We start from the raw sequence: 109,921 nt of genomic DNA, 5'->3' as shown, positions 1-109,921 counted from the left end.
TAGAAATAGAAAAAAAAACCGCACCTCTCCCTCTCCCTCCCCCCGTCCTCCAGCGATAGAAACAGCAGCTGGGGACATCGGCCTCCCTCCCCCCGCCCACTTCAAAGCGCCGGGGCGCGTGTGGGAGGGAAGAGAGAAGAGATGTTTTATCAAAACATCAACGTCAGGCGCTGGGCTTGAAGCTGCTTGAGAGGCGGAACGAACGTTTGTGGGTTGTGTTGCTGGGCGGAGGGGAAAGAAAAGGACCCCACAGGAACAAAGGGGGAGGTGCTAGCGAGGAGGAAGATGGCGGGGCTCTCCGTGCGGGATCCCGCCGTGGACCGGTCCTTGCGCTCCGTTTTTGGTGAGGGCGGAGCGGGCCCGGGAAGAGCACGCCGCTCAACCCCCACTGTGGGAAGGGTGGTGGAAAGTAGGGATGGGGAGGGAGAGAGAGAGAAGGCGAAAAGGGGAAGGGAAAGGAAAGGTAGAAGTGGAGGGAGGAAGAGAGGGAAGGATGGGTAAGGGAGGGGGAAGGAAGGTTAGGAGGTGTAGGAAGGAAGTTGGGGGTGGGAAGAGCAGTGGCAACTCTGGCTCTCCAACCTCTCCTCCATCTGTCAACTGTAGTTCAGCTTTGTCAAAGCTGGTGCCTTTCAAACATTTTGGACAGTAGCTCCCAATACAAATCCCTAGGCATTATAAGGGAAACTGTGTTTGCCTCATAGCACATAGTTTTTCCAAGATTGTGCTGCCTGAAAAGACTACCCAACCTGCCCTTTCAGCTGTGCATTGCAGTGGGAGATCAGTACTGTGCAATCTTTCTTCCATGGATGCTTCCAAAGACTCTCTTAAGTTTCCCTTGCACGCTGCTATTGAAAGAAACAATAGAACTAACAAGCTTAGTTCTTTGTTGTTGGTTATCATTCCCTCACGTATGCTGTTCTCCACGTGTGTAGTAAATATTGTAAAGTGTGTGTGTGGCGGGGGTGCCCTACTGTTTGCTTGCTAGGTCATTGCCTTCAAATGCATACATATTCTAACGCTTCTTGCCTAATATTGAGAGTAAACTTTGTAAAAGCTGGGCAGTAACATGGGGTGATCTAGTGCTCAGGGCCTAATTTGGGTTTCTTACTCTTTGCTGGAGGATTGGTTCTAAATAAAATACTTCAAAACTCGGCTCAATCAGTGCCTTCAGTAATTGAGACTGGGAAACAAATAACCAACACTAAAACCATTTTCCATTTCCAAATTCCTGATGGAAGATGTATGCCTTGACCTATGTTTGAAAAGATGTCCAGCTTATTTCAGTAATGTTGCTGGTGCTCACAATCTGCTCCCATCTCTCCAATAGTGGGGAACATCCCATATGAAGCCACAGAAGAGCAGTTAAAGGACATTTTCTCAGAGGTTGGGCCTGTCGTCAGTTTCCGGTGAGACATATCCCTGTTAGGATTTTCTGAATCAGGGAAGCTGAGCCTGAAGGGCTGAGAAAGCTGGATGAGGATGTAGTAGGGGTGGTGGTGGTGGTAGATACCAGAGGATCTTAAGTCAGTGGTGGGGAATCTTGGCTGAGAAATTTAACTGAGAAGTATTAAGCACTTTGTATGCAGACGATCCCACCTTCAGTCTCTTGCACCTCTCAGTCCAACCTGCCTCACAAAGTTATTGTGAAGATAAAATGGGGGGATGGCTATGTATACCAACTTGAACTTCTTGAAAGAAAGGTGGGATATAAATATTACAGTCCTCCAATAAAATGATCCGGTAGCACAGTGATGAGGAATCTGGTGCTCCAGAAATCATTGGACTCAATCTCCCATTTGCCACAATCCCAGTGGTCGGGGATGATGAACGTTGCCGTCCAATATCATCCAGAGGGCCACAGGTTCCCTATCTTTGAGATATCATGTGCAGGGAAAAGCTTTTGTCTCCTTGAGACCCTGGAGAGATGCTGCCAGTAGATGATACTGGACTGAATAGACAAATAATTTAACCTGGTTTAAGGTGGCTTCCTATATAATAGGACAATATATAGCCAGTTAGCCCAACTGCTGTGCCCCTGACCCCCAGCTTTCATGAAACCCTTTGCCCTCCCTCTCATGCCTTTCTGCCCATTACAGTTTGTTTTCTGTGCTTGTTGGCTAGATTGGTGTATGACCGAGAGACGGGCAAACCAAAAGGCTATGGCTTTTGTGAATATCAAGACCAGGAGACCGCACTCAGTGCCATGCGGAACCTGAATGGACGTGAGTTCAGTGGGAGAGCCCTGCGTGTGGACAATGCAGCCAGTGAGAAGAACAAAGAGGAGCTGAAGAGTGAGTTTGAAGGGCTTGTGGAAGGTGGGGGGGGGAAGGCAGCAACTGCCATGTGCTACCAGTCAAGGTGTGCACGACAAGATGAAGATCTCTGGTTCTATCCCTATCTTCTCTGCTAGGCTTGGGCACTGGGGCCCCCATCATTGAGTCGCCCTACGGAGACCCTGTGAACCCTGAAGATGCTCCCGAGTCCATCAGCAGGGCTGTTGCCAGCCTCCCACCGGAGCAGATGTTTGAACTGATGAAGCAGATGAAGGTCAGTGGACAGCATGGCAGAGAGCAGTCAAGCCAAGTGTTTTAACAGCTCACCTGGTAGCAGCTGTAAGTGGCTAGGAAGTCCATGTAGGCTAGTCTTTCCTCTCCAGTCCACACCCATTTCTCACTCTAGCTGCAACGAGAATAAAGCTTATTTCACCATGACTAGCACAGAAGCCAAAACAGTCTTATGTAGGCATGATGCAGTATTAATAATAATAATAATAATAATAATAATAATAATAATAATAATAGCCTGGACTGGGGAGAAATGCTCTATGCCCCCCCCCCAAGTATTGCTGAACTACAGCTCTCCATCATCCCTGCCCATTGGCTGTGCTTGCTAGGGCTGATGGGAGTTGCAGTTTAGCCACATTGGAAGGGCCATAGGTTCTCCACACCTGCTTTAAAAGCTGGGGGATTTCAATCTAGCTGCCCTGTGTGCTTTCCCATCCTCTCTCTTTCTGTCTCCAGCTCTGTGTCCAGAACAGCCCTCAGGAGGCTCGGAGCATGCTGCTGCAGAACCCTCAGCTCGCCTATGCCCTGCTGCAGGCCCAGGTGGTGATGCGGATTGTGGATCCGGAGATCGCTCTGGTATGCTTGCGACGCCTCCTGCCTTGGGGAAGCGGGGGTGCTGCCCCTGAGGTGGGGCCATGTGTTTCCGCAACATGAACACCTAATCGGCTTTACTCTGCCATTTCCCTTCCCTAGAAAATCTTGCATCGGCAGACGACCGTCCCAGCTCTGATTCCAGGCAGCCTGCAAGCGGGTCCAGGACAAGGGCCTGGGCCTGGGCAAGGTCCCGGGCCTGGGCCTGGGCCCGGACCAGGGCCTGGTCCTGGCCCTGGTCCTGGTCCAAATGCACAGATGAACCAGCCAAACGTCCCCTCCTCCCAGCCACAACCAATAGTAAGAGTTTGTTGCTTTGAGTAGAATCTTATCCCTTGCTCTGTGGGCTGAGTCTTATTTCCCAGTTGTAAATGATATGCTAGTTGTCTATGTCACAATCTGTTCATGTCCTTTCCTATTTGTTGTTTTTATGATGGTTTTATTTAAACCTTTATTCAACATGAATATATCCAATATAAATAATTTGATAAATATCATAGAGCAGGCATCCCCCAACTGCGGCCCTCCAGATGTTTTGGCCTACAACTCCCATGATCCCTAGCTAACAGGACCCAGTGGTCAGGGATGATGGGAATTGTAGTCCAAAACATCTGGAGGGCTGAAGTTTGGGGATGCCTGTCATAGAGCTTTTATTAGTCCTTTATTAGCAGCTATATTTGTTATATTAGTATTTAAATGGGGTTAATAAGGTAGGGACAAACTTAGGACCAGACATTAATTGCCCACCTCAGTGAGAATAAGGCCTCACAATCTGTTTTCATTCCCTCTTTCCAAGCAGGGGGGTATGCATGTCAATGGAGCCCCCCCTATGATGCAACCACCCATGCAGGGAGGAGTGCCAGCCCCAGGGCAAATGCCAAGCTCTGGCCCTGGCCCTGGCCCCTTGGCTCCTGGAGGTGAGTTCGTGTGTGTGTGTGTGTGTGTGTGTGTGATTGATTTGGCAACTCATAATTTTTGACTCAGGGTCTCTGGGTTCCAGGGGCAAGGAGATATAGGAAACCTCAGGGCAGGAAAGGGCTGAATTTGGCCACACATGGCGAGAAGTGGAATCCAGGATGGCAACATTGGAAGACTATAATCCTGTGCACACATAACTCTGGGTCAGCACCAGTGAATGTAGAACATCATTCTTAAGAAACATGCATAGGGTTAAGCGGTTTAGCCAGGTTGAAAGTTGAGGTAATTGGTATTTATAATCTTTAGTGATCTGATGTGGAGGACAGCAATACAATTTGTTTATTTTCCTTTTCTAACATTTTAACATTTTAAGAAACCCTTCTTTCTTGGTTTTATTTTATTTATTTTTGTCTTTTGCGTGCCTTGCTGGGCTTTCACTTTGCTGTTTTAAATCAGCTTTTTTTTTTTTAAACAACTCGCCTGACAACGCAGGCATTCTAGAATTCCATGTGAGGGAGCAAGAGAAGGAGGGATGGGTTGCTCACATCCCCCCTCCTACAGCCCACTTCTGTGCTAGATATGGGAGAAGGAAAGTCTCTTTCTCAATGTAGAATGCTGGAGGAAGAGGTATGGTAGAATGCTTTTTCCTTTTCTTTTTTCAGTAGCCTTCTAGGAAGATGAGGCTTTCCTTCTTTCCACATCCAGCATGGAAACACAGGCTTCTAGTCTGATAGATAGAGGTAAAGGGACCCCCGTTAAATCCGGTCGCAGACGACTCTGGGGTTGCAGCACTCCTCGCGCTTTATAGGCCGAGGGAGCTGGCGTTTGTCCACAGACAGCTTCCAGGTCAGGGGTCAGCAAACTTTTTCAGCAGGGGGCCGGTCCACTGTCCCTCAGACCTTGTGGGGGGGCAGACTATATTTTGGAAAAAAAATATGGACAAATTCCTATGCCCCACAAATAACCCAGAGATGCCTTTTAAATAAAAGGACACATTTTACTCATGTAAAAACATGCTGATTCCTGGACCGTCTGCGGGCCGGATTTAGAAGGCGATTGGGCCGCATTTGGCCCCCGGGCCTTAGTTTGCGGACCCCTGTTCCAGGTCATGTGGCCAGCATGGATAAGCCGCTTCTGGCGAACCAGAGCAGCACATGGAAACGCCGTTTACCTTCCCGCCAGAGCGATACCTATTTATCTACTTGCACTTTGACGTGCTTTCGAACTGCTAGGTTGGCACGAGCAGGGACCGAACATTGGGAGCTCACCCCGTCATGGGGATTCGAACCACCGACTTTCTGATCGGTAAGCCCTAGGCTCAGTGGTTTAGACCAACAGTCTGATAGTGGACTAGTAAACATAAATAAAATGCAGGGTAGTTGTTGGCTTGTTTACAAGACTGGTTTTGAATCCCTGAGTGTCCCAGCACCCCCCCCCACAATCAACCCAATGCCTCCTTTGCTTAACATGGCTCTTTTTCTCCCCAGGTGGCATGCCAGGAGGTGGTCCAATGCTCTTGGAACGTGGTCAAGGTAAAGCATATGGCTGTCTTCTGTCACTTAGCCAGCAGAGGGCGTCACTCCTTGAAATGCTTCCCACTCCCTCCTTTTTCTTTCACACAAAGTTAATGGGCTTGCTTTGTTCTGGTGGTGGAGGCCAAGGGTGTGTGTGTGTGTGTGTGTGTGTGTGTGTGTGTGTGTGTGTGTGTGTATATATATATATATATATATATATATATATATATATATATATATATATATATATAGAGGTGTGTGTGTGTGTGTGTGTATATATATATTTGTTGCTGCATGTTTGTTATTCCACCTGGTTGTACTGAAATGTACCTCTGGTTCTGCAGTACATAACAAAACATCTTTTTGGAACTGCCTTTTTGAGCCAGCCCGCAAATCCCATTTTAGCCCTAAGGCTCCAACCTCCAAATGCTTCCAGAAGCTCATGGATCTGATGGACATAAAGAAATAAGCCTATTTTTTGCATTTATTTATTACTTTTTCCTGTCAGGTTCCAAGGGCAAGTTGTAGTATTATCCTCAGTAATAACTGGCTGAGAAGGAGGGACCAGTAGCCTAGCTCTGAGTTGAATGGAGTTTATTCTTAATAAGCTATGCAAAGGATAGCATCTTTAGTGAGCTTTGTTGCTAAGTGGGGGGTTTGTACCTGTGTTTCTCATGCTCGAGTCCCCATTCACATTTGTTATATACCGTGTTTTCCCCCTTTTTAAGCCGTAGTCATAAAATAAGCCAGGGCAGGATTTTAAAACTTTGTAAAATATAAGACATACCCCCAAAATAAGCCATAGGTCTACCTGCAGGGTCGGCGCCCAGCAGCGCTGCGCCGGATCGAGGAGGCGGCCTGCCGGGTCCCAGGCGTTTGCTCTGTCTTAAGAGTATCAGCGCTGCTCGTTTTTGAGATTTCTGAGTGGCTCTGAACTGTTTTCATGAAAACAAATTGTGGAATGATTCTTCTATCCTACTGCCTTTTAGACTGTGGCCTGCTGGCAGCTTGCCGGGTCGGCACCGATCAGTGCCGTGCTGAGCACCGGATCGAGGAAGTGGCCTGCAGGGTTGGCGCCCAGCAGCGCCGCACGGAACACCACCTCCTCAATCCAGTGCGGCACTGCTAGATGCTGACTCTGCAGACCTGATCGAGAAGGCGGCCTGCTGGATTGAGGAGGTGGTGTTCCGTGCGACGCTGCTGGGCGCTGCCCCTGCAGGCCGCTTCCTCGATTCAGTGCTCAGTGCGGCGCTGATTGGCGCCAACCCGGCAGGCCGCCAACTCAAGGAAGGTGTGCCGCCGAGGCGACTGATGGCGGCGGGAGCCCTGCTGCCAGAATATTGTGGGCCGCATGGCCCGAGGCAGAGTGGCAGCGGGAGACAGAGCGGCGGCGGGGTGACTGATGGTGGCGGGAGCCGCGCCGCCGGAACGTTGTGGCCCGAGGCAGAGCGGCGGCCGGAGGCCCGCTGGCCCTTCCGCACCGCCGGCGTGACGGGAAGCGGCGGGAGCCCTGCTGGCTACTTCCGCCTTCTGTGCGCAGGTGGGGAGGGGGAAGGGATGCACAAAACTTTTCTTTTCGATTGTAATAAAAAGCAGAAACAAAGCATTACATTGGCTGCTGTAGTCAAGAAAACATTTACAACCATACTTTAAAACTTGCAAAAGTTAAAATACTAAAACTGATTAAAATTGCCTCAACTTTCTTAGTCATCTGGGTAGGCTTGTCTAAACAAGAACGTTTTAGCAGGCGCGGAAAAGAGGACCGTGAAGGCGCCTGGCTTGACATCAATAGGCAAGGAGTTCCAAAGTGTAGGCACTGCCACACTATGGAATCGTATTCTAAAGGAGTGGTCCCTCCTGTTTGTTTAAGAGGGAAGTGTCTCCAGAGCTGTGCCAGAAGAAGAGGAAGGGGCACTCTAGGCAGGTGTGCATCTATGCACACGCAGATGCAGCAAGTGCACCTCCCGTTGATGTGTCTGCTCTTTCTCCCTCTCTTCCTGCTGCCGGGCCAGGGAACCTGCAGCTCTCTCCCGTGGGACCTGCCAGGCCTTCCTCTATTGAGCGAGTTCAAGGTACCTGTAGTTGCGGTTGGCTCCCCTTGCTCATTGCATGCCCCGGGGGGTATGCAAGACAAGGCCTCTGCTTATGTTGGGAGTATAGGCCACATGGCTCAGAGAGTGGTGTGGGACATGCTATCGTGGGGAGAGGGAGAAACACCATCTTTGTGCAAGGAGGCTCCCTCTTGCAAGTTTGTTTGATCTCCTGGCCTCCTCCTGTTAACAAAGACTTGGCGTCGCAACACGTGTTGAGTATGTGGCAGCCAATTCAAAGCCTTGAGCTTTTGAAATTAACCCATCTCTCTGCAACTGCATCTGTGCATACCTGCCCTCTGTGAAGCCCAACTTGTCCCCTCTTCTTTCTCAAGTGAAGCCGAAGCTCACAAAGTGGAATCACGCTTCTCCCCCATGATTTTAATTCCCCCTGCTATCTGCCTTCCCAACAGTGCCCATGCCGGATCCACGGGCCCCCATGCAGCGTGGGCCAATGCCAGCTAGTGGTCCACCACCCCGAGGCCTTCTGGGAGATGCCCCAAATGATCCGCGTGGGGGAACTCTGCTGTCAGTCACTGGAGAAGTGGAACCCAGGTAGGCAGAATGGCCTAGAACTTCTAAAGCGGATGTTAGTAATAATGATAGGTTATTGGTAGCCTGGACTGCTCGCATTCTAAAAATTCAAGTAGGAAGCAACTGTGTCTCTTCCTCTGGAGTCCTGGGGACTTGCCACATGGAGAAGCTGTAGTCCCGGTGGTTTGTTGCAGGATTGTCCAAGTTGTGCCACTGTATTGCAAGTGGGAACTTTCACAAAAGAAACAGGAAGGTAGCGAGGCTGGAACCCTTCTGCCGGCCATCTTCTTTTATGTGTGCAGAATGTTTTGTTGCAGTGCATTATTTTTTTGTAATGCGATAACATTTGAGCCTTCTACTTGCCTCTTGGAAGGGGGTGAAATCCAGGCAGAGATTGTCTCGTCTTGTTTGCTGTGTGAGAAGAATGGGAACTGGGTTTTGATGTCTTTTCTCCTCCTCCACCCCCTCCCTTCCCATCCTCTTCTGCAGGGGTTACCTTGGGCCATCGCACCAGGGGCCTCCTCACCAGGGGCCCCCCATGCACCACATGGCTGGTCATGACAATCGTGGGCCACCCCCCCACGAAATGAGAGGTGGGCCAATGGGAGAACCGAGGCCTTTGATGGGAGAGCCACGAGGTCCCATGATGGACACCCGAGGTGAGAGACGGTTTCAAGGTCAAATGAAAAGGGGCATTTATTTAATGCCAGCGGTATAAATCCCAGCACAGTAAAAGATCCCTCAGGGGAGTGATAGATGAAATGAATGTTTTGTTCCCCTTTGTAACAGATGCAGATAATAAAATAACTTGTACAATAAACCACACAATAACAAATTGAAATAATTATACAAGGTATACCATGCATGTTCTAGAGGATCAAATTATATCCTTGTCCCAAAGCAAAACTTCTGTGGCTACAAACAAAATCAAGCCACGAAAACATTAAAAATCAAACTGGTACAATCAGTTATTTAATTCCCCCTAACTTGGGCAAGTAACTCCCAGGTTTGCTTCTCCGTCTATCAGATGTGTTAAGTTTGATGGTCTTCAATGCAGGTGGAAGAGATCCGAGAGGAATGGAGCCCCGAGGCATGGATGGCAGAGGCATGGAACCCCGAGGGATGGAGCCCAGAGGAATGGAGCCCAGAGTGATGGATGCCAGGGGCATGGAACCCCGAGGGATGGAGCCCAGAGGAATGGAGCCCAGAGTGATGGAAATGCGGGGCATGGAGCCCAGAGGAATGGAGTCTCGTGGGATGGAGCCCAGAGGCATGGAACCTCCTCGGGGCATGGAACCCAGGGGGATGGAGCCCCCCAGAGGCATGGAGCCACCCAGGGGAATGGAGCCACCCAGGGGGATGGAACCCAGAGGCATGGACTCAAGGGGCCCTGGTCCCAATCCAAGGGGTCCAATGACTGGAGCCATTCAAGGCCCTGGACCTCTTAGCATGCCATCCACTGTCTCGCAGGGGCCTCGACAGGTATGTGGGACTACCGTGGTCTGTTGCACTTTCACCGAGGGGTCCTTGTTGCCAGTGCAAGGACAGCCTCACTTGGTCTTGCCAGCCTATTGGCATAACAATCCAAACTCCAAATGGAGGTGGGAGAGGGAGGGAGGGAGGAAGGAATCTTCATCTTGAATGCCCCCCTAGTTGGTTCCTGACCAAGACCTGGAAGTGGCTTCAGGGTTGACTGATCACTTAGATAAAACTCTAGACTAGGGTTTCCCAAATTTGGGTTGCCAGCTGTTTTTGGACTACAACTCCCATCACCCCTAGCTAGCAGGACAAGCAGGGCTGATGGGAACTGTAGTCCAAAAACAGCTGGAGACCGAAGTTTGGGAAACCGTGCTCTAGAGCACGGATGAGGAACTTGCGCCCCTCCTGAGATTACTGGACTCCAGCTCTCATCAGTCCCAGCAAAGTTTGGTCAGTGATTACTGGATTCATAGTCCAGCAACATTTGGAGGTGGGGCATGGTGTCACAGGTTCCCAACGCCTGTGCTAGAGGTAAAGGCAAACACCCTGCAAGGCCATGTGCCTTTGCAGCAGAGAACAATTCCTAGTGCAAAGTTCAGAACCCAGCAGTATGCGAGATCACTAGAGAGCGCCGAGTCCTTGGCTCGGGAGGTGACTGTGGAAATCATAATAGGGATTCTCTCCTAATACTCTATCAAGCTTTTCCTAACAGTTATACTTAATCCTTTCTAAGTCGTTGGCTGGAAAATCCATGCATTGGGGAAGGGAGCAGGAGTGGTGGTCTATTTCTTTGAAATTGTGGTCGGAAATTAAATTGGCTGTGTTAGTGAATTGCTACCAGCACAGGCCACGTCCCCATGTGCTTTTCTAATCAAAGGTTGCCCCCTTACTTTTTCCGTGGTCCCTCCCCCCAGCTCAGTGTTCAGAGGTAGTACAGCTAGTAGGGCCTGGAGCTGCTTTCGGAGACCATGTGAATGTCATCCCTTTGCACCCACATGACCAAAGAGGGGGCAATACATTTTCAGAAATCTTTCTTTGTGTTCACAGGTGCCTAACATGCCTGCCGCAGCAATGCAAGCCGGAGGCATGCCAGGACCAAGCGTACAAGCAGCTGGCCAGCCTGGAGGGTTCAGTCCCGGCCAAAGCCAGGTAACACCCCAGGATCATGAAAAGGTAAGCCAAACATTATTGCCTTCTTTGAGTTCTCCATTGAAGAGGCAAGCAGTAGGGGTCAGCAGGACAGGGTGGCAGCGCTTACATGACCTCCAATCACAGCGGAGGTCAGCGTAGTTCAAATGCACTGGCGGAGCCAATCCTGCACTCCCACCAGTGTGCCTCCACCTCATTACCCCTTCCTCCTATATTCCCCAGTGGCACTAGTGCCAAGAGGCCAGGAAAGTGCTTGCTGGCTACTGCTGGAGGCAAAATTGGTGGCAGTAGGAGCAAGGCTCTGGAATCAGAAATTGTTGTGCATCCCTCAACTTGCAACACAATGTGCTTTGCAGATCTTTTCAAACTAGCTTTTAGCATGTAATATGCTGCCCTTATGTTGTGTGGTTATTAGTATTTATTTATTTTTAGTGTAATTTAATTGCCAAGTCCTTTCTAGGAAAAACAACAACACAATTGGTCTGATTGCACCCTTTTCCGTTTTTCTCATCTCTTCATAGGCTGCACTCATCATGCAGGTCCTCCAGCTGACGGCAGACCAGATAGCTATGTTGCCTCCAGAGCAAAGGCAGAGCATCCTGATTCTGAAAGAGCAGATACAAAAGTCCACCAGTGCCCCTTGATCTGCATTCTCTAGGTAAGAGGGGAGCTGAGAAATGGTTGTCCGGCAGTCAGATTAAATCAAATAAACAAGGAATCTTCGGTGTTATGTTGGAGAGGATGCCAGGAAACTGGGAATTATGATCACATGTGATCACATGTGGTGGGGGTGTAAATCTGTATACAATTTTTCTGGCAAAGGGTGTTTAAGGAGATAGCAGAAATCATTGGGTTAAAGCTGGCTGAAAGTCGAGAAGTAGCATTATTATCAATTTACAATGGGGTGGAAGGTTCACAGGCTACGAAGGACTTGCTCACAAATTTATTGACAGCTTCCTGAATTATGATAGCAAAGAAGTGGAAAGGGCAAGCAGAATATAAAATGGGAGAATGGTATAAAGAGGTGTGGGATATAGCTATTAATGATAAATTAACATGTGCCATTAAGGTAAGGTGGGGAATGCGCAGGAGAAATTATTTTGAGGAAATAATGGAAGGTGTTTGTAGAATTTGTACTGTCGAAACAGAAAGGGGTCAAACCATCGCAAGAGGTGTTGAAATTTTGGGAGGCTGGATAGTTGCAATGGAATGGTCTCGGTGGTGGGGTGCACATTTTATTCTTATTTATTTAGGATTATTACTTTGTCAAAAGAAAAAAAATAGAAATTGTACTGGCCAGGCAGCTCTAGTTCTCTCAGAGAAAGCAAAGTGAGAAAGACCCTTCTGTTTCCAGTGCTGCTCTCCTGTCAAAGCCCCCCAAAATAAAGGGAGGTCTGCAAGCACACCCGCCCACCCCTGCTCTAATCTTCTCCTGACCATTTCATTGGTTCTTGCACAGGAGAAGGTCATGGAGCATTGTGCCTTTGTGGGGGAGGGAGGAGGTTGGGCCCACAGGCCCAGATTTCTATGAAGGAAGAGCAAAGAGGCGCAGTTATTTAATATGTCTCTGCCGCAGCAGCGTGTTCTGTTGCACTTCTGCAGGAGCTTTCATATGGGGGGAACTATGCTGGAAAAGCCCAAGGAAAATGATGGCAGGCACAGAATAGAGGCATGCTGGTTGTAAAAGATCTGGTGGAGAGTCTAGCCAGCACCACCCCTAACTTCAAGCAGCTCCAAACCAATGCATGCCCAGACTTTTTAACAACCTTCTAGGCCCAGGCACCTCTCAGCACTCAGTAGTGCCTAATTGCACTGATGTCCTTCACAAACCTTTGCCAAGTTCTCTGCAGTTTTAACCCTTGCTTCTTGTCCCACCAGTTCTGAGTAGGTTGAAAAGCTGTTTCCCCGTCTGCTTTCCGGGATCCACCCAAAATCCCCATTTAGGTGTTTTTCTGCAAGAGATTGGTGTGATGGGAGGCATAATCCCTCTTCTTAACAGAATCCTCTTTGTTTTCTTAGGTTTGGAAAGTTGCCTAAGATATGTTGAAAATGGCGCTGAAGACTACATCTTTGCCCTTTCTTTACCTGAGCCCAGAGCAGAAGTTTATCTCAATTTATCTTGTTCAGTTCTCCCCCCTCGTTTTGTTTACTTGCAGATTAAAAACTTGTCCTGGATTTGAGTGAAAACCCCGTGGCTTTATTGTACAACTGCATTGCACTCACTTCATCAGCCTCTTCTCCCTGTTTCTTGCAGGGCAAAGATTAGCTTTGGTCTCCACAAAGCCACTCTCTCTCTTTTTTATAGTGTATTTATTGATTTTCATAAACTTGGGAAAATACAAACACAAGAAAAAATGGAAATATGTTGCTCAGGGGGAGAGAAACAACATAGATTACAAAAAGACAAGGAGTTGCCAAAATATTTTCATTCCAGAATAGATGCTCTGTAGATGCATATGTATTGAAGGCAGATGATAACATTTCTTTAGTCATTATGTAAGAAATTAAAGTTCAGATAATTCTGCACATTGTCTGTAGTCTTGTTTTCCTTCCAGCCTGGGAGATCTATTCTGTGAATTGATTTCTAGTAAAGGATTTCCAGTTCTCAGAAATGACCAGTCTAGCTGCAGTCACAAAGTGCACAACAAGAGTCTTGGAACAGCTGAACTGAGCCTGAGCAGCCTGTTTTGGATCAAGTGATATGTCATATTTTGCAATATTAACAATGTCAAAAAATAATTTTAAAAAGCATAAGGACATTCCCACCATATATAGGCAGTATGAGCCTGGGTTTGCACATCCCCTCCATCACTTGTATCACTTCCTCTTCCCAAAATTCTGCACAGTATGCCACCTATGAATAAGTTTCAGCATATTTTCTTTTACAAATAAAAAGATTGGCTTCACAATTGGAGATACCCACATAACATGCCACCCCCCCCCCAAATCAATAATGTTTAAATCAGCCTCCCAGCATTTCCTCAAGTCACCAGTGGTGTAAGACAGAATCTAACATGGTTTAGAGCAGAGCTTGCCAAACTTTTCATGTTGGTGACACACTTTTTAGACATTTCTTCTTCTCTTCTTTGGCGATCACTCGTAGCCGAGTAAGATTGTCTTCCATAAACACGGTTTTAACAATGGGTCCGTAAATGACTGTGGAGGCCAATTCTGGATTCACACATCCTCCCACAGTGGGGACATTGGTTTCCAGGCGGGAGTTGATCACGGTGTGGATTTGCCAAGCGTGCCTTCCTCTTAGCACGTTTCTCCCTTGCGTCCTGAGTTTGAGTGTTTTCAAAGCCCATGACACCTTTGGTCAGTGTCTCCCAGTTGTCAGTGTTTATACTACATTTTTAAAAGATTTGCCTTGAGACAGTCTTTAAACCTCTTGTTGACCACCAGCATTACGCTTTCCATTTTTAAGTTCGGAATACAGAATTGTCTTGCTTTGGAAGACAATCATCAGGCATCCGCACAACATGACCTTTCCAACAAAGTTGATGTTGAAGAATCAGTGCTTCAACACTGGTGATCTTTGCTTCTTCCAGTACACTGATATTAGTTCACCTGTCTTCCCAAGTGATGTGTAAAAATTTTCGGAGACACCGTTGATGGAATCTTTCGAGGGGTTGGAGATGGCGTTTATATATGGTCCATGTATCACTTCTCAAAATGGTAATTCAGTTTTGCATCATTTTGAAACACTCTAATTTGGTTTTACTAGGAAACCGGGGATTAAACTAAGCTCTTTCCAGCCCCGGGAGGAGCGTGGGGAACATTCGCGTGATACTAATGTGTCACAACACACAGTTTGGAAAGCTCTGGTTTAGAGATTAAACCAGGGTCAGTGGCTTCATTGTTAAAAATTAAAAAATGAGAGTTTCAGTTGCGTGATTTGATCTCAGGATCATTTATTAAATGAAGAACCTGGTATATCAAGAACCAATTAGGTGGAATAGGCAGAACTTTGGATGGCATCTGATAAAGGAGTCGCTCCTCTATAAAAATATTTAATGGTAAAACCCAACTTTCCCACTGCCCAACATTTTGCATAACTTGTGAAACAAGTGATGGTCTACCAAAGGTGTCATAGGAGACACTGGAGGAGCAGGTGTCTTGGCCCAGTATCTCCAAAGAGACATAGCCTGTTCCAGGAATGAGTTGGATAAAGAATCCCATGAAATCACTCATCTATATCAATCTATTGCATCATCCACCCTGCACTAGATTAATATTCTCCCATGATGGTTTAACCACCAAAGTAAAAGCTAATCCAAACAAGAAACAACAGCACTTCTGGAAAAAGGAACTTTTTACAGCCTGCTGAGGGAAGTTTGTTCCATGACCCCCGAGTATGCTATATTGTGCACTCAGTCTCTCTTAATATGGCATGCTATTAAGAGGGCTGTTGAATGCCCATTCCTTCCATACACTACCATACTTTGTGAATTGGAATGGGTACCATTTACTGAGGCCCAGGAGCTCAGGTGAGAGATGGATGAGAAGCCCATAAACTTGGGGGGGGGGGGGAGAGACTGAGACCAAAACATGTAGCTGATGCTTGAGGATGTTTACAAAAGCAGGCTTCCTTGTATCTGTGGGTTACCCAGAATCAATGGCCCCTTTTAAGACGTGTTCAGAGGTTTCCAATTTTCATGAATGCACGTAGAGCAAAGCCTGCCACAACATGGATGTCGCCCACCCTACATTTTGTTAGCTTGAGGCACGGCAGCACTGGAGTCTAAAGTATCTTTCCCCACCGGCCTTCAGGCAGCCATCCAAGATCGTTCTGCCCCTTCCTCAGCTATCCAAAGCCTCATGCCAAAGACCCAAAATTCTTTGTGGTACATCACTTCCCGTTCCCTTGGCAACCTTCCAAATCTCTGTCTCTGTTCACATCTCTAGGCAGGAAGAACGGACTATTCTCTTGGGTTGCCAATGGCCACCAAGGGCTCTCTAAACCAGGCACCCCCAAACTTCGGCCCTCCAGATGTTTTGGACTACAATTCCCATCATCCCTGACCACTGGTCCTGTTAGCTAGGGATCATGGGAGTTGTAGGCCAAAACATCTGGAGGGCCGCAGTTTGGGGATGCCTGCTCTAAACAGTAACTTCGGAAAAGCCCTGGCAGAATGCCCACCTCCAGGACCCAAGCAAGCACAGCCAGGAACTTTGCTCTCTCAGAAAAAAATACACACTACCAGGCTCTTGGGCTGCGCAGAAAGCAAGAGAGAGGCAGAAGGAAGGAAGGATCAAGACGGGAGTGGAACTGACAGGTAGGCTTCTTTCAGGTAGATAGCACAGGAGAGCAGGAGGCACCCATACATGGCTGCCTGCCAAGGGACATGGCTGTATAGGGGTGGGGAACAGTATGATCCTATATACGAAGTGCAGACTCATTTACCAGTGGTAACATCCATGCAGAAGAGAGAAGTATCTGGAGATTTCAGGGACCCTCCAAGTTAGCAAAAGTCCTTTCAGGGTGGGAGGGATACTAAGGAGGGGAACCTAAAACAGTGCAATAAGGTCTAAGTATGCTCAGTGGCGTGACGCGGGTGGCGCTGTGGGCTAAACCACAGAGCCTAGGGCTTGCCGATCAGAAGGTTGGCTGTATGAATCCCCACAACAGGGTGAGCTCCCGTTGTTCGGTCCCAGCTCCTGCCCACCTACCGGTAGCAGTTCGAAAGCACATCAAGTGCAAGTAGATAAATAGGTACCACTCCGGTGGGAAGGTAAATGGTGTTTCTGTGCACAGCTCTGGTTCGCCAGAAGCGGCTTAGTCATGCTGGCCACATGACCCAGAAGCTGTCCGCGGACAAATGGCGGCTCCTTTGACCTATAGAGCGAGATGAGCACTGCAACCCCAGAGTCGTCTGCGACTGGACCTAACAGTCAGGGGTCCCTTTACCTTTGAATTTATGCTCAGTGGCAGCAAAGCACTGACTGACTTCAAGGTGGGGAGGGATAAAAAACTGGGAGGTGGGAAGCTGGAACTGTGTGTCCTGGGAAAGGAATGGAAACCTGAAGAGGGGCAGATCACTCCACAAAATTTTGTTGCATGCTTGACTTATATTATTTCTTTTCATGCTCCGCCAGGTGATGGATCACAAAACTGAGCAGGAAGGTATGGAGCCCATCAAGCGCACAGAGCTGGTGGAAGTTGACGGCATCCCTTTTCTCAAAAACACAGCAGATAACTGGCAGCGCTTATGGGCCTTCAAAGCTCGGCCCGATGACCTTCTCATTTGCACTTACCCCAAAGCAGGTAACAAGGGGCGTTGCCCTGGTGGTGAGGAGACAACAATGTGGGAGGAGCTGTAGAGCAATGGTGAATGATTGGATCTCCATATTTCTCCTCCAACCCTTCCTGCCAGGGACTACCTGGATACTGGAAATTGTGAGCATGATCCAGCATAGAGGAGACCCTCAGAAATGTGACCAGGTCCCCATCCATCAACGGATTCCCCTCATAGACCAGTTCCCTCCAAAACATTTCCCCCGAGGTGAGTAATGGGTGCTGCTTCAGAGAGACAATGGATGGGAAGTGAAGGGTTTCTTTTTTCCTTCCCCCCCCCCCTTTTGTTTATTTGATTTTTCATAATGTTTATACATAACAAACATCTTTGTTCAAATAAAAATAAATAAATAAACAGTTCATTGAACCTTCGGACCTCTCTGCATCCCTCCATGGGTTTCTGTTTCTATATTTCTGTATCGTATTCCTGCATCTTTTACTATAATCTATCTAATATGTATCCATAGTTTCCAAAGTTCACGTGAAGGATTTCTTATTCTTACCTCTAGGCCGGTTGGCACCCTCTGGTGTCTCAGGCTTGGAACAAGCAGAGACAACACCTTCTCCGCGCACACTCAAATCTCACCTCCCAATCCAGCTGCTGCCTCCTTCCTTCTGGGAACAGAATTGTAAGGTCAGAACAAGTGGGGCGGGGCCAATGAATTTAATCTAAATCAAGGTCTCGTAAAATTGTTAGCTCAGTGCCCCGCAATGTGAAACACAAATGAGAGGAGAAGGGGCCTGTGAGCAGGTGAAGAGGCTCCATATTATGGACCAGCCAGGTTTCATTTGGGTGTTTTCAGGCGGGTTGGGGTCCTCTATTTCCTCAAAGGGCACAAGGTGGAACACGGTGAGTGAGTGAAAAGCTTGATGTTTAGACTCCTGGGTTTCCCCCCTCTTCCGGCAGATCATCTACGTTGCCAGGAACGCCAAGGACAATGCAGTCTCCTACTTCCATTTCCACCGCATGAACAAGGGGATGCCAGAGCCAGGAAACTGGGATGAGTTTCTGGAGAACTTCCTTGCAGGAAAACGTGAGTACAGGTAGCTACAGAAATACAAAAAAGGAGGAAAGAAAGTCTGGGTCAGTCATAGCGCTCTCTGGGTCCAGGGCCAGGATGCCCAGTTCTCTCCCCCAGCAGTTTTGGAGGGGTTTGGAGCCTACCAGAGGAATGGAGTATCTTTTGTGAATCTGCAAAGCTCTGTACCATTTTTCTTCCAAGCCTGAAATGTTATGGGATATATTTAGTGGAGGGGGAATGCAAGGCAGATTAACATGCATAGGGTAGCCATGTGACCAATTTTACAGAAGGCAGCCCTCTGTTTGAAAGCAGCCTCTATTTGAAGGGCTGTCTGCTCCATCACTGTTCCTCAGCCCAACCTACCTCACAGAGTTGCTGTGAGTATATAATGTTCAGGGGAGAATCATGTGCACCAGCTTGCACTCCTTGGAGGAAAAGGTAGTGACAATGGAATAAATAAGAAATAAGCTTGGTTTCAGTGCTATTTTTCTAGAAAAAGAGGTGCCGGAACTCACCATGAACACCTCCCTCTTTCTCTTAGAATAGCAATGGCGCCCACCTTAGAGATGCCGCAACTCACCTGAGAGTTTCCGGAACCCACCTAAGAGGTACTGGAACTGAGTTCCGGCAAGTTCCCCTGAAAAAGGCCCTGTTTTGTTTAAATATTAAGAGCCATCAAAAAAGAGAGTAGGAGGGGACTTAAGGTTGCTATTCAACAACTGGCACCTGGAGGGCAGACTTTGCAGGCACACAGCAGGTCCCCTGGTCACTGCCTTCCCCACTACAGTGAGATACAATGTATTTCCAACTGCTGGTCTATCACAGTAATAAACTGATTGATTATTGCATTTCTGTTTAAAGGAATTTGTTCTGATGCACATAAGTCACCATATTGAAATTTCATGCAGATCAGTGCCATATTTTCTCCTCTCTCTCTTTTGCATTTGTGATTCAGTCCCTCATTTTTGGCAATGTGATCATGCTTTCCTCCAGCTCTTTTCTTTCTTTGCAGTTGCCTGGGGCTCTTGGTTTGACCATGTTTGTGGCTGGTGGGAGGCCAAGGACCGACACCCAATTCTGTACCTCTTTTATGAAGACATGAAAGAGGTAAGCAGTTTACATGCATGCATGCTTCGAGTGGGAACCAAGCATGACACCCTTTCCTGGGGCCCTGGGGTCAAGGGAGATCTGACCTTGGTTGCAAGGTTATTGCGGGAGAAGAGAACTGCGAGAAAGTGGGCAGTGTATCCCATATTGTTCATTCACAGTAAACCACAAAAAGCCAGGAGCAAAGGTGCCAACTTTAATAAAATAGTTGGAGGGTGGGGCAGGTAATCCCCGCCCCACACAATTGATCACAAGCACACACACTATTTGAATGATAATGCCCATCAACTTTGGGGTGTGTGTGACTTCAAACATTTTATTGGGGTGGCCTAAGGGACCTCGTCACCAGGAGTTTGGTCCTATGGCCAGGAGATCCGGTTTATCGTCATGTGAGAATGTGGCCAATGAGTCTGGTGTTGTAAGCTTGAGACTGCAGGGCCCGAATCAATCAAGAAGCACAATCACAGCTCAAATCTCCCCTGACAACAGTTTCATCTCTTCCTTAGGACCCGGCCCGGGAAATCCGGAAAGTAGCCCAATTTCTGGGCCTACAACTCCCCGATCCAGTTGTGAACCAGATTGTGCAGCATACAATGTTTGAGAACATGAAACTAAACCCAAAGACTAACTTCAGCTCCGTACCGTCTTTGATCTTTGACCAAACTGTGTCAGCCTTCATGCGAAAAGGTGTGTTGGGGTGAGGGGCAGGAACCGTGCCGAGTTCCAGCTCACATCAGTGGGAATTTTTTAGAAGCATCGTAGAAGTACCCCTTCAGAATGGTAAAGTTAAAGGTCAGTTCATTAATGCTGCATGTCCCTTGTGAGGAAGCTTCTAATTAAAGTTGGAGAGGATCTTGTTTCCCATAGTACAATCTTGGCCATGCAGATTGATATTGTCAGACAATATAGCACTATATTAAGTGATGTGAGGAAACTAGCTTTTAGTCAGCCTCCAGAGGACTGCAGGAAAGTAATGCTTCAACAGCACTGGCATGGAGATGAAATCCAAGACTGTCATGCAGTGTGTGCTCTAGACCAGGCATCCCCAAACTTTGGCCCTCCAGATGTTTTTGTCTACAATTCCCCTCATCCCCGACCACTGGTCCTGTTAGCTAGGGATCATGGGAGTTGTAGGCCAAAACATCTGGAGGGCCAAAGTTTGGGGATGCCTGCTCTAGACAGATCATAATATCTGTTTTAGGAAGACAGTGATGATGCCTGATAAAAATGAGTGTTTACCCTAGGGAACTTCCCAGAATCCTCTGCAATCCAGTTGGGATTCTGTGGGGAGATGTTGAAGGAAATGATACACAAGCTAATATGGAAGAGAGGGTCCCATGTAGGCAGGAATACACTAGATTAGGGTAGGAGGAAAGGCAGATAAGAAACTATTTTTTTTTCTGAATTGTGTCTCCTGTCTATAGGCACTGTAGGGGACTGGAAGGAGCACTTCACAGTGGCACAAAGTGAGCGATTTGATGATGCCTGTGAACGGTTATTGGGGGGCAGCAACCTGATCTTCCGCACACAGTTATAAGAACATCTCCCTGCTACCAGTTGAGAGTTCCCCCCCCCCTAACATTCCTGGAGTGGACATTTTACCTGTATTCAATAAAATAAGCAATGAAACCAAATGGAAGGAACAAGCTGAAACTATGGGTTTTCCCTTTGTTATTTCTACCCTCAATACACCCTCTGAATTTCGTGCACACAACTAAGTTAGGTCCACTTGTGGGAATGTTAGGGATGTGGATTAGGATATATTATTAGATAGATCCTATCCAAGCTTGTGTTATCAAGCTTCCAATATCAGCAGAGTGACATTCCCCTTTTGTGCGCAGAAAAACATGAGCATTTAAGTTTGTTAAAACCTCTACAACATTATACTTCCTGGCAAATCCCCTTTTGCCCTCTTAAAAGAAATACACCACACAATAGTATTAAAATAAGATACAGTTTACTCACATGACATCCTGAGTTAACAGCGTAATCTCAGAAAGGCAGGTTTACGTAGAAAAGTTACAAATATGTACATCTGGAGTCTTCTTAGTAGAGAAAGGCTCCATCTGGTCTCTCTCTTGGCAGCAGGCCGAGAGGGAGAACCATCCTAACTGGAGATACTCTGGAGATGTGTTCGCATTGAAGAAGAGATGGCTAAGAGAGAGAATGGCTGCTGGCTAGAGGCTTTTCTCTGCCAGCTGATCCATCTCATCTGCATGTCTGGAGGAACAGGAAACTGAACTTAGTCAGGTGTTCCCCCAGGTGAGTTCCTCTTAGTGGACACTCTAGGAACTGTTGTGACTTGTCTGCCCCAGTATTCCATCCCACACCACTGACTTCAGCAGGCCTACCCTAAGTAGAAGCTGGAAATAACCCATTAGATTGAACCTTCTTTCATTTGCTTGCATTTTCTTTGCTTCCTTAAAAGTGGGGTTTTTTTGGGGGGGGGGAGCTTGCTTCACAGTGCACTTTTGCCAAGCCCTGTAAGATGGGATCGGCTGCCTTGGCTCCTTTCCTTCTCCCTTCCATGTCATTTGACCAGGAAGGGATAATTGAAAGGTGTGTTTTTCAATCATTAATAAGTTTATTATTCTAGCCAAAGGCCATGACAAGTTCATAGCAATATAATACAGAACATACATCCATGATATAAACCAACAACCATGGTGTAAAAAGGGGGGGAAAGAAGACTGGATAAATGCTAGGCATGAAATGACTGAAATGGCCTCATAGACCGAGCAGTGATATCAAAGAAATGCTACATAGCAAATATATGACCAGACAGCTTGCATCAACTTTTTATGAGTGATGCCCCAAATCTTGTTGATGTCTTCCAGAAAATCATCATGGAACCTAGATAATACCTGATATATTTCTACAATTACTAACAACACAATAACACCTTGGCTGGTTTGAGGTTGCTCAGGAAGCACATTTCAAGGGCAAAAAATATATGCAATAGATCTATATTACGTGTACACTATGTAGGAAACCAAGTACACAAGTCTTAACTGATGCTAGGACAAAATGTCAAGTTGCTACAATCTATCTCGGGGGGGTTATGGGATGCAATCCTTGGATCTTCTATTCACTGAACTGTATTGACTCCTAAAAATGTGTGTTTCTGCAGTAAAACAGGAACCAAGGTCCCTTGCCGTAATATGAATCACTAAAAGGCCCCGCCCCCTAGTGGAAAAGCCAGAGTATATTACCAGGGGGTCGCCTGGCCTCTCTGCAGGGATACTTGCTATAAGGGGTTAAAGAACGTTGGGTGGAAAATCAGGTCCTGTGGGAGTAGATGCAACACGATATCCTCACATATAAACCCTAACCTCAGAAAAAGTACTGGCGGAGTGCCCGCAACTCGCACGCAAGGACGTTCAGCCAGGAACTTTGCTCTCTCTGAAAAATACCCTATCCAGCTTTTCGGCTGCGCAGAGAGCAAGAGAGAGGCGGAAAGGAGGAAGAAGCTCCTCACAATCTAAGACAGGAGTGAAACTGTCAGGTGGGTATCTCATTTTGCTTCCTTCAGATAGATGGCACAGGAGAGCAGTAGGTAAACAAGTGGCTGCCTGCCAACGGGCTCGGCTGTGTTGGGGTGGAAAGCACAATGACCCTATACGCTAAGAGCAGACTCCTTCACCAGTGCCCACGAGAGTGGTATCTGTAAACTTCAGGGAACCTCCAACAGTCCAATAAGGTCTGAGCAGGCTCAGCGGCAGCAAAGCACTGACTGACTTCAAGGTGGGAAGGATAAAAAAGGAAGAGGAGGAGGAAGAAAGAAACTGGGACGCTGTATCCAGGGAAAGGGATAGGACCCTGAAGATGGGCAGGTCACTCCACAACGTTTTGATGCAGGCTCGACTTATCTCATATTATTTCTTTTCCTGCTCCACCAGGTGATGGATCACAAAACTGAGCAGGAAGGTATGAAGCCCATCAAGCGCTCAGAGCTGGTGGACATTGACGGCATCCCTTGCCTCAAAGACACGGCAGATAACTGGCAGCGCTTATGGGCCTTCAAAGCTCGGCCCGATGACCTTCTCATTTGCACTTACCCCAAAGCAGGTAAATGGGGAGACGAGAAACAAGGGGCATTGCCCTGGTGGTGAGGAGACAACAATGTGGGAGGAGCTGTAGAGCAATGGGTGAGTGATTGGATCTCCATATTTGTCCTCCAATCCTTTCTGCCAGGGACTACCTGGATACAGGAAATTGTGAGCATGATCCAGCATAGAGGAGACCCTCAGAAATGTGACCAGGTCCCCATCCATCAACGGATCCCCTTCATAGACCTGTTCCCTCCAAAACCTTTCCCTCAAGGTGAGTAATGAGTGCTGCTTCAGAGAGACAATGGGTGTGTGTGGGGGGGGAGGGGTTCATCCTCACCTCTAGGCTGAATGTCACCCTCTGGTGTTTCAGGCCTCGAGGACGCACAGGCAATGCCCTCTCCACGAACACTCAAATCTCACCTCCCAGTCCCGCTGTTGCCACCTTCCTTCTGGGAACAGAACTGCAAGGTCTGATGGGGTCAATGGGTTTAATATAAGAAAAAGTTTAGTCCTGGAACCTCTCTCAATTTCCATGCTCAGCCCTTGGGCTGTGTGAAACGCAATGGAGAGGTGAGGGGGGCCAATAAGCAGGTGAAGAGGTTCAATATTATGGACCAGCCAGGTTTCAAACAGGTTTGGACCCCTTTTTCCTCGAAGGGCACTGCTCCAAAAAATTTTTAAAGTAGGGGACAGAAAGTTCACAAGGTGGATCAAGTGATGTGAGTGGAAGGCCTGGCATTCAGACTCCTGGGTCCCCCCCCCAATCTTTCTGCAGATCATCTACGTTGCCAGGAATGCCAAGGACAACGCAGTCTCCTACTTCCATTTTCACCGCATGAACAAGGGGATGCCAGAGCCAGGAAACTGGGACGAGTTTCTGGAGAACTTCCTCGTGGGAAAGAGTGAGTGGAGGATACATAAATACAAAACAGGGGGAAATGCACCGGGGGCCTTCTGGCGGTTCCCTCACTGCGAGAAGCAAAGCTACAGGGAACCAGGCAGAGGGCCTTCTCGGTAGTGGCGCCCACCCTGTGGAATGAACGCCCTTCCATCAGATGTTAAAGAGATAAACAACTACCTGACATTTAGAAGACATCTGGAGGCAGCCCTGTTCAGGGAAGTTTTTAATGTGTGACATTTTAATGTATTTTAATTTTTTGTTGGAGGCCGCCCAGAGTGGCTGGGGAAACCCAGCTAGATGGGCAGGGTACAAATAATATATTATTATTATTATTATTATTATTATTATTATTATTATTATGTGTGCCAGTCCAGGCCAATACCTTGTTCGATCTCCTCCACTGTATTAGAGAGGGATGAAAGCCACTGGTCCCCACATGAGATACACATTAGCAGGAGGAAGGGATTAAAGTTGTTCACCTGCAAAGCTCCGCACTGTTTTCCTTCCAACCCTACAATGTTGTAAGTTATATCTGGGGAAGGGCATGTGAGAACCAGATTAAGAGGCCTGTCCTCTGTTTCAAATCCCCCTATGTTTGAAGGGCTATCTGCTCCTTGTCTGGTTTAAAAACAAAAGAGCCATCAAAAGGAGAATCCTAGAATTGGAAGGGACCCCCAAGGATCATCTCATCCAACCCCCTGCAATGCAGGAATATGCAGCTGTCCCACACAGGGATCAAACCTGCAACCTTGGCATTATCAGCACCATGCTCTAACCAGTTGAGCTATCCAGGCTCTAGGTTGCACTTCAGGTAGTTCACCAATCACGTGGGGACAGATTTCCCCACCACATTGGGGCTCTGTTGCATTTCTGTTTCAATTAATTAGTTCTGAAAAGAAGAGAGCAAAAAGTGGCACCAGTCTGCAGAACATTTTGATGTGCTGGTGTGTGTGTGTGTGTGTGTGTGTGTGTGTGTTGTGTGTGTGTCAGCATTTCTTCTTCTTTTGTGTCTCCTTGCAGTTGCCTGGGGCTCATGGTTTGATCATGTCCGTGGTTGGTGGGAGGCCAAAGAACGTTACCGAATCCTGTACCTCTTTTATGAAGACATGAAAGAGGTAAGCAGTTTACACACTTACACACACACACACACACACACACACACACACACACACACACACGGTCCAGATGGAGCCTAAGCATGAAGTTGGGCAGGAAAGATGCCCTTTCCTGGGGCCCGGGAGTCACGGGACATCTAACTCAAACTGCAAGCTTATTGAAATGTGGGGTGGGGGAATGGAGGGTAAATTATAGATATGAAACCCCCAACATGGTGTCTTCCAAACGTTTTGGACTACAGTACAATATTGGTTCAAGGAAAAACCACAAAATACGCAGCAAACTAAAGCATGGAAATATAGTTTGCTAGACCTCTTGAAATATGTTCTTGGGAGTTCCTAAACTTCCCTCTTCCCCTAGCACAGAAAAAGACCACATGCTTGGTAGCTTTAAAATGGTTTACTTACAAACTCTCCAAAGGTCTGATTCATCTGCTTTACCATACAGCATTCAGAAAAAGAGACTGGTCCCCGAGAGTTAGGCTGTGTCCAGATGGGAGCATTATCTTGCAACCAGGTCATGCAGTTGGCATCCACCCCTTTTTCTTACTCAACATATTCATTGCTGTCCTTCTGCTTGCTGTCCCCACCAATGGGCAGAGTTTGGCAGAAAATACTCTGGGTGTGCCTTTTTTGGCTCTCCACTTAATCTCCCCCTTCCTCTAATTAGCTGACACAGTATTAAACTGCAGTTTGTTTGTTTGTTTGTTTGTTTGTTTGGGGGGGCTGTTTTTGTTCTTTTTGTACAACCCTTATTTAGCAGAACTGTGCAGGATCTGTACGGTAACCATGAGAACAGGCTGAGACATTGGCGTGCTCTGTGTGTGTCGGGGTGAGTGGGTGCATGTGCTTTCTGTAGATCAAGAAAATTACTTTCTAAAATTACTTTCTCCCAACTTTCTTCAACTGATGTGCAGCTACAACAGGAAGCACCTCGTGAACCAGCCTAGTTGTTAAGAAAAAAAGAGCAGAATCAAATTACCATAGCCCCCTGAAGCTCTTCATGCTGTCCCCCCCCCCCTTCCAAACCTCTTCAAGAGTCTCTTGCACTGCAGCATTGGAGAGATTTGAGGCGGGCGGGCAAGAGGCAGCAAGGGTTGAGTAGAATCAAATCCTTTTTTCGTTCTTTTTCCAAACTAAGAGTCTAATTTGGTATTGGGGAGATTGCCCGGGATGGGAGGTAGGGGAGGGCAGGAAGGAAGCAAGAAGAGGCAACAAGGGCTTTTCCTGCCCCATACAACTTCCGACTGTTTCTCCCCACTCCAGTATCCCTGATAGCTCTAGATAGCAGAACTTTCTTCTTTCTGCAGAACTCTGTGGGGATAAAACAAGAAGTGACCCAGGGCTGATTTGATTCACTTCCCCCTCTCAGCAATGCAATCCGATCCAAGGTCCTTGAAGAAGACTGGAAGAAATTAACTTATTTGAATCTGCAGCCAGCTTGGCTTAAACCCACCACACATTCCTCCCCGCCCTCGGAGAATTAAGCAGCCCCAGTTTCTTACTATCATTTCAGAACTTTGCACAATTCCATGAAATAGGATCCCAAAGTGCTTTGAAACTAGGCCTCTGGTCCCCTGTGTGAAAAGAAAAGCTGTTACTAGATCCCAGGCTCCGTCGAAAAAGAAATTTCTGAGGGCCCCAATGTCTAATTAACATGCCTTTTCTGGCTATAATGCAAACCAGGCATTATACACAAAGAGCTTCAGTAATAAACACAAAGCATTTCAATAAAGGAAATGAAGAGAAACTAAAGGATAAGAATCCATCCAACCAATGTAGAATTGAGGGTTGGAGGGTGAGGCAGGTGAGGAGAAAGATTAGTCAGCTGCTGGCCTTGAAAGACAATAACAACATTTCAGAGTTAGAAGGCACTTCATCTAGAAGGCTGATCATCTAGTTAGATATGCTCCCTGGGCATTCCCTCAAAGTATGCGATATTTTCAGCTATGAAGGCACTCTGTTGCTAAACTGCTCCAAGCAATTGCTGTGTTTGCACACACCACTTCCTGATTTGTTGTGGTTTGGCATGTGTGAGCAGCCTGCTGGTGCACACTACTAGGAAAAGAATAAATAGATATAGGGTATAATTTTAAAGAAAAATTATTCCTGGATGATGCCTAGATTCAGGTTTGGGACAAGTACTCATTGGTGAGAGATCCCCAGCAGAGATGTTAAAATCACAAAATATGCAGCAGAATAAAGCATGGAGATATAGGCTGTTAGACCTTTAAAATATCCCCTTCTAAATTACTTCCAAAGTTCACAACTTCTCTTCGTATAGAAAGAGACCACACGTTTCGTAAAGTGAAAAATGGTTTACTGTACTTACAAACTCTTCAAAGGTCTGATTCATGTGTTTTTCCATTCAGCCGCAAGAAAAAGACAGGAAATATAACTCAGGTTCCCAAATGGTAAATGTTTCCAATCCAAGTCATTTGTGTAGAAACACAGATATGGCTTGCTTAAACCACACGGTCTAAGCTTGGAGCATCCAGCTTAGACCTCCTTACTGGTAGGGTGGAATGGAACAACAAAGAGTTTGGTGACCTAGCTAAGCCTGGCAGGACTGCTTACTCTATGGTCTTAACCCTTTCATGCATTACGGTTAAGCATGTTGGTTATATGAGGCTGGGTATCCCATACATACTGCCCAGCCATTTCTGCTTTCCTCCTCTCCTAGCACAAGTGAGAAAACCAAAGTAGGAGGCCTACTGTGATCATGGTTCGTAGCTCCCAGCCAAGCCATGATCACTAGCCAATGTTGGCTTGCTGGTCATATGCCCAGTTATGGAGCAAAAAAAATCACAGTGCCTGCTTTAGCCATAATGGGAAGCCAAGGCTTACACATTTATTTATCTCTGTCAAAGAATTAGGGAATGGTGAGTTATTGGGCAGTGTATCTTATGCTGCTCAATTGCAGTAAACCACAAAAAACCAGGAGATCTGTTTAATTTTCCTGTGAGAATGTGGCCAATGAGTCTGATATTGTAAGCTTGCAACTGTGGGCCCCAATCAAACAAGAAGCACAATCACAGCCCAAATCTTCCTTCATGACAGTTTTATCTCTTCCTTAGGACCCGGCCCGGGAAATCCGGAAAGTAGCCCAATTTCTGGGCCTACAACTCCCCGATCCAGTTGTGAACCAGATTGTGCAGCATACAATGTTTGAGAACATGAAACTAAACCCAATGGCTAACTACAGTTCCATACCGTCTTTGATCTTTGATCAAACTGTGTCACCCTTCATGCGAAAAGGTATGATGTTGGTGGTGGTGGTGGTGGGGATTAGATGCTGAGTTCCAGCTCACATCGGAGAGGAGAATTGTGGTACTGGGGCGATGGTGAAAGTGTTCAGGGAGCAAACACTTTCAGTTTCAGAATTGCAGCAGTGTTATAGATGTACCACATCATAATAGAATAAATAAGGGTCAGTTCCATAAACTTGCACGACCACTGTGTGGAAGCTTTTAATTAATGGTGCAAGTGTCTTTTCTGAATTGGACTTGCTTCCCATAGTATGATATTGGTCATGTGGATGGACACTGACGGACAATATAAGCAGTGGTGTGGGAAAACTGTTTTTTGTCAGCTTCCAGAGGACTGCAGGAAAGTAATGTTTCAACAGCACTGGCATGCAGATGAAACCCAAGATTGGCATGCAGTGTGTGCTCTATACAGATCATAATATCTGTTTTAGGAAGACAGTGACGATGCCTGATTAAAAATGAGTGTTTACCCTAGGGAACTTCCCAGAATCCTCTGCAATCCAGTTGGGATTCTGTGGGAGATGTTGAAGGAAATGATAGACAAGCTAATATGAAAGAGGGGGTTCCATGAAAATAGGAACACACTAGATTAGAGTAGGAGAAAAGGTGACTAGTAAACTGGAAGTTTTTTCTGAGTTGTGTCTCCTGTCTATAGGCACCGTAGGAGACTGGAAGGAGCACTTCACAGTGGCACAAAGCGAGCGGTTCGATGGTGCCTGTGAACGGTTATTGGGGGGCAGTAACCTGATCTTCCGCACACAGTTACAAGAACATCTCCCTGCTACCAGTTGAGAGTTCCCCCCTAACATTCCTGGAGTGGACATTTTACCTGCATTCAATAAAATAAGCAATGAACCCAAATGGAAGGACCAAAGTGAATTTTGTTTGGATAGAACAAGCAGTACAGAGAGAGGGGAACAAAATGGCACTTTCTGGCAGCTGGAGAAGAGAGGGAAGTTGGTACGAAATTGCACCATTTTTATTTCCTTGCCAGTAAGTAGTGACAGAGTGACAGCGGAATTGAGCTCATAATTCCTTATTTTCAACATTTATGCCTAGCCCTTTAGCCTCAAAAGGCTTAAAGAGCAATTTACAAAAATCATTTCTAGGACCAGGGGTGCCAGCTTGAACAAAATATGAAGGGGGGGGGTGTTTAAGCCCTGCCTCACATAATCAATCAAAAGATGTGTCATATACACACACCATTTGAATGGCAACAGCTATCCATTGGGGGGGGGAAGCTGGCCTCCTCAAATGTTTTATTGGGGGGTGGGGTTGAAGGGAACTTGGCCGCCAGGAGTCAGCTCCTATGTCTAAGACCACCCCTCTGCCCTCAGGGTCACAAAGACATGGCACAAAAGGAAAAATGTATGAGAGGGAGGAGGGGGGGAGCAAGCTCAAGTTCTTAAAGTTGCAACCCATGTCAATGTTGGTTTTGGCTCTCTTTACCTGGGATCATGAGCAGTCCCTCCTCTGAAGCACTTTTCCCACCTGCAGGTCAGATCCAGGAGCAGAGTTGGTGGCAACACCCAGGCCAGGAAGGCAAAGCCACACTCCTGCCACACTCGCATACAGAGAGCTGGCATATTTGGCAGTTGGGCTCCTTACAGGAGAGGGCTTGGTGGAATTCCCTCCTCCCACATCAGTATTAGTGGCAATCCTGGACGTCTTGCCCTCCCCACAAGCACCGTTCCCCTCAGATCAGAGCCAAGGGCATAACTGGGGGCAATGGCCAGGCCAGGAGGAAGGCCAGCTCCTGTCACAGAGTTCTTCCCACAGGCAACAGGAGCTCAAGTATCTTCTAAGTGGCCTCAAAGTGTCTTTTATCAGCTTTTGGGCCAATATGCCAGCTGTGACCAGACCTGGATAAAGACAGCTGAGCTACAGTGCTCGGTGCTCAAGTAACCTCCTGCATAGACAACAACAACATGTTGCACCTGGGGCTGCTGTTATAAAATGGTCTGGAAACTGCTGTTGAGTCAAACTAGAACTGCAAGATTATAAACCGGGAGTGGGGATTTTTAATCACACCCTGCCAGTGCTTCCCAGGCTCAAGTCCTGGCCCAATTTAAAGTGCTGGTTTTAACCTACAAAATCCTACGCAGCTTATTTATTTATTTATTTGTATTTATTTATTACATTCGTATCACACTTTTCCATTAAGGCGCTCAAGGCAGTATATACATGGCCTTCCCCATTTTATCCTTACTGTTATGTAGTACCGGTATGTACCAGTATTTAGTTTGACTGCAGTACTCCTTCTGGCCACCGTGGCTGCACTTCTTACCCTGCCCACAGTGGTTGCAGTTCCACAGCATGCAAATGAAGGATTGAGACTGCTGACCACGGATTGGGTAACTAGGGGAAGTTTGTTACTGTTGCAAGTTACTGAGTACTATTGTGCAGTCCAGGACTCAGAGCTGAAATAAAGAGCTGGTTGTTTTAAGAGCTGTGTCTTCATCTGTCTTTCCCATGATTCAACACTTACCACAGCCCTGTGGAGATTGCTTAGACTAGGGTTACCCAAACTTGGGTATCCAGCTATTTTTGGGACTACGACTCCCATCATCCCTAGCTGGCAGGACCAATGGTCAAGCATGATGGGAATTGTAGTCCAAAATAAATCTCTAGAAGGGCCTGACCTTTAAGGACTTAAATGATGCCGGGTGCAGGTCAGAGTTCTCTGATAGCGCTTTTCACACTGGATATGCGGGGACATTTACCATATTTTCTGGCGTATAAGACAACTGGGTGTATAAGATGACCCCCAACTTTTCCAGTTAAAATATACGGTAGAGTTTGGGATATACTCGTCGTATAAGAATATGTCTTCCTACGATCGTCCGTGGGCCGGACATACCTGCACTGCCCATATCCAAAATGTCCTCAGCGCCAGAAATCGCTTCTGTGGCTGCGTATAAGACGACCTCATGTATAAGACTACCCCCAACTTTTGAGAAGATTTTCCTGGGTTAAAAAGTAGTCACATACAAAGGAAAATATCCCACATGCTAGTGGCCGTATAGGTAAGGTTAACTTCGTCTTGAAGAGTCTTACCAGGAATGTGCAGCTTTTCAGGAGGCATGTGTATACTTCCACGTACTTTCATCCACAAGGACACTCCTATAGTCAACACTCTCCTAGAGTCACAGCTCTTGGCTGGATACCTGGGGCTAGCATGAGAAAAACAGCAGAAGCCCCTCCCTCCTCACCCCTCTGGACTCTGGACTCTGTCCTATAAGCAGACACACCCCAGGCAGATCCTGTGCAGTGCAGTTTCTTTCAGAAGCAAGAGAAGAGAGACGGAGGAAAGAAAGGAAGGAATGACAAAGGTCCGTAACTGGAGTGAAGCAAGTTCTGTTCTTCCTGGGTCAGCAAGTGGTGATGAAGGAGAGCAGGGCAGAGACAGTGGAGATAAGCAGTAAAGCACGATACTGTGATAGATTTTGGGGGGGTAAAGGTAAAGGGACCCCTGACCATTAGGTCCAGTCGTGACCGACTCTGGGGTTGTGGCGCTCATCTCGCGTTATTAGCCGAGGGAGCCAGCGTACAGCTTCCAGGTCATGTGGCCAGCATGACAAAGCCGCTTCTGGTGAACCAGAGCAGCGCACGGAAACGCCGTTTACCTTCCCACTTGGAGCGGTACCTATTTATCTACGGCACTTGCACTTTGACGTGCTTTCGAACTGCTAGGTTGGCAGGAACTGGGACCTCACCCCGTCGCGGGGATTCGAACCGCCGACCTTCTGATCGGTGGGGGTGGCTAAATCCTATTCATTAATAAATGGTAGGATTTTTGATTATTTGGAGGGAAGTTTGCAGGCCAGTGGAAAAATACAGGCTAAGCTTCCTTTCCAAGCCAGGGCCTCACCTGGGATATTAGACATGACAAAAGGTGTTGATGGTTCACCTGAAAGGAATTCTTGGGCCTGGACAGATAGAGGTTGCCATGGTGATGGGGTTTGTGTTTGAGGTGTCAGGAAAAGAGAGTATTGGGAGCAAGGTGTCCTGGGAAGGGGGCGAAAAAGGTTGGGATGCATCTCGGGCAAGTCTGGCTAGGAGAGATGCCTTTGACTCCAGGGCTGCAGTGCTGCGGGGAACAAGCCCCACTTGAAATCACCACACTACTGTATATTATTCCTGTTTGCTCCACTAGCAGGCGATGGGTCTCGAATCTGAGCTGGAAGGTCTTGACCTGAAGTCCAAGCATTGTCCAATGCTGGTGGAATTTGAGGGAGTCACTTTGCTCAGAGAAATTGAAGAGAACTGGGATCAACTGAAAGGCTTCCAAGCACACCCTGACGATCTTCTCATCTGCACTTACCCCAAAGCAGGTAAATGGAGAGAAATCACATGGGAATGGAAAAGGGGAGACCAGGGGCTACTGGCTGCAGCCTAAACAGATTTTCTTTGTTGTTATCCACACCTCACTGGCAGGGACTACATGGATGCAGGAAATTGTGTACATGATCCAGCACGGAGGAGACCCCCAGAAATACGCTCAGGTCCCAATCTACCTACGGAACCCCTTCATAGACCTGTTTCCCCCAAAGCCCTTACCCTCAGGTGAGTAACAGGTACTGATTCAAGGAGAGGAGAGCAAGGGCAAAGACTTTCTCAGCACAAGGTTGTAAGTCACCCTCTGCTTTTGCAGGCTTGGATGTGGCGAGGAAAATGCCCTCTCCGCGCACGATCAAATCCCACCTCCCAATCCAGCTCCTGCCGCCTTCCTTCTGGAAACAGAACTGCAAGGTCAGAACAAATTGGGTGGTGTAGCATGGCTTAATAGGAGCCGAGATTCCACTCTGGGTTCGATTCCAATTTCTAGGCTCAACCTTAGAAATGTAGGAAGCTGCCTTATTCAGACCATTGGTCTACCAAGTCCAGTTGCTGTCCACACTGACTTCGACGGACAATACAAAGGGTGGTGATATAATAGCACAATGCAAAGTAGCAGAAAAATATATCACCAAGGACAAGTGCTCTACAAGAAGGAGTACAGTATAGACAAGCAGACAAATGCTGTTCCAGTAAACTCAGCGTTTCCTTCCAATCAATCAAAACCTTTATTGGCATCATCCACAAACATTCAAAACAAGTAGGCCAGTACAATCATGTCGCCATAATATCAATACAGTCACTTGGCTAAAGGAAAAGGAGGCCAGCAATCTATTTCACCTCTGTGGGTCTCCAGCAACGGCAGGTACTTCGGCAGCAAAAGATCAAATAAAGGAACTTTGCTACTGTCTTAGTAAGCTCCTGGTCTCTCCCCTGTAATAGGAAGCATGTAACCTCTATCACTGGTTTCCATTTTGGGATACATAGTTGATCCAGGTATTGCTGGCGTATATCATCATGTTGTTGTTTAGTTGTTTAGTTGTGTCCGACTCTTCGTGACCCCATGGACCATAGCACGCCAGGCACTCCTGTCTTCCACTGCCTCCCGCAGTTTGGTCAAACTCATGTTGGTAGCTTCGAGAACACTGTCCAACCATCTCATCCTCTGTCGTCCCCTTCTCCTTGTGCCCTCAATCTTTCCCAACATCAGGGTCTTTTCCAAGGATTCTTCTTTTCTCATGAGGTGGCCAAAGTATTGGAGCCTCAGCTTCACGATCTGTATCATCATACATTTTGCATTTAAGGACCATGTGAGCTAGAGTTTCCACCTGATGGGCATCACATGGGCAGATCCTATCTCCTTCTACCACCCCCATGAACCGTTAAACCTAGCCAGCGAGGAAGCCCTTCTTTCTTGCGGGTTAAACAGAAATTGTAGATAATTGGGATTGGATTCCTGTTCCCAAGAGAGATGAAAATAAAGAGGGGAGTTTCTTTCCACAAAGGGGATTAATCATCGAGCTGTACAACAGCGTCCGGGTCTTGACTTATGAGTTGATGTTACTTCTGTCAAATACACAAGTGATTGTAAAGAAAAAGTCTACGCCCATATTTGTCTGCTTGCCTAGACTCCTTATTGTGGAGCACTTGTCCTTGGTGATATATTTTTTCCGCGACAATCCACACTGACTAGCAGTGGTCACTCCCAGACCTACTTGGAGATGCCAGGGATTGAAACTTGCACGCAAAGAAGATGCTCCACTGCTGAGCTACACCCCTTCTGCCTTGGGACCAGAGATGCAGCTAGGGAGCAGCCGATCTGAAGGTTGGCAAGCTGTTTTTTGTCTGCTAACGTTATCAGGAATATAGAAAATGTGAAGCATGGAATGGTAGTTGTCATAGGGAGAAATGCTCAATTGTATGCATTACAACTGAAGTGATACACATGAGCGTTTTAAGGAGCTTTGTTAGGCCATTATGTCTAAGATCTAAAATTACCTAGCTGCACCACTACCGGTAGGCTGGAAAATGTAAAGCTAAAATAAAACTAGGATGCCTCTAAACATGTTCAGACTGCAAGCTTAATCTGATCCTGCGTTAAGGCTGCTTGCAGTGCCAGATTCTGCTTCAGAATATGCAAGATACAAGTGAAGGAGTGCCTCTGAGCATTAGCAGAGTGCCTCACTGCCGTCAATGCAACTCCTGCTCCTCACTCATAGTGGTGTGGTCAAGCTGAGTTTGTGTCTTCAAGGTGGCTTTGTTGTACTGTAGATTTAACATACTTACCTAGGTGTAATTCTCATTCAGTTCACGGGGACTTATTTCTGAGCAGACACGCCTAGAATTGTTTTGCGAAAGAACTGAGCACTACAAAAAGCGGGAAGGCGAGGTGATTCGTATGGACTGGAAGAGCGCAGAGTAAAAAGCTTGTGACTAGGACTCCTGGGTTCTCTCTTGGCCCACAGATCATTTATGTGGCCAGGAATGCCAAGGACAACGCAGTCTCCTACTTTCACTTTCACCGCATGAACAAATTCCTTCCAGAGCCTGGCACGTGGGAAGAGTTTATTGAGAGATACATTGCAGGAGCAGGTAAGTGGAGATTAGAGGACAAGACTAGAAGAACAGACACGCATTTTCAGGAAGCCTGTCTAGCAGAGGTTTTATCTGTGTGAATACTACTGTTTACTCCAGCTCCAGCATGCTCTCAGTCAGGGCTGAATCTAGGCTTTCTGTCACCCAGGTCAAGGACCCAGTTTGCCACCCCTCCCCCCCCCAGATGCATGTTTGTGTACACACACACCTCAACACATTTAATCATAAAGGGCATAAGAAGTTGTCGCTATATCATTTGAATACAAATGAATCCTAAGAAGTATTATGACTGTATGACCAAAGGGAAAATGAGTATCCCTTCCAGTAAAAACAAATTGTTTGTCAAAAGTAGAACTTCCACGTGCAGCAATTGTCTATCTGAGGTCAGGTTTTGAATTGAATTTATTTGGTCACAGGATCATTGAAAGACTGCATTTCCATAAGATCAACCAAGACCCTCTGGTTTTCTTTAAAAAAAAAATATTATTATTTTGTCTCTCTGAGGCTTTTTGCCACACACCCCTCTTCTTGGTTCTGTGCAAACCCTTTCAAGGAGTTTTGACATGTAAATGTGCTCCCAAGTGAGCTTCAACAAGATTCCTTTCCATTCTATTTTCGTTTGATTGCTCATTTTAGGAAATGATAATTTTGTAGTCATTTTAGGTTCCATGTAAAGTGAAGAAATGCTTTTTGTGAGACTAAAGTAGAAAGTGCCCTTCCATTACAACCCTAATAGAGCCGAGCTGACCAGAGCTTGCCAGGGAACTCATGGGTGTAGACAGGGGGGGCAGGAGGGGGCAGCTGCCCCCCCCTAGAAGCAAAAAATTATTGTATTTTACAGACCATAACCAATACTTTGCCCCTCCAAAAACTGAAGTGGAAAGGGCTTTGCTTTAGCAAGAGCAGCTCTCCACTTGCTGGGGGGCGGGAACACAGCTGTAACAAAAACACATCAAATAAATAAAGCAAAGTGGCTACCAGTACTTAAGCAGTTAAGACAATGGAGCAGAATATCCCTTCAGGCAAGGTCCACCCTATTCACCCTATTGTTATTCAGTGGGAGTTGTTAATGGGCATTCAGGGATCGCATTAACAGTTCTATTGGCGATTTAATGAGGGTGCAGAGGATTCAATTTGACTAAGGTGGCCCTGCAAGGCTAAAAGGAAGTGAATAAGAAGGGGGGGGCTGTAGCTTTGATAGACACAGTGATGTTTATAAAAAGCATTGGTGTTCCAGTCTGCCCCTCCTCCTGCATCTGTATACTGTAAATCAGGGGTGGCCACCTCCCAAGAGACTCTGATCTACTCACAGAGTTAAAAACTGGGAGTGATCTACCCCCTTTTGGGGGGTTCAGGTCAAAGCTGTTGAGTTTTTTTAAGGAAGGGAAGCCCTGTTTTGGGGGGGTTTAGGTCAAACTTGTTGAGCTTCTTTTAGGAGGGAGGGAGGCCCATTTTTGTTTAGGGCTTCAGGTCATAGTTCAGCTTTTTTTAGGGAGGAGGAAAAATTGGGGTGAGCTTTTTTTAGGGGTGCCAGTGATCTAGCAGTGATCTACCACAGACATCCAGTGATCTACTGGTAGATCACAATCTACCTGTTGGACGTGCCTGCTGTAAATCAAGCAGAGAGAAAGCTGCTTACAAGGCTCCTGTACAGGTGTACCGGTATCTTCCTCTTGCTGCAGAGTTCTAGCATCACAGCGTCACCCAGAGGCACCCACAAATGTGAGTTATCCCTCTCTCTATTTCTTCCTTCCTTTCCTCCCTCTTCCATCCTCAATAAAATACTGGGGGGGGCAGATAAGCCCCACATAGAAAGCCCATCAACATGGGGGGGGAGGACTCTTTAAAATACAGTATTTACCAGTAATTTCTTTTTGGGGGGGGAGGCACCTAGGCCTCTAGGAGTTGGCTGCTATGCCTAGGACAATTCAAGAAAGCAGAATCATGCATATGCTATGGTAATATATCAATAGAATCATGGAATTGTAGTCGGAAGGGACCACAAGGGTCATCTAGTCCAACCCCCTGCAATGCAGGAATTTTCCCCCAATGTGGGGCTTGAACCCACAAAATGGTTGAAATATTATGCTGATATGCAGCAACGCCTCGGAGCCATCGAGACTGCGGACCTGTCTTGCCTCGCCCTCGCCTGCCCTGCCACCCCCTCTCCCCTGCCCGACCCTCCCATCCTCTTGCTGCAGAGTTCCAGCTTCACAGCATCACCCAGAGGCACCCACAAATATGAGGTATCCCTCTCTCTATTATTCCTTCCTTCCCTCCCTCTTCCATCCTTAATAAAATACTGGGGGGGGGGCAGATAAGCCCCACATAGAAAGCCCATCAAAATGGGGGGGGGGTGACTCTTTCAAATACGGTATTTACCAGTAATTGGGGGGGGGGAGAGGCACCTAGGCCTCTAGGATTTGGCTGCTATGCCTAGGAGTAGGACAATTCAAGAAAGCAGAATGATGCATATGCTATGGTAATATATCAATGGAATCATAGAATTGTAGTCGGAAGGGACCACAAGGGTCATCTAGTCCAACCCCCTGCAATGCAGGATTTTTCCCCCAAGGTGGGGCTTGAACCCACAACATGGTTGAAATATTATGCTGATATGCAGCAACGCCTCGGAGCTGTCGTGACTGCGGCCGTGCCTTCCCTCGCCCTCACCCGCCCTGCCACCCCCTCTCGCCTGCCCGACCCTCCCGTCCTCTTGCTGCAGAGTTCCAGCATCACAGCGTCACCCAGAGGCACCCACAAATATGAGTTATCCCTCTCTCTATTTCTTCCTTCCTTCCCTCCCTCTTCCATTCTTAATAAAATATGGGGGGGGGGCAGATAAGCCCCACATAGAAAGCCCATCAACATGGGGGGGATGGCTCTTTCACATACGGTATTTACTAGTAATTGGGGGGGGGAGGCACCTAGGCCTCTAGGAGTTGGCTGCTATGCCTAGGAGTAGGACAATTCAAGAAAGCAGAATGATGCATATGCTATGGCAATATATCAATAGAATCATAGAATTGTAGTCGGAAGGGACCACAAGGGTCATCTAGTCCAACCCCCTGCAATGCAGGAATTTTTTCCTAAGGTGGGGCTTGAACCCACAACATGGTTGAAATATTATGCTGATATGCAGCAACGCCTCGGAGCCGTCGTGACTGCGGCCGTGCCTTGCCTTGCCCTCGCCCACCCTGTCACCCCCTCTTGCCTGCCCGACCCTCCCATCCTCTCCAGCCAAGCAGGGTAGCTGCCGCCGTTGCCAGCCCCAGAAGCACAAGGTGGCCGCTGCCGCCGCTGCCGCCACCACGATGTCGTCAGGCCAGCTGGCCCTGTAGCCCCGCGCACGTTCCCACTTTGTGGCCCCGCCCCTGAATGATCATGGCTTGCCCCCCCCTAGTTTTGATCCTGGCTACGCCCTTGAGGGAACTCCCTCTGGAAGGAAAAATGCTCACACACAACCATTACTTTCCTGTGTGTAGATCATGTGCGGTCTGTAAAATGACTCACCCTTAGCTATACAAGCACATTGCAAGTTCTGAAGGGGTCGTAGAATCATAGAATTGAAGAGTTGGAAGACACCCCAAGGATCATCTAGTCCAGCTGATTCTCTTCCTCAGTTCCCCACCCCTCCCTCAGTCGCTCCAGAATTTCCTTCACACACAGTAGCAAACCCACAGAGGATTCTCCTGCTTCACTGGGCAGAGCCACGCAGCCTCTCCAGATTTTCCAACTCCCCCTCTCCCTGCATCCTGTTGTAAATGAGACTTTTCATCTTTCTCTCTGGCTGAAGCCCAGACCTGCTGGGAGCCTCAGTGGCACCCCTCTGGAGGTTTCACCCAGGACAGAAACCCTGGCTAGACCCAGTGGCGGAACTCAGGGCGGGACGCCGTGGGGCAGGGCGAGCTGCCCAGTGGTGCACGTGTGACGTCCATACAGAGTGCACATGCACGGCATTCCGTACGGAGTGTGCATGCATGGTAGCCCGTGCGGTCGCCGTGCGAGAGGCAGCCTGTACAGACGCCCGTATGGATGGCGCAAGAGAGCGGCAGCCCGTATGGACGCCATGCCATACTGACTGCGCGTGCCCTCGGCCGCTCTACAGCTGGGAGGAGGCAGGGGTCATCTTGTCAACACCCCCCAGAGTGGCCCCCGGGCCCCCCCTCCGCCCCCCACTTCATACACCCCTAGCTAGACCTCCCCACCTCCCAGCCACGTCTATCAGTCTCGCCGTCTGAAGCTGTGTACACATGACATTAGCCACAATTCATATGTATCCTGTAGCTTCCTGAGAAATTCTGTGTTTTCACCTGATTTGAAAATGTAAGCCCCCTTTAAGCTGAAGTGTGAAAATTCGTGACAGCTATTGCACATGTGCGTATGACAGCTTCATTGGACAAGATTTGGTGGAGGTTGGAGGCAAGGAGAGCCCAGATGGGGAATGCACATTGGACAAAGATATTCCTGCCCAGTCTTTAGTCTGTATAGCATAGCAAGGTAAAAAAAAATGCCCCTTGAAAAGCAATGGGGAGTAAAAGACCTTGCTGCATTTTAAGCTGTACATAGGTGAAGTCTTCTAATACAGGAAGGGGAATGATATTATTGGTTAGTGCAAAGGATGGAGAGCCAGCAACATCCTCTGAAGCAAGGGGGCAAGTTGTGTGAACCTGCAAAGTTCTTTGCTGTTGTCTTTCCAGCCATGGGGAAAGTTACACTATGGGGAAGAGGCGGACACAGGTCCAGGCACTATGCTTCACTCTCTAACCCTTTGGTCTATATTTTAGTGACCTATGGCTCATGGGCCAACCATGTTCGTGGATGGTGGGAGGCCAAAGAACGTCACCCAATTCTGTACGTTTTTTACGAAGACATGAAAGAGGTAAGAGGCAACATACACACAAGGCTGTAGGTTCTACTAAAGAGATTATTTGCACTAGAAATGCTCTGAAGAAATATTCTGGCAGCAGGGCCCCCAAAGATCCCGAAACAAATTCAGTGAGCTTCCTCATAACAGACTCCAAGTCGTAAGCAGCCAGATTCCATCATGTGGTAAAATGTATTTCATCTCACAGGTAACCCTCTGGGGGTGAGGAGAATTCACAGAATCATCATGTGGTAAAATAATAATAATAATAATAATAATAATAATAATAATAATAATAGGAATAGAATGTCCCTATTTTCATCAGGGAAATGTTAGAGTATATGTGCTGGTGCTGGTGCTGCTAGAGACTGTCAAGGAGGGGGTCGCTTTCCTAAGTCCTCCCTCCAAGCTCCAAGCTCCTACCAGCCATGGCCAAACTTGGCCCTCCAGATGTTTTGGGACTACAACACCCATCTGTGGCGGAATGGTGCCTGATGATGATTCTGGTTCATCATGAGTTAATCCCTCACTCCCATTCTAGACAAGTGTTCCCTGAGAGGCAGAGCTTGGGGGCATTCTAAATGGCAGTTGGGGATTGACAGTTGGGAGTTAGGGAGTTGGTAGAGAGTAGAGTGTTAAAGAGGGATGCAGGAGCTGTATGAAGAAAACTGTGTTAAATAAAAAGAAGATATGTGCTTTTAAGAACCAAAGAAACTCATGTTTATAAGTTAAATAATAAAGTTAAATGTGCTTAAACGTTCACTGACTCGGCAGTGTCTCAGTACCTTCAGAGGTGTGACAAAGAGGGGAGAACAAAGCTTTCCTGGGGAAGAGGAAACTGTTTGCTGTTTCTCCTGTCACACAAAGGGCTGGTTAGCGAAGCTGAAGGAGCCACATAGTTGCCTAAGGGAGAGGCACACTGTAGCAGTAGGGATCCCAGGGAGGGAGACCCCACTGGTGGCAATAGGTTTCGAACGCAGAGCCTGAGGTACTCTGGAGACAAGTCCAATTTGGACTCTGGAGGTTTTTTTCTCCTGTTTGTGGAGAAGCACAGGGAGAGCCTCTGAGGTTAAAGCAGTGAGGTGGGGGATCCATCACACTATCATCTCTAGATAACAGGACCAGTGGTCAGGGGTGGTGGGAATTGTAGCTTCAAAACATCTGGAGGGCCAAGTTTGGCCATGCCTGTAACACACGCAGGCACTGAATGGGTTACCAGACTTTATCGGCTTCTTCTCTGGCACCAGCTACAGAACATCAAACAGCAAGTCTAAAACAGCAAGTCTTCTCTCCCTCCCCCGGCAGGTTAACTTGAAGGTTTATAGGGGCTGGGGAATGCTGTCAACCAGCCAGCCCCATCGGATGCTCCCTCTTTCGGGACTAATTGTTACCACCTGCCTGAGGGGCCCCAACCAGCAGTCCCTGCTCACAGGATCACAACTTCATAACAAAGACTGTCCGGTTGGCGTTGACCCTTAACAGGGTCTTTTCAGTGGTAGCTCTCTGTGGAATGCCCTCCATAGTGAGGTGGATCTGTTTCCCTCATTACTGACTTTCAGGAGGAATTTTAAAACAGGGAAAAGGGAAGCTTTTAATGTTTGATGGATTTCTGTATTTTAATGTTTGATGGATTTCTGTATTTTAATGTTTGATGGATTTCTGTATTTTAGAATTTCTGTTTTGTTGGAAGCCGCCCAGAGTGGCTGGGGGAACCCGGCCAGATGGGCGGGGTATAAATAATAAATTATTATTATTATTATTATTATTATTATTATTATTATTATTATTATTATTATTTCCGTTTACCCAGGCATTTGATGGCTGAATGTTCTGAGCAATCCTGAAATCACAGTTTTGAGAACATTTTTAATTGTTTGGAGAATGCTTTTAAATTTTTTTTTTTTAAAAAGATATTATTGATGTATTTGCCACCCTGGGCACCTTTGGGTTAAAGTAGGATATAAATTGAATTATTATTATTATTATTATTAGTCACTAATATTTAATGATGCTGCTGTTGATGATGATTTAGGAATACTAGATTTCTAGATGAACACAACCTGATTTGCCACACTCCCCATCACAACTCTTGTCTGTCTTTCTTTCTTTCTTTTCTTTTCTTTTTCCAACTGCTGTTGCTTCTTTTTTTCATGATGATGATGATGACAAAGTAATAATCATAAATATATAAGAATAAAAATGTGCACCACGCCACCAAGACCATTCCATTGTAACTATCCAACCTCCCAAAATTTCAACACCTCTTGCGATGGTTTGCCCCTTTCTGTTTTAACAGTACAAATTCTACAAACACCTTCCATATCTCCTTGAAATAATTTCTCCTGCATATCCCTTGTCTTACCTTAATGGCACATGTTAATTTATCATTAATAGCTATATTCCACACCTCCTTATACCATTCTGCCATTTTATAGTCTGCTTGCCCCTTCCATTTCCTAGCTATCATAATTTGTGCAGCTGTCAATAAATTTGTAAGCAAGTCCTTCATAGCCTGCGAACCTTCCACCCCATTATAAATTGATAATAATGCTACCTCTGGACTTTTGGTCAGCTTTAACCTTAAACACCCATTGCCAGATTTTTTTCTTCATATTTACACCCCCACCACATGTGAACGTAATTCCCAGTTGCCTTTCTTTTTCTCTAGGATCCGTCCCGGGAAATCCAGAAGGTAGCCCAGTTCCTGGGAATAGAGCTCCCAGAATTTGTTCTCAACCAGATTGTGCAGCACACAGATTTTGAGAACATGAAAACAAACCCAATGACAAATTATACCACCTTCCCTTCTGCCTACCTGAACCAAAGCGTCTCGCCCTTCATGAGAAAAGGTGGGAACCAAAGACCCATCTGACAGGAGGGAGTGGAGGGCGGAGGGACGACAACGACTGATAGGGGCAACAGTGAAAGCGAGCAGTGCACAATCATGTTCAGGCAGGGGTGTGTTTTAAGGTCTTATATATATAAAATTCCTGCCAACCTAGCAGTTTGAAAGCACGTCAAAGTGCAAGTAGATAAATAGGTACCGCTCCGGTGGGAAGGTAAATGGTGTTTCCGTGCACTGTTCTGGTTTGCCAGAAGCGGCTTAGTCATGCTGGCCACATGACTACTGCTGGCCACCAATAACGCGAGATGAGCGCTGCAGCCCCAGAGTCGTCCTTTTATATATAAAATAGATGTTCATAAATGTACCAAGCAAACACATAACGTTAGCCAGATATCGCATAATGCCCTCAGCAGTTCTTCAAGGGAAGTATAAACGGACCCCAATGTGGGAGAGATGTTGCCCGTGTGGATCTGGGGAAGTGGAAACTATTGGCCACATACTCCTGTGATGTAGCTTCTATGAGGAGGTGCGAGGTGAGCTCATCCACATGATGCTGGCTGAACTTCCTGGACACTCGGACAATTTTTATATAGAGTGGCTCCTTTCAGATGCTAATTCTAATGTGACAGCAAGGGTAGCCAAGTTCTGTGCTAGAGCCATAAAAATTTGGGCTGACTTAGTTAGTAGCGCTCATAAAATTACAGGACAGAGCTAAAGATGTTCCAGTGCCACTATTAGCTGTACTTGCCCAAGTAGTGATACCTGCTTTTACCTAATAATGTTATAATGGTGAAAGTTTAGACATATTATTTATATATGTACCCTCCCAAGTAGTGATAATTTCTATTATCTAATAATTTTTATAATGGCTATAGTTTATATTTATTGTACTGTATATATTTTAAATTGTATATTGGATTGTTTGATGTACAGTATAAATGTGTGTGCTGGTCGAGAACTGTAACAATAAATTAACTAACTAACTAACACACATACAAATATGTAAACCGCATGTCTGAAACCCTCAGAAAAGTCCTGAAACCATTTTCTCTCTTACAAATTGACCTCAAATATTTCTCTGCAAGGTGGAAGGAAAATGGAAAAGCCTCCCCATTGTCTCTTTGCTCACAAATCCTGTCTCAAGGGCACATTTAAGATATGAATAGGGTGAGCCTGTGACCTTGACCTGGATTCAGGAGTTGAGTAGTTATCATAACAAAAGAGAGGCCAGGATCCCCAGGTAATCCAATCAAGTAACCTAGCAGAAAAAACAACGCACTCCGATTTTTGGATTTCTGTTGTAGTCCGCCCCTTCTCTGATGTATTAAGGGGGTGGTCTTGGGCTAAACCCTGCCTGTGCTGTAGGTATGATGTATCTGGGGGGGTGGTCTTGAGCTACAGGGTGGGCAATTTCAAAGTCTATATAAGGGCTTGCACACCTTTGTCCAGGGTCCTCCTCCTCTCTCCTGCGTGTGGGGGGGAGCACCCTGTTGCAACAGCTTTAATAAAGATCAGGCTTATTGCCGCTTTGCTTTCGTATATCCTGGTCTGCTCTCTGTTCATTTCCCGACCGGTTTGAGCCTTAAAAGTTACGCTCTCTCCGAAGGTCCAGTCTTCCTTAAGAAGTTGAACCCCTTGAAGGGACCCTTCAATATTCTTATTTCAGGTGCCAACTTGAATAAAATATTTTTTTGGGGGGTAGGTAAGTCCTGCCCCACATAATTGATCACACGGCATGGCATGGCACACACACACACTATTTGAATGGCAGTGCCCATCAACTTTTTGGGGGTGGCCCTTTCATTGGCTGACCCCCCCTGGGGGGCCCCTACTTGGCACCCTGCATTCAAGGTAGTTCAGCAATATTATAAAATAGCTATTGGAAGTGACTACCTTCAGAGATTTTGTGAGTCATTTTGAACTCGGGAATGTTGAAAAGGGAGGTGAGGATTGTGCTTCATTTCTGGGGTGGAAATGCTGATCCTGTCCCTTAGCCGGTCAGCTGGTAGAAACTAAGGGTTGGGAGATAAGTGTAGCCCTCCCATCACTCACCACTGTTCTGTCCCATGATGCACAATCTGCCTGAAAAAGTAATAGCCAGGAATTTGCTTTCAGGTATAAGTGGGTAAGAAGGACCATGCGTTTAAGAATGTAAAATCTTCAACATGTTTGCCTCCACATAACAACCCTGTAAGGTGGGCCAGTATTTATCACTCCTAATTTCCAGTTGAAGTACTGGAGCTGAGAGATGGTGAAAGGTTCAAGGCCAAACAGTGAATTCATAACAAAAGTGGGAATGACACACCAACTCCAAAATGAAATGTACAGCTTGCAGGAAGGAGATTTTTACTTCAGGCAGAGAAACTATTGGGCCAGTAGGGTTTGCCCTAGACTACTTCCCAGAATCCTGTGCAAGAGTTCCTGAGCAGATTTACTAAGTTGAGGAAGGGCTCCTTAAAGGGAGAAAGTTTGAAATCTGCTGAGTTAAAAGAAAAAGAAAAGAAGATAGGAAAACAGATTGTTGAAGGGATGTTAAACAGCTTTATTTTTTTCTGAATTGTCTTCCCCACCTGCAGGAACCGTAGGAAACTGGAAGGAACACTTCACAGTGGCTCAAAGTGAACAGCTAGATCATGTCTGTGCCCAGTTATTAAAGGGCAGTGACCTGAACTTCCGCACACAGCTGTAAGCATCTCTCCATGCCTCATAGTGAAATTTTCAGACTTTTGACTGAAGAGGAGCTGAATAAAAGAGCCATACTGTATTGATAAAGGGAAAATCCCTTTGTTATACAATACTACTGATTGAGGTGCTGTTTCTCAGACAGCTTTTAGATGGTTGTTGTTGTTGTTGTTGTTGTTGTTGTTGTTGTTGTTGTTACAATCAAGCAGTGTATAAATTTTATGAAATAAATAACTAAACCAGCTCCCCACTGATTGGAGTCCTTAAGCCATTCCTAATTCATCCCCAGCAAATGTGTGAACAGGGGCAGATTTTGGTAATACGCCACCCTGTGCAAGGCCATTTGACACCCTCGCGATGTAGGAAGGGGGCTCAAGGCTCTGATGGGGTCCTAGAGCCTTCCCAACCCCCGTTAGTGTGCACACAAATGGAAACGAATCTGAAACTAACGAAACAGTACTGATGTGAACAGCTTGGGGTGGGGTAAGGATCTGTGAAAAGCACTGATGAACACAAGCACTGAGCTCTAAGGCAGCAATATGAACACAGCCTTAAAGATAGCAGGGGTTTCACCTCTATTGAGTGGGTCAAACGCCAGAGGATCACAAGGAAAGGGTTTGTTGGCGCCTGCTCCTCCACCATTCGCCATATCCACACGGTCCTATAAAGTCCTTTCCTCACCAGCTGATGCTGGAAGTGAGTCTGGCGGGGGGGGGGGAGGCTGTGTTGCAGCAGGAGAGATTGATCACCTCCTCTCCACATGACATTTGGGTGTTTTAAATTGTACCCCACCTTGTTTTAGGTCTTAAATGGGGCAGTTGCAAATGGGTTTCCCGCATAGTTTGTGCTTGAGAGGGTCTTTGTTTATGAAAAACAAACGTATTTCTGTTGCATGCTCCTCTCTTATCTGAGCAACGAAACATTTCCAAGGCAGTGCTGTGGGGTTTTTGCAGCGTCAACAGACTAACAATGGGTGACCTGTCCTATTTCTCCCTCATTTCCACCACCTGCTTATACGTCACCCCTACAGATAGCAATAATGTGGTATGGCCAGGAAAGCATCACAGAACAACTAGCAAAGCAGACTAAAAACATATTGCAGAATACGCCCACAATAAAACACCACGGGGTGGACAGTAGCAAACAATATTTGAGGGTTGCTCTAAATTGAACAAACAAAGGTTGAGCCTTTTCTACGGTATTGTGGCGTGTAGTGGGGCAAAGCAGTGGCATTGCGTGGTTTGCTGGTGCCCAGGGTGCCTGCCACGGGGGCAGGGGGCAGAGGGTGAACACCACCACCCATGCAGGGAGGAGCCCAGCTAGCCGACACAACATCTCCTTATCTAGACTTGCAGGATTCCTTGCCCTGAACTGAGTAACTGCAGATCAAAGGTCGAAGGCCCTTCCCTTGGTATGAAGTAATGTGGTGGGGCAAAGTTTAGCCTGGCCTGTTCAGGAAATACCTGGGTTTGCTTTGCTACCTGTGTACACACGCTAAGGGGTTAAATTATCTAGGGTGGAGACTGAGCCAAAGCATACAAGAAAATTCAGCTGGGGAAGCACATGCAATTCCTGGGTCATGAACTAACTTCGGGAAACAAGAAGAAGACAGAAGAAAGGAGAGAAGTGCAGCTGTCTGAGCAGAGAGCTGGTAGGTGGGCATGAAGTTTTATTCCCGTACCGTACTAGGATTTGGCCCTAAAGGCAGTAAGGGAAACAGCACCAGCTCTTTGGGGGTGACGGACAAGGAATGGGTCATATTGGACTACAATATCTTTTGTTTCCAGGTGATGGAACTTGAATCAGGACCAGGAGATCTTGGCCCCACGCCTCCCAAGCGCACAACCCTGGAGGAGATTGAAGGGGTCCTTTTCCCCAGCATATTATGCAAGCACTGGAGTACCATACAGGGCTTTAAAGCCCGCCCTGACGACCTTCTGATCTGCACTTACCCTAAAGCAGGTAGAGGGGTTCATAAAGAGGAAACAAGGAAAATTGAGCACGGCAGAGGGGAGATACTCAGGGAAGATAAGGGATGGTGGGGCACTGGACGAATGATGGTGGTGCTTAATTTGAATGGCAGCATAAAAGACAGTTTAAAAGAAATTTCAATTACAAGACTATAACAATTACATACCTATAACAGAGCCAGCGTGGTGTAGTGGTTAAGAGCAGTGGACTCGTAATCTGGCGAACTGGTTCGTTTACCCGCTCCTCCAAATGCAGCTGCTGGGTGACCTTGGGCTAGTCATACTTCTCTGAAGTCTCTCAGCCCCACTCACCTCACAGAGTGCTTGGTTTTTTGTTTTTTTAAAAAATTAATCTTTATTTTAATATCTCAGAATAAAACATTATTTCACACATTAAAATACAATTAATTGATTTAAGAATAATCTATACAGAAAAAAAGAAAAAGGCAAAAAAGAGAATCAAAGAAGATCAAGAGTAAATATATTGCCGCATAACTATACCAGAATGAAAAAACAAAAAATAAACAACAATATATGCTTCCACCACCTTCTACACAGAAGTATTGTGTTTCATTATTCTACTGGTCTGTCCTTTGATAATAAATTGTCATTTTTCCTTTATATACAATAATTTTCCACCTTAAATTTTTCCACCTATTTTCATATCCTGCTGGGTTAGTCTTGGCATAACCATGTTATTTCCTATACCTGATTTTCTTAAATACTCGTTTAAACACTCCCGTTGCATCCTAGTCTTATCTTTTGAATTTTGTCTTATCAAATCTGTTAGTTTGGCTAATTGCAGGTATTCACATAATTTGTCTATCCTATCGTTGGTATAGTGGGTTCTTTCCAGGCTTTAGCAATTACTACTTGAGCCGCTGTTGATGCATACAAGTAAATATTTATTTTGTCTTGTGGAATATCATTATCTAATATTCCTAGTAGGTAAGATTCCGCTTTCTTTGAGAAGGGTGTTTTTATAAGTTTTTGATGTGAGGGCGATCTGGCTGCGGCATCTGTCACCCCATTGATCGCCAGGGTTGATTCGGCTGATCTGGCTGGCCAGGCGGGTGTCCCCTTCCTCCCTCACCGCTCCATGTGCGTCCCTCCCAAAGCTGTGCGCTCGGTGGAAGAGGACGGCCATCCCAGATAGAAGGAGTGTACCGTTCTTCAGTCAAGGGTATACGATAGCTGCGCTCCCCTGCTAGAACCTCCAAACAAGCACAGAGTGCTTGTTGTGGGAGAGGAAGGGAAAGGAGAATGTTAGCAGCTTTGGGACCCTTTAGGGCAGGGGTCCTCAGACCTACCCGCCTTCGGGCCGGAGGGCGGGGGAGTGCGCGCACAGTGGGCCAGAGGGTGGGGGAGTGCGCGCCAGTGCGCATGCGCACACCCATTTACTGGCGCGGTTGCGTGCTTCCAGGCCGGAAAAATCGCCAAAAATTGTTTGTGCGCATGCGTATGGGCCTCCCCTGACCCGGAAGTGCACCTCCCCGACCCGGAAGTGCACCGGAAATGACCTCTTCTGGGTCGGGAGAGGCCCATACGCATGCGCAGAAATGATTTTTGGCGATTTTTTTTCCAGATCTGGAAGTGCGCCGTCACGCAGCGCGCCGCAAGAGCGGGCGGCGGGGGTCGTCGCGGGCCGGATTGGGAGGCCAATTGGGCCGCATCCGGCCCCCGGGCCGTGGTCTGGGGACCCCTGCTTTAGGGTCACGATAAAGCGGGATATCAAATCCAAACTCTTCTTCCATTCCCCCCCATTAACCCCCTAGAGCTTCCTCTTCCCTCTCCACTACTAACTACTAAGCTTGTTTTCCACCTTCCTAAGCCTATTTCTGAAGCCACTTCTCTGTTCTGCAGCCCCGCTTTCCATCCGTGTCCAACTTCACCTCCATGTCCATGCCTTCTCTGCCTCCTTGTATGCAACCCCCCCCCCTGCACACAAACCAAAACCCATGGTAATTTCCTGCACCACAATGCTCCCACTTTTTGCAACTACCAAGCACTCTTTTCACTTCCTGCCCAATTATGTAGCCACCATCCCCTCCTATGCAAACTTTCATCCCCCTGCCTTCAGTTTCAACCCCGTTCCCAGGCCTCCTGCTCCCCTTTTTGCCTCCCTGTTTTCACCTTCATTCTCTTTGTCTCCTCTGCCCATTGCCTTTCCTTAGCTGTCCCTTGCACACAGGCCACCCCATTCCCATGCCTTATCCTCTCCTTTTTCACAGCTCCCTTTGCACACACACATCATTATCAGCTTCACCCCCTTTTTGTTTTCTTCTCCTCCCTCCTTTTTCAGCTCGCCCTTGTGCACAAACCAACCCCATTGACATGCCTCCTTCCCACTCTTATTCTGCTGCTTACTTTGCACACACGCCACATGATGATCTAGGTTATGGTATCTTTAAAAGGAACAGAATCTTAAGAGCAAGGCCACCCGTTAGCTTATTCATATAACACTAAATTCAGCTGATGGATGTTTGTGCATATATGGGTGTCTGCTTATTAATAATACGTGTCTTCTAAATTGCTGCATTGAATCTGGAACTTCATGTTGAAGACAACACATGGAAGCAGGAGTGAAGTACATTGTAGGGCGGTACTATGGAATACCTGAGGGTTCTGTATCCTTTATCTCTGTCACATGAGGCAGCTAAGGAATTTAAAGTTTAAAACAGCCTTCCCCCCTCCCTTTCTGTATCTCCCCTTCTGACTGCACTCAAACAATGGCAGATGTTTGAGTAAAGCAGGAATGGAGCAGCAGTGAGGGGTTGTTTTCAAAACAAACAAACACATTTTTAATTAGAAGAAATAATCACAAAGCACCAAAAAGTTAACACAACAGAACCTTTAGAAACTCTCTTTTCTCTGTACTGGAATATTGTTTTAAACTGCCCCTCCCCTACCTGTTTCACCCTCTGCTCACTCTACTCGGACCTCTGCCATTGTTTAAAACTACTTTTTCCCTCTCAGTATGGCTCCAACGCTGCTATAGCCAAACCTCTGCAGTTTAAAAACCCAATATCCCTCTCAATGTTTCGACACCCCTGCTTTACTCAAACTTCTGCCACTGTTTTAAACCACCACTTTCCCTCTCTGTGCTCCTCTCTTCTCACTCCTGTGCTATGGCCATTCGTGTTGTGCAACCTGCCTTCATGTTTGCTCCCCTATTTCACCCTGATTTCATGCAAATCTATGTAACGATGCAGCGCTACAAATCCTCCAAAGGGGGCTGTGTGATGACAGCCTTAAATTTGTATTTATATAGGAAGATACATAATTAAGTGTAAAAGACTAGGGTAAAGAGGTATGTCTTATGGGCTTCCCATAGGTCTTCATTGGATTCCCATTTTCCTCTGGCAGGGACCACCTGGATCCAGCAAATAGTGAGCATGGTTCAGCATAAAGGTGACCTGGAGAAATGTAATCAGAAACCCATCTATGAGCGGATGCCCTTCATAGAGATGCCCCCTATAAAACCTTTTCTTTCTGGTGAGTAGTGGGTGCTGCTTAACTTTTGGGAAGAGAGCGGTGAGGGTACAGTGAAGGGCTTATCATCATGAGGCTGAATTGTGCCCTCTGTTCTTTCAGGTGTTGAACAGGCAGAGCTGATGCCCTCTCCACGTATACTCAAAAGTCACCTCCCGGTTCAGCTCCTTCCCCCTTCTTTTTGGGAACAGAAATGCAAGGTCAGGATAATTCACCAGGGTGAGATTGATGAAAGGGCAAGGTTTAATCTAAACCAATGTTAATATCTCAGTCCTGTTGTTTTGATATTCTGGCACTAAGCCATGATCATATGGAATTGTCACCAAAAGAGAGGATGGACTCAAGAGCATGGGTGTCTTCTTTTTGCCCTCGTCGTTGTCTTGCTTTTGCTTTTATCACGGAATAATTTCAAATTCTAAACTTCGATATTTTGAGTAGTGGGCTGGCCTTGTGTGAATTTGTCCTTCCATACAGCTTTGAGCCTTCATACCTCTTTCCCCTAAAATGAATTAAACACCAGCACAATAAACATGAGGTGCTTGTTGGGTTGGTCGTATGGCTGCTTCTGGTTTCATTCCACTGAGCAATGAATGAATAAATGAATGAATGAATGAATGAATGAACATACACACACACACACACACACACACACACACACACACACACACACTCCAACCCAGGCACCCCCAAACTTCGGCCCTCCAGATGTTTTGGACTACAATTCCCATCTTCCCCAACCACTGGTCCTGTTAGCTAGGGATCATGGGAGTTGTAGGCCAAAACATCTGGAGGGCCGCAGTTTGGGGATGCCTGCTCCAACCCAACCCAAATAATATTCTTAATAAAAATAGCATCACATGGGCTTCCATTTAAGAACCATCACTTCATTTAATGTTTAAAAGCAAGGCATAGGTAACTGCTGGTGAAATGAGTACAGATTGGAGCTGATAGGATGAACGAGAGTCCTGGCACCTGGAATTCTCTATTCTCTTTTCTTTCGGATGTATTTCTGCAGGTCATTTATGTGGCCAGAAATGCCAAGGACAATGTGGTCTCCTATTTCCATTTCCACCACATGAGCAAGATAATGGCAGAGACTGGAACATGGAATGAGTTCCTGGAGAATTTCATTGCTGGGAAGGGTGAGTGGAGGAGGCAAAGAGATGGGAGGAAAGAGGACATTACCCTCAAGAAGCTTCCTTAGGCCAGGGAAAGAGGCCAGGATCCCTGGGCTCAGTTTTCAGTGATATGCTGAGAATGGGCCTACTGAGATACCTGTGCAGTGGTGGTTATTGCCCTCCATGCTACAATCCTTTCGGATGAAGATTAGTTTTTAAATTTAAAAACAAACATAAACATAAATGTACCTCAGAAGGAGAAAATTGCTGTATTTTTCACTCCATAAGATGCACCTTTTCCCTCCTAAAAACCGAATGCAAAATGTCTGTGCGTCTTATGGAGCGAAGGCACTGGACGGCAGCGGGATCCCTCGTGCGGAGGGATGCTCTGCCGCCGGAGCGATGGCTCCCAGTGGCGGTGGAGGGATGAGCAGCCCGAAATCAGGCTGCTCCCCCCTCCACTGCTGCCGCCGACAGTGGCATTGATTCAGAATTTTTTTTTCTTGTTTTCCTCCTCTAAAAACTAAGTGCATCTTATGGAGCAAAAAATACGGTGCGTGGTTCCGCAAAGCCCCTCACTATATTCTTTCCTACCTTGATATTAGGTAGAAAGGGTGGTGGTGGTATTGTTTTTGCTTTTTACTATGTTATGCATTTTTGTGTGATCCCCGGATGAAGGGCGATGTAGAAATATAATGTTAAAAAATAAAAAAATAACTAAAATATAGTCTCTGCATCAGGACAGAGGGAGGAAGATGTGAGACGAATCTGAGATGCCACGTTCACTTTCTTTGCAGTTGCCTGGGGCTCTTGGTCTGATCATGTTCGTGGTTGGTGGGAGGCCAAGGACTGTCACCCAGTCCTCTACCTCTTTTATGAAGATATGAAAGAGGTAAGAAGGTCTCTCTCTCTCTCTCTCTCTCTCTCACACACACACACACACACACCTCAAAGATGGTACTTTCTGACGGCAGTGCCGCAGTCTAGCAAGAAACAAATGTGAGGGGGGCACTTAGGCATTTCCAAAAATGGACACGCATCACGAAAAAGAGGACATTTATTTGCATGCAATGTGCACATGCTGATGTATAGGCATAGTTGCAAATATTCCAACAATTAAAAAGGTCAAGGTCAAGGGACCCCTGACCGTTAGGTCCAGTCGCAGACAACTCTGGGGTTGCGGTGCTCATCTCACTTTACTGGCCGAGGGAGCCGGCGTACAGCTTCCGGGTCATGTGGCCAGCATGGCTAAGCTGCTTCTGGCGAACCAGAGCAGAGAACAGAAACGCTGTTTACCTTCCCGCTGTAGCGGTACCTATTTATCTACTTGCACTTTGATGTGCTTTCAAGCTGCTAGGGGGGCAAGAGCAGGGACCAAGCAACGGGAGCTCACCCCGTCTCGGGGATTTGAACCGCCGACCTTCTGATCAACAAGCCCTAGGCTCTGTGGTTTAGACCACAATGCCACCCGCATCCCTTATTTAAACAATTACTGTAATTTAAATAGCAACACAGTTATAACGCACCATTGTGAGGAAGACTGTAATCGGGTGGCCTGTGTGTTTGATCAGTCTGCTGTTCTGATGCAGTTGATGGGCATCTTCGAGGCCCCTGCTCTCCTTTCTTGTGCTTCTCCATCTTCCACCTGGACTTGGACCAGTCAGCCTTTCAGCTAGAGAACTGTCCTCTGTTAAGTAGGAGACACAGCCTCCCTAAAGCCAAGGAGGTGCCTTATGGTAAACTCTCTATCACTAACAGGCCTAATCCTCCTTCCCATGTTGTCTTTCTCTCCCTAGGACCCAGCCCGGGAAATCCGAAAAGTGGTCCAATTTATGGGCCTAGAACTCCCAGAATCAGTTCTGAACCAGATTGTGCAGCACACAAAGTTTGAGAGCATGAAAGCAAACCCGATGGCTAATTACAGCACCATGCCCTCCTTTCTCATGGACCATACTGTGTCACCCTTCATGAGAAAAGGTGAGAGAAAACAGGCCTTAGGGGACTGTTTGGAGAATTTGCAGGAGGGGGAGGGAGTGTTGTCACATTCTAAATGGGGCAAAAGCAAAGTCCATAAGTTATTTTTTTTTTATTGGGGTTAGGAACTGGTTTTGGCTTGTTGTTTGACAATATCAGAAGTGTAGAAGCAATTGCCAACCATAGAACAGGGGGCTGGGGAGATGAGAAATGTTATTTGTTAGGTGAGGTCAAACCCTGTAAGACAATTAAAGTAATGGGACCTGAAATTACCTAGTGGTTCTGCTCTTGCTAGGAGGGCAACAGCAAGACTCAGCAGGCTGTGTTTGCTTTGGAACATTTCCCAGATGCTCTGCAGTGAACTGCAATTGTGGCAGAAGTTCAGGGTCCCATAAAGACAGAGTATGAAATGCAAGACTCCTAGGAAAGGCACCTGGCAAAACCAGGCTGTCAATGTTTTTCTTTTCTGACCTGGTTTACCACCTGCAGGCACTGTCGGAAACTGGAAGAAGCACTTCACAGTCGCTCAGAGTGAATGGCTAGATGACGCCTGCGCTCAGTTACTGAAGGGCAGCGGCCTGAACTTTCGCACAGAGCTATAAACACACCTCTATGCCCCACATCAGGACCTTCACAACAACAGGCCTGGAGTGCTGACTTGATCTGCATTCAGTACAATACAGGACTGAAGCCACAAGCAAGGCCCACCCAAAGTGATTTTTGTGGGCATGGTTCCTATTCCATTTTAGAATATGTGGCTGTCCTTTGTTTGCTTTTGCAAAGTAAATAAACAAACAGGCTTGCTCTGTTGCCATGCTTGCTTTTCTCCTTGTTCAGAGAATAAGCCCTTAGGTAAAGGTAAAGGTCCAGTCGTGTCCGACTCTGGGGTTGCGGCGCTCATCTCGTTCAATAGGCCGAGGGAGCCGGCGTTTGTCTGCAGACAGCTTCCAGGTCATGTGGCCAGCATGACAAAGCTGCTTCTGGCGAACCAGAGCAGCACACGGAAATGCCGTTTACCTTCCCGCCAGAGCAGTCCATATTTATCTACTTGCACTTTGATGTGCTTTCGAACTGCTAGGTGGGCAGGAGCAGGGACCAAGCAACGGGAACTCACCCCGTTGCAGGGATTTGAACTGCCAATCTTCTGATCAGCAAGCCCTAGACTCTGTGGTTTAACCCACAGCGCCACCTGGGTCCCTAATAAGCCCTTACAGAACACAAATAACCCCTCCTCTGAAAGTGCTATTTGCACTGGTCCGAAATCCTCCTTGTTTCCAAAAGAGAGACCATAGGCTGGAGTTCTGCGGCTGTTCTGCTTGCCTTAGGGCAGGGATGAGGAACCTGTAGCCCCCCCAGATGTTGCTGGACTACAACTCCCATCACCCTTCACCATTGGCAATGCTGTCTAGGGTTTGATAGGAATTGGAGTCCAACAACATATGGAGGCCCAGAGTCTGTTTCTCCACACTTTAACCCTCTAAATGGCAAGACAGTCTGTTGCTGAAGGATAAGGCCATGATGGAGAAAGGTGGGCAATGATTCTTACTTCCTTGCATTTTTTTTTTGACAAGGCTTGCCTCCTGTTTTCTCTGGCAGTCTTCAAGCAGAAAATTTACATTTCTCAGCAGGAAGAGCCCACTTGGCTCCCTTCCAAGTGATGTATGTAATATGTAACAAGACTTACATAAAATTTAGAAGTACCTGTTAAGAGCTGGAGATACGACTCCACCTGTGAACTTTGGATTGCTTAACAAGTGGTCCCACTCGTTTTTTTGAGCGCCTGGCAGACAACCGTCATGTTGGGGGCAAAAATGGGCGGGGTGCCCCGGACCTGAAGGGTGTGTGAGTTTCCTGATTACAGTGTAATGCTAGAACTTCTGCCCCATTTTCTGACAGTCCTGAACTGTGGCATTTGACCAATATATTGGCACGCTGCACTAAATTTTTACTCACTCTAGTTGGTGTGGCACAACAGCAAACACCCATAAAAAAATTGGAGCAGCTTACAACAATTGTACATAAAACCATGTGCTAAAAACCATATAAAAAGTTAAAATCTGCCTTGCCAACACCTGAAGATTTCCCTACAACGCCTCTCTCTATATATAAAAATGACGGTTCAATGGCACACCTAGAATTAGTTGTATGTTTCTACAGCAAATATTCCTTGTTGAGAGTTTTAGTTACATAATCCTATGTTGAGGGGAGGTAAACACATGAAAATCAATGGACTTTTAGCCTTGCTTAAATCTGCATAGGATTGGAATGTGAAAAGCGGCATAACAGACGCAGGTTCAAAAGGTGTAGCGCTCCCTACATCGGTATGTCGGGAAGAGCTGCACCACACGAATCTATGCCTTTAAAAAGTAGCCCCACCACGCTAAATATCTTTTGGGGGTGGAGGACATCATTTTTAAGCAAGCGAGAGGGAACACCTGCCGCTGCCTGGTTCGAGCTTTCCACCTCCGCGTCTATTTCCACCGGTATTGCCTCTTACACCGAGGTTCTTGCTACCCGCAATCGGGAACTAGAAGTTTATGCACACAACCATCACGACTGAACCCCCTTTGGGTTTCGCTCCTCGTTTGATAGGCGTCTCAGACCGCGTTGCCCCATGGGAACTGTAGTGTCGCGGTGTACACCTGAGTCTACTTAAGAGAGCGGCAACGTCTGGGCTTCACTACCTGCTGGGCGCGATGCCTTATGGGAAAGACAAGCCCCCTTTCCCCACGCGCGCGCAGTGCCTTTCGGGAGCTGTAGTTTCCTTGCTTCCGCTCCGCTTCCCAGGCTTCCTTGCCGTTTCCGTTGGCTCCTCGCTCTCCGGTAGCCATGCGTGGGGGCAAGGGTGGGAAGCCCCGCGAGGCCGCGAACCCGGCGGCCGCGAGTGTGTCTGAATCCGTGACCGAGCGGGTCCTGCGGGAGGCGCACTCGCTTTATGTGCATCCGGGTCATGGTGAGAGTTGGGGATGGGGCAAGGGGTGTCTTTCGGGGGATGGGGTGCGTCTGAAGGGTTGCGTGGGGGGTGCAGGAGCTAACCTTTCCCCTCCCCCTCCCAGGGCTGGTTTCCATTGGGGAGCGCCTGGGCCTGACTCTGCTCCCACCACGCCGCAAAGTGACTGTCATGGTGATGGGCAACCACAGCGCTGGCAAGAGCAGCTTTATCAACTGGTGAGCTGAAGAGGGATATACAAAGGAGGGCAAAGGGACTCATAGAAATGGTAGGGTTGGAAGGGACCCCAAGGGTCATCCAGACCAACCCCTGCAGTACAGGGATCTTTTGCCCATCATGGGACTCGAACCCACGACCCTGACATTAAGAGACTCATGTTGGGCAAACCCAAGTGAGCTGGAAGCAGAGTATCGTGCCAAGGGGTGTGTTGGCATGGGTGCATGCAGTGCCGGATTTATGTATAAGCTAAATAAGCGATAGCTTAGGGCCCCACTCTCTTGGGCCCCCCCCAAAAAAATTTAAAGGGAAAAAACCACTGGATGTACATTTCCAAAATTGAAGATTAAAAACAAATAAAATAAAACCTACATACAGCAACAGTGGCAAATGGCTTTAGATACCTGTTAGGTATATAAATTACCATATAGCATATATTCAACATGAAAAACAGTGGCAATTTGTTGTTGACAAAGGACAGCTGGACATATAAAGGGCCCCATTACCTTCAGCAGCTTAAGTATTTGATGACTTGAGGAAGGTGTTGCTGCTGAATAGGAGGCATTGGGGTGTCTGTAGGGCTGGTTACTTAACACTGATACACAGTAACAAAGGATACAGGTGTCATTTCATGGGACACCTTGGTGTTTATGCAAGATATAGTATGCTATGAATTATTGATAGTTGATGGGTTGGACAGGACATTCTGAGTACCAGAGGACTGGCATTCATATTGGCTGTCCACAAGATACCCAGGGTAGTTTTGTGGTGGGAATGGGATCAAATGACATTTCCATCATTGAAAAACATCTTGCTCCTTTCAATGTTTTCCTGCAGGTATGTTGAGGAGCACATTCAACGAACCGGTGTAGCTATTGAGACCCAGGGTTTCACCTTCATCACTAGTGGAAGGAAGCGAGAATCTCTCACGGTGAGAATTTCCTTTTCTGATTCACAATGCTCCAAGAGAAAATGACTGCCCTCCTGCAGTGCTCTGGACTGAGGATGTAGAAGTTACTGATATCAATAGGCAAGGAGTTCCTAAGTATAGGTGGTGCCACACTCACAAAGATTGATTTCTTATAAATGTGTAACAGTATCATAAGCAGTTTAGTGGATAAGGCGAACTGGAATAACTGAAGAACTTAAATAATGAATTCACGATTACCATATAGGTTGGACCTATGGCCATGATTTTGTCTGATCTTTTCAATGCCATCTGTACTGTAGTACAGTATCCTATGTTCTAACCTCTTCTGTTTCCCCCCCTCTTACAGGGTAATGCCACACTCCATCTGTACCCCCATTTCCAGGCCTTGCAGAGTTTCAAAGGTTAGTTGCAAACAATTCAGAGCAAGGAGTGGACCTCTGCATTAAACGGTGACATGAATTGTTCCTTAAGGCAGGCAACTGGCATCTACAGGATTTGTGGGTGGCTGTTGAAATCATGCCATCAAATCATTGAGATACGTGGTGTTGTGGAACTCCGCCACCTTAAGTTACACCACCACAGTGGGTAGATGATTTGGAGTACGGTGTTTGTTTTCCGGAGAGGTAGAGAACAGACACAGTGCTTAGCATCTGCCAGTGGTAAGAGCCTACTTCAGAGTCTTAATTTTGCCTCCCCTCTTTCTTTTAGGTGTGCCAGAGTACCTGAGCACTGAGATCTGTACCTCTAAGCAGAAGCAGTTCCCCCTGGTCACTTTCCTTGACACACCAGGCTTGGTGGACGGAGACATGAAATATCCTTTTGATGTGGAAGGGGCACTTATCTGGTTTGGTGAGTGTAGCAGTGTGGATAAGGGGAATGGAGTTGTCTCCTGCTGTAGATTCTCTTAATGAATTCCTCTTTTGGAGGCATTATGCCTCTGAATACCAATTGCTGGGAATTGTGCTCGGGTTCAGCTCGCAGGCTTCCCGCAGGCATCTTGATTGATCATTGTGAGGACTGAGTGTTGGACTAGATGGGGCTCTGGCCTGATCCAGCAGGCTTTCTTTTTGTTCTTAATCCAGAGCAGAGATGAGGAACCTGTAAGCCTCCAGGTGTCATTGAACATCAACTCCCATTATCCCTTACCATTGGCTGTGCCATCTGGGGCTGAAGGGAACTGGAGTCCAGCGACACCTGGAGGGCCACACTTTCACCATTCCTGATCTAGAAAATGGCAGCGGGAAGAACTGCCATTCTGGATCAAGCTAGTATTCAAAAGAAAATGGACCTGTGTGCGGAGAACTGGATTGGAGGTATAAAGAAAGGAAACTCTGGGGTACAAAGATGTGGTGGTTGGAATCTGGAGGGGAAAATAGATTTTTTTTTTGCTGTTTTCTTTCCTAATTAGGTTTTTGCTGATTTCTTCCATAATTAGTAATAAGTGTCTTTGGGAGAATTTGTGAAAATATCTTTGCAAGTGATGAGAAAGCTTTGTGGCAAGAATTCAGAGAGAAATGTCACATTGCCACAGTGGCAGCAGGGATAATATTTTAGCATGAGGCATCTTTTACTGTAGATTAACTCACTTCTTCCACCACTGTCTTGCTTCCAGGCCAGCTCTGTGACCTCATCCTGGTCTTTTTTGACCCCATGGGACAGGCCCTTTGCAAACGCACTCTCAACATTGTGGAGAAGCTCAATGAGGGGCACGGAGACAAGCTGCATTTTTACCTCAGCAAGGCTGATGAGGCGGGTGCAGAAGGTGACAGACAGGTACTCACAGGGTGAGGTCTTGGGGATAATGGTCAAGAAAGGGGAGATAGAATATCTGTTTCAATACGGAAAGCAGCCTAGAGCAGCACAAGGTCTTCCCCTTTTTTCTTGATTCTGATCTGTTCTCTTTCCTGACAGAGGGTGCTGATGCAAATTGTCCAGGAACTCTGCAAGCGCCCAGGCCTCAATAAGTGCGGGTTTGATATGCCCACAATCTACATCCCCAACTCTAATAAGGTGAGTGGCAACCCTTTGCCATTTCAGAGGGGGGGGGTAGGCCTCCATGAAGTAAAGTTAACGAAAAGGTGGAAAGCCTTGGGAAGGGGGAAGAAAATATGTAAAACAGTTGCACCTTGGTGTGTTTGAGAAAAGTTGAGATGTTGTATGGGCTACGAATGGTGGTGTGTGTAACCAGCCTCACACTGTCCCTCAGCCAAGCCGGTGCGTTAATCAGATTGAGGAGATCTGCCGAACCATCGAGAAGACAATCAGCCAAACTGTGCAGCACACACTCAACGCTTTGGAGCGGGACTGCCGCCTCATCGACGAGGCCACGCAGCGTTTGCTAGAAGAGGACAAGTAAGAGGGAAGCGGGAGATGAATGTCTTGAACGTTGCCATATTCCTCATAAGAGCTGGAGCTGCTTGTCAGTCTGTGAAGGGGTCAGCTGTGAGGAGCAATTGGCAGGGAGCAGGGTAGCACATCAAATCACAGGTGGAAGAATGGAGGGTGAAGTTTTTATGGGATGAAAAGGCGGGTTGGCAAGCCCACCTGGCCGCCCTGAAGTGAAATGCATGTGGGAGGGATATTGAGCAGTTAATTAACATGTGTTTGGGCCCGGAGAGATCTTCTCTAGAAATTGTGAATTGAGATAGGAGAGGAAATCAAGAAATGCACACCTGAGTGCATTAGGAGTAGCAGGATTTGAGTGCCTGGTACATTGTAGTGGTCTTCCTCATTCCCAGATGTGTTTTGCTCTTTTTCTCTCCTCTCTCTGTGCCCAGCGAGGCCAGAAACAGCAATTTCCGTGCTCGTTTCCGGGGGGCACTGATTGGGCTGACAGGCTGCCTCCTGCCCATCTTTCTCCTCGTGACCTTGCTCTTTGGTACAGCCTTTGCTCGCCAACTCTGGACTTTGGTATTGGGAGAAGAGCAAAGCCAGGCATTAGAGCTGTCCATGGTGAGTGCTTTTTTTGCTTACCTTCCCTCGGTTCAGCTTCCCATTGCTCCTCCGTGCCCTGTAATCACTATTTCTCCCATGCTTTCTCAGGATGCTCCTCAGTTAAGCTCCATTGCACTTTTAAGTTTATGGCTGGAGCCATGTATTATCCACAGTGTAAAAGCAACATAGTGTAGCACAGGCATCCCCAAACTTCGGCCCTCCAGATGTTTTGTACTACAATTCCCATCTTCCCCGACCTCTGGTCCTGTTAGCTAGGGATCATGGGAGTTGTAGGCCAAAACATCTGGAGCGCTGCAGTTTGGGGATGCCTGGTGTAGCAGAATCTCTGCTTTCATTTGGAGGGGCAGCGGAGAGGGGAAGCCATATTTTAGCATTCATGTATAAGAGGATAGACAGGTTTGGAAGCAAGCTTTTAAAAGGAGCAATTAGAAAATTGCCTGAAAAGATGCACATTCTTTCTTCACTTGTGCATCTCTGGAGGGTGGAAGAAATAAGTCAGAAGGTTGTATCCAAGCTTTACCCAGACTAGACCCACTGAAAAGAATGGAGCCAAGTTAATAGTGCACATTATTTTTAATGGGCATCCATTACCCTGTATACCCTGTAGTCACAAAGGCTTTGATACAGATAACTATGGCTGTGTGCAGTCTATAATTTTGCTTGTGTGCAGCATGGTTGCAGAATTCAGCGCAGTAAGAATTCCAGTTTTCTTTCTTTCATTTTTGTGTTTTTTGAAAAACAACAACTGTGGTTCTTTTAAAAGCAAACAAAATAAATTTGGGCAGCGCCTAGAACACTTGATGATAAATATAATTAAAGCATGCATGCTTATATTGCATATTTTTTGCAGGACACAGAATTTCAATTTTGTCAGTAGGAAATTTGGATTGCCTTGCCATAAAATGTTTGGATTTTCAGTAAAAAAAATAAAGCAAATAGTATGTGAGCTCTTATGATTTCCTCTGTGAATACAAACTCTTGTGTCTTAATGCCCACTATCTTATTTTTCAGCGTCCAATTGCTTCCGTGTGGAGCCTTGTCCCTGAAGAGCAAACCTTAACAGTATTCTTTGGTCTTCTCGGCCTCTCAATTCTCCTCCTGCTCTTGGCCAGTTACATTTTCAGGTAAGAAGCTCTCTTGGCTTAACACTAAGGGAGCCTTGTGCAGAGGAGACATGCACCACACTAACGTGCCCCTCCTCCTTTCTTGTTTAGGACAAAGCCTACTCTCTCAAAGAAACAGAAGCGGCAGCTGGAGGACAGGCGAGACTACGTAGTGGACGTGGTGCTAGAAAAAAAGGTTGACAGCTTTGGGAATTTGGTTTGGAGTTATGACACAGGGCTTGGCATCTGTGCCAAAGGATCATGGTTAGGAGAGGGAGGGTTCATGATTCCTGTGTGGGATTCTGGGTAATGGTAGGTTGGGGGTACCCTTCCTAGGAGAAGGGGCTGGCCAGTGTATCAGGTTACAAGTAATTCTGTTTTTTCTGCAGAGACAGCTCTATGAGGAATACCTTCGCCAAAGCATCGGCGAGCAGGACCTGAGCTGAAACCCCTCCCTAATGGATTCAAAGAGACTGCCAATCCCCTGCCACGTTAAAATCTCTCCCCTCTGAGTCACTCCAGAGAACAGAGATTTGTAAAGCAACTGTGAACCGTCCTAAGGGGCCAGTTTTTTTTTTTAAGAACACCACTTCATTGGCTTCTTATTGACTTGGCATCTGTTCCCTTTTGTATTTGACTGGATAGGAGTGGGCGCCCTGTGTTCTTCTGAACTGGGATCAATCACACCAGTGGTGCCCTGCTTCTGCACTTGTTACGAGTCCTGCTAAGGCTGCTACACTTAACTTCTAATGGGATGGTGCCTCTGGCCTTTTCTGTGGCCCCATGAGGGAGCAACCGCAGCATTGCCCAGCTGCTTTTTGCACCTGATTGAACTATGTCGCTCTCCTAAATAACCAAGTTTTTAATTGGCAACACTATAAGCTGATAATGCTCTTTTACTGGCTACTAACATCATTTTCAGTAAGCTGGAGACCACCTGTCTTCATGACCCTAATTGGTACTCCCCTCCTTTGGCAATGCACCATCTCTGCATCACTGCCACTGTGACCAGCCTGGGCCCATCCTTAGGGTGACTTTTGTCTCTGTTAAATGTCAAGTTCTGTGTCTTCATCTTCTCCTTTGACAAGCAATACCTCATACCTCTGAACGTCTCTGGGTGTTGCATTAGGACTTGGAGATGCCCATGTCATCCTCCGTCTCACACTACAAAGTGCCTTCAACTGACACCAGCTCTTGAGGGGAAGTTGGGACATTTTTGCCGATAACCGCTGTCCTCTCTCATTTGTACCTGTGCTGTTACTTAACGCTGTGAATTCTCACCATAACTGCATTTTTTAATATAAGCTATAATGTCTCCGGCACTCATTGTAGCATACTGGGAGTGTCATCCCACACATCTAGTGGCCCCTGTAAATAACTTGTACTGGGAAAAAGGGCTGTCTCAGCTAATTTCCCTCATATGGGTCCCTCAGCTGCATTCATTGATTCTCAGACATCTCCGTTGTAATCTCTGTACCTGTGCCTCATGAAATGGCTAAAGATGGTCCACGAGAGACTGATCTTTCCATCTGTTTTGAGATACTCCACATATTGAGGCAAGTAGCAGTAACCAATCATGCTGTAAGGATCAGAAATTTCAATGTAGAATGAACTATTTTTCTCTAATCCCTTGCCTTAAGAGACGTTCAAATTCGAGTTTCTAAATTGCCCTCGCAGCTCCACAAAAAATGTTACAATCGGGGTTTCAACTTCTCAAGCCCTATCCCCAAATGGGATTGTGGTGGCGCTAGTCAATGGAACAGGGGCGCAAGAGTTCAATTTCAATTGTCTTTCTCTCCCTACAAACAGAAAATAGTCTCTGTTAGTGGCAGGACACGGTATGTATGCCAACTACCAACTTCCAAGTTTGTCAAGAGATTGCTTTGCCTCAGGAAAGGAGAAGAGCCAGAATTTATGGCTGTGTCACTGCTAATCAGCTCACCATTTTGGTTCCTCCTCATGACTTCCTGAAGCTTTGTGTCTTTTGTTGGCATGAACTAGTACTAAGGTGGTGAAGGGGGAAGAGGAGGGTTGTAGCCTGAAATTTGTAAAATGTACTTGTTAGAAGCTATTTTAAAATTTGCTGGTATGAACCCCTTGCCTAGGACTTCAGTAAAACAAGTTTCTCTTTCCCCAATGTGCTCCAGCAAACATAACCACTAAGGGTGGGTGCGGGGAGGTTGGTACATTTAATAAAGCTCACTATAGAATTTGCCTTGGCTTCTTTTTTTCACCCAGAAGCTTTTAATCCTGACATGTAGCTCCTTCCCCTCCTGGTGTTAATTTCTGCTTTTTCCGCATGTTTCCTGGCCCAGCTCCATTCAAATGAGTGTCACAAGAAAACAGTTACACATCTTTATTTAATCTAGAAAGTACATTGGTTTGATGTGTGCAATTTGAATATATTGCCTTCCCTTCTGCCCTTTCTGATGCTCTGTGGATGCAGCCTTTCTATGAATTCATGCCACCCACGATGATTCTTCCAGTTGTACTACTCATAGATCACCAGCTACCGCCACCACCCCAAAATTGGGAAAAGGGCAAAGACTTTTACATAGGCAATTAAATATCAGCAAGTAAACAGGTGAAGAGTTTCCACCCCCAGGCAATATACTAAAATCTGTATATTGTTTATTTGATACATTTGTATATCAACTGCATATAACCCTTTTGTGAATTTACCTCAGGGCAGTTTGCAATACAATTTTAAAACCCCAAACCCAAATGGAAAGGCTTGGAAGGTTGTATTTTCTATTCCGAGCTTAAATATGCATCCTTCCATTGGCCTTTATGAGGTGTGAGGGGTGGCTGCTGCGGCAGTCTCTTCCTCAGTCTCATCCTCGTTGGTTTTGGGGCTGGGCTGCGGTCATCTTGACAGTCTTCAGCGTCACTCATTTGGCTGCGAGCGGTAGACCTTGTTCCTCCTCAAAAAGAAAACACCATTCTGTGGCGTTCATCTATCTCCGTTGCCGTTGTGTCCAGAACCTGAGTGTTGTGACCAGACTCAGAGCTGCAGGGGGGGGGGAGTGAGGGAAAGATTTGTCATCACAATTTCCTGAGGCCAATGTGTGTGTATTAATTAGCTTGACACCTGATCCACACCCAGTAGTGAAAAGTGAAGGGATTTTTAAATATGTATCGCCCTAAATTTGTACTGCTCCCATTGTTTTTGATTACGTCTCTCTGCCTTTAAATAAGGGGGCAGCCCCTTTTTTATAATAGTGGACATATATCTTGTTCATGTAAGTGGCGGCCGTTTTGGGTGGTGTCCTTTCATTGGCAGAAGGGCAGCCATTTTGTTGAGCAGCACAGACGAGGCCTCTCACCTGCGTTTTTCATTTCTTGGATGCTGTCCCTTTCCGTTTCTGCTCCGTGCGTTGCAGCTTCACTACTATCTTACGTTCATGGCCCCCAGGACTCGGGCGGTTTGTGTGATCCTCCGCCTCTTTCTTGGAACGACCTTTGCGGGAGGAGCCACCTGGGGGAACCAAACACAATATAGTATTCTGCATCACAGGAGGTTGGACTATAATTTCCCCAAACTGCTAATTATTTTGAGGGTGAGGGGCAGCCGTGCACTAGCTTGCATCTGCTTCTCTAGTGTTACTAGGGGTAAGGATTCTGCTGCTTTTAGCTAATGCTATTTTCACCACACCCTCCTAGCATAGGAAGCAGGTTTCTCCCAGAAAGGTGAACTGCTATCGCTTGTCCTTTGCATATGCAGTTTTCCTGGATGATAAGAGGAATTAGGTGGACAGATAAGCCCTTTAACCCTTTCCCCTGGGGTCATTTTTTTGCTGCTCTAAATCATACCCTCTAGCTGCTTTTCCACCCATGGAGGAAAAGACTTGAACAGCTAGAGGTGATTCATGCAGTGACAGTAGATCTTTGCCAGTCATCCTGTGAATCAGGCACTACCAGAGTGATTCACATTTATGCATCGCTCTGTGAAGACCATTCCAATGGAAACTTGGAGCTGTTTGTTTATAAAGAAAAACCACACCACATGACTGACCCACAACATCCAAGGATGCCTTCGCTTAGTACTGATTTGTTAACCCATTGGCATCCTTTTCCCTCCTTGCTGTAGGTAAGCCACAAAATGACTAGTAATAGTATAAAATACTATTACAGACCAGTAACCTGTTTTAACCAGCTGGAGTGGTTAAAGATGCACAAAAACTTGGCTTGCAAGGCATGTATGTGGGTGAAGCTGGAATTCAAATTTTAGGGTGGGGGATTTGTGAGAAGGGAATCAGGGGTGTTAGAATTTAATGCTGCAAACAGAGGTGCAATCTTCTGCATGGGATAACTCACAGCTTGCTGTTCAGCATGGCGGTTTTACACTGCCCCTAGTTCCCTGCCATCCTTCTATATGTTTCTTCTTTATCTATGCCAGTGTTTTTCAAGCTGGACCCAGAGCATAATTTCTACGGCAACCCTAAGAATCTCTGCAGGGCACTTACTGCTGTATCTGTCCGTCAGGCTGTAGAAATCATACTGGTCAAAGTATTCCACCTCGAAAGGCGTTGGGTGTAGCTTCTCGACTTGGACGAAAGAAGTCGACATGCTGGGACCGATCTTTTGTTGACAGCTAGCCGAGAAAAAGAAAGGAAGAAATGACAACAATCAGGAGTTGAAAGTGCTATCTGTCTTCTCTGTGGGTCTGTTTTTCTCTCACAGGGCGTTTGGGCGACAACATATATATACACTCTCAACAACACCCACAATTGCATCATCCTCTTCCACCCCTTAAAGCTACAGGCAACAGATCTCAGAATCTGATGCAACTGGTAAAATATCTGATCATGCCAATCCCCTTCACATGACAATACAATCTCCTTTCCTGTATACTCAACGACTTCCCACTCCTACCCCATACCTGATCCTATAACCAAAACTTTATGTCAAGAGCATGCAATCCAAACATCTACTGAGTAATTTGATTAGTACAGTGAATGTTGCCCAGAGGCTTGTGTTAAATGCAAATTTCTCTGTAAGGTGGTTACCCGGGAGTGCTGAGGGCTAGGCATCATTCTGCTCACAAGACGGCCTGATCCACTTTGTGTATATTTGAGAGGGTTTATGTGTTGATCATTAATGTCTATTGAGCGTGACTGTCTTTGATGGAAAGCTGAAATAACCAACTTTATAACCACATTCCTTAGTTCAGGTGTAGAATCTACTGCTTGCTTTTTTAACTCACATACTCAAAATTACAGTGTGAACTACCGGTACTTGTTAGATTAGTGGACTAGTAACTAGGAGTATTACTTCCAGGTAAGTTAATCCTGTTAGTCCATTGCAAGGAAAAACAATTATTTTTGCAGCACCATCAAGACTAGTAGATTATGGCATAAACTTTCATCTCCATTGCATCATATCTGTCAATCAATATGCCACAAATCTGCCACAGATCCGATGAAGTATGCCTCACAAAAGCTTATGCCAAAATAATCTGTTGTTAAGGTGCCACAATATTTTTTTTAATGTGGACTAGTAACATCTTTAAACTACCCTTCTGGGCATACAGAGTTGTAGTGTTTATATCTTATTTCAGTGCAATCTTGCCTATGGAATGATGATTCTATGCTGTGTTATACTGGCTTACATACTGTAAAAGCCACTTTAAATTGTCCCACACAGTGCGGTGGGTGGTTTGTATAATACCTTGCAGTAGCAAGTAAGCACCTGAGAAACTAGGTTTGTGATGCCAACGGCGCACAGGATTGTTCTTTAATGGACTGAAGCTAAAGGGGGGTAAATTTTGGTAGAATATTAGGAGAAACTCATTGATGGTAACCACAGCTTGACAATGGAGCCACCTGCCAAGAGCTTTCCCTCGGTGGAGATCTTCAGGCAGAGGTTGGACAGGTGGACATATTTTGTGAGTGCTCTAGCTCTGGATTCCCTGAGTGGAGCAAGGGGTGGGGTGGGCTAGGTGTCCTCATGCCCCCTCCAACTCGGTGATTGTGTTGGATAGCAATCGCCACGAGAAGTGGTCTAATGTATATTCCAACCCCTTATCCTATGCTGAGATATGTCTTCTTGCATTTCCTGCTCCATGCTTTTGTGTGTCTCTTGTAGCTTCTGGCATCCACCTGCAAACTGAGATTCTCCACATCTGCTGAACAGACAGATAGGGGATCCCTGTGTGCTGAGCATGGATGCCATAGACTGGCCACCATCCGTTGCAGAGAGCAGTCCTCTGTTTTATATGCAACTGCCAGGGATTGGGAGTCCTAGTGTGATTAAAGGACTTACAATATTTCTCTAGTGTCTGCTAAGATGCTAATCTACACATGCTCTGAGAAATTATGCATATATAGAACCAAGAAATGCAATCCAATTTATCAGCTTTTTATCCTGCTGGTCCTCAAAGGAGCTCAAGCTGGCGCACACCTCTCCTCCAGCTCCCCTGCATTTTTATCCTCACAGCAACCCTTTGAGGTAGTTTAGGCGGAGGGTGTGTGACTGGCCCAAGGTGGACTTCATTGAACCCAGGATCCCTGGTCCTAGTCTAACCGTAAGTACTGCGCCACACCAGTTTGTGGAATCAACTCTAGACCCAAATTTCGATCTGTTATTCCTTTGTGCTGGTGTGCTGCCCTGCATTTTCTACCTGGTGTTGTGTCTCACATTCCCCCTAGGCAGGGCCCTTCCGCTCTCTTTTTTTTAACTTTGTATATTTTCAGCTAAGTCCTTGTGGTTTGGATCCTGCCCAAGGCACACAAGCAGATCAAGTCACAAGGAGAGGCTGAGTCAATGTTATTGTTATGATCCAAGGTGACTCTACTGCTGTTCCTGTTTTTCCTTGAAGCAATTCTTTCCCCCCCAAAACACCCAGATCCCAACTATTGCTCTTTTATGCTGTTAATTAGGTCACAGCAGAAGCTACAGGTTTTTTTAAGAGTGAGAGATGAAGAGGCAAGGTGTTGTACGTGTGTGTGTGTGGTTCTGTGTTCAGCAGAAATCTAGAAACAGGTGTCACATTAACCATTTTTGCCAAAACAGACGTAATGTGAGAGATCTGTGATGGTATTCCCTGACCTTATTTTTTTTAAAAAAAACCTTTAAATTAGCCATGGGTGTGCGTGTGCAGTTTTTAGCAGAGAAGCTGACCTGGAGGAGATTTAACTGCTAACCCACACCTCACCCCCTCACCCATTTTATTGTTCTAAATCCAGGGCTGGACCTACCATATAAGCAACAGGTGCTATGATGGGACATGGCATTCCTGCACTCTTCTAATCTAGCCTGATACCCTCAGCTGTGCTGGAAGATCATTTCCCACTGCTGTTAATGTACATTTCAGACTTTCCAAGGATCAAAAATCCCCACATTTAAAAAGGGAAAGGTCCACACCAACACTGGGATAGGGAGGCCATCATGCAGATACCCCTACATTATTGGGGACATTAATAATAACAACAACAACAACAACAACAACAACAACAACAACAATTTATTATTTATACCCCGTCCATCTGGCTGGGTTCCCCCAGCCACTCTGGGCGGCTTCCAACAATACAGAAATCCATCAAACATTAAAAGCTTCCCTAAACAGGGCTGCCTTAAGATGCCTTCTAAAGGTCTGGTAATTGTTGTTCTCTTTGACCTCTGGTGGGAGGGCGTTCCACATGGTGGATGCCACTACCGAGAAGGCCCTCTGCCTGGTTCCCTGTAACTTGGCTTCTTGTAGCGAGGGAACCACCGGAAGGCCCTTGGCGCTGGACCTCAGTGTCCGGGTAGAACAATGGGGTAAGTGTCCAGGTAGAACAATAAAATGGTAAAGGTAAAGGGACCCCCTCACCATTAGGTCCAGTCGCGGACGACTCTGGTGTTGCGGCGCTCACCTTGCTTCACTGGCCGAGGGAGCTGGCATACAGCTTCTGGGTCATGTGGCCAGCATGAATAAGCTGCTTCTTTATCTACTTGCACTTTGATGTGCTTTCGAACTGCAAGGTTGGCAGGAGCAGGGACCAAGCAATCGCGGGGATTCAAACCGCTTACCTTCTGATCAACAAGCCCTAGGCTCAGCGGTTTAACCCACAGCGCCACCCGTGTCCCAATGGGGACATAGGCAGGTGCAAATCCACATTTTGCTCCGGTGTGGACAAACCCTAAGAGTCAATGTGAGGGGAAAGGGGGGAGGTGTGCCATCTTGGCTTTGGCCTCCTCAGACAGCAAAATACCTTGGGCCAGTCCTGTCTAAATCTCCACAGCTCAAATTGTTATTGCCCCTTCCTGTGGGGTGGGGGGTTGGTATCTTTACCTGTTTTTTCTCCATCACCCCTGCCCTGCCAGAGTCTTATTAACAGTTGGTAAGGCTAAACCTGCCTCTCCAGCACTGCTGCCCCAATAAAAATGGAAAAGACTATTTTAAAGCTGAATTTAAAAACTTGGTCGATCTGATTACTGGTAGGCTATTGTTAGTTGCACACACAGTAGGAATTATTTAGGGGCATGAAGAGAGATTTGTGGAAAGAAGAATTGTTCTTAGAATACTTGAACCTGTCTGTGACAGAGAGTTGGATAAACTATATGTCTCCCTGATCCAATCTATCAGAGGGAGGGGTGTTGAGTGTACTTTTGCCCAGCTAGTGTACTCACCCTGGTTTTAATACCCCTGCATATTCATATCTGCAAAGTGATGAATATAGCATAAAATCCAGTGTGTTGGAGCCAGGGGGGGGGGAAAGATTTTGGCTCACATGCTTTGGAATTTACTCTCATAGGCTTTTTGCCAGACATTATATTTCTACGTGGATGTTGGAAGAAAAGTCAAGTACACACGCTCTTCCCCACTCCCTGCAATGGGCTGGATAGGAAGAGGGGTATCGTTCAATCTGGTCTAAAGTATGTGGACTTTCTAGTTCATCGTCGTCTCCTCAGAAAATGGTATGGAAAGAAAAAGGTTGGCCAAAATAACTCAAATACCGAGCAAGCCAACAAAATCACAGGGGTGTTTAGCAAGGAATTAGCTGGTGTGTCCTTTTCTCAGACCAGTGACAAGCTCCACGAAGCAGTGTTTGACCAGAGAGTATTATTACATTTTGTAGTATCTTATTTACTTACAAATGTACAAACAGAGGATGTACCCGGAGATGGAGCAACTCTTTTGAAAGCAGTATCACTTCTCCAAAATCAACAACATGCCATCACAACTCCCCAAAACTGCTTCTTGCAAAAACCAGCCTGCAATCCTGTCCGCACTTACCTGCAGACATACTCAATGGGACTTATTTCTGAGCACACATGCGTTAGATATGTGCTTCCGGATAGCCTACACTCCAAAATATCCCTCTCTTAACCTTCCACCCAAGTGGCTGGTGTTTATCCAATGAGCATCTTCCAAACCAGGCATCCCCAAACTCGGCCCTCCAGATGTTTTGACACTACAACTCCCATCATCCGTAGCTAAAAGGACCAGTGGTCAGGGATGATGGGAATTGTAGTTCCAAAACATCTGGAGGGCCAAGTTTGGGGATGCCTGTTCCAAACCATCAATGCACTACAGACACCTAGAAAAAGGGCGACCTCACTTTGTAGCACCATAACATTAAGGGGATGGTTGTGGGCGGGCAGAAGAAACAACACCCACCTCAGAATCAGCAGATACAGCAGTAATCTTGAGAACAGAAGTGATTTGATTCTGTTTCAGATAAATAGTGGCCTAATAAGAAAACATGTATTGCCTTCCTTGATGCCACTACCACACCCACACCCTCCCCTGGCTTGAGGGTTTTTCTCATGGGAGCTCTGGTGTAGATATTAATAGTGAGAGTTCCAGTAAGCAGCCTGTATTTTAATCATCTCTGTGCAAAATGACACAGCAATTGCTTCATGTTATTTTCATTTCCCCTTTTCTTCTTCCTAGCAGTAACTTTATTTTTCTGTGGGTGGGAAAAGGGACTCCAGAAGCTGCTAGGAGGGACCAATGTTTGTGTGTGTCAAAAAATCCCATTTTGGGGACATATGGTTGCACTTTTCAGTTTTCCTCATGAAAAGTCTAGCCTGACAATGCTCTCAGTGGAACTCAAAAGTCAGCATAATTACGAATGCTAGTTGTTCCTAATAAAACACCACTGTGCTGACTGCATTGCAAGAGTGGCTCAACCTGCGGCTCTCCATGATGTTGGACCGCCAGCTCCTATTGATCCTAGCCTGCATGGCCAGTGGGCAGAGGTGATGGGAGTTGTAGTTCAGCAACATCTGGAGGGCACCAGGTTCTCTATCCCTTCACTGAAGCTTCACATAGAATTTCCAGATTCTACCTATCATAGAATCGTAGAATTGTGGAGTTGGAAGAATTTCAACTAAAGCATCCATGGCAGATGATCATCCAGCCTCTGCTTAAAAACCTCCAAGGAGAGCCCACCACCTCCTGAGGGAGTCCGTTCCAGTGTCGAACAGCTCTTACTCATAAAGTTCTTCCTGGTGTTTAGTCAGAACCTCCTTCCTTGAAACTTGAATACATCGATTTGAATCCTACTTTCTGGAGTAGGAAAAAAAACAAGCTTGCTTCATCTTCCTCATGGAAGCCCTTTAGATATTTGAAGATGGCAGTTAGATCTCCTCTCAGACCCCTCTTTTCCAGGCTAAACATACCCAGCCCCCTCAACTGTTCCTCATAAAGCTTGGTTTCCAGACCCTTGATCATCTTGGTCATCCTTGTCTATACACAGCTTGTCAATATCCTCCTTAAATTGTGGCACCCAGAACTAGACACAATACTCCAGGTGTGGTCTGACCAAGGTAGAATAAAGCAGTACTCTTACTTCCCTTGATCGGGACACTATACTTCTCTTGATGCAGAATATAACTAGTTTTCTTTGGCGCTGCATCACACTGTTGACTCAGGTTAAGCATGAGGTCTGCTAAGACCCCTGGATCTTATTCACATGTACGGTACTACTGTACGCATCTTATATTTGTGCAGCTGGTATAAAATACCTCTTGCATTTCATGACAATGTGGCCTCAATGTTTAATTTTTTACTCTAAACCCCAGTTGCTGCAGCCCCTATAACAGTATATGTACAAAACTGATAACAATGTACTTCATAATAAAATCGTTGGTGTTCAAACAAAATTGTTTTTCCTGAAACAGCTGGTCCAATGGCTACCTGTAGATAGCACTAAAGCTAGGGGCATAGTTATCTTTTGAGTCCCTTCCCCTGCAACTGGCAGTCCTGCTTTGCCAGTGCTGTACAATCTTATCTAGGATCAGCAGTCCTGGTTCAGTTTGTTCTCATTTGCTAGAAGGAAGCAGAGAAATTATTAACTACAGTCAGAAGGCAACAAGGGGAGCATTCAGGGGGATCCCTAAACGGCCTCGGTCCGGTATACCTGAAGGAGCGTCTCCACCCCCATCGTTCTGCCCGGACACTGAGGTCCAGCTCCGAGGGCCTTCTGGCGGTTCCCTCACTACGAGAAGCCAAGTTACAGGGAACCAGGCAGAGGGCCTTTTCGGTAGTGGCTCCCACCCTGTGGAATGCCCTCCCACTAGAGGTCAAAGAGAACAACAATTACCAGACCTTTAGAAGGCATCTCAAGGCAGCCCTGTTTAGGGAAGCTTTTAATGTTTGATGGATCTCTGTATTTTAATGTTTGATGGATTTCTGTATTTTAGAATTTCTGTTTTGTTGGAAGCCGCCCAGAGTGGCTGGGGGAACCCGGCCAGATGGGCGGGGTATAAATAATAAATTATTATTATTATTATTATTATTATTATTATCCTTGGTTGTAGCTGTCCTAGCAGAGAAAATTTGATTGGTTATCTTTTTCCATTAACCCTTTTTGGGTGCCATTTTTATGGTTTCTTGCCAGGATTTCCTTTTTCTTAAGACACTAGGCATTCTAGCCATGCATGCCCAGCACATCTTCATAATTTGCTTGTGATTCAGATCAGGTATGGAAGTCAGTATACTGGAAGAAGCAAAGATAAATAGTGTTGAAGCATTGAATCTTCAACATCAACTTCGTTGGACTGGTCATGTAGTTCCAAAGCAACTACAGTGGTACCTCGGTTTATGAACACAATTGGTTCCGGAGTTCTGTTCATAAACTGAAGCAGACTTTCCCATTGAAAGAAATGGAAAGTGGATTAATTCGTTCCAGACGGGTCCGCGGAGTACTCAACATAAAGCGTACTTAACCCGAAGCATGGGTGTAATTGGTTCCAGAAGTCTGTTCATAAACTGAAGCGTTCATAAACTGAAGCGAACTTTCCCATTGAAAGTAATGGAAAGTGAATTAATCCGTTCCAGATGGGTCTGCGGCGTTCGTAAAACGAAAATTCGTAAACCGAGGTGTTCATAAACCGAGGTTCCACTGTACTCTATTCCGAACTTAAAAATGGAAAAAGTAATGCTGGTGGTCAACAAAAGAGGTTTAAAGACTGTTGTTGTTGTTTAGTCGCTTAGTCATGTCCGACTCTTCGTGACCCCATGGACCATAGCACGCCAGGCACTCCTGTCTTCCACTGCCTCCTGCAGTTTGGTCAAACTCATGTTCGTAGCTTCAAGAACACTGCCCAACCATCTCGTCCTCTGTCGTCCCCTTCTCCTAGTTCCCTCCATCTTTCCCAACATCAAGGTCTTTTCCGAGGATTCTTCTCTTCTCATGAGGTGGCCAAAGTATTGGAGCCTCAGCTTCTCGATCCGTCCTTCCAGTGAGCACTCAGGGCTGATTTCCTTCAGAATGGATAGGTTTGATCTTCTTGCAGTCCATGGGACTCTCAAGACTGTCTCGAGGCAAATCTTTAAAAATGTAGTATAAACACTGACGACTACCGGTAGGAAACACTGGCCTGCGAGTGCTCCAGTTGGAGAACAGCCTTTGCCAAATGTGTCATGGGCTTTGAAGAAACTCGATCTCAGGACGCATGGGAGAAATGTGCTAAGAGGATGGCACGCTTGGCAAATCCACACCGTGGTCAACTCCCGCCTGGAAACCAATGTCCCCACTGTGGAAGGACGTGTGGATCCAGAATTGGCCTCCACAGTCACTTACGGACCCATTGTTAAAACTGTGTTTATGGAAGACAATCTTACTCGGCTACGAGTGATCGCCAAAGAAGAAGAAGAAGGAAGTCTTTAAAACATTTCCCTACAATGTACTTCTTTCGCTTTATTATTTGATGGGCTATGCTTTCTTTTTATACTTGCTGCAGTTTAGTTTTCCTTTTGTTCTCATGATCATATGTTGATTTCTTAATTGTTCACAGCTTTTGAGTTCATTTTTTAGGAGAAAGCGGGGTACAACTGCTTAAAACAAACGAGAATCCCCCTCCAAAGAAACGCCTCACTTTTTACATTTAGTTTCCACCACATGACCGCAACCCCTTTTAAAGCAGATATCAGAAATCTTTAGATTCTGAGTAGTCTTGTCCATTCAGTTGGATTTGCTGGGACACTATCCCCTAATATTCCTACGCAGCTTCATTCTGTTTTATTAATATTGCAATCCCGTACATACTTGACAGTATGTCCGACTGATATCCAGTGGGGCTTACTTCTCTGTCCCCGAAATAAGCTCTTCTCCACCCTTCTTGAAAGAAACAACAGTTTTAGCGGCTCTGCTAAGCGCACGCGCTGCACCACCCTCGAAAAGCAGGATTTAAACAGCCCCAGGCCCATCATGCTTTCCATTAAATGCCGCCGGTAGAGTAGACCCGGAGACTGTCGCCCCATGGCAATTACTACAACTCCCAGGAGGCCCTAGTGCAGAAGGTTTCTCATTGGCCGCAGCCCTCGTTCCAGAGAATAGGCACAGGCTGGTTTTCAAAGAGCTGCAGCAGGAAAATACAAAGAGAATCACTCTCGACCGTGCTGTGGGCGTGGCGTGGCGGGGGGAATAATCGCATGTAAGGGCAAAATGTGATACAAGATAAAAGATGAAGTTTGCAGAAAGGGAAGGTTGGCAGATAGATGGATAGATTTTACAATTTAGAATGCTCATTTAAACATCCTTAAAATATCAATGACTTCCCTTCTTCTCTTTCCATGGTTCATTTTGCATATCATAAATCTCTGCATATTTTACAAAAACTAAATCATTTAGTATTCCATTATTACATTCATCAAAAGGGAAGGGTGGCAGTTTGAAAGGGCAGTTCGCTTCTCGCCATCGGAAGATGAGTGGGCTAACTCAGGGAGAGTTTAATCCCGCATAGGTAGGACAGTCATCAGCAGCTCGCTCAAGCGAAATGAGCCGTGGCAGATAAAAGAGGCAATATCCCAATTCCCCCTCTTTTTGCTGGAACCCATATGGAAAGCACACGCGAACTTCCACTTAGCGCCGCAGTAATGACGGACGCACTCAAGAAACGTCACTGAAGCTATTCCCTACCACTGGCAACGGGGCAAGGCTTGCCGGGGTTTAGCATCCGGGAACTCGAACAGGCAGTTCCCATTATGCCAGCAACAGTATGCGGGGATGTGCGGTAGAGCTTTCCTCGACGCGCAAACAGCAGAACGTATGTATGGCTTGACGCGTGTTCAGGATATGTTTCGTGCGTGTACCCGGAGCACGTGTGCACGCTGGTTATTCAGGCGCGCCTGCAGTAGATGTGATTCAAGGCTACAGTAAGATCGCGCACTGTCAGGCCGCATTGCATGTTGGGATTTTGGCCTCTGTTCGGTGGTGCCCGGCCGTGGTGCATGCTGGGAGTGTGGTTCTAAGCGGGGATTTTTATCTTTAGCTCTGGTGCAGCATGAGTGTCTGAAGCCTAAACAAATAAAGAACAAAAAGAAGCCCATTGAGGGATGTGATAGTAGATGGCCAATTAGTCTCAAACTTAACAAATGATTTATGCTGTTTCTTCAAAACATCCGATTTCTGCCATCAAGGATACAAATAGTATTGAAAGTGGGATTGTGCATGACAGTCCACCAAAATCATCATGAATAAAGAACAGTTGGAGGGGCTCTGAGTTAACATGGAATAATTCCCAGCACATTATTCTTCATTCTACTGCAGAGTAGAATCCCTTCATCTATAAACGTGTTTAGTGGGAAAACCCTATTTTATTTTATTTTACCACTTTGCTTTGCGTAATTGCACGTATTAAAAGTTATCATTATCTTGATAGGTGCTGTTCATTGAGGTCACCCCAAACACATTTGTTCTGTATCCTATATGTAAGTCCCTCCAAGCTCTACAATTCTATGGTTCTACGGTAGGGATAAACCTCTTATGCAGTTCTGAAAAAACAGGTCCATATTTGTGACAGTAAACAAGCCCTCAATCCCATTCACCCCTCCTCCCAACTCTTAGGAAAATCTATTAGCTTTGCTGTATATTGAGGAGCAGAATTTCCACAGAATAAAATAGTACAATCAAGATAAAGCACAACATCGGAAATCAATTTTTGAGTTAAATTTGCTTTTCTTTTTTTATCCCTTTCAGTAACATGGCTCTGGTATCAGCTGATTCCCGCATCGCTGAGCTCCTGGGGGAGTTGCACCAGCTTATCAAACAGACACAGGTAACCCGGTAGCTTTCCTGGAATCTGAAGTGATAGGAAGTGAGTTGGGTCAGATAAAGAGAGTCTTCTTTGCTTGTGGGTATCCAGCACAGGAGAAGAAAGGGCCTTTCCAGCAGTTTCTTGGGATGGAAGGAATATGATCATTTGTGGCTGCCATTTGGTTTTGATGCTGTGTCAAGCGTCTGTATCCTGAGGGACAGAATATTGGTTTGAGTGCAGCAGCTTGGGTGAATATGGTCTGTGTATTAAAGTAGATACTCTGTCTGGCTGGTAAAGTAACGCATAAGCTCTTTCCTTCCTAGGAGGAACGATCGAGAAGTGAACACAACCTAGTCAACATCCAGAAAACGCACGAGAGAATGCAGACAGAAAACAAGAGTGAGTTGCGACTCCACTCCACTTTGAAACATCTGCTTTATACTCTCTAAGACCTCAGTTATTTCCCGGTTTTTCTATTTTAGATACCACTAGACCAAAGGGCTAGGGATGGGGGAAGAATTGTGGGAGACTGAAACCTAGGCCTCCTGTTTACTGTCTCATCTCCTTGTCTGTATCCCTCTCAGTTTCTCCATATTATCGGACCAAATTACGTGGCCTCTACACAACAGCCAAGGCTGATGCGGAAGCAGAATGCAAGTGAGTGCAGCTCAGTGTAATGTTCCTTTGGGGATACTTTAGCTCCCTTACGAAATTCCCATTGACTCTTGCTTGGGGTTCCTGCCCCCTTTTCTAGCATCCTGCGCAAGGACTTGGACAAGATTGCAGAAATTAAGTCTCTCCTGGAAGAACGCCGCATAGGTGAGTGCTGCTGGGTCCCGAGAAGGCATGGGTGCACTCATGGGTGAATAGCTCTAGACCTCTGGTGCAAACATATCCAAACCATCCCAGCATAAGCCAACAACATTTTAACTAGCCAAGGGAACAGGAGAAATAGGGGACTGGTGGTGTATGGCTTTCCAAGCTATTTCGTAGGCAACCCTTAGGTGAGTTTGATTTCCCTGAGCGGTGGTGTGGTTGAAATAAGTCAACTGAGAGTCCTCTCCTATCTCCAGGAAGGAAATGGGGAAGCCAGGGGCTAAAACAAAGGCATCTCGTCAGCCACTGTGAGAAACAGATGCTGGACTAGATGGGCCATTGGCCTGATCCATCATGCTCTTCTTATGTTCTTAAGAGCTTCTTGGACACTAACCAAGCCCTCCTTGTGGTTTCCCTCTCCTCTTAACAGCTGCCAAGATTGCCGGCCTCTACAACGACTCGGAGCCGCCACGCAAAACCATGCGCCGCGGTGTGCTGATGACGCTCCTTCAGCAGTCGGCCATGACTCTCCCCTTGTGGATTGGGAAACCTGGAGAGAAGTGATTATTCAGGGGGTGCATGGCAGGTGCTGGGGACCTCTCCTGAGTGCTTATCCTTCAGCCCTACTTACAGCCCCTTCTCTCTCCCTCTCCACTGCAGGCCTCCCCCTCTCTGTGGCGCAATCCCTGCCTCTAGCGACTACGTGGCCAAGCCAGGCGACAAAGTGGCTGCTCGTGTCAAGACGGTCGATGGAGACGAGCAGTGGATCTTGGCTGAGGCCGTGAGCTACAACCATGCCACCAACAAGTGAGTGTGTCTGGTAGATCTGGGTCTATAGGGCTGCGCTAGAAGGCAGTCTGGGGTTCCACATCCTTCAGTCACAGGTAGCATTCGGCTTGGGGAGCCCTGGCGTTCAGACAGGCATCCGGGCCCAGGAATGGGTGTTTCAGCCACCAGAAGTTTGATTTTGGAGTCTCTACGTGCTTGACCTTCCCTGCCTAAAGCCTTCAGGGAGAAATGTATTGTCAGAAAGGATTCTTCAAGAGGTCTGGTGGTGGTTTGGGCATGTCTGTGTGCTGCTCATTGAGCCCGAATTGATGCATGAATGAATGCAACGGTCACCTGGAGCCTGTTTTCTAGGAGGTGCTGAAAAGCGAGCAGCTACATCTTCAGAGAAAGTGGCCTCATGCAGGCATGGGGAACCTTTGGCCCTCCAGCTGTTTCTGAGCTGCAACTCCCATCAGCACCAGCAAACAAGGCCAGTGGCTGGAATTGGTGGGAGTTGTACTTCAACATCTGGAGGGCCAAGGGGGAGAGGGACATTGCCGAAAAAGCTTGGTTGGTTCCTGCTGTCCTTTTTGGAGGTCAGCGCTGGCTGTGTTTTCTCTGGTGCCTTCTTTGACACAGAAGTAAAAGTTCTGTAATGAGCAGCTCTGAAGTAGGGCAAGGTCATTCGCGTTCCCAGAATTGTCTTCACCAAATGGTACTCTCGGAGGTCCTGAGCTGAGGCTGTGGCCTGTGTTTTGCAGGGTGGCCCAGTTTCTCCAGGCTCACCCTGGCTTTGGACATGCCGCCTTGTGGCTTCATAGCCCAGAGCCTGATTGTCAAAAGCGGTGAGCTATTGTGCATCAAATGTCCACAGCCTCTTATTAGACAATGCCAGGTCATGCTGCAGGCCAGGCCTACTTCAGGAAAGGTCCTCTACCATCTTGGTTGAAATTGCTTGTTAGCTTTGTTGTTTGAAGTATAACGATTGGCATACCTATTACTATTATTTTTATTAATTTGATTTATTGGCTGCCTTTCACTCTAGGGTCCCGGGGCAGGCCACAATAGTTTAAAATACAACATCAAAAATGGTTTAAAATAAATCACAAACACAAGAATCAAGTGGGTCCTAAAATATACATCTCAGTAGAGGTGTGTCCTGACAAGTTGCTGTGGCCTGTTTTCTTCTTATTGCCTCTTTGGTTCTGAGAATGACTTTTTAACAGAGAAGATTCTGACTTCAGGAGCTGAATGATATAAAATAAATTATCTAGGCATTCTGTATAACCTAGATGACCATACCACAAAACCTGTGTTGCATTCATCGTGTTAGGTGCAGAAACGTTTTCTAAAGAAGATGATCCTAACTTTCCCATGGACACCGCTTGGTGTCCATGGGAAAGTTGGAATCCACCTTCCTTTTCCTTGTACAGCCATATGGTTTTGCTTACATTGAATTCTCACCTGCCGTGTTCTCTTCCCCAGGTATGAGGTGGATGACATTGACGAAGAAGGGAAAGAGTAAGTGAAGAAGAGACTCTTGAAGGGGATGAGTGAATGTCAGATTTGCGCCCTCCCCCCTTTAATCTCTGCTTCTTCTATCCAGGCGTCACACCTTGAGCCGCCGCCGCATCATCCCCCTGCCCCAGTGGAAGGCCAACCCTGAAACAGACCCTGAGGCCTTGTTCCAGAAAGATCAGCTGGTCCTGGCCTTGTACCCACAAACTACCTGTTTCTACAGAGCACTTATCCACACTCCTCCACAGCGGGTAAGGAAGAGGCCACAGGACAGGGCAGCTGAGCCTCTGACACTTTCTCTCCCCTTGGTCTTGCACTGTCTCCTATAGGCCACCATAAAAACTGCCTTGCCTGAACGAGACCAAAACGTCCACTTAGCCTGGTATTCTGCTTCTGACAGAATCCAGCCAGATGTTGTTGTTTAGTCGTTTAGTCGTGTCTGACTCTTCGTGACCCCATGGACCATAGCACGCCAGGCACTCCTGTCTTCCACTGCCTCCCGCAGTTTGGTCAAACTCATGTTCGTAGCTTCGAGAACACTGTCCAACCATCTCATCCCCTGTCGTCCCCTTCTCCTAGTGCCCTCAATCTTTCCCAACATCAGGGTTTTTTTCCAGGGAGTCTTCTCTTCTCATGAGGTGGCCAAAATATTGGAGCCTCAGCTTCACGATCTGTCCTTCCAGTGAGCGCTCAGGGCTGATTTCCTTCAGAATGGATAGGTTTGATCTTCTTGCAGTCCATGGGACTCTCAAGAGTCTCCTGCAGCACCATAATTCAAAAGCATCAATTCAGCCAAATACCTCTGAAAAACCCCAGTCTAGCCCTTGATTGCCATCTCCAGTGGTTTGTTGTCAACATCTGGCTCTGAACATGAAAGTTTTGCTTCTTGCTCTGACTAATAGCCACGGATAATAGGCCTACAGCCCATGAATTTTGTCTAAACTATTTCGGAAGCCATCTAACCTGCTTCCCACATAGAAAGCTGCCTTATAGGGTGTCAGTTCATTGGTCCATCTAAGCCGAGCAACGCTTGCCCTGGCTGACAGCCGCTTTCTGCCAAAGGCTTTTCCATTCTCCTGCTATCCAAGCATTTGAAATGGAGATACTGGGGGTCTGAGCTTGGGATCTTCTGCATGCAAACCGTGAGCACTGCTGCAGCTATATAATGGTCTTGTTTGGATGCGGGGCTAAACTATGGTTTGGCATTGTGTCCTAACCTCGTTACACTGTGGTTAGTCTTACTGAAGCAAGCCCTCTTCAAACCACGGTTGATTCCCACAGCCATTGCAGGAGGAGAAGAGAAGGGAGCTCGCCGGGGCTTGTTCGTGAAATGCTGAACTGGAGTTCCAGTTGCGTCCAAATGAAGCAGATGCATGTGTTGCTGTCATCTAGCACTTCCCCAATGTCTTGCAAGCCCTGTGTCCCCCCCCCCTGCTTCCCACCCTGGGTCTGTGCCTGTAATTCTGTGAATTACAATTGTTGGAAGATCCTGGGGCAGGGAACAGCCCACTTTGACCAAGTCATCCTACAAAGTAGTTGATTAGCATTGCTCTTAAGGTGAATTTCCTCTGGAGTTAATCTATTGGGGTCATGGGACCTGGGGCCTTCCCCTCTGTGAGATAATGCATAACTTTCTCCTCTGCCTCTCTCTCTCTCTCTCAGCCGCAGGACGATTACTCTGTGCTGTTTGAAGACACCAGCTATGCAGACGGCTACTCTCCGCCCCTCAACGTGGCTCAGCGCTATGTAGTGGCTTGCAAAGAAACCAAGAAGAAGTGACAGCGCCCTCTAGTGGATGCTGGTGGCATGGCATGGCGAGGGACCAGATCTCTCAAATGGACTGTTACAATTGCAGAGTTAATAAAGCAGAAATTTGATAGGCGCAGGAGACAGGTTTCTTAATCCAGAGTAGTATAGATCCCATGTCCCTTAACCGCAACAGCACACTGGAAAGGGATAGAAATGTTTTACGTGAATTTTGTACTTGTGGGAATTAAGGAAGAGCGTTTGACTTGTGGGCAAGATTGGGCTTCAGACCAAATGGATCCAAGGCGTTGGATATTGAGCAGGGAGATCCCCAGCCATTAAATCTCATTGGGTGGCCTTGGGCAACTCAGCATCTCAGCCTGGCCAATAATAATAATAATAATAATAATAATAATAATAATAATAATAATTTTATTATTTATACCCCACCCATCTGGCTAGGTTTCCCCAGCCACTCTGGGCGGTTCTATGGGTGTTGGGAAACACAAAAAGAGAGGGTGAGGAAAGAGCCATGTGTGCTGCCCCAAATAAAAATGCCATTTACAAAATGGTGGCCTTGCCAGCCCAACAACACCAGTGTGGCTGGCTCTGGATTCAGAGTTTAGGATTGTGAGGGTTTTCTCTTCATGGGGAGTGGGATATTAACATTTTCAGGCCTGATGTCTTTACCAGCTTAAAATGCACCCAAGCCATTCTTGATTTGGATCAAAACTGGTCTGGTGGGAAGCTCATCAAAATTTAGCAATTAATAAAGAACAGCAGGATAGTTGTGAACTGTGGCTGACGTCCTGTGTACATGCTTTCCAGACCAGCGGTGGGGTTACACAGGATAGAGACTGAGCAAGAGAGTCTCTCTCTGAGGCCCCACCCCTCTCCACCGCCCGATTCCTTTCAGCCATAAAAGGCCCTTATTCATCTCGATTTTGGCCTCTCTCCTGTGTGGCTCTGAACTTTGCCAGTAAGTTTTAAGCTTGTTAAAAATTCATTTAATCTTTACAGGGTTTGCTGATTAACACTGTTAAACAGATCCACCCAGCCACTGAAAAAAACGCTGCCAAGACTTGAAGCAGGGTTTTTGATACCTTTGCCTCAAGTTTGGTTCTTTGGCATTTTGTCGAATAAACAAGGTATTGTTACGAGTTTGTGGGTGCCGGACCCCTTTAATCCCTGGAATCCGGCAGGTGTTAAAAGCTAATCCAGCCAGACTATTCTGCAAAGGAAGGGGCTGTGGGAGATGCAATTGGGTGGAGCCCCTCCCTCAACTTGTGAGAAGGAATAGAAGTCAAAGTTGAGAGTTAGGAGTTATGTGAGCTAGAGCGGCAGCCTGGAACAGCAGAGAGCACCATCCAAGATCTCTGCTTGAATCCAAGGCTGGGGCTATAGGAGAAACAATGCTTTGAACCCCTCCATTGTAGGCTCAGGCTGTATATATGTGTAAATAAGCCATAAAACACAAAGACACCACAGTCTTCTCCGAGCCTGATTTCAAAAGGAAACACAAACCCAGGGTGAGTGCCTGGAATCTTGCACCACTCTGAGATCGGGGTGGCACAAACACACTTCCGAGTTGAAGTACTTTCAAGAACTCGTCACCTCCCCAGTGACCATGAGATGATCCTCTAGGCTCCACTACCCCTCAAGTCAAAAACTCAGTAGTTCCCGCCACCCCACTGATCAAGCATTTTTTAAAATGGTGTTGGCCAATCCATTTGCTGGTGGAGGCCTATGGCTATCTAGATTCCGGATTTATCCCTCTTCTGCTGCTGGATGATTCAAGCTTCTTTTAGAGAAGAGTGTGTCATACCCAAAGATGTGTATGTATGACGATTCCAGAAGAGAGTGGTGCAAATTCTACGTTTGCTAGTTGGTTCAGCATTTGAAAAATGTACGGTGGTACCTCGCAAGACGAATGCCCTGCAAGATGAATTTATCTGATGTTGACTCGCAAGATGAATGCGTCTTGCGAAAAATTTGTATTGCCAATCGTGGTTTCCCATAGGAATGCACTGAAATTTAATTAATGCATTCCTATGGGCAAAAGAAAAAAGAAATTTCAATGCATTCCTATGGGAAACCGTGATTCGCAAGACTACTTTTTTGCAAAACGAATTGACTCGCGGAACGAATTAAATTCGTCTTGCGAGGCATCACTGTCAATGCTTTCTTTTTTTAAAAGGAAAGGAAAGCAGCTTTCTTGCCATTAAGGCTTAAAAAGTATTGTTGTGCACAGCCTCAGTCTTCAAGCAGTGCACGATTCCAGACAAACCCTCCTCTCAACAAGGTTCTTCCAGGCAGCTGAAAAATCTCCCGTGAGAAATTTCGGCTCAGCTTGACACTGCAACATTAATTTGTTTTCAAAATTGCACACAGCCTTGGGTGGGCCTGCCAAGCCAAGCCAACCCAGCGGAGGTTATGTTGCTATTGTCTCCCTCTGGGTTATCAAACTGGCGTGTGTGTGTGTGTGTGTGTGTGCCACCCCCGCCCTGATCATAGCTGCCAAGTTCTCCCTTTTTTTAAGGGAAATTCCCTCATGCTGAATAGGCTTCCTCGCGAGAAAAGGGAAAACTTGGCAGCTATGGCCCTGATTTTCTACCAGGATCTGCCTCAGTCTGTCAACACTTAATGGGAGCCAAGAAAAGACAGCAGGCAAGAAACGCAAACAACCACACCCCAAACTGCGAGTAGCTCTGCAGAAGGAGAGGGACAGAATAGACTTGTGGGACCATCTTGTCTCTAGGGTGGCTCAGGGTCGGAGAACTTGGGACAGGGGAAGAAATTCACATTATCAGTTCACATTATCAGGTGAATCCACCTTATTTGCCCTTTCCAAAGCAATGAGCAAACAGGCAGCTCCGCCCTTCACACTTCTTTGAATTTTAGTGTGCAGTTCTCCAGCCAAGTCATGTGTACAAAAATGCACATATGTCAGAATAACACACTAAAATCCACTTTATCCAGGAAAGTAGAAATATTGGGGGAAGTATGTGTTGCAAAAATACTGGGCGAAATTATGTTCAAAGAGGTGAAATTCACACTCAAATACCATACTGATTAATCTTCCTTTTTTAAAATCGCAAGCTAATCTGGAGGACTGAATTTAAGATTGAGAAAAATGAGAAACTGAGCGGAACTGAAATTGAGGGATTTACCCATCCCTGTAGTGGACTTCCTCCCCCCTCCTTGAAGGGTTGTCTGGTCCAAGTTGGATTCAAAAGATAAATAACCTTCAGAAGGGGAGCAGCACCAGAAGCCTTGAAGTGTCTCATCAACAGTTAGCACCTGAAGAGTAAACAAAGCTGGCCCATAGCAGGTCACCTGGTCAAAAGCCACTTCCAAGCTGTTGCCGATTTTTCAGGTGGGCTTCAACTGCAAATAGGTACGTTCAGGCTGTGCGATTCAAGTGGATTTGGTGCTCTTACGTAACAACCTCCCTCAGAAAACAAATTAAGAAACTCAAGAGCAAAGTCAGCGAAGTGACAGGAAACTGCACTGGATAACAATTGCCTGGTGCAATGTCCTATTATTTTTCCTGCGAACAAGTCAGAATCAATGCTCAATACTCTTTGTAACCACCCCACAAACTTTGTGCAAATAAATTAGGATGGATACTCAACAGGTCACCTAAAATTACAGTGGTACCTCGGTTTACGATCTTAATCCATTCCGGAAGTCCGTTCTTAAACCGAAACTGTTCTTAAACTGAGGCGTGCTTTCCCTAATGAGGCCTCCCGACGCTGGTTCCCTTCCACCGTTCGGATTCTGTTCTTATAACAGACCGAGGTAAGGTTCGCAAACCAGGACACTACTTCCGGTTTTATGAAGTTCATAAACCAAATCATTCGTAAACAGGACTGCTCTTAAACCGAGGTACCACTGTATAGTAATCCTTCTTAAGATTGCATCAATGCCTATAAATTAGTATACGCAAATTTTACCCATGCCTGTGTCCTCTCTTGAAAGGATGTGTTTCCTCTTTTCTGGCAATGCATAAGCAGCCACCTATTTGTCCCTCAATCCCAATCATGGACTGTTTTGCTGAAAGGAGGTGGCTGACAGCCAGACTGAAGCGGAAATTGAGGCTTCCCACTGGAACAATCTTTCTGAGACTCCATTTACTCAGACTTTTTTTTTAAAAAAAATGTCTTTTCTGGGCCTGTTTCCATGCTTCTGATATGTTTGATTGCTGTCCTGAGAAATACGTTGCAGTGTTTTTTGTTTTGTTTTTTTTAATTACAGTATTTGGATTGCAATCCTATAGTCAGCAACTTGGCATTAAGTTCCACTGAACTCAATGAGATTTAAAACTTCTGAACAGAAGCAAAAGGTTGTGTTTTAACCATTCATTATAAACTGTCCCGGGAAGTGTTGAAACAGAAGGGTGGGGTGGCGTTCAGCACTTTCCACCAAATAAATATGATGAAGTAAGGCGTATTGCAAAAGCACAGTATATTTCAATGTCACCTAATAGCCTCTGTACTTGCAACAAGTTTATAATTTTTTTTAAAAAAACCCGTCACATGTTGAAGCACACCTTTGTAATCCTCAAAGGGGAAAATCCAGTAATCCTCTGGCAAATTCTTTGCATCATCTGATCGGAAGGGTGAAGTATTAAGGTAGTTCCAACAAAAGGCAAATCCTCTCAGATCATGTGCTGAAAACTATAGCTCTAAAACTTAGCAGAGGGCCAAAACAGGGTGTGAGATCAGTTGTTTCCCCACACGTACACTTTAAAACAGCCTATCCCCTCTGAGTTTTGACTGAAACTACCGTATGTCTCTGGGGGGGAGCAGAGGGGAATAAGACAGTTGCAGTTCACTATCTGTGTCCCCCCCCCTGCATTGTAGACATAGAGGTGCATGGAAAGTGGGTAGGAACAGACAAAATATTTCCTCCTCTGTCTGCCTCCAAGACCATCCCATTGGCACCAACTTTATGAACATGTGTAGTGAGATCTCCTACATCAAATCCATTCTTGCAATTCCTCAGCTTCAGCTGCAACCACACATCAGTTCCAGCTCTGCAGTATACCGGTCTGCTAACTCATTTTTAACCTCCTACCGGTAGCAGGATTCCCCCCCCCCCTTTTTTACACCCACCCACACCCTCCTCTCTTAAATTCCTTTTCTCAATAGTCAAGATCACATCAGGGCGGTCATGTGTCCTACATTAGAGAGGGAATCCTCTATTTTTCTCTATTTGAATAGCTGTTGAGTCCAAGTCTGATGTAAATATAATTTCTTTCATAAAGTTTATAAACCTTACTAATCCTTTGCTTTTTCTTTACATGGCCACTTAGATGGATGCATTTGGTGTGGTGCTTTTGACTTTCTGCAGCAGTGTCTGCTTAATTCATAGCTTCCTTAAGTTTTTCCCACACTAAAGTTAAGGGTTTAATTAGGGGATTAAGTTTTGCTGCCTGTGTATGTGTTTCAACAGCTTTTGAATAGTTTTGATGGAATACAATATTTAAAATATTATTTAAAAAACAAATTTTTTTGGCAATGCTTAGTGCTCCAAGGCTGTTTCAGTGCGAGGCAGTTGGTGCAGGGTTTTGTTTCTTGTTACACTCAATGACAGCAGGAAGAGCAGAAGGCAGGGAAATTCAGCTCATCTAACTCCTTTGCCCCTTGGGATGCTCAGCAGTCCAAATTAGAGAGCACAATCTACTTGGAGGAAACATAGGTTCTGGCTGGAAGGCTGCAATCCTCTCAGGGCACGGTGATGATTATTTCCAGATGAAACTGCACATTCCATATGTCTGGCTTCATGTGATTTTTCTTGAATATAGCCATCAGCTCAAAGATATACTTACCCTTGAAACTTTGCTTAGAGCAGGAAGGTACCACAAAGCTCATTTGGCCTAATCCCCTGCTGATGCAAGAAATCATTTGCTAACACTCAATACTAATGTTAAATTAATAAAGGACGAGAACGAGAAAGCTTTTCAATAAAAGTATTTATTAATGGTGGGAATACGAGATATGAACAGAGTATAAACCTGACAATTAGGGATGGTTTTTTAAGTGCACATCATGCACTTTGCTTAAGTAATGCTAAAATTCTATAAAAAGTGGGCTTCTTTGAGACCAGATCGTTCTATTTTTTAAAAAGCCTCTCCAGGGTCAAAGCAGGATAGAGAGGAGGGGGGGGGGCAAAAAAAAATGTTCCTTTTGGAATGTAACAACCAGATTTTCTTGAACTCCTTCCCGCATCTGCTGTCTAGGAAGGGAGGTCAAGGATTCACAGCCTACTGAGCTATAAATTGAGCTGAACAGTAGTTTGTGGTTGTTCCAGACACAGGCTGATAAGAAGTGACAGATCCAAAGCTACACAGTGCCTGGAAAAACTACATAGCAGCACTTTGGGAAACTGGCTGTTTCCTGAAGGGGTCATGAAGGCATCTTGGCTTGATCTTCATCTTAACACCATCAAGGCACATGGTGGGATCTTCCAGAGACAACATGAGGTGTTCTCCAAACAGTTTACAATCTAAAACAAACAATGGGGAGAGCAAGGGAGAGAATGATATGGGCAGATGCCATTGCACTCATATCCATACCATTTAAAAGGACACTTGTTGCCCCAAAGAACTCTGGGGACTGTAGTTTAATCCTCACAGAGCACTCTTGGTAAACTACAGTTCCCAGGACTCTTGTTTGGGGAGGGGAGTCATATGCTTTTAAATGTTGGTGGGGATGTGGCTGTATTTGAAGCATTGTTAAAGTAAGGAATGAAGATTATGAGGACACTGTATATCAAAGGCACCACAGAAAATATGGGTTTTGAAGGAAGGGGATTTCGCGGGGTCCTTGGATACACTGTATTTACAAGGCCCCCTCCTTGAATGAGCCCATCTGCTCATTTTCATGGCTGTTGCTGTTCCCCATTCACTAGTCCTCATTCTCTGGGCGCTGCTCAAGCCATACAACTGCCCAGAGGAAGCAGGTAAGGGAGTGGAGCCTGCTGTTTCTCCTTGTTGGGGGAGCGGGTGGCACTGTGGTCTAAACCACTGAGCCTCTTGGGCTTGCCGATTGGAAGGTCGGCAATTCAAATCCGTGCAACCGCGTGAGCTCCCGTTACTCTGTCCCAGCTTCTGCCAACCTAGCAATCTGAAAGCACACCAGTACAAGTAGATAAATAGGTACTGCTGTAGTGGGAAGGTAAACAGCGTTTCTGTGAGCTCTGGCACTCATCATGGAGTCCTATTGCACCAGAAACGGTTTAGTCATGCTGGCCACGTGACCCAGAAAGCCGGCTCCCTCGGCCTGAAAGCGAGATGAGTGCCACACCTCATAGTCGCCTCTGACTGGACTTAACTGTCCAGGGGTCCTTTACCTTTTACCTTTTTACTTTCTCCTTGTTTCTGACACTGCTCACTTGCTAAGAGGGGACAACTGAATGGGCAGCAATGGCAAGGAGAAGCAGCACCAAGGCAAGAGGCTCCAGGGAGTGGTAGTGAGCCCTTTGCTGGGGTATGACCCTCAGCAAGTACCCAACTATGCTGACCTCTGACACCAGGACTGAGATTTTGGGAATGGGTGAACCGATGAATCCTATGGAAAATATAGTGTTATCTCTCTCTCTCTCTCTCTCTCTCTCTCTCTCTCTCTCTCTCTCTCTCTCTCTCTCTCTCTCACACACACACACACACACACACACACACACACACACACACACACACACACGGCTCTGCTAGAGACCATTGCCATTTTGGGGTGGGATTCAATCATATACCATACCAACAAATACAGGTTGCACCATTATAGTTAATTAGGCAGTCTTGAACAACAAAACCACTTATCCAAAGATCAGACTTTTGCAATATGAAAAGTAATACAGAAATCCACTTTTTTCAATAAGAAAAGTGACAGGAAGTTCAGAACAACACTTGGTTTGACACAGGATCGTCTAACTTCCCTGCAAACAAATCAGCACAAATGCTCAATAAACAGGTCTTCCGGAAGTGTCCACCTACACACCAGCAGGGAATGTCAAGGAAGAGTTGTCCGCTAGGGAGAAAGCTAGCTAGTATTGTGGATGTTCAGGAGCATTTGTGGACTTGGGAGAGAATCCAAGAATCATGGCTTCCATATTTTGTCTCTTTTCTATTAACTCACCTGAAGATCTGTTCATCAAACAAGAAACCCCGTGGGCGGAATTGATATTAAGAATCTGAAGCAAAGGTAGTAGATTCCATAGAATGGGAATAAAAGGAGACTCACCCGAAAAGGGAAGCCAGAGAGATCAAATCTCTGTCCGGAAGTGCAGGGTCGTTCCTTCCATCTGCCTCTTGTAATCGGCATCAAAGCGCTCGTTTTGAGCCACTGTGAACTTGTTCTTCCAATCGCCAGTGATTCCTGGGTTGAAATGGGAAGAAATGGGAGTCAAGACAATGGCGATTAAAGAGGGACAAGATAGAGATGAACATTACTACCTAAAGACCTGTCAAATATGATGGATGAAATAGGAACGGGGAGTTCCTGTTGTTTCCACACTGTACTCCATGCAGCAATACGCGGTTGCAGATTCCACTTGTTTGGATTTTTTAAATCAATCAATCAATCAATCAATCAATCAATAATAATAAAATACATAAGCAGAGGAAGTGATCTGCAGGCCCTACTTGTGATGATGTGACGACAATGACGGTGGTGATGCATTTGCCTCCTCCAGTAAGCCAATCCCTTTTTGGCGCCCACTCCTTCAGCCCTATGATGCCTCAAGACCTCTTATGAGCAATAGTATTGTTATGAGTTGGTGGGTGCCAGACACCTATAATCCTAGCAAGTGTTAAAAGCTAATCAAGCCAGGCTAGCTTACCGATGAGGTAACTGCCTGGCTGATGGATCATTAAGAGAACAAAGGAAAGGTGGTTTGTGCTAGACGGCAAATGGGTGGGCCCCTTCTCTAGCTCTCGGAGAGTTAGAAGGACAAAGCCTGAGATTTGGGGGCCGAGTTTGCTGTGATGTGACCCGGAGGAAAAAGCTGCAGTCTGGAAAGGCAGAGAGAGAGATTCATGGCTGATTTCTGCTTGAATCTAAGCCTGTGGCTGTGGTAGAAACAAGACCCTTTTGAGGTACTGATGCTGTGAACCCCTCCATCGCAGGCTCAGGATGTATATATGTGTAAATAAACCATATATCATAAAGATACCACAGTCTCCGCTGTGCCTTATTTCCAAAAGGAAACACGGACCCTGGGTGAACCCTGGGACCCCTGGAATCTCAGCCCTCTTCAGCCCATCCCTCCAGGTGTCAGTGCAGCTTACCCTTCCTCATGAAAGGGGAGATATTGTGGTCCATAATTGCGGTAGGGATGCTTGTGTAATTGACCATCTGGTTCTGGCGCATCTCTTTGAAGGAGGTGTGGTGAGCAATCTTCTCGACCAGGCGGTCATCAGGGGGCCTCTCCAGGAATTCCATCACTTTTCGGATCTCCCGTTGAGGATTCTAGAAGATAAACAATGATCGGGGGTTGAAGCTGGGAGACTTGGGTTAATAATTTAATAATGATAGTTTATTATTTATGCCCCGCTCACCTGGCTGGCTTCCCCCAGCCCTGGGTTGGGAAAGGGAGGCTGGGGAGAAGGATGCAGTGTACAGAATGGCAACGCCCAGGTGGAACTCCCAATTTCCCAACCTGGGAACCGTGATTTCGTCTGGTGCACCTCTTGAACGTGGCAAATGATGCTCCGGCCCTCTAGACGCCACAGTTCCTTCTGACACACTGCATGCATGCGCGATACATTCTTTACAGTGGTACCTCTACTTACGAATTTAATGCGTTCCGAACGCACATTTGTAAAAAATTGTAAGTCGAATCCCATAGCAATGCATTCGTAAGTCGAAGCAACCCTATCAAAAAATTCGTAAGTAGAAAAAATCCTATCTAAACTGCATCCAAGATGGCAGACGGAGCTCCGTTCGTAAGTAGAAACATTTGTAAGTAGAGTTATTTGTAAGAAGAGGTACCACTGTATGTGCTATGTTTACATTTTGAACATTTTGGTGGCTCTGCTTGCTGTGGCAGCAGAACTGGCGTTGAAAGGGTTATACCGGGGAGGGCCAGAGACCGATGCTGGGGGAGGGGAGGGAACCTTGCCTCTTTCAAGTCTTCATAGAAAAGGTAGAGCATCTTATGTTCATTCCTCTTGTCCCACCAGCCTTTGACATGGTCATACCAGGATCCAAAAGAGACTGAGGAGAGAGAGATTATGGGCTTCCGTGAGAACCTTTCTAGAAACAAGGAAATTCTGGCCTCTGCTGGTTAAAGGCCACAACTCAATACTATAGCTTCTTTTTTATTTTTTGGACTGCAACTCCCATCTTCCCTGACCATTAGTCAGGATGGCTGGGGCTGATGGAAGTGGTAGTCCAAAACAATTGGAGGCCCCGCATTGGGAAAGGATGCTGCGGCACATTTATCACACACATAAGGGTCAAGGTTCCATCTTCAGAACTGGGGGAAACCTGACAGACACCTTGAAGAGCTGCTGCCAGTCCGATTATCACAATATTATGACTCAAATGATGAAGGGAGCTTCATCATTTGTTTATCTCATTCTACCGCTAGCTGGTCCAGAGGCAATGGGAAGTCAGTGGAGTAATGCCCAGATCTGAACCTTCACACTCACAAAGCTCCTCCAAACCAGGTAAGATCTAAATCACTTGCTCATAATTCCAGGGGTGCACCGAGGCTACAGATTCCACATCAATGTTCCCAATAATTTCTATATGGTCGATATAGCAGGTGGGCCCAGTGACATATAGAAGACCACAAGCTTCCTGTCCTTGGCTTTCAGGGTCATTGCCCTTGCCTTCCGCCTCTGCCTCATCTCCCCATAGTCCTTACTGTCTCCAGCCATAAACTTCTCCAGGAATTCTTCCCACGTTCCTGGATCAGGGTGCACTTTTGCCATTTGGTAGAAGTAATAATACGAGACAGCCACGTCTTTGGCATTTCTGGCCACGTAGATCATCTGTAGTGCAGAAATTAGCGTGCAGATTAAATGGACGGTCAGCATAATTTTTTGCCGCTTCTGCCAGCGAGGCAGAAGGGCAAGGGGCAATGCAAAAGTTTTGAAGTCCCTCCCCTTGGCCACTACAAAATGCTGCAAAGCCCTCCCCACCTCTGGTTTTTCAATTTTTACATTGCCCATAGATTTTTCAAGCCTGTTTTCATATGGACTAGTAACTTAGATATTTTTTTAATAAAGTATTTAAGTATCTTTCATATATAGACTAAAAACTTGGATTCACTTTTTTGGAAACAGTAACCTCCTTCTGCATAGCCCTTCTGGCAACTTTGTGACCCTCCTTTCAGATTAACCCTCTAGCCCTTTCTTTCACAGTAACCTCTTCCAGATCCCGCTCTTGCTAGATTCAGGGGCCCGTTGCTCTCACCTTGCAATCCGTTTCCCAGAATGATTTTGGAAGCAATTGGACCGGAAGGTGTGTTTTAATTAGACATGGCCGAGATGCTTTTCTGAGCAGATCAATGCCTGGAGGGAGGGAGGGAGGGAGGGAGGGGGAAACAGAAGTCAATAAAGAGGTTTCTCCTCTCCCCCATCTTTCACGACATGTCCTCTCAGCATACCTTGGGGCGAGTGACTCCTGGATTGCTGGGCTAGTGGGGTTGTTTTACCTTTGGGAACTCCTTTAACAGCAAACTCCAAGAAAGGGACTCGCTGGTAGATGGGTTCGTGGCTGCATTTCTCCAGGTTGCCTTCTTTATAGATCAGGTCTATGACCTGGCTCACCCAGGTAGTTCCTGAAAGGGCATGAAGGGGTGTTTTGCATAAATTCTCGATTGCAGTGCAGTTAGGGAAACCCAAGACTGAGGCTGCATACGCCCTACATTTAAAACACATGCAAACTACGTTTCCCACTCCTCAAATAATTCTGGGTGCTGTAGTTTGTTAAGGGTTTCTGGGCATTGTAACTTAATGGGTCAGTTCCTATCACCAGAACTCTATAAGGGGGGGGGGAGTGCTTTAAACATATATATGGCGGCTGAGGATCAATATACAGTGGTACCTCGGTTTAAGAACAGTCCTGTTTATGAACTATTCGGTTTACAAACTCCACAAAACCAGAAGCAGTGTCCCAGATTGAGAACTTTACCTCGATCTAAGAATGGAATCCGAGTGGTGGAAGGGAACCGGCGGCAGGAGGCCTCATTAGGGAAAGCGCGCCTCGGTTTAAGGATAGTTTCGGTTTAAGAATGGACTTCCTGAGCAGATTAAGTCCGTAAACAGATGCTTCAGGTTACAGACTCCGCTAACCCAGAAATAGTGCCTCGGATTAAGAAATTTGCTTCATGATGAGAACAGAAATCGTGCAGCAGCGGCGTGGTGGCAGCGGGAAGCCCCATTTGCTAAAGTGGTACCTCAGGTTAAGAATAATAATAATAATATAATAATAATTTATTATTTATACCCCGCCCATCTGGCCGGGTTCCCCCAGCCACTCTGGGCGGCTTCCAACAAAACAGAAATTCTAAAATACAGAAATCCATCAAACATTAAAATACAGAAATCCATCAAGCATTAAAAGCTTCCCTAAACAGGGCTGCCTTGAGATGCCTTCTAAAGGTCTGGTAATTGTTGTTCTCTTTGACCTCTAGTGGGAGGGCATTCCACAGGGTGGTTGCCACTTCCGAGAAGGCCCTCTGCCTGGTTCCCTGTAACTTGGCTTCTCGTAGTGAGGGAACCGCCAGAAGGCCCTCGGAGCTGGACCTCAGTGTCCGGGCAGTACGATGGGGGTGGAGACGCTCCTTCAGGTATACCGGACCGAGGCCGTTTAGGGCTTTAAAGGTCAACACCAACAGTTTGAATTGTGCTCGGAAACGTACTGGGAGCCAATGTAGGTCTTTCAGGACCGGTGTTATGTGGTCTCGGCGGCCGCTCCCAGTCACCAGTCTAGCTGCCGCATTCTGGATTAGTTGTAGTTTCCGGGTCACCTTCAAAGGTAGCCCCACGTAGAGCGCATTGCAGTAGTCCAAGCGAGAGATAACTAGAGCATGCACCACTCTGGAGAGACAGTCAGCGGGCAGGTAGGGACTCAGCCTGCGTACCAGATGGAGCTGATAAACAGCTGCCTTGGACACAGAGTTGACCTGTGCCTCCATGGACAGCTGTGAGTCTAAGATGACTCCCAGGCTGCGCACCTGGTCTTTCAGGGGCACAGTTACCCCATTCAGGACCAGGGAGTCCTCCACACCCGCCCGCCTCCTGTCCCCCACAAACAGTACTTCTGTCTTGTCAGGATTCAATCTCAATCTGTTAGCCGCCATCCATCCTCCAACCGCCTCCAAGCACTCACACAGGACCTTCACCGCCTTCACTGGTTCTGATTTAAAAGAGAGGTAGAGCTGGGTATCATCAGCATACTGATGGACACCCAGCCCAAACCCCCTGATGATCTCTCCCAGCGGCTGCATATAGATGTTAAAAAGCATGGGGGAGAGGACAGAACCCTGAGGCACCCCACAAGTGAGAGCCCAGGGGTCTGAACACTCATCCCCCACCACCACTTTCTGAACACGGCCCAGGAGGAAGGAGCGGAACCACTGCATGACAGTGCCCCCAGCTCCCAAGCCCTCTAGACGGTCCAGAAGGATGTTATGGTCGATGGTGTCAAAAGCCGCTGAGAGATCCAGCAGAACAAGGAAACAGCTGTTACCTTTGTCCCTAGCCCGCCGGAGATCATCGACCAGTGCGACCAAGGCAGTTTCAGTCCCATGATGAGGCCTGAATCCTGACTGGAAGGGATCCAAATGGTCCGCTTCTTCCAGGCGTGCCTGAAGTTGTTCGGCAACCACTCGCTCAATCACCTTGCCCAATAATGGAAGATTTGAGACTGGGCGATAGTTGGCCATATTGGCCGGATCTAAAGATGGTTTTTTAAGAAGCGGTTTAATAACCCCCTCTTTCAACGGGTCTGGGAAGGCTCCTTCATGGAGAGAAGCATTTACCAACCCGCGAAGCCCATCGCCCAGCCCTTCCCGGCTAGCTTTTATAAGCCAGGATGGGCAAGGATCAAGGAGACAGATGGTTGGTTTCACTCGTTGAAGCAGCCTGTCCACATCCTCGGAGGTAACAGATTGAAATTGATCCCACAAAACTTGACTAGACAGGACTCTAGCACTCCCCCGCCCCGGCCCTGCTCCCACGGTGGAGTCTACCTCTTCCCGAATCTGAGCGACTTTATCTGCAAAAAACTTTGCAAAATCATTGCAGGAGATCATGTGGCCCGTACTGGGCCCGGATGGAGCAGGTGGTTCCGCTAAATTGCGAACCACCTGGAAGAGTCTCCTGCTGCTGTTTTCTGCAGATGCGATGGAGACGGCGAAGAAGGTCCTCTTCGCCGTCGCCATTGCCACTTGGTAGGCTCGAAGTTGAGCTCTAGCCCGTGTCCGGTCTGATTCAAAATGAGTTTTCCGCCACCGGCGCTCTAGCCGTCTCAACGACTGTTTCATCGCCCTCAGCGCCGGGGAAAACCACGGGGCTGTCCGGGCTCCATGCAATCTGAGAGGGCGCTTCAGAGCCAGACAGTCAATAGCGCTGGTTAACTCCGCATTCCAGCGGGCCACCAGGGAATCAGCTGAAAGGCCATCGACATGGGATAAAACATCCCCTACCACTCTCTGGAAGCCAATTGGATCCATTAAGTAGCGGGGGCGGACCATCCGAATCGGTCCCACCTCCCTGCAGAGGGGAAGGGTTGCGGAGAAGTCCAGTTGCACCAGAAAGTGATCTGACCATGGCACTTCTTTTGTTTCGCTTTTAATGTCAGATCACCAACATCCATAGAGGTAAACACCAAGTCCAAGGCATGTCCGCGGCTATGAGTTGGGCCAGACTTATTCAGGGACAGCCCCATGGTGGCCATGCTTTCCACGAAGTCCCGAGCGGCTCCTTGTAAGGTCGTGTCGGCATGGATGTTAAAATCCCCTAAGACAACCAAGCTAGGTGTCTCCAGGAGAACATCCGACAGGACCTGAAGCAGCTCGGGCAGGGAATCCTTGGTGCAGCGGGGAGGTCTCAGGTTTCAGGTTAAGAACGGACCTCCAGAACGAATTAAATTCTTAACCCGAGGTACCACTGTATCTCTAATCCTTACACTAAGAATTACTTTATTTATTAGATTTATATACCGCCCACTATTCAAAAGATCTCTGGGCAGTTCACAAGATTAAAACATGAGAAAATAGCACAAATAAATAGTTAAAACAGGAACCCCCCCCCCCAAGGAATAGGCCATCAGACAGTTTCCAGACTTCTTTGGGGAGGATATGTACTTTACCTGTATGCATGGGATTTATTTTAGGGGGGCATGCTTTATGCTGGGGGGGGCAGAACCAAGATATCTGTGATGCAATTAGTCAGTTAGTTAAGTATTTCTATTTATTTATTTGATTTGGGGGGCAGCTGCCCCCACCCCGGCTACAGCCATGACTGTATGCTGTAGTTGTACAGTATATTACAACTGTAATATGGCACTCTGCGGGAGCCCAAAATTTGCCCCGGCCCTCCAATGGATCTCCTCTATTCTGTTTCCCCCCTCGCCTCTTCACAGACAGCTATGTCCCTGTTTTCACCAGGGAAATACTTGCTCTCCACCTTGACAACCGGCATATTTGTACAGCCACAAGTCTGCAAAGAACGCGATCCCTTTTAAGCTGTCTTGGAATCCATTGCTATTTGGAGGCTGTGTTACACAATGTAACATTACCCGTGCACAAGGGCCTAGCACCTTTTCACAGAAACCCAGAATTGTGGAGTTGGAAGGGACCCAATGAGCCATTTTAGTCCAACACCCTGCAAAATGCAAGCACCGCAAATTTCCTTCCCATTGAGTGGGACGCAGCCCAAGACATACATTCACTCACCAGACTTGGGGTACGTGGAGATCAGCAAGTCCCCCGGATGAACTTGGAAGTCCTTCACCTCTTCCAAGACATCAGCAAACGTCTTGATCATGCCAACCCCCTGGACGTAAACCAGAGGCGGGCGCTCCGGCTCTGCATCGGGTTTCATCCTGGCAGAAAAGGGGGGTTAAAGCGAAGTGGGCGGCTTGCAACCTTTGGCAGAGTGAGTGGTGCCCCCCCCCAAATGCTGGACGGCGCCCCTCCCCCCGCATGCAAGGAAGGTGTGTACGATACATGAGTGGAATCTGAGCTTGAACTTCAACCAAACGTTATGCAACATCTGGCATGCGTTACCTTCCCCTTTGATAGGAGTTGGCAGGGATTTCTGAGGCTGGGCTGAATAATGGGATCAGATAATTGCAAGGAACTGGGGTTTCACTGCGAGGGAACTGAAATGTCCGCTGAAGAAAAGGGAAAATCTCACCCCTTCCCTAACTCTCATTTGCCAACTGCAAGCAAAGCAATTTGTCGTCTCTGTGCCCTTTTTCGAGGGTCAGGAGACGGACCAGGATAAAAAAACAAACCAGCCTCACAATCCCATCCCTTTCTACAAGCCCTCCTGAGTTCAGTCGGTCTTTCTGCCTGGGAAATGGGTCGACGAGGATTGAAGCCCGCATGCAGGAAAATAAGACCCAGGCTCTCGCTCCCTTTCAGCCTTGAATGCTCGTCGTCCACCAGGATATTGGACGGTCTTGTTCTGCCCTCATCATCCCAGGGAGACCGGGAGTCCTGCCTGCTTTGTGCCCGGACAGCTCCTCGCTCCTCCACTGCCCGTAGTCCGGAGGCAGCTCGGCTTCCGCGGGTGTCGCTTACCTTGATATTGAGGCGCTCGCTGGTGATGGTTCGGCGGCTGGCGCTGATTTGGGAGCTGAAGCGCGCCCGAATCCGGTTTGTGGGGCGTGGACCAGGAATGGGCGGAGAAGATCTCCCCGGGTGGATTATTCCGGGGTGGGACAGTGGAGAGCTGGTGCCTTTGCCGAGGTGCCGCTGACATCAAGGCAACCCTTCTGCTTCAGCAAAGCAGAGGGAAGGGTTTTCATTGTGAAAAATACTAAATATATACCGGTATGGCAATCTTTGATGCTGGGAATTCCTACATCTCCCCCCCCCCCAAAAAAAAACACGAACCCAAAACAATGCTGGCATTCCCACCAAGGTTTAAGGGTTGTTTTCAAGCACGGTGTTTTCAAGCACGGTGGATTAACGGAGAGCTGCCTCTTTAAGAGCTTCCCAGACCCCAAACTGCCCTCTCTTCGCTTAGCCTAAGAGAGAATAGATCTCTGTTCGGAAGGCTGCCAGGGAGCTTATGCAACAAGCCTGTTAAGTAGTAACCTGCCCCTTCAGAGTCACCGTTCGACAGCCAACATAGTTTGGGTTGGACTTTCCTACTCATTTCCACAGGGAAAACACTCTGCATATGCTCAGGAGGACAACTTTGCATGTTCTCACCTATCAGTGAGGACTGAAAGTGGACTCAATTTAAGATATGGGGATAGACAGCAGTTTAAAATGATTTCGGAGCCCCTCTGTGTGCACATGGTGAAGATGATGCCACACTCTCTCAGCACACCAGCACCACTACCAGTGCAATGTCCAGCACAATGTCTGCTGATTCAGTTTATGCCCACTTTTACCAATTAAACTTTTTATTGCACTAGCCATAGGCCATGGCATCATTCAGAAGGAGGACAAAACACACACACACACACACACACACACACACACACAAAATCCATAAAAATCGTCGGGCACACACAGACAATGAAACCACGGTCACGACTACTAAAATTATTTGTTGCATTAAATAGAATAGAATAGAATAGCAGAAGATTCTCAGGTAAGATGTGCCAAATTAAATATCCGAATCCCCTTTGCAGTTGACCACTTTTTTATCTAGTTCCTTCCTCCTGATCTTCTTAGCTGCCAGCGCATAGAGTGCTACTTTGTTAGTAACGAAGTCCTCAGTGTCGCTCAGCAGCCATTTCACCCTTTCCACCCTATTCAAATGTGTTGCATTCGTAAACAGGGGTTTTATAAATCGGTCTCTTGGGTCTATATATAACGGGCACCGCAATAAATAATGGCACAGGTCCTCGGCGCAGGGTTGTCCACACAGAGTCTCTCTTCATAATGTACTTTGCCATACCGTCCATCCAACGGGCAACGATTGGAATCGTAGTTCTGTAAAAGCGATTCTTAGTACGGCAAGTGGGAGCTTTGTCAGGTATCTGGCTTAGGCATGCTCCGTTTTGATAAGTGGGAACCATGGCGAACTCTTGGTAGAAGCCATCATGGTTAGATCCCTTTCTGCATTGGAACTAAAGAGACAGTTTCTTAAGTGCCTCTTATCCATCTTGATGGTCACCTGAAGATATTGTAATTGATATTGGGGCAAGAGGCCATCCTTCCAGCATTTGGTCTGTTCCTGTTCTGTGTAAGACACAGCGGGGAATCTACCCTCTGAAAGAGATTGAAGCATTTCCACATAATTTAGGCACAGGTAATCAATTCTAGCCTGTATTGTTGTCACGTCAGCTTCAGTATGAAGAAGAGCAGCTGGGGTCCCTTTGGGGAGTGAGAGCACTTTCCTGAGGAATTTGTTCTGCACTATTTCTAAGGCTTTGTTAGCCTTTGGGTCCATGCCCCATATCGCCGCTCCATGGATCATCTGGGAAACCACTTTGCTAGCAAAGACTTTCAACACAGGTTTTATCTAGTAACTGGCCACCCACCGTAAAATAGAATTTCATTAATGCCCCACAAGCTTTCTGCACTTTGAGTTTCATAGGCTCAATGTGCCCCTTCCATGATAGCATCTCAGTGAAGAGAACTCTCAGATATCTGAGAGCGTGTTTGCTCCAGATTCTGCTGATCCATTTTCCATTTGAATCTGGGACTATACTTCTCAAAGAACATAATTTTGGAGTAATTAACGATGTTAAGTGAGCCCACTAATGATCTCTTGATACCAGGCTTCCCAAAACAATTTGAGCAATGGAAGAAGCCATTATAATGTGTTGAACTGGCTAGAGAAGCAACGTGGGGGTGCTGCGGGGGTGCTGATATGTCTCTTAAGCTTCCATGCCTGCTTGACTACTGACTTGCTTCCCACCTGTTCAACTTGTATATTTCAAAGTACTGTACATAGATGTCACAAGTGTGCCATAAAGTCTCCATTAGCCTCCCATTTCTGGCCCTACAAAGGTGCCATGGGATTTGTTAGCACTTGGAGAGTTCGTATACATTGTGTTTTATGTTTAGTAGTATGCACTTGTCTCTCACAGGTAAAAAAATATAGCACTTCAATGCACAAACACCCATCTTTAAGCAGGCTTTGGATAAGTGCAAACATGGCAAACTGCACTCACATGATTGGCTCTGGTTCTCTATGGTATACACCCATATTTGGCTTAACAATCATGGGCCACCCAGTTGGGGCAAGGTTGAGTAAATATGAAAAATGCTTGTTTTATGGTGTTATAACTTATTTCACGTTTATAGTTGTACATAAATGTTTCAGATGTGTTTATGGGGATGGGAGGAGGAATAACATATTTGTTCCTTTGCTCAAGGTGGTTGGTGGAAGGGGTTGAGAAACCTCTGGCTTAACAAGGCTGTAGCTGAGAATTTCCCAGAAGCTTCCTACCAATCCAATTAGAGTTGGTTTTGCTTGTCATCAAAGGGCAGCAAACGTCAAGTGCTCAAAAAGTGCTTTATTTTTATTTTTACAGAAAAGAGGTATTACAAGTACAATCTCAGGGGGGCAGAGGGTGATATCCAAATGTATCTGAAACAATAAAAAAAAGTTTCACGGGCCTTTCCCCCAGAGCAGCACCATAGAAACTCTTACATCAATGATATTTTGAGGAATTGGCAAGAGTTAGGCTCTTGGCTGTTGGGTTCTGAAACCCAAGTGAGCTGGCTGTGAGCCTAAGTAGACCAAGAGCAGACACAGGACTTAAGCTGTGAAACAGCAAACAAAGGTCAGAGGAACCAGAAGAAGGTACTGCTTCAAACGTTAGGAGTAAAAATCCCTGTTTAGGGCACTGTGATTTCTCAATCTCAAGGTTGTGGGTTCCAGCTCCACATTGGGCAAAAGATTCCTGCATTGCAGGGGTTGGACAACCTGACTCTCGTGGTCCCCTTCCAGCTCTACAATTCTATGATTCTAATGTCTCAGGGAGAAATATATTGACTAATTTTAAGATTTATTTAACTTAATTTCTGGTTGGCAGCTAAAATAGTGTGGGTTAGATATTGAGCAAGATCTGCTGTCCATTGGGAAGAAGAATGATGGATCTGACATCCTCGACCGTTTTCCTGAATGTACAGACAGTGTCAAAAGGGTCCCACAGCTGTGCTTGTGGCTACTCTCTGGCAACGAGACAGACGGGGCTCTAGCATGAGTGTATAAGGCTAGCCCTGTGCCCTTGTTGCACATTGTTGCACATTGCCCTTGTCACCAATGCAGTTCCCTGACTGGGAGGCTGTAATGAACTTTGCTGCAAATCTCGTCCTTTACTTTCGCTGACAAAAAAATATGAACTGTCATCTCTGGTCATCGGTAGATTGGGCTGGAGGGAGCTACAAGCCTCTTTGCATGAAAAGTGATTCGATCTTCCATGATTAAGAAGCCAGCAGCTATGTGTGGTTGAGCCCTATCTTGACTTCTCAGTCATTCACCTTAACCTGAGGCCTTCGTTCCACCAGCCAGAAAACAGCACACACTCGGAGTTCAGGGACTTTTAGACTGTTGAACTCCTGCATCAAAATTCCCTCTGAATTAGAAACAGATTCCCAGATAGTCCACAGACTGACAGATGATTCAAATAAACTTGGTCCATTTATTCAGAGGGAATAATCAGAGCACAAAGGAAAAACCAGCCATTACTTAACGACATATCACAAAATAAAGCAGCTAATTTTTCAAACTGTGTATATCAAAAGCTGCACATATACGTTTGCAGGCATTGAACCTAATGCACAGCACATGCTCTCTCAATATTTAGTTGCTTAAAGCCAAAGTAACCTTTATTTCATAAAATTTATACAGTGGTACCTTGGTTCTCAAATTTAATCCGTTCCAGAAGTCCATTCCAAAACCAAAGCGCTCCAAAACCAAGGCGTGCTTTCCCAATAGAAAGTAATGCAAAACGGATTAATCCATGCCAGACTTTAAAAAAAACCCTAAAACAGCAATTTAACATTAATTTTACTATCTAACGAGACCAATGATCCATAAAATGAAATATGGATCAATGTACTGCACTATAAAATAAATAAAGTATTGTAGTTGATACATTTTTTAAAAAAACTTTTTTTCTTCTTACCTGCACTGATGATAGTCATTGTTTGGAGGGGGGCTTTTATCCATTTCCACAGTTGATCAATTGATCAGTAGCTAAACTGGGTTCCACACAGTCACAAAAACAAATTAACCGAAAAAGCCTCAAAAACAAAAACGCAAAATAAATAGCAAAAACAAAAGCGTCAAAATTAACCATTCCGGAAGTCTGACTTCCGAAATGTTGAAAAACCAAGGTGCAGCTTCTGATTGGTGCAGGTGCCCCAGAAACAATAGCCGACAACTGCATCAGACGTTCAGCTTCTGAAAAACTTCAAAAACCAGAACACTTACTTCTGGGTTTTCGGCGTTGGAGAACCAAGGCGTTTGAGTACCAAGGCATTTAAGAACCAAGGTACCACTGTACACTGCTTTATCATAGAAAACCTCTGTCACAGAAAAGTCTCTTGACTCTTTACCTATTTGAAAGATTGAGCTTGAGTGGAATAGTCCTGCTTTATGTGCCTTTCTCCAGATATATCTTTGCTTGATGCAGGAATTAAAGAAAGTTCACATTCACTTCTGCAAGGACTGATGGAATAATCTCTTCCTCAGCAGCTTCCTCAGCTAAGGGGACATTTGATTACATAGCAAATAGACTCAGGGCCGTCTTAAGCATGCCCGGTGCCCTGGCACCGTGGTGCGGCGGATCCCTCCGGCGCCCCCCCCCCGCCCCGTTTCCCAGTGCGGCAGGCGAGCACCGCGCACAGGGGGGCTGCCGCGGGCGCAGCTGCACTGCGCCGCCCAGCCTGCCGTAGGGCCGGCCCTGGGCCAGGGGGCGCTGCCCGCCCCCTGTTGCGACGCCCCTGCACGCGGCGGAGGCAGCCCCAGGCCCGCGTGCCTCCGGAGAGCGGCCTGAAGCCGCTGAACAGTGGAGGCGCTCCTGGGGCAGCCTCAGCCGTGCCTCTCAGCGGGCGCAGCGGCGCCCCTGGTGGCTTGGCGCCCTGGCGCCCCCACGCCACCGGGAGCGGGCCTAGAGCCGGCCCTGAATAGACTTTGCATGCTTTTTTAAAATGTGTTTTTGCACTTTCCAAAACAACATGCTATCTGAAACACAGCCATCTTTTGAAATGCACTTCTCTGAAATTTGCAGCACCGTTCTCCAGCAATGCAATTTGTTCAAAAATGCGAATATGAAAGTAAACTCCACACATCATTCTGTATATTGGTGAAAATAACATACAAAAGTACATTTTATTAGGAAAAACTGTCAAAGATGTGCACATTGGGCAAAACTGTATACTGGGAGAAATTCACACAAAGATGCTGACGAATTTTATTGAAGACTCTTTTTAAAAAATTGCAGAGTGGTGTGGAAATGTGAAGAACTTAAGATTCGAAAAATGTGAAACTGAGAGTAACCCAAAGTGACAGATTTGCCTACCCCTAGTCGTAGGCGTGGAACTGCCCCACCTCTGGCACCTGTGCTATGTTTGTTCATGTTTCTACTGACAGCAAAAATGTATTGGCTGGTATTAGTTATAGTTCTCCTATTCTGGCAGCTGACCAGGTGGGTAAAAATGTATGAGGTTGAGAAGCAGCGGGGCCTTCTCGGTTGTGACACAGCTGCTGTGGAATGCCATCCCCTGAGAAGACTGCCCAAGCCAAAGCCAGCAAATGCTAGGTTCGCATGCACAGACAAATAAAACATCCTTATTCCCAACAGACATTTTTAGGCCATGGATTTAGGGGTAGATCTCTGTGTTTAGTTTGGCTTTTATCATGTGGAACATTTTCCTCGCAGTGAGCTTTGTGTCATTTTACCTGATGTTCGGCTGCATTCTTATGGTTGTTTTGACAGCTGCTCGGCCTTTCATTTGGAAGGAAGGGCTGGGAAGATATTTCGAAACGAAATACATTAAAACATATTTGTTCTAGACTTGAAGGAAGTCTAAATTATGTGGAGAAAAGGGTTTTGAAGCCATTGGCTCCCCCTTGTGGCCCACAACTTGAGAACAGTGAGCAGCAGAGGCAGGCATGTGTTTGAAAAGCTAAAGAAACATGTTATTGTTATAAATAATATCTAAATTATTATTTATTATATTTATATTATACTATTAATTAATATTAATATTATTTGATGTCATATTGTGTTTTAATTTGTTAGAAGCCGCCCAGCGTGTCTGGGCTAACCCAGACAGATGGGTGACATATAAATAAATTGTTCTTGTTGTTGTTGTTGTTGTTGTTGTTGTGGCTGCAATCCTAAGCACCTATACCCACAAGAAAATGGTATTATAATAATAATAATTTATTTCCCCAGCCACTCTGGGCGGCTTCCAACAGAAAAATAAAATAATCAATTAAACATTAATAGCCTCCCTAAACAAGGCTGCCTTCAGATGTCCTCTAAAAGTCTGGTTGTTATTTTTCTTTTTGACATCTGGTGGGAGGGCATTCCACAGGGCGGGTGCCACTACCGAGAAGGCCCTCTGCCTGGTTCCCTGTAACTTGGCTTCTCGCAGTGAGGGAACCGCCAGAAGGCCCTCCGCACTGGACCTCAGAGCGATGGAGGTGGAGACGCTCCTTCAGGTATACTGGACTGAGGCCGTTTAGGGCTTTAAAGGTCAGCACCAACACTTTGAATTGTGCTCGGAAACGTACTGGGAGCCAATAAGGTCTTGCAATAAACAGGTTCATTTCTAATTAAAAATGGATATGGGATAAGAATATTAAGACTTGGAGGAGTCACTTCTGAATGTTGTTAATACAGAATACAAAGTTGCCAAAAGTTATTTGTAAGTCCTCTAGTTCTGGTCCCTAGTGAGGAAACACAAAAGGTCGGAAGGGTGGCAACATAAGACATGGCCCTTTTCTGCAGTGGCTGCCCATTTATGGAATGTTCTCCATTGGGAAGTTCACCTGGCACCCTCATTATGCTGCACAGCTTTAGGGACCAGGCAAAAACATTCTTCTTTAACCATGTTCCTATTGACTGTACATGTTTCTTTGATATATTTAGTGTTTTTAGGATTTTGTGAGCTGCTTATGATTTGCACATGTGGTTTCATTTCAATTGTTGTAGAACACCTTTTGAATACAGTACTATAGTAGGAAAGCATGTTATAAATACTGATCTTCATTTGAGGGGCGGGTTGGGCTTGTTAACCTGCAAAGGTAGACCATCTAGGAGGACAGTTCAGACCAGGCTTCCCCAAACTGCGGCCCTCCAGATGTTTTGGCCTACAACTCCCACGATCCCTAGCTAACAAGACCAGTGGTTGGGGAAGATGGGATTGTAGTCCAAAACATCTGGAGGGCCGAAGTTTGGGGATGCCTGGTTCAGACCATAAACCTCTGCCGCCTTGCAGGATATTTTGGGGAGAAGAAAAGGCTAAGGAGTGAACACTACACAAATCTGGAATGGAGTCCCGACGAGGGTAAGATCACACCTTGTACTCCTCCTTCCAGCAACTCCTGCAGGTAAGCTGGTGCCAAACATATTGCTCTGCTTTCCTTTGGAGCACATCAGCAAGGCCGAGAGAGGGGTCTTGTCACCTGGGCAGCCCAGGACCTCCATACACAGGGCTCAGGCTTGCACCCCAGGAGGTCACTTCAGTGCTGCTACCACCTTGGTTTGACTTCACCCCTAGAGGCGCACTCCATTATCTTTTGAGACAGACACATGCCCACAACTACCCGAGTGGTGGGTGTGGAGCATGGGCTAGGCCAGACGGTATCTTGTTTGGGCCAGGAGCCGAAGGCCTCCAGTTCCTGGAGTTAGGAACAGCTAGACCTAATATGGCCAATCACTTGAAATTTGTTGCTTAGTGTTGAGGCCCTGTAGAAATTGGAGTTGTTGGTGAAGTCCAGAAATAAACAGTAAATTGCAAGAACTCGGGCCAGGAGGAAGATGAATTTCAAGTAAGTCTTCAAAAGGTTTTATGTAAGATGAATTGCCTTGGAAACATACTTGGTACACTCTGACCATTAAAACATTGCTGATGAAGAATTGTCGAAACAGGACCTTGTCCTGGGATTTTTTTCACTGGAATGTATTTTTATTTGCCTCACTATCATACTGGAATTGATTCCTATTCGAATTCATCTTACATAAATGAAACCTTTTGAAGACTTACTTGAAATTCATCTTCCTCCTGGCCCGAGTTCTTGCAATTTACTGTTTATTTCTAGTGTTGAGGCCCAACAGGAACACGGAAGCTGCCTATCGAGTCCGCAACAGGGTCCTAACCACGGATGGGATAATGGACAAGGGTATTACGAGAAACCCTGCCGCAAGAGGCAGTGGGAGGCGTACGAGACATGCCGGAGGATCTGTAACACAGAAATGCCTTGAAAGATCAACTTCCTCATGCGGAAGAACCGCTCAGACCCCTGGCTCGGTTGCTGAGCTCGGAAGGCGTCTGAGCATAGCGACTGCTGCGAAACCGACCTTTGTGAGGTGAGCTGTTCATGACTTTCTGAGGAAAGCTGACGGAATAAGAGGACGAGTAAAACACACACCAGTCACTTCAGTGGGATTTCCCAAAGACTGGCTCCCCATTTTCTTTCGGTTTGAAAATTTGCGTGTGTTAATTCCGCCACCCCCCCCAAAAAAAACCTCCAGCATTCTATAGTGCTTGTCAGCAACAAATTCCACTACTATGCTACCCTTTGAGAACTTGTGTGTTAAGCAAAAGTCACTGGATAGCGCATGCCGAGCAGAACCAGTTTTCCTTGGAGGTGTTGACTTGGGTTGATGAATGCTTCAGAATTATGGGGAATTATTAGTTCTCCCTGTGTTGGGAAAACTAATACATGAGACAGACACCTTGTTGCGCACGGTTCTACATGCTGGTATGTTTGCTTTCTTGAGTAAGCTTTTTTTTAAAAAAAATAGTCTCCCCTGAGTTGTAGCTCAAACAAACAAAAGCTAACTACCCAAGTGCCTAAATTAGCAGTGTAAAATTCAGCATTATGAGTAGCTCAGCTTTTTTCGTCTTATTGTTTCTTGTTCAGGGAGGGGGAACCTGGGACCCTTCTGTGGACTACACCCCTGACTAAGGGAGTCCAGTCCTGGTGCAATCGCATAAACCAGAGAGAGGTGCCAGATTCCCAGAGCGATGAGACCTCTCTTTTACCTTGCACAGCTCTTTGAAATTCTCCCTACTTAACAGGATAAAAGCTCTGGGTAATTTGGGACAATCCGTAGAGATGCAGAACATTGCTGCTTTTTTAAAAAAAGGGGGAAATGGCAGCTTTTTTTTTTTTTTGCAACCCTTCCCCATCAGCAGTACATTCATAACAAAGACTCACCTTTACCCAGCATAAAGCTTAGATGGAGCTCTCAGCCAACCAGAGCTTCAGATACCCAAAGAAACAGGGAATGCTGGGAAGCACCTGTTCTTTCCCAGACCTTATTGAACTGGGTCAGTCTTGTTCTATTTTGAAGCCATTGTTGGGATTTTACCCTGTTACCCTACTAGTCAGCCTCTGTAAACCAAGGGTGGGGAGCCCAAGGACCAAATGCAGCCCCTCCCCATCATTATACATTTTAATACATTTAAATGTATTTTAAATCTTTGTTGGAAGCCGCCCAGAGTGGCTGGGGAAACCCAGCCAGATGGGCAGGGTACAAATAAATCATCATCATCATCCCAGGCTATGCCCTTTACCAGCTCAGCTTCCCACCTCAAGTGTTTTTGCCTGGCTGGAATGTTTCCTTGAA

General features: G+C 46.4%; 9 protein-coding genes and 1 long non-coding RNA gene across 21 annotated transcripts; 7 read left to right on the top strand and 3 right to left on the bottom strand.

Annotated features, from left to right (window-relative positions):
* The first annotated feature begins 243 nt into the window (after nucleotides 1-243).
* On the top strand, nucleotides 244-13,365 carry CSTF2 (cleavage stimulation factor subunit 2). Of its 2 annotated transcripts, none has more exons than XM_035135782.2 (14): nucleotides 244-343; nucleotides 1,328-1,406; nucleotides 2,122-2,291; nucleotides 2,411-2,547; nucleotides 3,021-3,140; nucleotides 3,258-3,455; nucleotides 3,955-4,072; nucleotides 5,561-5,605; nucleotides 8,091-8,232; nucleotides 8,701-8,870; nucleotides 9,269-9,693; nucleotides 10,738-10,863; nucleotides 11,361-11,497; nucleotides 12,859-13,365. In XM_035135782.2, the coding sequence occupies exons 1-13, from the start codon at nucleotides 286-288 to the stop codon at nucleotides 11,481-11,483; spliced, it is 1,911 nt and encodes a 636-aa protein (XP_034991673.1). In that variant the 5' UTR covers nucleotides 244-285; the 3' UTR covers nucleotides 11,484-11,497; nucleotides 12,859-13,365. The 2 variants fall into 2 exon arrangements, with proteins under 2 accessions (XP_034991673.1, XP_034991672.1); XM_035135781.2 differs by having other exon boundaries at nucleotides 3,952-4,072.
* A 2,667-nt stretch (nucleotides 13,366-16,032) lies between these two features.
* LOC118094967 (sulfotransferase 1C2-like) lies at nucleotides 16,033-21,413 on the top strand. 2 transcript variants are annotated; one of them, XM_035135783.2, is made up of 8 exons: nucleotides 16,033-16,118; nucleotides 16,939-17,107; nucleotides 17,217-17,345; nucleotides 17,647-17,771; nucleotides 18,045-18,171; nucleotides 19,172-19,266; nucleotides 19,773-19,953; nucleotides 20,691-21,413. In XM_035135783.2, exons 2-8 carry the CDS (start codon nucleotides 16,942-16,944, stop codon nucleotides 20,801-20,803), a joined length of 936 nt encoding a protein of 311 aa, XP_034991674.2. In that variant the 5' UTR covers nucleotides 16,033-16,118; nucleotides 16,939-16,941; the 3' UTR covers nucleotides 20,804-21,413. The 2 variants fall into 2 exon arrangements, with proteins under 2 accessions (XP_034991674.2, XP_034991675.2); XM_035135784.2 differs by having other exon boundaries at nucleotides 16,070-16,133.
* LOC132593041 (uncharacterized) lies at nucleotides 18,054-21,413 on the bottom strand. Its single transcript, XR_009558471.1, has 3 exons — nucleotides 21,232-21,413; nucleotides 19,909-20,036; nucleotides 18,054-18,185 (listed from the first exon to the last, which is right to left on the bottom strand). It is a non-coding gene; the product is annotated as an uncharacterized LOC132593041 (long non-coding RNA).
* Nucleotides 21,414-22,607: 1,194 nt separating this feature from the next.
* Nucleotides 22,608-29,550, top strand: LOC118094969 (sulfotransferase 1C2). Its single transcript, XM_035135785.2, has 8 exons — nucleotides 22,608-22,771; nucleotides 23,166-23,334; nucleotides 23,461-23,589; nucleotides 23,689-23,786; nucleotides 24,094-24,220; nucleotides 25,240-25,334; nucleotides 28,412-28,592; nucleotides 29,259-29,550. The coding sequence occupies exons 2-8, from the start codon at nucleotides 23,169-23,171 to the stop codon at nucleotides 29,393-29,395; spliced, it is 933 nt and encodes a 310-aa protein (XP_034991676.1). The 5' UTR covers nucleotides 22,608-22,771; nucleotides 23,166-23,168; the 3' UTR covers nucleotides 29,396-29,550.
* Nucleotides 29,551-31,740: 2,190 nt separating this feature from the next.
* LOC118094970 (sulfotransferase 1C2-like) lies at nucleotides 31,741-46,235 on the top strand. Of its 3 annotated transcripts, none has more exons than XM_035135788.2 (8): nucleotides 31,741-31,935; nucleotides 32,763-32,937; nucleotides 33,041-33,169; nucleotides 33,258-33,355; nucleotides 35,407-35,533; nucleotides 40,324-40,418; nucleotides 43,072-43,252; nucleotides 45,825-46,235. In XM_035135788.2, exons 1-8 carry the CDS (start codon nucleotides 31,927-31,929, stop codon nucleotides 45,935-45,937), a joined length of 927 nt encoding a protein of 308 aa, XP_034991679.1. In that variant the 5' UTR covers nucleotides 31,741-31,926; the 3' UTR covers nucleotides 45,938-46,235. The 3 variants fall into 3 exon arrangements, with proteins under 3 accessions (XP_034991679.1, XP_034991677.1, XP_034991680.1); XM_035135786.2 differs by having other exon boundaries at nucleotides 31,791-31,935; nucleotides 32,760-32,937; nucleotides 45,825-46,234; XM_035135789.2 differs by lacking the exon at nucleotides 31,741-31,935 and adding an exon at nucleotides 31,945-32,390 and having other exon boundaries at nucleotides 32,760-32,937.
* An 893-nt stretch (nucleotides 46,236-47,128) lies between these two features.
* Nucleotides 47,129-55,307, top strand: LOC118094971 (sulfotransferase 1C2). Of its 3 annotated transcripts, none has more exons than XM_035135790.2 (8): nucleotides 47,141-47,581; nucleotides 47,718-47,892; nucleotides 51,267-51,395; nucleotides 51,495-51,592; nucleotides 52,408-52,534; nucleotides 53,308-53,402; nucleotides 54,307-54,487; nucleotides 54,974-55,306. In XM_035135790.2, the coding sequence occupies exons 2-8, from the start codon at nucleotides 47,721-47,723 to the stop codon at nucleotides 55,084-55,086; spliced, it is 915 nt and encodes a 304-aa protein (XP_034991681.1). In that variant the 5' UTR covers nucleotides 47,141-47,581; nucleotides 47,718-47,720; the 3' UTR covers nucleotides 55,087-55,306. The 3 variants fall into 3 exon arrangements, with proteins under 3 accessions (XP_034991683.1, XP_034991681.1, XP_034991682.1); XM_035135791.2 differs by having other exon boundaries at nucleotides 47,524-47,585; XM_035135792.2 differs by lacking the exon at nucleotides 47,718-47,892 and having other exon boundaries at nucleotides 47,129-47,581; nucleotides 54,974-55,307.
* Nucleotides 55,308-57,179: 1,872 nt separating this feature from the next.
* Nucleotides 57,180-65,558, top strand: LOC118094963 (uncharacterized). Of its 2 annotated transcripts, XM_035135775.2 has the most exons (12): nucleotides 57,182-57,437; nucleotides 57,541-57,652; nucleotides 58,488-58,581; nucleotides 58,928-58,982; nucleotides 59,290-59,430; nucleotides 60,194-60,354; nucleotides 60,493-60,591; nucleotides 60,788-60,933; nucleotides 61,359-61,533; nucleotides 62,548-62,660; nucleotides 62,751-62,835; nucleotides 63,029-65,558. In XM_035135775.2, the coding sequence occupies exons 1-12, from the start codon at nucleotides 57,314-57,316 to the stop codon at nucleotides 63,083-63,085; spliced, it is 1,362 nt and encodes a 453-aa protein (XP_034991666.1). In that variant the 5' UTR covers nucleotides 57,182-57,313; the 3' UTR covers nucleotides 63,086-65,558. The 2 variants fall into 2 exon arrangements, with proteins under 2 accessions (XP_034991664.1, XP_034991666.1); XM_035135773.2 differs by having other exon boundaries at nucleotides 57,180-57,437; nucleotides 62,751-65,558.
* Nucleotides 64,981-67,330, bottom strand: NUPR1 (nuclear protein 1, transcriptional regulator). The gene is made up of 3 exons (XM_035135780.2): nucleotides 67,106-67,330; nucleotides 65,966-66,117; nucleotides 64,981-65,649 (listed from the first exon to the last, which is right to left on the bottom strand). The coding sequence occupies exons 1-2, from the start codon at nucleotides 67,206-67,208 to the stop codon at nucleotides 65,975-65,977; spliced, it is 246 nt and encodes an 81-aa protein (XP_034991671.1). The 5' UTR covers nucleotides 67,209-67,330; the 3' UTR covers nucleotides 64,981-65,649; nucleotides 65,966-65,974.
* A 1,266-nt stretch (nucleotides 67,331-68,596) lies between these two features.
* Nucleotides 68,597-83,749, top strand: SGF29 (SAGA complex associated factor 29). Of its 5 annotated transcripts, none has more exons than XM_035135778.2 (10): nucleotides 68,597-69,165; nucleotides 78,053-78,131; nucleotides 78,434-78,509; nucleotides 78,695-78,767; nucleotides 78,865-78,929; nucleotides 79,357-79,486; nucleotides 79,587-79,733; nucleotides 81,180-81,215; nucleotides 81,301-81,463; nucleotides 82,875-83,749. In XM_035135778.2, exons 2-10 carry the CDS (start codon nucleotides 78,057-78,059, stop codon nucleotides 82,989-82,991), a joined length of 882 nt encoding a protein of 293 aa, XP_034991669.1. In that variant the 5' UTR covers nucleotides 68,597-69,165; nucleotides 78,053-78,056; the 3' UTR covers nucleotides 82,992-83,749. The 5 variants fall into 5 exon arrangements, with proteins under 5 accessions (XP_034991669.1, XP_060137562.1, XP_034991668.1 ...); XM_060281579.1 differs by lacking the exon at nucleotides 68,597-69,165 and adding an exon at nucleotides 70,359-70,400; XM_035135777.2 differs by lacking the exon at nucleotides 68,597-69,165 and adding an exon at nucleotides 76,966-77,120.
* A 5,167-nt stretch (nucleotides 83,750-88,916) lies between these two features.
* LOC118094996 (sulfotransferase 1A1) lies at nucleotides 88,917-99,966 on the bottom strand. Its single transcript, XM_035135830.2, has 9 exons — nucleotides 99,723-99,966; nucleotides 98,871-99,019; nucleotides 94,623-94,748; nucleotides 94,382-94,479; nucleotides 93,831-93,957; nucleotides 93,081-93,175; nucleotides 92,248-92,428; nucleotides 91,202-91,336; nucleotides 88,917-89,468 (listed from the first exon to the last, which is right to left on the bottom strand). Exons 2-8 carry the CDS (start codon nucleotides 99,016-99,018, stop codon nucleotides 91,224-91,226), a joined length of 888 nt encoding a protein of 295 aa, XP_034991721.1. The 5' UTR covers nucleotide 99,019; nucleotides 99,723-99,966; the 3' UTR covers nucleotides 88,917-89,468; nucleotides 91,202-91,223.
* Nucleotides 99,967-109,921: the final 9,955 nt, after the last annotated feature.

Source organism: Zootoca vivipara, chromosome 13, assembly GCF_963506605.1.
Source record: "Zootoca vivipara chromosome 13, rZooViv1.1, whole genome shotgun sequence".
In the NCBI taxonomy this organism is placed as follows: Eukaryota; Metazoa; Chordata; class Lepidosauria; order Squamata; family Lacertidae; genus Zootoca; species Zootoca vivipara.
Note: the sequence above shows the minus strand (reverse complement) of the source record. Positions and strands in the feature narration are given on the sequence as shown.

Excerpts from the sequence above, each read along its gene's own strand:
- CSTF2 (XM_035135781.2), top strand. The coding sequence starts at position 286 with ATGGCGGGGCTCTCCGTGCGGGATCCCGCCGTGGACCGGTCCTTGCGC. Across the intron at positions 3,141-3,257 it reads TGGATCCGGAGATCGCTCTG|AAAATCTTGCATCGGCAGAC; the intron begins GTATGCTTGCGA and ends TCCCTTCCCTAG. Across the intron at positions 8,233-8,700 it reads ACTGGAGAAGTGGAACCCAG|GGGTTACCTTGGGCCATCGC; the intron begins GTAGGCAGAATG and ends CCTCTTCTGCAG.
- LOC118094967 (XM_035135783.2), top strand. The coding sequence starts at position 16,942 with ATGGATCACAAAACTGAGCAGGAAGGTATGGAGCCCATCAAGCGCACA. Across the intron at positions 18,172-19,171 it reads GAACTTCCTTGCAGGAAAAC|TTGCCTGGGGCTCTTGGTTT; the intron begins GTGAGTACAGGT and ends CTTTCTTTGCAG. Across the intron at positions 19,267-19,772 it reads TTTATGAAGACATGAAAGAG|GACCCGGCCCGGGAAATCCG; the intron begins GTAAGCAGTTTA and ends TCTCTTCCTTAG.
- LOC118094969 (XM_035135785.2), top strand. The coding sequence starts at position 23,169 with ATGGATCACAAAACTGAGCAGGAAGGTATGAAGCCCATCAAGCGCTCA. Across the intron at positions 23,590-23,688 it reads TCCAAAACCTTTCCCTCAAG|GCCTCGAGGACGCACAGGCA; the intron begins GTGAGTAATGAG and ends CTGGTGTTTCAG. Across the intron at positions 24,221-25,239 it reads GAACTTCCTCGTGGGAAAGA|TTGCCTGGGGCTCATGGTTT; the intron begins GTGAGTGGAGGA and ends GTCTCCTTGCAG.
- LOC118094970 (XM_035135786.2), top strand. Across the intron at positions 32,938-33,040 it reads CTGCACTTACCCCAAAGCAG|GGACTACATGGATGCAGGAA; the intron begins GTAAATGGAGAG and ends CCTCACTGGCAG. Across the intron at positions 43,253-45,824 it reads CTCGCCCTTCATGAGAAAAG|GAACCGTAGGAAACTGGAAG; the intron begins GTGGGAACCAAA and ends CCCCACCTGCAG.
- LOC118094971 (XM_035135790.2), top strand. The coding sequence starts at position 47,721 with ATGGAACTTGAATCAGGACCAGGAGATCTTGGCCCCACGCCTCCCAAG. Across the intron at positions 47,893-51,266 it reads CTGCACTTACCCTAAAGCAG|GGACCACCTGGATCCAGCAA; the intron begins GTAGAGGGGTTC and ends TTCCTCTGGCAG. Across the intron at positions 51,593-52,407 it reads TTTGGGAACAGAAATGCAAG|GTCATTTATGTGGCCAGAAA; the intron begins GTCAGGATAATT and ends GTATTTCTGCAG.
- LOC118094963 (XM_035135773.2), top strand. The coding sequence starts at position 57,314 with ATGCGTGGGGGCAAGGGTGGGAAGCCCCGCGAGGCCGCGAACCCGGCG. Across the intron at positions 57,438-57,540 it reads TTATGTGCATCCGGGTCATG|GGCTGGTTTCCATTGGGGAG; the intron begins GTGAGAGTTGGG and ends TCCCCCTCCCAG. Across the intron at positions 60,934-61,358 it reads CGTTTGCTAGAAGAGGACAA|CGAGGCCAGAAACAGCAATT; the intron begins GTAAGAGGGAAG and ends CTCTGTGCCCAG.
- NUPR1 (XM_035135780.2), bottom strand. The coding sequence starts at position 67,208 with ATGTCGACTTCTTTCGTCCAAGTCGAGAAGCTACACCCAACGCCTTTC. Across the intron at positions 66,118-67,105 it reads CCTGACGGACAGATACAGCA|GTGGCTCCTCCCGCAAAGGT; the intron begins GTAAGTGCCCTG and ends TGGTTCCCCCAG.
- SGF29 (XM_035135776.2), top strand. The coding sequence starts at position 77,150 with ATGTTTCGTGCGTGTACCCGGAGCACGTGTGCACGCTGGTTATTCAGG. Across the intron at positions 79,487-79,586 it reads ATTGGGAAACCTGGAGAGAA|GCCTCCCCCTCTCTGTGGCG; the intron begins GTGATTATTCAG and ends TCTCCACTGCAG. Across the intron at positions 79,734-81,179 it reads TACAACCATGCCACCAACAA|GTATGAGGTGGATGACATTG; the intron begins GTGAGTGTGTCT and ends TCTCTTCCCCAG.
- LOC118094996 (XM_035135830.2), bottom strand. The coding sequence starts at position 99,018 with ATGAAACCCGATGCAGAGCCGGAGCGCCCGCCTCTGGTTTACGTCCAG. Across the intron at positions 94,480-94,622 it reads TGTTAAAGGAGTTCCCAAAG|GCATTGATCTGCTCAGAAAA; the intron begins GTAAAACAACCC and ends CCCTCCCTCCAG. Across the intron at positions 93,958-94,381 it reads TCTGGGAAACGGATTGCAAG|ATGATCTACGTGGCCAGAAA; the intron begins GTGAGAGCAACG and ends TCTGCACTACAG.